This window comes from Ischnura elegans, chromosome 5 (assembly GCF_921293095.1).
Source record: "Ischnura elegans chromosome 5, ioIscEleg1.1, whole genome shotgun sequence".
Classification (NCBI taxonomy): domain Eukaryota; kingdom Metazoa; phylum Arthropoda; class Insecta; order Odonata; family Coenagrionidae; genus Ischnura; species Ischnura elegans.
Genome location: NC_060250.1, coordinates 61,203,273 through 61,347,451, shown reverse-complemented (window position 1 = coordinate 61,347,451; position 144,179 = coordinate 61,203,273). Strand labels below are relative to the sequence as shown.

At 38.2% G+C, this 144,179-nt stretch overlaps 1 protein-coding gene across 1 annotated transcript; it reads left to right on the top strand.

Moving 5' to 3' along the window:
* Nucleotides 1-50,362: 50,362 nt before the first annotated feature.
* On the top strand, nucleotides 50,363-140,316 carry LOC124159704 (transient-receptor-potential-like protein). The gene is made up of 18 exons (XM_046535614.1): nucleotides 50,363-50,380; nucleotides 53,197-53,476; nucleotides 107,064-107,318; nucleotides 111,598-111,770; nucleotides 113,349-113,474; nucleotides 114,985-115,034; nucleotides 115,182-115,263; nucleotides 117,800-118,011; nucleotides 118,611-118,749; nucleotides 120,568-120,728; nucleotides 121,538-121,698; nucleotides 122,881-123,037; nucleotides 126,383-126,578; nucleotides 128,138-128,401; nucleotides 130,190-130,237; nucleotides 131,890-132,104; nucleotides 134,103-134,704; nucleotides 136,455-140,316. The coding sequence occupies exons 1-18, from the start codon at nucleotides 50,363-50,365 to the stop codon at nucleotides 136,940-136,942; spliced, it is 3,627 nt and encodes a 1,208-aa protein (XP_046391570.1). The 3' UTR covers nucleotides 136,943-140,316.
* The last annotated feature ends 3,863 nt before the right edge of the window (nucleotides 140,317-144,179 follow it).

Sequence of the window (144,179 nt, the reverse complement as noted above, 5' to 3'; positions counted from 1 at the left end):
GCCATTATTAATCCATGGACTAAATCAAATGAATAGTTGCCACCCACTAATTACCTTGAACCAGCCAATATCCAAATATTTCGCATATTAGGCAAAAGGGCACTGGAAAACAGATGAAAGGCAAAGTAAGTGCAGCCATTTCACTAAGAACCCAGTTATCAATACACTCTTTGAATGTAATAATTACTTAAAAGTACAAATAGCCAGAGAATAAATTCAAACAAAGGGTAAGGAAAATATTTCCTATAATACGGCATTATTTTAGAAAAAAATGTAGTGGATACTAAGGGCGATCATTTTGATTATACGTGAAAGAAAGGATTATAATTTTTTGAGCAATTTTTAGCTCTTTAATATGCAGTTGGTGACAAAAACTGGACCGATGCTTCTATAACACCCCAATTTATAGAATCAAACATAAACGCCAATAAAAGGCGATCATCTGCGAAAATGTGAGACAGGCTGCTACTGCACCAATTTGGGAATCCCGTTGAGGCTAACAATGCCATTATAAAACAATTATCAAGCTAAGCAACCTTGCCAAAACTGTGGTTTCCAGGTTAAAACTTCTGTGGAAATTTACTTTGCCATGATAGCGCCTCTGATTTCCTGAAATTCCGATAAAAGAAAGCTTGAAGCACGGGTGGAAATAATTCATGCCGGGGGATGTTCTGTTCACGAACAATGGCCGCGTCGAAGGAGCGGTCAACTTTACCGTTCCGGTGAGTCCTTGATTCAACCAACAAGCCAGTTTACAGAAATGTTTCATTCTAATTGGTGCATTCTCGTAGGCGGCGAAAAATGTTCTTTTTGTGACGAGGAAACTTAAAACTATCAATCTGACATGCCAATATATTACAAATATATATTGGCATGTCATTGGCTATATTATTACAAATAAAGATTGCAGGTTGAGGCATTGGTTTCTTTTTTATTAACTTGTTCGGATTTTTTATAATATGACATGTATTTTTCCCCTTTTTTATTATCTTTCAAGTTTATAATTTAATTTTTAAATTTGGCAGCTAATTAAAATATAAACTTTCAAGTTCATATTTTACTTAGCTGCCACGACTTTAATATTCGTCATTTAACGCATTTTCTTATTTGCAAATTGAGCATTAAAACATTAAAATTACTTTTAACTAACCTATGATAGAAAGGAGCTTAAGGTATAGGAAAGACTCATAGAGTAGCTTGTTAAGAAAGTGCATTGCCAAGTTGCTGAGATGCCGGGGATGTTCGAAATTTGGTTGCCTTATAAGCTTTGTCCCACTACATGGCCGACTAATGCCATAAATCTCGGTGAAAATGTTCCTTACGGGGTTCACCTCCTAACCTTAGATCACTCCGTCAACCGGCTTAAAGCCCTCCATAAATGGGCGCATTCCAGAAATGCACTAAACTGAACACATAATTACACCCCTGCGTATTCATGCATCCTCATTCATTCATCCATAAGGCTCCCTTTAGGGGAGCACAAGTGTTCGCTCAAGTTCATAATAATCCGTTCCATGGAGACCTAAGTTCACACGAACAAGAGCCTTTGGATACCACTTTGCCAGCCAGCGGAGAGGCAGAACAGTTGCAGCGAATGACTTCAGCAAGCAAGATTCACAGCCTGTCGTCAATAAATAAGAGAAAATGCCACAAAGGCTCTGGAAAGTATATGGTCTGATGAAAGAACCACGTTTGTCACAATAAATACTCTTGTGCTCAATTTCATTTCGACAGTACTTAAACATGTCATTCATATTAGGGATGTCTTAAATATATGTGATGTGGGTAAATATCCTGTGGGTATTTATGCGAGGAAATATCTAAATATAAGTGTATTTATTCCTGGAAGGTTAATAGGGATTTCCACCGGGTCAGGTTCTCCATCACGACGAAAGTTTCGATAAATGAGTCGTCCACCGTCATTCAGTATCGTCATCATGCCCTGATGATGAACGCTCATTCATCGAAACTTCGGACGAAATGGAGAACTTGACCCGGTGGATATCACGAATAATATTCCACGATACAATGCGCTGGGAAAGCCAGCGATAGCGTATTGATTCTTTTATAACCTTCATGACTATAAATCAGTTTCAAAAGTTTAATCTACAATACATTGAGTACGAAAATACTACTTCAAATATTTCATATATTGTCTTCAAATGGACTTCCTGTTGTTTAGACTTGAATACAATGTCGACTCGTAGTTCTCCGTGGCACTGATACATAGATGTCTCCATAGCTTCTGGATTTCACCACGTGGCATTTGTTGGTGACGACAGTTTCGCCAGTTTTCCAACCAGCGTCCCCAAGTCAAGTGCCGGGATGAGGTTTTTTCTTCGACTTTTATCGGGCATATTGGCGCCAGTTCCTTCACACTGGAAGATGATTGGTTGGTTCGTAACTTCCTCGTATGACCCTCTACCTAGAGCGGTAAAAAAGAGTAGCTGTCCTCTCTAGTCATGCTGTTCGGCGCCTTGATTGTTTCTACGGCTTCCTTTATAAGCCTAGGATAATATCGCGCTTCCTTAGCAACAACTGTCGCATGATCAAATAAAAGTTGTATCCCCGTTCAATCCAGGCATGCTCCGCAAAACAGGGATAGTTGTATTCTAAATATTTGAATAGATGTTTAATAGATAGTTGAAATATATTTGTGCTCCATTTGTATTCCTGGAGGAGAACTCTCATCGATCTGCATGTCTCTCCTCAAAAGTTCTTCCTTCACGAACATGGCACCATGTAGACGATTATTAAAAAGAGAGAAGGCACTGATTCCACACATGTATTAGTGATGTACGTCGCGTTTCAGACCATTCTCAAGCACAGCGTACTTAAAAATGACCCGACGGTCGAAACGCGTCGTACATTTCTCAGTAAATTTGTGGAAAAATTGCCATCTGTATTTTTAGTAACTCATAATGTCATTCCACTATATATCGCCTGCCTTAGTTACTTTTCTCCCGTGGAAACCTAAAGGAAAATCGTGTGCTAATGCGTATTTTGGTCCCGGTAAGGCGTTCTTGGTCTTGGTTACATGAATAAATATTGTGATTACTTTATGCTGTTTTAGAATCCTTGCGATCTTCTCTGAGGTGCCGGATACAAACGGGAGGGCAGCCTGCGCCCCTGCTTCCGTCCGCTCATGAAAATATGGGATGTCTTTTGGTTGGATATTATTTGCAAGTCTTCTCTCGTCTTCATTTTCAGTCTACCTTGCTCTTCTTTAGCGGCCCTTCTAAGGGACATTTAATCATTATCTCCTTTGGTCTTGGAGTGGTCATGGGAAGTTCTTTCTCCGGCGATATTGAGTTGGCGTCATTTCCTCATCATAAACTCGTCGCATGAGTGCATCAGTTTCATTTCTCTCCTGTTTCCATTTCAATAAATTAAAAATTGCAAATGTCACCGAGGAGTTCTGAGCTGGATGGTAATGGGAGGCCTCGTGGAGATAGCGATGGGTGTGAGCCTTCTTCCTACAAACAGCATGTCCGAGTTTTTCGTTCGGCTTCCTCTTGACTAAGACATCCAAAAAGGGATTCTGGTTGTTTTCAACTACTCCCATTGTGAATATAAAGCTAGGTATGCGTGGTTGGACCCTTTAACTGACTAATTTAAGTAAAAATTGGACTTACGCGGTGAACACTTTAGGGAGTCAAAATCGCGATGCACACTTCGCAAAATTTTCGCACACATTCCATGACCCATAAATTCTATTCCCTTCATTCTCCGCCCCACCCCACCTATCCTATACATAGAGTTCACAACTTTTTTCGATAAACTTTCAGCTCCAAGTCTACAATTACTCCCTCTCAAGTTTCCATATCAATAAATTGAAATTTTCATCTGATGAAGCAGAATAATAAATTATAATAATCATATTAATTCACCTCCGACCGTTAATGTTATTCAAAATGCAAAACTTCTGAATATAGTAGGGCCCTAGAGGGGTGATTTTACGTATCCTTACGCATATTTAAACGGCTAATCGAAAAACGAAGTGCAGTATGATGTATGGATCGAGTTTCCAAGAAAATAACTCATTTGAGATTTTTTTCCCTCAAGTGATTATTATTAGGCGTATCGGAGGAAAAACTTTCGAGCAGGTTCAAAAATATATCGCACATGTTTACCAGCGATTTGGAGATCTTAAATTCATGCTTGCTCCAATTTGCAAATATATACACCCACAAGTATAAATAGAGTATTTTTGTTGATGTAGCAAATTAAATTAGAAGTTTAATTAAGGTAACAGGTAAACAGGTAAGTAATTACTTACCTGTTTCCTCCCGGTGATACCAAATATTAATGTGATGAAACCAATTTTTTCACTATTTTCCCTTTCCGACTGGAAGTGACGCTTCATCAATCATACGCAGTCTCGGCAGAATGCAGTATTTTTTCATTTAATTAAATAATTCCATTTTCCTTGCTAGGCAGGACAAGCATATCTGAAGTAGGTATAATGAGTGTCACTTCACGTATTTTGGCATGAAATAATCCGAGGAATTAAACCTTATTTTGGCAAAAAAAAATCGTCATGGCATACTGATAAATTTCTCAGTAAGTTTTTAATCAACTTTTTGCAGTAAGTACTTCCTTATCAGATTTACTAAGGCTATCAATGAATACGGTCCTTTCCACATCACCCTGAATTCAGCGTGACATTATCAACTGCGCGGTGTGTATCAAATATGATAACCGTGAAATGAAGCACTTCATCGTTCTACAGATTTCCATGAGACAAACGACACTCAAGTAATAAAAACGGAGCATAGGCCAGCGGCGTAGCCAGTAATTTTGCTCGGGAGGGGGTCAAAATCCAGCGGGGGAAATTTTTGAAAACAGGGTACTAAGTAGAGGGTTTTAAACAAATTTTAGCACTTATCATAATCGAAAAAACTTAATTTTTCGAAGAAATCTTTAGTCAATTCATGATTTTTCAATATATAATATTCTTTTGTGATGAAAAGTATGTGTGCTTTTATAATTAGGGGGGTTCCGGACCCCAGACCCCTTCCCTCGCTACGCCACTATCGAAGACCCTTCAAAGAGTACAATTACGTAGCTCATAATCGGAAACGTAAAATCTCTCGAGCTCGTGTTCCAGAAGTTCAGGATATATGCAGTTATTATAAAGCTACGGTTATTACAAAGCTAAATGGTGAAGAGGAAGATACATTTCATAAATTAATTAACTGAGTACCGACAAGCAGGTACCGTAAGAAAATTAAGAATAGCAGAGAGGAAGTTAGCTCTTAATATGATGAGAAGCCATAAAGGATTTAGCAGAAATGCAGGCAGTAGGTAGGGCTGCTGTCGGCTAGCACTAAAATTTCAATCCACAGCAAAACTCAGCATCTTTTGTGAGACCATTTTCCTCAATTTCTGTTCAACAATATTTCGCATATCTCCCGTACAATTTTAACTATTTCATTAAATTAAGACGTCATCTTTACCAAATATTCATGCCAGAAGACACTCCAGTGATTGGAAATCTTTACACCTAAGGAAATCTTTTCCTTTTGAAATTGACTGCCAGTTATTAGTGAAATTACACCGATTTTACCAAAACAACGTTTTCATTTGGTAGGTCGGAAGTTATTAAGTAGTAAATCAGAAAAGTAATCTTTGAAAATTAAGCTTAAGTACGAATCTAAAGATGAATTAAATTCCAAAAATAATACGGAAAGAGAAAAATTTTGCCATCCGATCGAGAGCATTGATTGCTTTCAGTCGCAATTCAAATGTTTCTTTATATGTTACATTCCCATCCCGTTCCGCGCGTGTACAGGATATCGGAATGTAAAGGATACAGGATAGTACTAAGACTCCCTCATATTGACGGCTAAATTCTAACAAAACGTGTCTGCATAATTTGGCCGGTCTGAGATAATACTGCTAATACTGTTAATAAAAAATAAAATTCAAGCAAAAAAACAACTCTTTGTTAGCAAATGTATGCTTTTTTTAAAGTTATTTAATTTTTGCTTTTTAGTTTCAATTAAAATTATATACAATTAAAAAAATTATCGTTTCTTATGCTCTCCTGAAAAGTTGCTATTTTTGAGATACGTGTTTACGTGTTGTTAGAACTTAGCCATCGATATACTGAACCCAATCGGGGAGCAATGATTGGATAATAATGATTGCTACGTCATCGGCAGTCCTAAGGAATGGAAAAGAAAGAGGAACACGTGAATGAAGACTATTGAAACTGCTACTGTGGCTCATAGTCTACGATGAGCACAATGACAGTATATTATCTTCTGTACCCCATTTTCTCCAGAGTATCTTGGCAGGGGTGATCAACTGTCAGCATATAGCATAGAAGACAATCCCTGAATGCACACACACGGTTATAATAATATCGTTTATAATAACAAATTATACGTGCACATCCATGCAAGGCTATAAGAATGGACAAATAAAAAAACTGAAAAGAGCCGTCCTAGGGAGAGACTTTACCAATTTTTACTATCCAGAATCATTTGCTACCGTGGTAGTACAATATCGATCTCAACAAGGTGTTTTGGAGAGAATGGTTTTAGCCACTTGGAAACCAGTGGTTTCATTTTAATACTACTGCGCCTGTTTTCCTCCAGAGTAAAGGTTGCTAAGATGATTAAATTGTTCAGACGGAGGAAAAAAATGGAAACCCTTCAATGTCTTCAATCACTTGAAAACCTCAGGGCCACCCTGTTGCCTCACCACATCGGGGTCCTACCGACCTTTGATATCACTAAGAGGATACAATACTATTGTTTCCGCGCTCTTTTCCGCCATGCCCTAAATCCTACATTCTCTTACCCACGCTTCTTTCTTATGTTCTTTCCCTTCAAAAATTCGCGATCAATCATTTCAATAGACTGTTTTCGATCCCGGATCTTCCGATTTTCGGTAGAGTGTTTCTTCATTTTACAAAAGTTCAAAATTTCCATGATGTCACAAAAATGGCAGCGAAATTTTGAACGCCTTCCCTTCCAGGAAATTTTGTCACAGTTTCTGATATGGAAATATACACATGAAGTACCAATACCACGAAGGAAATATCGAGAAGGAATAGAAATATACACATTAAATATAACGAGCAGGACAGAAAAAACATTTCTGCGAACCGAGAAGAGGCATTCATTCTTCGCTAGCATGTTGCAACTGCTACTCCTCGGAAACCGATAAAAAATTAATATTTACAATCAAAAGTACAATATCACAGTTCGAATTACCATAGGAAACGAAGTTTCCAGTACTGGTATTCTGGTTTATTTACGTAGCCATTAACGAGGAGAAGAATTGATAAAATCTTCTCGGGCTTAGCACCGCGTAGGGCTTTCGAGGCCGAGGTTTCGATGAGAAACTACCTCATCGTCATCAGGGTTAAGACTGACTCTGAAAAATATTTGAAAAATTGAAAAAATTTGAAGAGCTGTAAATGTCGTGGAGAGAATAGAACGATTTTTTTGTCTCACTTTTATTCCCGTTTTCCTTCAAATACCCGACAGCTAAGGTAGTTAAATTGATAAAATTAATTTGATAAAAGAGTGAGCTCCACAGCCGGATCGAATCCACCTCAACTGACTCTTTGCCACGAGTGTGCCGACCCTTTTTCTTACCGCGCCCACTTCCGCCACGCCCAGCACTCTCGCCCACACACTCAGCCCCACAGAAGAACCCCCATCTGACTCTTCTCCTCAATTCCCAAGTCTCCAATTACTTGAAACATGTATCGCCCATATTCTCAAGGAAATTACCATGAAAAAATCATTTTAACTGAGTGTAAAGAACACATGGGCTAAAAAACAAAAATGGAGCGAAATTTCTTTTAAAAGTCTACATGGAATTCTTTACACAATGCCACGATGGAAAAACCTGTATCTCGCAAGTTTTATGGTCCCAGACAGTGGGGCAGCCAGGAATTTCGTTCGGGAGGGGTTCTAAAACCAGAGGGTAAAGTTTTGGAAAAACAGGGTAGGAAGTAGAGGATTTTGTGCTAATTCTAATAATTTTAATAATCGAAAAACTTCATTTGTCTAAGAAATCTTATGTAAATTCACTATTATTCAATATTTTGTTTTCTTTTTGAAGCAAAGTAACTGTGTTTTTTTATATTTCGGGGAGGGTCTGGACCCCTTGGACCTCCCTTCTCGCTACGCCACTGGCCTCAGATATTCCTTGAAAAGAATGAATATTTGCGTATCCCAAAAAATGATGAAATGCCAATGAAAGCAGGAAATAAATTCGCCGAAATCAGTATTTCAGTTAAATTGAAATATAGTAATAGAATAGGCCATTAATAGTGGATGAATAAAATATTTTTTAAAAGCATTGAAAAAATTTTGAGTGTTTTAAAATCCATATATACCGCAGTATTCACGTAAGATTAAACTAGAATTATGCATGAATTTTTCTACTTTGTTTGGCTGGACAACCTGAGTGAGTTACTTAAACCGCTCCTTAGCAACGGAAATTTTACACTTATTTTATCAATATCTCAGTTTGCACCTCAAGACATTCGATATAATTTCATATTTATACACATAAATATATTTTTCCATAAAGTGCAATTAGAAATGTAATCAGTGCACTATAAATCATACATATACATAAAATTTTCTTAAATAAATTACGACAGAAACATATTAGGCCAGAAAATGGGTGTTGAAATGATAAGATTTTACGTGAAATGAATTTGAAATAAAAGATTTTGAAATTCCAAAATGGAGTAAAAATTCAATAATAATTCACGCATAATTCCAGCGACTATTAAACTTATAAAAATCTGTCTTAAATAAATTCCATCAAAGGCATTTTAGGCCAGAAAATGGGCGTTGAAATGATAATATATTACGTGAAATGAATTTGAAATAAAATATTTTGAAATTCCCGGTTGGAGAAAAAATTCATGAATAATTCAAGCATAATTCCCGCTTCTCCCGGCTTTCACGGTCACTGGACACCCTGATAATAAATGGCGAAGAGGGATTGCTTACATAACTTTCGCCGCCCGTTTATCCCCACACTACCAACTCTTTGGGTAATATTAGTGCACTGCCGGAATAAAAGTAGAGGAGTCACATCAACGTCAATAGCTCGCAGAACGCAAGTTTGCGAGGACGCATGCCTCCCGCTTGACGGGCTTTTTCCGGTGATAGATAACTCGAAAAATGATGTTAACAACTTCAAATATTCAAGGTATATAATGTATACCCTGCTCCATACATACCTTCACTAAAATTTTTAAATATTTAGCTCAGTGTTTATTCAGAAAAAAAATTATTTCATCATTGAAAAACAGGTGACTTTTTACTCTCAAATTTTCAATATTCTAACATATGAATGTACTTCTCTCTGGTTAGCGCCCGGGTGAGAAAAATTGAGGCAGCCGACGCTTCGTGTTCCTTCTCGTTACCCATTCTCAAGGCTACCTTACTAAACTTGAGAATTGGCCACAAGAAGAAACCCCTAACGTCGGCTGCCATAATTTTTCTTACCTCCACGCAAACCCGAGAGAATTTCATCCATCTTCAGCCGGGAAAGTGTTAAATTACACATGATAGAATTTGTTAGAAAGTGTTTTTTTTTTCCCATAAATTCACAGTAAAAAATCGATGGCCTTTAAACGTTGCAAATACGTCTATATCACTGTAGTGCATGAAACAAGTGATTTCGTGCGGTAAATTATAATGGCAGTCACGCGCAGTGATGTAGATTACTCTTGGTGGAAAATGAGTTTATGACGTCACAAACTCTGAGCTGTTCACCACGTCTCGGTCACCGCTTGGTCTTGTGCATGGGCCTATTGAGTCACCACAAAAAAACAAATCATGACAGTTCGAGAGTGAGGTATGTGTCCTCAGCCAGATCGAGGCCGCCTCCTCCTCAACTGGCTCTCCTCGCCACGAGTGTGCACAGACCCATTCTTACCGCGCCCTCTTCCGCCACACCCCGTCAAACTCCTCCTCCCCCCACCCTAAACAACCTCCCCCACATGTCCCACCCTCCCGTCTCCCATTGCTTCCCACACGTACCACACTCCTTTCCCCAACACCCTCTGCCGTCACCGCACATCATCCCACAGGAGGCTGGAGACGGAGCAACGAGGGGGGGAGGGCTTTCAATCGATATGTAAGGCATTCGGTTAGAAGGCCAGGAAGCCGGCGCGTCACGCAGCAGGATTTTTATATCCCTGCTCGTGCAAATCTGCGATATTTCAAGTTCCTAAAACAAGCTCGAAATTTTCAAAGGGGAAATATAATCCTCCCTGATACTTAATCCTCCTCAAAGAAGTAACTGATGGATCCGCACATTGTTGAAATTTCACTGAAACCATAAAATTAGATAAAATTGTGCACCTTACATTTACGATGTAATAAGCCCTCTGTTTTGAAAATTTTGAGTTATTCCCGGTGAATGGCTTGAATAAATTCTTCTCGGGTTTCTAATCGCGTCAGAGTCTGTATGCTATGGGACAACGTTTCGTTGGGATACTTCCCAACATTATCAGGGCGTGTGATTTTTCAACAGCCCTTAAGATGTTGGGACAGTCTCCCAAGGAAATATCGGCCTATACCATGCAGACTATGACCCGGTCGAAAACCCGAGAAGAATTAACTCAACTTTGTATTCATTACGGTTACCTACCTCTTAGCTGCCATTAAATTCAATGAAATTCCAATTTCAACAACATTAGAAATAACACGAAAAGATATATTCATTTGGGTAAAACTAGTTTCACCACATTGTGGTACCTCAGGACACGATATTATTTTTTTGTCGTTCAATGCATCCTCAGTTACAAGGATTATGAGGGAAGATTTTGTTATGAGATTTAGGAAGATACAATATAAAACATAATTTGAATGCAAAAAAAATAATACAAAAGTAAATAAAAACGAGTTAGAATTAAAATCATGAAGTAATGGAGAGGATAGACTCATAACGGGAAGGCAAGCTGGATTGAAAGTTTACATTTAATTTTGTTTTTAAGAAGTATTTTAGATAGGCGTGGAGAGGGCAGCGGGAAAAGTAGTTCTTCTCAAAGGAATGTGATTGGGTCTACCATGTGCCACCTAATTATTATTTCTTCCATTTTTTCATTAATAATCCTTCCAAAGTTGTTTTTAAAATATCGGGGATTGACTTCCTTATGCGCTTGCGAACAATAGGATGTTTTGCGAAGAGTGGACCTGAATTTCATTCATGAGGCATCTGAAGGGTTCTTTAGCGCATATTCTGAAACTCCTTCCCACCTCTTAAATACCTAATAGATTGATAGATGGATTTACTTTTAGCCAGAACTAATAGACCATTGGTACCCACTTCGAGGTCGGTCCATGCTTTGTCAAATTGACTCTTATCTATCTATCTTACGGAGAGCACTGTATTTTTTCTCGATTCCGGCGTTTACACGCAAGTACGATCAATGAATTTCATTCATAAGGAGGTCTTAAGTTTCCCCTAACCCGTATTCTGACATTCCTTCCCACCTCTCTAATATCTATTAGACTCATAGATAGATTTACTTTTAGCCAGAACTAATAGACCTTCGGTATCCCATTCGAGATCGGTATCTCTGGTCCATGCTTTGTTATATTGACTCTTCCGGAGAGCGATAAGTTTTTTTTCCTCGATTCCGTCGTATACCCTTAATCTGGATTCCACCTCACGTATCTAATTTCACTCAATCGGGACGGGTTTGACCCGATGAGAGAAGTTCCTTTACAGCGAGGGCCGCAAGCGAGGACGCCGCCGCCTCTTTCATTTGTTTTATATCGGCCTGTCTCAATCACGCCGTCGCGCCCCCGCCCTCGTCCTTCGTGAAACTACCCAACCCTACCTCACTCCCCCGCGTCTGCCAGTGAAGTCTCCCGCCGCGCCGTTGGGATCGTCTGGGTGCATGGGAGGATGGGGAAAAAGGACGGTTTCCATGGAGAGCTAGGATACTGTGGGAGAGTGGAGAGGCAGAGGTCGTAAAAGTTGGGCCAGATTTTTCCCCTCTTTCTTTCTCACAACCTCCTGGAAACATTGTTTCCTCCAGTCGCCAACTATGGTAACATTTAACACGTTCAGCGCCGCGTCGGTCATAATGACCGAAACATTTACTTCATCTCCACGCCGCTTCGGTCATTATGACCGAAAAATGAGACTTTCTTTTGGCCGATTATAGCACGCCGTCGGTCAAAGCTACTTCGGCGACGCGTATATGACGTGACCGACGCGGCGTGCGTAGACGAATGTACACAAAAACTCAAATGGAAAGGATCCTCATTAAAACATAAGAAACTAGAATAACACGTCGGCGCAATGGGCGAATTAGTCTAAAAGTCCGTGGCAGGGAACGTGTTAATTGTCACTGATTTAGGCTTCAGTTTGTGAAACGAAGTAATACTAATTATAAATACAAATAAAGGACGGTTCACAAACTGTTTATAAACATTCTGGAGCTATGGAAATAGTTTATTACCATTCGATACCTCCACTGCATAATCTCTCGACAATCGCCCACCGAATCAAAACCGCTCATCTAGATACCCCTTATAGTATACTAGATGAGCGGATTTGATTCGGTGGGCGATTGCTGACCGTTTATGCAGTGGAGGTATCGCATTGATTTTGGCTTTAATCGGTGAAACAAAGTAATATTAAAAGTAAACACAGCAAAGTACTATTAAACTAGCTATTTATAAAGACTTCTACTAATATTCATCCATTTTCTGGTAAATAATCGCACAACATTGCGTTTTAATTTTAAATTATCCTCCCGTTTCATACTCCAACTTCAATTTGTAGACAAAAATTCAGATAATTCATACATAAAGATACTTCGGATAAGTGTTGCAGCCGCTCAGGGGGGCCATAGTGCCCCGGTCCTTAAAGAAAGACAACAATTTTGGTGGAGTATTAGAATCTAAACGGCCCAGACATAGGAAATATTTTTCCAGAAACTTCACAAAAATTTATAAACTAGAAGTCTACTTCGAGCATTCACATTACTATTTAATCTTCACAATTCATCTGATGCCACACATGGAGCATGTTATTCTATTGATGGGAGGCCTGGATATTGACATCGGTATATTAGCAAAGAGTGAAGCATTCGAAATGTGATGCTACCGAAGAATGATGAAGATAAAATGGTTCGACCGAGTAAGTAATTAGGAAGTACTGAGATGAGTGGGAGAAAAGGGAAATCTTCTACCAACCTTAAAGGAGATTACCAGACAACTTAGCTGGCCATATTATGAGGGAAGAAGGGTAAGGGACTGCCCTGTATGAGTTACATATGATGAGGTATGAAGGATATAAAAGACAAGAAATACGTCGCTATGAAAAGGCTAGCGGATAGGAGAGAGGAATAGAGAATTGTATCGAACCATTCTTAACCTTTTGCGGTCCAACGTCGAGGCTGGATGATGTAGCATCAGTTCTAACTTCGAATTGACGGCAAATCAGGTAATCTCTTGATACATTGCCCTTGTATAAATCGCTTCGCCTTGATGTCGAGCTCAACTCGAAGTAAGACCTGATGCTACGATATGCCAAGCGCTTGTAGCACTAAACTTGTCGAGCCAGCCTAGACGTTGGACAGCAAAGGGTTAATATTCGCTATAATAATATATCAATTCGCTCATCTAGTAGTCCTAATATAAATAGATGAACGGATTCAAAATTGATGATGATGGCTACAGTCTTTTCTTGCGAAATTGCTCTCACCATTTAGGACGAAATCCTGCGAGGTTAGCAAATATCGAGGCGGAATTGGTGACACCAAATTTGTGTTATACAGGGTGGGGCAGAATGGACTCCCTACGGACCCATGGCTAAAGAAATATTCTCGTCTAGGCATACGAAAAATCTATTCCTTCACTGCCAAAACGCCCAACAATCGCCCAACGAATTAATCCGCTCATCTAGTTGTCCTAATAGTACTAGATGAGCGGATTTAAATTGGTCTCAATTCTCACATCAGGGAGCCCATTCTACCACCTTGTATTAGGTTGGAACGCGGGGTGGAGCCACTAGGTAGACACCCAACACTTAAATTGGATGTTATTCAGCATAGAAATGTATCGAAAAAATGATAGGTCGGAGTCTGACGAAATAATGAGATGCCGGCAGGAGATACGTCTCTCGCGAGGAGAGTGTCGAGGGGAAAGGACGAACGTCTCCTTCATTTGGAGAGAAACGAAAGGAAAGGCAATCGATCCGCCTCAGGTATATTTCACAGAATGAAAGAGGACTCCACGAGAATTAGCGACGAATATACTTGGCCCGGCTGATGAAGAGAACGAAACGAAACGTAGATGAACGTCCGCTGGCATGGAAAATGAGAACCCTCGCAGAATAAGATTCCGCACGAATTGGCAAGACACCTGAAGCGAGCACATCCTTCGAAATCACAGAATTATCGAGTCTTTTGCCATGAGATACGGGAAGGAACAGCTTTCATTATTTGGAATTGAGACTGGAAATGAACAAACCCGTATCCTCGGGGAGGAATTTCACGCCGAAATAAGTTTTATTAACTATTTCCAAGTCAAAAGAACTGTAATACTGAGAGAAGAATTCATGCAACAGCTGCAAAGGGTTCGCAAAAGTAAAGTTCAAAGACAAAAAAACACAACAGTTAAGAAAAGCAATAAGGTTCTTTTCCTATTTTCTAGAGAGGCACGTGCAGGCACTTCCTTTTTAATTTGTCCTGATTTATAATTGTCTCCGGTCTTTGGCCTAAAAAAGTCTTGCATACCAGTATGGCGACTCCACTGTCTCGGGACCTATGATTGGGTCGACTCAAAAAACTTTACGAGTTGATTAAAGTAAATTTTACCTTCTTAGGATAAAAGATTGATGTTTTTTCCTGTCCTGTCTGTTTCTGTTTTCAGGTATTTCCAAACAAGCCAATTAGCAGCTTAACTAAATATATACGAATTTTCAACACATTCAATATTAACTTCACAATTTGACTAGCAGTTTTACAATGTGTCGGCATTTTACGAAACATTCAAATTATAGATAATACAACGTGATTGAGAGCAGCTTTAGATCAAGCCATTGGCTACCCAGGAAAAATATATTTTTTCAGGATCACATTTCCTATTCCACAGCTTCCATGACTTATGAGATTTTACAGAGGAGTAGCCGCAATGGTTTGCATGATAACGAAAATTTCGCTTTTACAAACCCATTGCTTTTTTTTCAATATTTTGCGTAAGTAAAATCAAAGTCAAATGATTAAATAAGCTAAAGAAAGATGTTAAATTAGGTCTCATGGTCTACATTCCTTAGGTCACAATGCTAATGAGAAAAAATGATTTCTGGTGAGCTTAAATTATCCAACTTGGCCTCCTCAAACCGTTTTGTTCGAAATTTTCTCAAATTTACAAGTTTAATATGTGAATTTTTAGTGAATATTATGAAAAAAATGGACAAGAAAACCTATTTGTCTTGCATAAAAATCAGAGCCAATTTAAGCATTTCCTATCTATTTGTCACAAAATTGTAGCGAATACATGGACTAAAAGATAGAATAAATAATATTTCAAACAGAAACATACGTTTTGTACGTAACACTGAACGGTGAGAATAGTATAGCCCGCCACATTGCACTCGGAAATAACTTTAAATTCTCTTACCGCTGACTGAAACACGACTATGTTTCAATGACGAAAGCCAAATTCCATTCGTCTACCATTTCGAACATATTTTGAAAGAGGTAGTTGATGCATGGAAAGGAATATTGTTAGGGCTAGGAAGCATGGGAAATGTAAAATATAAACATGTAGGTACATGCTAGTAATCGCGTTGAAAACGTGATTAAGGAAATCCTCACCTCACTACAAGGCTGGACTTCCACAAAAATAAACTGATATGAGATTGATTCCGTCGAATTCCCTAATAACTCTAGTTCATTTAATCTGAAACTCAGCGTACACTAAAAAATTAAGATATTGGTTGAATTTATCGGGGAAAAATCGAGATGACAATTGTAACGCTTTCATGCTCTTTACGCCCCATTTTACATTAATTTACTTGTCCCGAAAACGTAATCAAATCATTGATCTGATGAATCATGATAGATATTCGATTCATAAAACCTTCGTAGAGCAAAATACGAGATTATCCATACGTTTAAGTTAAAATAAGTTTTGACACCCTATCATTAAATTATGTGAAGTCCTTCTATCATGTAAAATGTAGATGGATTAAGTTGGAAAAATATTGGTCCCAAAATCGAAACTATTTTCATGAGGAGCAATGAGGCTTGCCTTGAATCACCAGCGTCACATGATTCATGAGTCATGCTGCGCTTGTGCACTACTGAAGAACTATATGAAGATCTTGTCACGAATAGGGTGCTAAGATAAGATATATAACCAGAGTGACGCTAGTAGTCCACGTTGAGGTCGGAACCATCTAACACAACGGTAAAGTGCAAGCAGGGGCATATCTATTTGTGTAGGATAGGATAATGAGAGGCAGTGGCACAGTCGCGGGGGTGTTTTAAGGGTTATAAATCCTGCCCCTCTCTTGAGCCTTTTACTTCATCCGATTTGTATACTTTATTTTAATAAGTACTCGTAAAAATTTACTGTATTTGAGTCCCAAAAATCACGTTTTCAGCATCAAAAATCACAAAATTTTCGGGGGGGGGGGGGGGGATCCCTTTGTTCTGAGGTGACTTCCATACGGGAAGGGAAAAGTACGGAAGGGACGGCTCAAAAAGCTTTTAAAAACTGCAAAATTAAAAAAATAAATACACTGAGTTACCCGAATTCTGGGTAGGAACCTACACTCATTGTTTTCTGACACTGAGGGATTTCATCAATGAATGGCATTTTTTTCATAAAATATGCCAAATATAATTAATTTTATAACTCTTAGATTCACGCAAGAACCTTCTTAGGATATTTAGGAAGTGTGGTGCCTGCCTAAATGCAATTCCAAGCTTGTAAACAGGGAATTGAAAATAATTATAAAACCACCGCAGAGTGCTCTTCGAACCGCAGCAATAAATTTTAAGTCGTAGATGACATCAGAACTCTCGTTTCGAAATGGGATTCGATTCAATTTCCCGGCACGAATAACGGCATCCGCGAAGCACCAAAGCTTTTCACACGACAGAAACGATAAATTTTTTAAGTTTTCGGAAATTAATTACCTTATCCTCAACGAAATTCTGCGAATTTTGAGAGCTTATGCGGGAGAATTCGCACACAAGAATAACCGAGGTAGACCTCAAATTTATACGTATTGCCCACACATGAATTTCCCATATCCAGTGGCCTGGGACTTTGGGTACTTATCATTTGTCATCTATACCCATTATTGGCGGCACCATTTCTAACGCAGCATGCAGCCTCACGTAGGTAAATGGGAACATTGTGTTTCAACAAAGGAGAGGATATACAGCAAAGAATGAAATTCGCATTTTAAAGAAATCCCTCCAGTTGACCAGAATACCCCAATTTTCGATCAAATGCGGAAGCAATTATATCATCCAATCCATTCCGACGAAGTTCGATGATTTATCATATTAATAAGCATAATTTCATTGTTTGTTTAGTTTAACATTGTACCTCCTTAAAGCCGGTTATGATAGAAAACCATGCTTTGCAATTCAATGCTATCATATCAATTTTTACTGCATAAAATTTAATTTGTTACCATATTTTATGTTTGTATTTCATGAAATTGAAATGAAAATATAAATAGTCTTAAGTATCAACTTTTGAAAAACCAGAGATTCCCAAGTAAAGTAGCTAGACCGAAGCGAAATTTACCGCGGTGATTTGCCAAAGAAGTAAATTATAATAAATATCACATATAAAACTGGTATTCTAAGGATTTTGCCAAAGTAATTTTCAAGTTTTACTAGTTCCAAAGTAAAAATTAACTTTTTGTACTTACAGCATCACAGGATGTCCTCCCCACACATCAAATTGAAATCATATTATTCACATTTTTTATTTATGAACATCATTTTAATATGAGGGAAAGCAGCTGCACACTCCAGTGGTGACTTCTACTAATTGTAAGACTTAATTCACTAATTATTCCTCCCCGCATGAACACATTTTCAACATTTTATCCTCCCCGATAGAATTCTATCAATTGAAATCCATGAGATAAATCATGCCATAAAGACCCGGTTTTCCTTTAACCATTTCACCGACGGGGAAATAATTAAATACTCAACAAATTCAACAGCATAATTAATCACTATTCCATGAAGACCCCTTAGTTTTCTTCATCAAGCCATTTACAACCTAATGAAAAGGACATTATTGCCGCAGAGGTAGCTCACCCGCTCGGATCCAGAGAAACCCCTATGTTGTCGGCAAGTTTATTGGAATGCCCTACTTTGAGATAACTTTCCGCACCTCGGCTAATTCAGACAGGGTGACGACGTTACCTCGAGAGTTCCGCAAACACAAAAACGCCGGCTGGCTCCGCTACTTCGGAGTGCGAATACCGGTCGCCCGAAGGAGTGGATTAGGGCCACAAAATCCCAAGGATGCAATGCATTCACTTTGTATCACGCATTCAACAAGGAGGACATCTGACTTAAAACCTGTCTCAACTGCAGGGCTAGACGAGCACCCGAGATCGTGCTAATATAACTTCTTAATGACAAGCCCGTAAATATTGTGATAGTAAATTGTAGCAGTAAAAAATATGGTAATATAAACTGTATGGAGAAGCCTTTAGAAAGATATAAAAAGGGTGGTTAAAAATACTATTCCATTGTAAATTTACCAAAAATAGGTATGATGATTAATAAAATAAAAATTTCTGGTAATTTTCCAAAAATATTTTTATACCGCGACCGGTTTCAATACATTTTGTATTATCTTGAGAGAGAGAAATGAATGCTTATATTATTATTATGCTTATATTGCTTAGCATATATGCAAACATGATCATTTTAAGCCTAAAATGCCTGTCAGAAGATTCAATTTTAATGTTACATAGTGTCATATTACAAGAATACTATTTAATACCCTAATTATAAAATTACCCTCCCGGTACATTCTTTACATTAAATTTGTAATTTTAAGTTCATATATATATTGAATAAAAATAATTAGACATTTAACATTTTGAGGAGTTTTGAAACAAAAAAGGGAGAATTAATTATTACTCATAGATATCAGGTAAATTTAAGGTATTGCATGTTCACAATTTCGCCAATTAATCATTGTTTCACTTTTCTTGTAATCTTCCTTCGTCATCTCTATTATTTTTAATCTTGATATTAATTAAGACGATACAAAGTGTATTAAAACCGGTTGTGAGATTTAAGTACTTGCGGAAGATTGCCAGATTTTAATTTTATTGATATGTTAGAATTTCTACACGACTCAGCCTTAAAGGACTACTTCAGATTTCATTTCAACCATGATTACGATAAATTATTTTACACTTAATACCACCAAAAGAATACATATTTAGTCCCTTGATGTAGCTACTAGAGAGAAACAAATTTTGCAAAAATTAAATCATTTTAAGGATTATACCATTGTGGATTCATTAAAGGCAAACATGGAAAATACAAAGTTTTAATTTGCACCAAATGAAGCTCATGCAGATAAACAAACCTTGGAAAAAGCTTTTTCCGCGGTAAAACAATTTAATAAGTTTGCTTTTATGGTATGGTATGAGAAATTTCCGTAAATAGGAATTCATTAACGAAAGGCTTCGCTAAAAGCGGTGCAATATGGGCTAAAATTGATTATTGTAGTTTGTAGTTCAAGGCATTAGCGAGCGATTAAATAATGGATAAACTGATTCAAATCGTGAAAATAAGAGTCAATGTTCTCTCTTCGAGTTCAATAGGTATCCAATTGGCGCCACCGTTTTTAGAGTGTACCAAAAACTTCATAATTCAAAACAAATTAAAAACGAAAAAATAATCAAATACAGATTTTTCCTGCTTATAACTACGGAGTTTTTTGGCACATTGCTTCCGAACTTAACGGAAATAAAATATAACATGGTAAAAAATCATAATCGGCCTTATGCAAAGAATAAGTTAAGCTTTAAAGGAAAAAAAACATCATTTTCCCTATTGCCAATAAACAAGCAATGCTGACGCATTACGTCACTAGTAACGCGGCACTGAAAGTTAGGAAAACGTAGTTCCTGCATAAGCCGAAATTAAATTTTTTTTACCGTTTTGCTCTCATTGGCTCCCTTACCCAATGGAGTTTTTAGTAATCAGTAGGTGATTGGACTTTCTTTCTTTTGGATTGCTCTCCGCACCAAATTGTACAGCGTTACTGCGCTTAAGCGACAGTTGAACCCGAGACCAGCAAAAATCACCGAGCGAAAACAAAACTCAGCCATGTTTAAAACGGCTGATGTACGAGATATAAGATAGAAAGAATTTCATTTTAGATGAAAACTTCACGGCATCTCCGGGGGGGAGGCACTCAGTTTTATTTTTCCCAATAATTGGTTCAGAAATCACGTTCTTCTGGTTCAGACACAAGCATTTAATTAAATTTGCCTTTTCACTTGAGAAATCAGATAACAGGATCTTGATTTAAATTCTCGTCCAACTACGCCACCTTGTTTGAGCCTGAAACTGCGCTGCGGAATGATAAAATTACTCATAAATTCTTAACGCAATTTTACGGAACTCCTACACTCAATCTGTATCCAAACGAAATGAATAATTGACAAATCTAATTTACACCGATGTATAATTTACTCTCCTGCGTAAAAAAATATTGTACCCTACTTTGCAGATTACCAGCTTTACTTGAACGAAATATTTCTGCATCCAGTTAACCTCGCAATGACTTACATATGTAAGACAGATTATGTAATTTGTTCATTAATTAAACGAAAATGTATTCTCATACAGCCAGAAATACGATCATGTTTCCCATTGCATGGAGCGAACATTTTATTACAGCAGAAATGCACTGATCTTGTATAATCGAAATAAACTCACCATGCATTTAATGATAGTATAACTCGTTCACTCGAAATGCATTTGAATTACACTTAATACACAAGTTCACATGAAATGCACTTAATGCATTTACTATCAGTATAAGCTACCACTGCCTTCCCTTCTCTCTACAAAAGTGGTTCCTTCCCAAACAGTGAATTCATATGCCTCTCATGATATTTGACAGCTTACTGATGAAAACTTACCATTAGTAGCTAATTTCTAACTTACTTATCCTCTTAAGCATACCCTCAATTTAAGTGCGATTAAGATATGCTAAATACGTGACTTCGTTTTGAATCGGTGATATTCCTAAAGAGCTTAAGGCTGAAATCTCTTGTTGAAGGTCGTTTACCTGAGGAATTAATATTTTTTACCGATCAACCCTCTAACAATATTTAAGTTAACATGATAGAAGGAAATTATTTACGGAACAATTTATTATAAAACACACTCAAAAATAAAAATAGCAACCTAAAATACTATGATTAAGAGTAATTCGCTAAAAAAAAAGGAAGGAGCAAATTAAAATATAGAAATTATGCCTATTTAACGCCTGGAATAAAACTGACCTATGAATTTATAATTTTAGATTGTCCGGGAAAGTACAGTGGATAATGATATGAGCAGCTTCCTACGACATCCAAAACCATTTTATATTATGAAATTTCTACGTTAATTTTTTTCTTCGCTAAGTAGATAAATTCAATGGTTCACATGCACAACCCTTTAGCAAAATAAATCCCCATTTTTATTGTCAAAGGCAATACCATCAGGTATAAATGGCTTCCATTAGGTAGAATAGTTCTCCGAACAATAGTGGAATACGGTAGCGGATAGAAGTAGTGGAACATAACAATAGTGGATGTTATTTCCTAGCATATCCAGGTTTGTAGGGTAAATGAATCTTAATCCACAAAGTCAACCACTAGTTTTGTATTCGGGCTAATATCTTACCCTAGGGTCCAAATATTGTACCCATTCCAACGATATGCCGGGGTGAGAGGTGGAACTATTCTGCTGTGCTACTGGCCCACGTTAATTCCCCAGCACATTAAACAGAGTGGTTTGTGTTAGAGGTGTCCAGGGGCGTGACCCAGATATGAAATTGGAATCTAGACGCTAAGGCAAAGGTAAAACTCTAAATCCTACATCAGCACTATTGTCTAAACACTATTTTAACACTAAAGTTACTCTTTTTCAACGACTTTCCCTGCTGTGAGTTGAATTCTATCACAAAATATCATAACTTTGAAAATATTTTTCTTCGTGAGATATTTTCCATACCTTTACCCTTTTGGACACCTGGAAAGAAATATAATACCAATTTATAATTGAAACTACGGGTAATTTTCCACCGTCACTTTTATTTTCCCTCTCCGATCGGTTTCTATACATTTTCTATAATCGTCAGGTAAGGATACCACAAAATATAATGTTTCTTTATCAGCAAGGAAAATTGAAGTGATAGCGGAACATAGCGGAAAAGAGGTCAGTATGTTTTAAATAACAAAAATGCTAGAAATACATCACATTAGGCCTGAACCAGCTCTCTAAAAATAATATCCTCAAATAATTTTAGAAGGTTTTACAACGATAAATAATGGGAAAACATTGGGCTTCTTTCGCCGCTGGTGATAGAAGACATCTCGAGTATATATACTTATTATTCAAACATTATGCATACACACAATATTCTCGACGAAACTAAAATTTCAACAATAATTCAAAAATTAGACGAGTTCAAGAAATAAATACATTTAAAGGAATACGACCGCGATTCTGCATTTTTGCCAGCCCACACAAACGTGCTTTTTGGAACAAAATAGTATGGGCGCAGTCTCCGTTTCTTACTTGATGCATGACCAAGAGAAGTGCTAACTCGTATTTCTTCTACGACGCTATCTAGGCCTCACCAAACCAAATAGATGACCCTGACAGTTTCCACTATTTTTTGTCGCAAGGTGGCCACCAGTTATCACGAAATAGAGGAGTAGCCCGACATTCTCGCCCAAGCGACTGGTTCCTCGGTTACTAAATCAGATCGAAGCTGATCCCTTGATTTAGAAATGGCATTCAGGCGTGACTGCACACAACGGTCTAATTCGGCCTCTTTCCATCAAATATACACACACGTTCAGACGAAAACAAATGACCATTGTAAGCAATACTGTGGTTATAAAGGAGGGAGTTTTTTTTCCTTCAGCGTGCTTACAGACGGCAGAAAACAAATGACCTGATTTTACTTCGACTTTTTATAATTAGTCGTTTCAGACGTGACTTTATGGAATCTAATTAACATAATGAAAAGTGAATAAAACTTTGTAATTCCACACATATATTTAACATACGACCTAGGCTTCAACATGACACCATGGTGGCACGTCATCATCTGGTAAAAATGCATAGAAGGCAGATAATAAATAGTCATAGTTTTTAAAAATAGTTTTGTGTGTGACTGTTTATTTTCTGTCTTCTGTGCATCAGTACGATGACGTGCCACGTCGAAACCTAGGCCAGACATTGAATATTTATGTGGAATTACAAAGTTTTCTTTACTTTTCATTATTTCGAGTTTTTACTTTATTTTTCGGTGTAATACCCAACTAACTGGCTTTTTACAAACAGGAAATAATTGGAGGAGGATGAATTTGCACCCCTATACCATTCTGGAACCGCCTGCGTCTTTTTAGTTAGTATGAGTCGCGAATTACTTATAATATTCAGTAAATATTTTTTTAAGAATAACTCAACATACTCGATGTCGTTGGCTTCGATAAAAATGTCTTGTCGTGCTCAATGGACCAGTAGTTAACTTTCTTCACTACAGAAACAGTATTTCAAATCAACGCACTCTTCCACAGGTTTATTTCCATGGTACGATATGTTTAGATAATGTTGTTATCAGCAGGTATAAGTGATGACACCGATTGCAATGGCTTGATGCCTTACTATTACAATTTTGTTTGCAAAACTGTTCGAAGGGATTTTGGCCATGCCGACCTCAGGTTACCTGTAAAGTATTTGGCGTGGGTCGTTGTTAAACTCCAAATATATTTTATACAATGAAACACTGCCTTCATTAAATAGCTTTCGAACAATCACTCACTACAATACGCTGAAAAAAACTTATTTAATAACGTTATAGATCGCTTAACTGAACTCCCTATTTCATAGATGCCTTTTCACTGCAATATTTATAACGGGGAACGCCATAATTTGACTGGTGGTAGTTACGATGATAGTGTCAGCATGCTAAATTTATCAATCATTGTAAAATAAAGAAAGAACTTAACAAACTTACTTAAAATAAAGTAAATAATATTCACCCATAAAATGAAATTAACATTTGATATTTCTGATCCAACTCGAGCGCTCACTACCAACTACAAAGACATATTCCCCATTAACGGAATATTGATAGCCTTGTATTGTTGCTACTTTATATCTCATTCTACATATCAGTTATTGTAGGTGCAGTGTAGTTATGAGTCACCGATATCAAAGGGCAAGTGAACCGCATAAACTATGTGTCCATATCAAGCCTATAGTCAGAGTAAAATACACTAGAGGTATTCTTACCTTGCTTTTCTTCATCTCGAGCTATGAGCAGTAACGATTATTTCTACTAATGCGTTCCAAAAGTATAAGGTATTTGAATTATGTAGTAAGTATTCATATTAGGGTAAAATTACCATAACTGAAGGTGGCCTCGGATAACCAACCTAATATTGATTGCAGAATCTCCAACTTGAATATTTGAACGATCATTGGATTCCAGGGTTCCTTGAATCGATTCCCTTCTCCGCACTGAATTAATTAGAATCCTTTAACGAAATTAAAAGGATGTTATCCAAAATCATTCGCTTTCTATTATCACCTCATATTTCTTCAAGGCATAGCCGCTTTTTCACGCAAAATGTCAGTCATAAGACATTCAATGCTGGTGTCTTGAATTCTAGGTAACATTTCCAGATGTTTATTTTCCAACCATCTCCCAAAGTATTCGCTGCTAGATCTGCAGATTGCACTATATAAAAATGTCTATAGCAGGAAGAGTGAAAAGTTGTAATTTGCATGTGGAACATTTTTACTGATCTCCCTTATTAAAATACAAAGGAAAGCTGCGCGAATCGTCAAACTGCTACGGGCGTACAGACAGCGTTAACCAGATGTTCATCGAATTAAGCTGGGAGCCGCTGGAGACCAGTAGTCTGCGCGCTAGACTTAGATTACTTGAATAATTGAGAATAGATATCTTCAAGACCGAAACGGAGAACATCACCTTAGAGCCCCACTATATTTCTATGTCCGATAGAAGCGATGAATTAAGAGAGATATTTTGCCGAACGGATAGAGATGGGAATTCGTTTTCTCCCGAACCATAAAGGACCTTAATAAATGCTATTCTTGTTTTTTTGAGCATTTGCTTATTGTATGTAGACAGCTGATGTCTTAACATCCCCCCCCCCCACACACCTTTTAGGCGCCTTGCTCTGCAGTATGTAGATTTCTTTTTTTTTGCAAATTTTGACTGCTCTCACCTATTCCCTACTCCTTCAAAAAATTTTATCCTTCTCTAACGGATCGCTTTTTAGCATATTTTCAGCACTGAGCGTGAGAAAACTAGGGACGGCAATCGAAACTAAACGAACGTCAAAACCAGTTAAATTTCAATAGCTTAGTTCCCGGGAGCGAAATGTAGACACGGAACGAAAAAGAATTAAACCCCAGGATCTAAACTCAGGGTCGAAACGAAATCGGAGTCAAAACTACTTCGGGTCCAAAATAAATTAAAACTCTGAGACGAAACGAAACAGATTATGTTTCGCACCGGAGGAACCACTTGCTTCACCTTCGAACGGTTTAGTTTCGAACCCACTCACCGAGTACGAAGTATGGTTGAATGGAGTGGAGGTTCGGCCCACCGCCATTAGATGCACGGGGCACTCGTATTTTTACCAAGAACAGGAGAACGGTGAACGTAAACTGGCCATTCGATTTTTAAGCTCTATCTTTAACCTCTCCGTATTCTGTCATGAAATAGGTCGAAACTATTCCCTCTTATCCTCCTCCACTCAATGCCTGGGATCTAAACTTATCTATGAGCAGGTGAGTTTCGAATAATTTAGTTTCGTTCCTGAGAGTAAAGTTTCGTCCCGGGTCGAAACTAAACTCCTTGGTGATTTTAATTTCGTGCGAGAACTAAACTAAACCCAGACCTCGTATTTTCGTTTCCCTCCGGGTCGAAACGAAACATTTTCGTTCCGTTTCACTTGCTATATGTAGTAAAATCTATTCATCATTCAGTCAACTAGGTGCGGCAGGACAAATTTGAAAAAATGTTCTCAGGCTCCCGCTCTCACTTCCGGTCCGTCCTCCGCCCGGTCTCGGGTTTACCAAAAACCTTTTCCGCGCAATAAAACAATCTCGTGGGGTTTTTTACTCTTCTCCTCTGTATCACTTACTCGCTTTATATTTGTGCGGATTGCGTGAGCATTTTTCCCTTCTCTTTTGACCGCGCAAGCAAAAGAGTTTCCCCTCACTCAGGATGGTTCACTGAAAAATACGCGTTCCGCTCCTCCTCGTGGGTACTTTGTGCGTGCGTAAACACGCATAAAGGCACCCACGATATGGTCCATTCCTTTGGCCGCTCACCACCCTTCACCCCCCACGTCTGTTGGAAGAGGTCCGAATTCCAAGGGTTCATCCATCCCCTTTCCTCATCCCTCACGTGGACCCCCTGGGGGTTGGGATCCGCACTGTGTCAGAGGGATGCAGACGAGAAGAAGGAAGGGGTTGGAGTGTGGCGTTGAAATATCCCTTTTTCTTCTTCATCCCCCCAATCTTTCACGCCCACGTATCCAAGTCCTTTTGTTCTGCGCCACCAAAAGGGAGAGAAAGGTAAATTCCGGCCAGGAATATTATATTAGAGTATTCTCAAGTCGGCGACTAAATGCCCTGTCAACTTCTCTCTTTTAAATGGGTTTACCAATGTTGCCGTACACGACACTGAGGGTAGAGTGGTCACAAATTTAAGAGAAAATAAACCATTATTTGGGTCGTTGGCCATTATTTATATTTAAGATGATACAACCTCTTAAATTAATATTTTTCAACAGCATTTATCATCAAAGTACACTGAAGATTAGGGTAGTTTTTATAGAGTATTTAAGAAGTATTTTGGCAGTCTCCTCTCTCATCATGGATTCCCTCCTCAATTCAAAATTAGACCACTTATTTCTATAAAAATATTCAATTCTCTTCCTTCCTCTCCCTTATTTACCCATAATTATACCCTTAACATTGTTTTCAACATCTCCTCCCCGCAAAGTACTCGCACTATGCATACCTTCTTTCTCTTCTGTAACTCATTTGAAGCCTTCTCTCCTCACCCATCATGTCCAGCACTTTGTTGTTCCTCCTCCTTTCCGTCCACTTTACTTCCTCCATTCTTTTCCACGCCCGTATCTCATAAGCTCCTTCTTGTTCATGAAAATTCTCTACCAAACATTGGGAACTAAAGGATCGCTTCACGCTCATCACTGCGGTGCGGACATAATAGAAAAAGCATTTAAAAGTAATCGAAGTGGCAGCATGCATCAAGCTTTTACAAGACGGACTGGGGCCTCCTCCTTTGTTGTCTGCTTGCTTCGGGCAATCGCCAGTGAGGGAAGCGAGCCAGTGGCGAGTAATGAGGATGCAACCGTAGTAAATTTAGGTAGAGAATTTTTAGTTTTTGGTAGAACAACAGTCGTACATACGAGTGAGCGCTCCAGCAGCCTCATGCCAATCCTGGTCAAGTCAAGCAATAATACTATGAATGGTAATTTCATTTCCGTATATGGGCTATTCGGTCGCCTATGATGATCTTTAAATGAACTCATTCATGGAACTCATTCATTAACTATAAATTATAAAGGTTTTTAAATATGTGGATTCGTCTCCACCAGACAAGTATTTTTGGGTATGATGAACATAAAAGCGGGAATGCGGGAATTTTTGTCACCAGTGTAATAATTATTGATTTACTGCGGTGAAATTAATCTATAGAGAAATTATCTCGGTTAGTAACTTTTAGATGCCCTAGGACAAGGTTCTTCGAACTGCGGCCCCTAGAGGCTAAATAAAATATTGTATCGCGCCACACAATAAAAAATACATATAGACACACTCGTCAAAAATAAAAAAACTTCTATTGATCGATTGAACTTTTAAACCAATAGAGATTATTTCACTTTGAAATTATGTGTTATTTTATTTTATTGAGGTGGTGGTAAAGTTGCGTGAAGTATTTTGGCCCTCCAGATGATGTGAAATCAACTTTTGGCCCTTACATTAATAAATATTGAAGACCCCTGCCCTGGCATAGTTAATGGAAAAGTCTTTTCAATTTTTTTCATTTAGTTAGAAAAGATACGTATTTTAAACATTTTTAGTTGTCACTCATTTTTCTTAAGGCCCATATTTCATTTCCGGGAGGGTATCAATGTATTAATGGCAATGGTTTGGGACCTCGAGTTTAAACCAAGCCTTCTCCTTCTAAGTATTTATGTCTTCATTTCGAGTACTAAGCGTAGCTTCAAACTGTTGAGAGCTCTTACGGAAAGAAAATAATATATTGGATTTTTGCTCGCCGATACAGGGTAGGATTCGAATTCAAAAATCTCATTTGAATTCGGTTATTTCATTTCATAATCCAAGGGAATACGGCTCAAAAATGCATTCATTGTTTCTTCCAAGAGCTCTACTCATGCCTTAATGGTCTCCAGCTTATCATTTACTGGGATATATATGTATTTGGCCTTTGAACGGCTTCCTGTCCTTGCACTTCTTCTGGGATTGCTAAGGAATGATCGAACAATTTAAAAACTTTATCATCGTAGAATGTTGAAGCACAAGTAAAGCTGAAACTTTTCATTAAAAAAAGCATTTTGCGATCGTTTTAATTTTGGGGAAATAACGTTGTCGATGAAGTTAATAAGCATTGAAAAATAAAAACTATATTACTAATAAAAGCTAATGAATAAGAGAGAAATTTTAAAATTTGTAACCCGACAAACATGAGGAATATTTTTTTAAAACGATTTTGATCGATTTGCGTTCAGATATGGCTTTAAAATAATTTTAAAGGCGCATGTGGGGTAAATTGAATTACTGAATTTCGCCGCACGTTGCCCGGGACAGCCTCTCATACAGGAAAATCCGGACATATATTGGTTGAAAATCATCCACCTCAGATAAGGTATAATGTGTGGACACATTCCATCTCATACACAAAGGACTAAACTGAGAAATATTTAACTTGCCGCAACAATTCTAAATTTTAAACCACGATATTGTATAGTAATAGAATAAGTATTAGAAAGTATTACAAAAAATAAGTATTAGAAAGATAGGTATTAAAAATTTAAACACAATGTAATAATAAGTAAGAGGAATAACCTTGCAGATGACCCTCAACCAGTTTATGTTAACGAGAAATCAATTCTGTAAGTTTATCAGTAAGGCAATGACGCTGACCTCTTAAGTTCCCAAGATCCCTGGCATGTTGCTAATTTGCTTACCCACTTGACGCTCGGGACTTAGCGGTGGTGCTCCTGGTTAGCGGGCAGGGGATTTAACCCAGCGACTGGACGTTAGCAGCCGAGGAGAACCTCGGCAAACGCCAGGCCAAACCAACACAATGCGATTTGCCGATCGCCGGATCTCTGTGGGAAACCGCAGCTGGTAGCTCAGGAAAAAGGGCTTTCCTAATTACAGGTGAACCTTCCACCACATGAAAATGGGTTCCCTGTTTAAGCCCGGAAGCACAGTATCACCTATTGGCCTACATTTGCGATAACCAATAGGGCTACTTGATTTACTAGTAATTTTCTCATTATTCTATTGATTTAATACCAATCCGAAGCTACCAGATTTACAAAAAAAACTCAAAATAATCATAGGCGAATTTGGAGAGTCTCCGCCCTCCCCTAGAAGCTTAAAAAAGAGAAAATATTTTTAATACGGTTCTCATTAATTTCGTTCGTTCATTTTTTGTACTACGGAGCCTCGATCATTTAATTTAATATTAGTAACTTACATATCAAAATAAAGAGAATATTTTATCCAGTAATACTTGTATTTTTTTTAATCTCAAATATGAGAAGACCTATCAGATCCTTGAGCCCCCCAGAAAAAATCCTGGATCCGCCCCTGTTTATAGTAATACTTACATGCGTGGTTCTATTCCCAAGAATTGAGCCGAAAAAAAGGATTTGGAGGGTAATAAAGAACTAAGAATTAATCACTCCTTTGATTGTTACAAATATGACCAATACATCCTTATTCAAAGCACTACATAGGAAAAGTAACTTGGTACGCAGTCACGCGCAAGGGTGCAAATTTTAATACGCCGTATAAGGACGTATTTCTTCATGAAAAAATCATTTGGCCTTGCTATATAAATATATATTTGAGCGCGCCCTAGCGTTGCCAGGGAATGTCTTACGAAATTATGAACTTTCTCCATACTTCCACTTCCAAAGTCTATGTTTTTTATAAATTAAATTTATTGAACTATCACAGACATAATGCGAACGGAATAGTCAATTTTTCTCAGTGGAGTAATATCTAGCACTAGCCACTTGGTCAGCGTTGCACTAATTAGTAGCAGTGAAGCGGTTAAAACGTAGGTAACTCTAATAAATACGGTTACGGAAAAAATGAGGAGTAAACTAAAAATGAAACCAGGCTTCAAAGAATAATGAGAAGTAGTATGATAGCGTGGCAGTGGGTCGCACGCATGTAGAGGATACTTCGCGATAACATAGAGCGTTCAAATGCATGCAGTCGAATTAAGCGCATACCGATTGGGAAACTGAAGCAAGCATTGAAAACTAATCCAAGAGTAACAACATCCATCCGTTTAACAAGTTCCTCATCATGGAAATCTATTGCAATGGTTCGAATAATCAATGCAAATACACTGTTTGAAATGAGCATGGGGACCTTTTCTACTCAGGTTTAATTGGCCTTGTAGCGTACACCAGATATCTATGTTTGGCTGACTGAAATCACAGAGACACAAAAGCAAAAAAACGCCTGAAAGGTAAAATAAAATGCATAGAATACTCAACCACTGCTTTGACATCGCCGTAAACTGGCAGGAGAAAACATTTTAATTTCGTTTCCTTTTTTTGCGATAGATACTAAAACTAAAAACCTTAGCGGAATCGGTCTAAGATATATGAATACCAACTCTGTGAGGTTTTACAATTTGCGACTGAAGACAGGAAATTAAAAATTTTCCATCAAGTTACACCAAAGTACTCCAACGTTAAAGGCTACCAAGCAGGTGGAAATTATGATTCACCACTGATCCGCCATAAGGATAACCAAAAAATGAAAATCCATTTGAGGATAGGTGAAAGCAATATACTTTAAATAATCCAGCCTATTTTCATCTGATAAACTGGTATAGAGTAAAATTATTATTATCAAAGCAAACCTAACATAAATAAAAGGTAACATTTGAATGCCTATACAAAATGTTTCTCCAGATGAAAAAAGAGAAAAAATTAAAATGAAATAAAGGTTATTACCAGCATTACTTCCTGAAGGAGTTCGGTTTCACAATGGTTACAAATACAGGAAGGTCTGAGACAATTCGCTGTGGGGTTGGACAGTGTCAAATTCTTTGGTATTGGCTGCTTTAAATAAAGAATACGGCAAACAAAAATAGCTTTATCTACGTCAAAATATACGATATATTCACCATGTCATACCTCTATGAAAAAAAACAACCATTAAGGTTTATACAGAGGCGGATTCAGGATAAGGATAAGGGGGGATAGGTGGGGGCATAGGGGTAACCTCCCAGCAGTTGTGGGGGTCCAAAAAATATAATCATTCTATCTAGTGTAAATTGGATACCCATAAGGGGGCTATAGCCCGCCCTCATCCCTCTCTGGATCCACCACTGGGTTTATGTGAATGATATTTCATTATTATCAGATTGAGCTGAATTCTGAAAAATAATCACAACTCTATCATAACATTCGAGATATATTAGTTTATCAAATAAATTTACCGAAATTTATAAAAAAATCCGGCACAAATGTTTAAATAATTACTGATGCGACAAAATCTTGACCTTTTCCGCCATTTTACCAACATTAATTCATGAGACCTCAACAACATTCGATTACCCACTACGCGATACAGTTGGTCAACTTTACGATTTTCCATTACTGTACTTGTTTCTTCACTACACGGCTCTTGGAATTGAAAATCTCTCTATGCTTTTAAAATGCCGGTAAGAATTACAATGCATTCGTTCGACAAAATTCAAATAATCACGCCCTGATCGGATACCCATTCTGACTCCGAATGATCGAAGTTCCAACGCTGCAACCCCTCACTTACGACGCGATTCCACAGCGTCCATTCCAACTGAATAGATGTGTGACACAACAAGTCTCCGAGAACTAGTGAAGCCGCCATATGAAATGGTGAGCATCGTAACTTCCAGCATCACGCTAACGGGCAACCGAGCAACATCCGCGTGGGCGAGAGCCGAAAAAATTGAACCTCTCTCTCTCTCCCTTTTAAAGGTCATCAGGATATCGCCGACTTGGCGTTCGTCCCTGACCCTGGCTGCCCTTCGTGACCTTTTGTGACCCTATCCTCCCACAAGTAGAGAAGTGACCCCGATCCCCATTATGAAGGAATCTAATTGAGAGTTATGACTCCTAGTATGCGAGATCGTAAAAGCAGTTCGATATATTTTAATTATTTTTTAAGAAGATCATTCATAGCTCTTTTACCCGGTTTTTAGTGTGCGAAGAGGTTAACATACTTGGGTTTTCCACCGTGTCAAATAACGGGAATAGTAATTTTTTAGATATTTTGTTTCACGTTAAAAAATATCCATATTGGTGATTATTCATCACTATCTTTTACAAGTTAATTATTCCCAAGCGGTGAAATTTCCTCCATTATCATTAACATTTTAAACAACACGCAGTATCATCGAATCGACATGGCTTTTAATCAGTTACATGTACTGTTAAGCTCAGTAAGCAAGCAGAAAATTCCTGTCGACCCACTGACTGCCGCAAGTTTATCCTAATTTCTTCGATGGTTTATTATCAAGGAAAAGAATTAAAATATCGCAAAATTTTAAAATAGTATATTTTTAGCCAATTTATATTATGTACTACAGCCGTTTTATCAATACTGATATATTCAACGATTTTTCCACCAGCATCATACGAAATATGGCAAATATTTTCAAAGTTATGGTCGGGTGGAAGCTTAGGGTACATAGATCAGTCCCATGAAACTTTATACTTACACCAACAACTGCCTTTAATGAGAATTACGCTTACTCCGATGATTTTATTGTTTTTAAAATTAAGTAAATTTCCAAAGGCTTTTATTACGATGATCGTCTACCCACCGATATTAATTTGCATTTGATTAAGATACTGATATCGAACTGAGGAAAGTACTAATACTATGAGTGTCACCCTCACCATATATGGGTCGAGATAAAAATAAGATAATTACACCTCACCATAATATGTTTTAATAATGTTTTAATATTTGTACTTTACGTAATTAAATATTCATGTTATAGTTAATTACATTAGGACGCTTCAGTGAGCTTCACGCACAGATAAATATGAATTTTAAAATATATTAACGGGCTACTTTATATTCCATGAGCCGTGGTTAAGTATTCGAACACACAAGGATATAATTTATAAACCTACTACTTGATTAACCCTACATCGAAAAGCTCTCAACTAGGATTTTCCCACCCCGCGATCGCGATAAAACTACCCCAATTAACACGATATCATTCAATACTAAGCAACAGTTTTCGGACCCCTGCCTAATATCATGTAACTTTGTCATTTATCTGCGGCGTTCCATTCCGAGTTTCTTCAATTCTAGGCCATAAAAGTAGGTAGAGGATTCTTCGATACGTATCAATTTATTCTCTCTTCTCATAAAACCACCTTTAACTGCACTAATTGCCGACTCTTCCAAGAACGTCTCTTAGGACGGTTTTCGTCACCCCAGGTAATGCACCAATTTTTATAACCAGTTTTACTTCTCGAAAGCCCACATAAAAGTCACATCTGAGGGTTATACAGCATTACACCATCAAGCGATACACCGACAGCAGATAAAAGATCTTTATTGGCTGCAGTATCCGTCAAGAAGACGGAAATTTTCATCTTTATGATCAAAGCGTACGAAATGAAAATCGTCGCTAAGAATCTCATAAAATAAACACTCCTCCCAACCATTGCCAGGCGTTTCAAGACTCCATTTCCTCTGATGCTCAAGTATTGGCGCGTTGATCATCCTATGAAAAATCAATCTGGACAATTCATGAATATAGCACTGGACCATTACAAAGGAAGCGGCACGATTGGTTTAAAAATTCTACCTTCACACGAATTTGATTTGAGACTCCTGATGCACCGTGCTAGACAAAAATAGCATGACCAATCAGTACCAGATAATTATCGGAGTCACACGGAGAATATAATGTTAGAACTGCACCACATTACCAGGTGCGATAAAAACATTAAAATATGGCAGATATTGCCAAACGGATAGAAATAGGTAAACGTTTATCTACCAAACAATAAAGGATTTAATAAAGGTTATGTCGCACTCAGGCAATCACATTACAACAAAATAATATTTTTACCGGTTAACGGCTGCTGTTCTGACACATCCAGTCCACTGCAGCTGGGTAGTACGTGTCTGTAGACTCCAGAATACTTTACTCTCGGACTCAGTCTGCGGTAATCCTCCATGAGACGCGTATCTTTATTCTTGGTAGGTTCTTGCTGGAACGTCGTGTTTTTTGTGACAGTATAGATCGATAAAAGAACGTTATGGAAATCCTAGCTAAAATGACTGGAGAACACTTAACGGGGAGAGTTTAGTTGAAATAAATAAATGATCTACTTAGTAATCCACCCATTGACATGATTAAACCTGGATTCTTATCCGTAAAAATAAAAGAATTTTTCATTCTCTAGAGGATGTAACGACGAAAAGAACACTTTAATGAAGAGATAATTTTCAAAGACCATATTTCGATCTCGAGAGCAACGCACGATTATCTTAATCCTCAAGTGTAAGAATCATCCCATAACACTGAATTCTAGGATCTGCTGGCTATTAACCTGGATACCAGGCACATTTTGTCTCATAAGCAGGTCATCGAGCGTAAATCGCTTGTTCTATCAGGCAATGAATGGTATTCATGCATGTGTGAGGTGAACACTCCAGCATAATCACGTGCATTGGGTATCCCACACTCAGAAAACTTCAGCGTGATACTCAAAGCAGCAAGAGAGGAATAGGAGTATCTATAGAGATAACTGCAGAGATGAACTTCGCACAAATTGGTAGTAATGGCGTGAAAGCTATAAACTAGAGACACTCAGCAGAAGCATGCTCCATCGGGACGAGTGCCCATAAGTCAATAGCAAGAGTAATGAAAGATGAAGGTTTATGGGCTCATACACACAATAACGCCAACACCACTGCTCTCAGCCAATATTTTACAAGCTAAAGTTTTATATACCACATTGCTGACAGTGTTTGAGTATTCAGTAGACGAATAAAATAATATATTGTCACATATATATACCAATACATGACAGTGGAGATATATCAACCAAAAATAGAAAACCAGAAAAACAACTAAAATTTAGACTAGAAGAACGACCATTCTCCCTTAAACTGAGGTTATGTTTATACAAATAGACGATAAAACGTATACGCAGCTTACACAGTGCAAAATATTATTGCAATGAGACAAACAAACGGGACTTGCCCGACCGTAGGTATATCTGACTTGGTCATTATTTCCATAATTGTAAGAGAATTTTTTACAATTGCTAAACGATGGATAACAATTTAGTCAAAATTTACAATGACAACACATTGGAATAAACAAACGCCATCATAATCTATTATTTCGTATTCCTGGGGGGAAAGGAAAGACAATGATACCATCACTGTTAAAATAGTATTTCCTGTTTTTAAAATAATGCACCCGCTTACCAAGGTCAAATAATGTATTACGAAGGATCAATCAAGGATAAATCATCACTAGTTTTTCAATTCCTGTATAAAAAGAAATATTATATTCAATTACTTACGCTTCCTTTTTCAGTATCACAAAGGCTGTTTGGAGAGAAGTAAAATTTAATTTCTTCTTTCCCAACATTAACTTCGCATAAATTCCCTTAACCGATCAAATTCTTCCAAAATAATGACTTTGTGGCGTACAAAAAACTAGGAGGATTTCACAACGAAAGCCACGCACCGTAATGCATCGCGAGTAAAGCTTATTTTTTCCCCTCAACTTGATTCAATGTTCGATGGAAGTTTTGGCGCGACACATGACTCAACCGGCTTACACATTTTTTCCCTCCACCTCACACCGCACGTCCACGCCTGAGCAAAGACGTCAATTCGCTCCAAGTAACAAATGTTATCAGGAAGACATTGGTTTCAGGATAACAGGACCTGTCCGTGGTATAAAGTATTTCCTCTGGCATCACAAATCGTTTTTCGATAGAGAAGCTGAAGTTAGCTGCCTTTCCATCATAAAAACGGAGATCTTTTGAACATTGAACGGAACATTGAAGCTTCAGGAAATCTTTTTCAGAAATAAAATAAGCGTGCTCCAAAACTAAAACATAAATACCTAGAATATGTTACATATGAACAAGAAATACCATGTCAGCGAAATTATCTATGAGATTATTTACGGAAGAAATACATGCCAACCTCTTTTTTCCTTTATCTGATAGGTGATTATTCCGAATTAATATTACGCAAGCATTGTTGCAAAAACACTAACTTTCCAGCAATCGTTATTTCATATACAATGATTTAAAAGGCCCACATAAAAATGGTGGAAATAAATTTCACTATACTTGAATCGCACTTCCAATTGCCAATAAAAAGACAAAGCACTCTACACCTTAGATATAACACTAGACTAGAGAACAAAGAATGTGACCCATGAATAGTTGATAAAAAAATCCCTTGGAGGGAAATAGCATGACTTACTCTGCTCGAATAAAAATTCCTCAAGTATAGCAAGCAATACTTAACTCATCTTGAAGTAAACATAACCATCAGGGCAATGTAGGTTGGGCTCGATTCTGAATTCAGTTAATTAAGTTATTAATAAATAAAACATAATGCATACCCTCCCATCTCTCAGTTAAAAACGCCCTAAGATTAGTATTAGAGATGGAATGTGAGTACCAAACCAAGGTCACAAACTCGTTCAAACAACTGTCAAACACATCTAATTCTTCCACAGGTTATTTTTAAGTTTGCAGATATAATCAACGAAACTGATTCTCTCTCCAGTAAGGATGTCAGATCCCCAACCGAAATGACGAAATTTCACGCATAGATAATCCCAGTCATTCGTTAATTTGCTTCTCGTCTCACAAATACGTGGAGTAAAATTCATAGCTACAGAGCCAAAATGTAGTTCATCAATCCGTTGAAATGACAATAAATCAAATTAATGAGAATTTTACTTAGATATCACACTAGACTAGAGAACAAAGAATATGACCCACAAATAGTTGATACAATAATCCATTGAAGGGTAATAGAATGATTTTCTCTGTCCGAATAAAAATTCCTCACGTAGAGCAAGTAATACTTTATTCACCTTGAAGTAAACATGTCCACCAGGTGTCCACTATGCTTTAAGTATGTTTTATTATAAACTTAAAAATTTTAATTGATCAAATACGTATATTCGATTCGATCTTATCGATGATAGCGCCCGAATTATGCTCATGTAAGGGGAAACCTTGTTGCGTTTTTCACTGAGGTTTAAGAGAACAAAACCAGACCAAATAGTAGGGGTTACCGGTAAGATTGCCTTCAAAAATCAGTCATTATCAGTGCTAATTACGTGGTCAAAATCGATATTTTTTCAGCAATACACTTTCATTCTGAACAAATACTCACTTAAAGTTATTCAATACTGTTACTTTTGTTCATATCCTCATCATATTGAGAATCCACTATCCATTATAAAATGCGCGGTAGATTGGAGACAACGTAAAAACGTATGTTACCTGAAAGCGTAGAACGTATAACCACGTGGTGCGTGATTGAAGAGACTACTGCCGCATAAAACGCTAGAAAACACACCTCTGCTACAAACTTGATACGTTTTAACACACTTGATAATTCCATTTAAAAGGTCGCAGCACTATCTACCTTATTTTACTACACGCATGCCATTTACCGGAGGGTCTTGAAGCTCTAGTTACGATGGTACACTAGGTCAACCCATGTGATGTTGTAGGACGGCGAAATACCGCCGCAAGCCCTGCCTCTAGCATCTGGTGCAGAGCCGCAACACGTGAATGCTTGGATGCGCACCTGGAGAGAATTACACGGACATTGTGTACAAAGCTACCGTTTTTGCCTTTTTTGTGACCTATTAATCACTAAACATTATAGATTATTAGATTATTAAATTATAGATATTTAGGATAGATAGAGCAAATACTTTTAACATTGCATGAAATTGCATTTGATTTTACATTTAAAAATTTAATCTCTGATAAAGGAGACAATATTTTAATGTAATGCATTCTCCCGCGTATCTCAATTTATATCATATTTTACATTGCGTGCGCATGAACAGCTTTTATGTGATAGAAGATGAGAGAAATCTAGCAATCCTCGACCTGAATATAGAGCTCGACCAAATGGAGAGTTATACACGCGAAGAATGAAATTCGTTGCTAATAAATCACATGACGCAAATGACCGGGTTTCGAAACCTGGTGTCAATCAATTATCAGTCAGGCAAGTTACATGCTGTGGTAGTTTAACTGATCGGTGATTTAGAGATCCAGGTTCACATTCCGGTAAATATTTTCTATATATATATCGTAACACTTGGAGCGTAGAGTTTATTTATACAACCATAAACGCAAATACGTATTCGTTTGCTCAACACAAAGATCTGCAATTAAAATAGTGTCAAAAAATGAGACCGGCATTTCGTTGATCTGAATATCTTAAGCTCGCCGAGACCAACGAATGCTGAGTCAATTAAGGAAACACATCAGGTTTTCAAGAGAACAATAAGACTTAGCTACAGAGAAGGGATCACGTCCGAACATTCTTCTTGTCTTCCAAGATTACGCAAACGATCATTCCAAATTTCTCCTGAGAAAAATGTAGGACTTCTAAAACCCGTAACCTCCAGCCGCGCATTCACAAACCAGGTCACGCGGGATCACGGCTTAGAGAATGAAAGGATAACAAGAAAGCGATTTTGCGTTTATTCGTTTGACTTGAGAGAAAAAATATCAAACTTCATGCCGATTTACAACCGGATAATCGCACACAAGAAGAAAATTTTCTGTGCTTAATCGTTCAGTCGACTGTAGGCCACAAAAATAACTCGGAATCAAAGTTATGACGACGCATCACTCCATCTTGGCCGCATTATTTACGCGACGGATTATTTGCTATTATATTTCGTTTAAAAGATTTCCCTCCATCAAAATTATAAAATGATTTCGATGAAAATCATTTCGTCACAAAAAAGACCAGTTGATCAGGAATGACGTGTCTCAATAAAGGGATAGTCGCAGTTACTTTATCAAGTACAGGTTACTTTATGCGATAGCCTTGGCAAAAAGAAATAAGAGAAACTCGGTGCGTGATTTTTCTGTTTCCCTCCCGTTTCCCTACCCTTGAGACTCCATTTATTCCATCGTATACGCCATGCAATGCGAAATGAATGGACAATTTTATACACATGCATGCATACCACATACCGACACACCAATTGCATTTCCCTGAAACGGTGATAAATTATGCAGCGCAGGTGTAGCTAAAGAAAAAAAAAGAAAAATTCAGATGGGATATTCAAGGCCTTTAGGTTATTTTTTCTTCCATCTGAAAAGAATAAACGGGGTCTCCCGCTTTATTCCAAGCATTCTTGTTTCTCACGATGCTGAATTATTTATTTTTTTACCCATTTATCCCCAAGAATGAAATCCTTTCCCAGTTCTGAATAGCATAATGGGAAGGTTAGGAACAAGGCCCAAAAAAGAGGAAAAATAACCACCGAGAACGCCAGAGATTCAAAAAAAAACATGAAATAGGAGAATATATCGTGAGTTGAAGAGACTCGCTTGCATGCAGACTAGAGTGAGGCAGAACTTCTCCTTCACAAAGAAATATCTACTAAAAAAACTGACCAATAGTTTATTTTAATTTCCAATCGGCTAACAATTATTCTTCATAACAAGCAAACGGATAAGTTAGAGGTATATATTTCGATATATTTTGTCCGGAAACGTACACAATGTTTTGAATGCAAGTAAAATAATGAAAGACAGTATTCAGAATCAAAATTCAACCCACCTGACCACATATATCATCATCTTCATATGTTTACCAGAATGTATGGCAAAAAAATAATGGTACTTTGTTACAATAAATATACTTAGGCCTACTGTGCTGCATTTAAACAACTACGAGCACGCGATTGGATATGGATTTCATTTGAAATCAAATTGTAAAACTTTCGGTATTTCCCTGGGAAAGTCCATATGAGTTACAAATTATGACGATGCCTGTGCAGAATGAAAAACCACACTTAAAAAGCACAAACAGCATGAATATAACTGAGTATGAGTAGGTTTACAAGGAAATTAAAGAACTAATTTGATGGGTATGTACGAAAAAGAGAAAATATTTCTAGAAGAGCGATTCACCGAGGAAAAGTCCCACTTTCCAAAAAATCCCAAAAAAACTCGATGAAAATTTCTGAAGAGCACAGAACCTCCGAAGAAAATTTTAGACGAGAAGGAGAAAAAGTTTAATAAAAGATAAATAAGAGAATTTAACCTTTTTATGCATCGTTAGATACGTGATTCTTAAACTCAGTCCTTGGGCGGACGAATGAATTTCCCTTGAAGGAAAATTTTAAAACGTATCTCCTCATTAGGATATACAAGAAGTTTATGTACTACCAGCAAAATTGCATTGAGAGACCCATAAAAAATTAATCGCGTCACAAAATTTAAATCCGGAGAAAATCTACATATGAACGATAATAAATAATATTCCCTGTAATTAACGGAAATAACCAGAGAACATCTACAGACGTACTTAAGCAGAATCACCCGCAAATGTGCATTGAAACGCGAAAATTCCACAGAGAAAATGTCATCTGCCTTGACAATAATTCAAATCTGAATCTTCCAAATACGCGCAAGGCGTTCAAACACTCCAATTACAATGGCAACTTCTCAAAAAAAACTCCGCAGAGGAAGATACTGGCAGTTTAGGTGGCAAGGCACCACGCGCGAATTCAGAAGATCCGTGATCGAAATTCAGCTATGGTAAATCATATCTCCTCTGTAAATATCTTCACTTCAGTATGTCATCTGCCTTGTCAATAATTCGCCAAAAGAGCTTGGGGATTTTCCTTTTTTTATTATTTAAATAAATATCTTGCTGACACTTTAACAACTTAAAAACATATCAATAAATGGATTGCCATTTATGCAGGTTACCTCCGAAATACATGCAGAGCCTTACCGTTATTACGGTCAAGATATAAAAATGTTTGAGAACTACGTTTAGCAATGATAGACATCTCCCATGTCTTTTTACTCACCAGAAATAGCTAGACATCAGTGTGAATCAAGGGCGTACCCAGGATCAAAACTAAAGGGGGGCCAATCCCCCAAGTTGTAACACAGGGAAGGTTAAGGAAACCAAAATTTAAAAAAATATATATCTATAACAGCGCTTTATTAGTTTTTAAAGTTATTTGTTCGAAAAAAATATATTCTTATTTTAACATACGAGTTTTATACTAATATCAATTTTCTTGGAGTTAAAGATAATTTGCTCAAAACATTTGTTTTGATCTAAATTTATACTTTTTACTAAATACTAAATACTTTTGCTTATAGGGGGGCAGTTGCCCCCTGCTGCCCCCCACTCATGCCTTTGTCAATGGTGCGAATTTAAATTTCCCTTATTTTATGAACGCAAATGATCAAAAATATACAAACTAGCAATAAGAGAGGTTAAATGCTCTTTAAAAACCATTTTCGTAGAGCGTGTAAAATACAACTTTAAGTATACTTAGGATGGATCTATGCATAAAATTTTCAAAGAGAAAATCTCTCGAGTTTTTCTTAAAACTGATTGCATCATTTTTCTATTACTCCTATTTAGACATGAACAGTTGTTTTCAAGCTATAAAAACTTGGGAGAAATCTCTTTTCGATTCTAAACCGTAGGTAACTTAAGCAGACATAAAATCAATGAGTTTATACAATGGATGGTTTTCATCATCAACGGTGCGATATACCTCTGACGTGACCAAATTCATCCAGAAATTTTCACATTATAAGCAAAACTAGGATATAAATGTTTAAAGCATCCCTAACAGAAGGCAATGTTGGCTTTGGCATTGAATTTACGGAAGAGCTAAGAAATGAAACGAACACGGATAAAATATGACTCGCCTTTTCCAATTCATTAACTCTCATATCAACGTTTCTGACGATGACAGACGAGATATTTGACTATAAAATGCAATATCGAACATAGCTATTTAATTAAAACGTCTTCGAGACAAGAATCTTAAACCAGATCAAGGCATGTTGCAGCGGAACGATTTATCGAACCCCAACTACACCATTAAAGTTTTCCGTTTCTCACCTTGGCGCAAGAAACTACGTTGAGAATTTCACTAACGATGCTTCGCTTCTGCTTTCACATTTTTTACTCTTTTTTTCTTCTTGTGACCTTCTCCCAACATGCACTTCGGTGGAATCCATAACGCCCTCTCTAACAGACCTTGCTCTCGAGGAAAAATTAATGACTCCAATTACAGAGTAATACAATTAATTTTGGCCCCCGCAGGAAATGAAATTTTTTATGCAATGCATGCGCCATCTTGGATTCACCTTAAATTCTGCGGAGTTTTCAACTCATTTTCGCGATATTGCTGGACTCGCCGTCGATCTGCATCAAACCTGCGTTAACACTGGTGACTTGACGCCAAATTTTCCAATAATGTCCAGTGCTAGCGGGGCCACAAAGGTAGTGAATAAAATATATGAATTGTGGTGACTGAAACTTTTACTGAATTAAAGCGCAATTTGAGTTATTGGGGAATTTATGAATACACCCTGACATTTTATTCAAAGCAGCGACAATATTTTTTCCAATATTTAATTTACGCCAATGATACTGTTTCGCGGTAAAGTTATAGGGATAGGTGAATATGCAATATCTCTCCGGTCGAAAAACGCCTCAAAAAATAATTTTTTAAGCTTATTATTACATGCCGGTAATATTCGAATGAGCCCAAACTACCCTAAAATTTCGTCTATTTTCAGCTAGGAGCAATGATGCTAAACAATCTATCTGTTAGTAATAGATAAACGTACTGCTACAATGAAATTCGTAATTTAGTCACGAACCTTCAATCTTGTTAATTTTCCCACACGCACAAATCCAGTTAATTGTATTCCTTCAGCAAGACGCTAAGTTGCATAAATTTACATTTTTGTTTGACTTTAGTATTAGAAACATTTTTAACTGCCGACCTACCTTTTGTATGACTGGTGATGGAATTTTACAACATCATGTCACAATAATTCACACACTAGCTGATTGTCTATCCTATATATATAGCACCTACATAATTTGGGTAAACTTTTCTCGCGATTCCCACCGGGTTAATGTTTTAATATCGGCCAACGTTTCAAGTACCGTCTCGGCACTCATCTTCAGGGCTGAATATTGATTTTATTTAACCCGGTGGGAATCCCGAGAAAAGTTTACCCACATTATTCGCCGGGAAAGCATTAAATCATATTTCACCTATATAATTCTTGCCCACAGCTGGATCTAGATTTATCAAACGAGTTTGAGATAAGTTTTCACTTCAAGAAGGACCACTTCGGAAGAGCTAAAACATTTTTACCAACAACTCTACATAAATCAGAGCTATATTATTACTACGAGGTACGAGAGGGAGCAGAATCAGTTGCCTTGGAGGAAAAAATCGCAAGTTCATAAGTCTCCTGAGATCTTCACAGCCCAAGAAAGCATTATGAATACACAAAGATCGGAGCTTTGGGTAAAATGCTGGCCATTGAACTTTCTAATATCGGAGGCATTAAATCAGAAGGATATTTCGTTGCAGCGGGCATATTTCATGGAATAACTTATCATTTCAAGACAGCAACGGCCTGTATAATCATTTTTTGTTTCCCAGCGATAAATATACTATATATACTAGCGATATACTAATTGGCGTCAAAAACTCATGAATCATAAATGATCACAAAAATAATTAATCTCGAGGAGAAATTAGTCACACACACCTAAAGCCATGAGTGAAAAATGGAAAAAACTACTTTCTCACGGGTCATTCTCCTAAATCAATGAGAAATTGCCAGGCCAAAATAAATTGCTATTGAGATTTTTGATAACGGAGGTACATAAAATGCTGATGCTAAGGTTTCCACAGGTCCATCATGATGACGGCTGCATTTTCGGGGTTTCAACGCGTCGTCGTTGTGGTAGAGATAACAGTTACCCTGCATTCCAGCACGCTTCTTGCAAGTTGGAGTGCTTGATGCCGTGTTTAGGCCGCCCTTATATAGGCAGCAGGTAGGAGCTTCTGAGATGATCGTTATGTAAGAGTTTAAATAAAAGGTTAGTGAAGAGTTTGATCTGGAGTGTAGCGCTCTACGGTGCGGAAACGTGGACATTGAGGAAAGACGACGAGAGAAGATTGGAGGCTTTCGAGATGTGGGTATGGAGAAGAATGGAGAGGGTGAAATGGACGGAAAGGAAAAGGAACTACGAAGTGCTGGATATGGTTGGCGAGGAGAGTCAGCTTTTAGATGAGGTACGGAGGAGACAGAATGTATGGATGGAGCGAATACTTAGCGGGGAGGGGATGTTAAAAATGGTGTTAGAGGGTAGACCTGTTAGGGAAACGAGGGAGGGGACGGAAAAGAATAGGATTTTTAGATAAAATGAAAGGGAGTAGGCCTTACAGTGAATTGAAGAAGGTAGCACTGGAAGGAACGGGAGGCTCCCAGATCACTTCTTTAGTACTCCATGGAAACCTACCTTAGTCGGTAGAATACTATAATAATAATATAGGCAGCCTGGTGATGTGTCTAGTCGCCGATTGGACGCCTGGGAGTTAGTGTCTCTTCGGCGACCAATTAGTTAGGTGGAGGGGGCGGAGAGCCTATTTCATGTGTTGTGGAATTGATAGCTGTCCTCTCGATTAAAATTATGAGGATGTTCACGTACTTCAATCGTCCCTCAAATAATCCTGAGAAAATATAAGAATTCTTGGGCGATAACTTTTGTCTATTCCAAGTTAATGTTAAACCTGATGATGTTGAAACTGTTGTCTCTATCACTGACACTAATACTTTTGCCAGCATTCATTGTACATAGAAGCCTACATGCTTAAGATTGCCGTAATTCCGCGGTATTTCACTGAAGGCCTAGTGTGATTCACTTATTTCAATGAAGTGTTTAGCCGTAATAGCAATGCATAAAATGATGACGTATGCATTCTCTTACCGAATGACTACTGAGCTACTTAACATCATTAAATTCGGAAGTGCAAAATATGCTAATTGAGACTCATTTAATTAAGCTTTATTTTGGAAATGTTTGGAATGTCCTTAACGATTGAGTAATAAGTTTACTCATTGAAGATGTGTTCTTTTCTTATTTTATTGCAAAGTAAATGGTATGAACTAAAGCAAAACTAAGCATGAAAAACTAAGGCATAATTCAGATTTAATATTCATACAAAGTGTGAATGAAATTGTGACATGGGTGGCACCAGGTCAGTTATATTCCTTCTAGTTTAGATTTCTTTATACGGTGGGAATTAAATTTCACGCTGTCACGTCACGAAGGTCGACACGGTGAAACTCGGAAAATGCATCCTTCATAAACGTACATAACATTCCATAAAGAGGATTCTATAAAGGAGGAGGGGGTACGCCGCCCCATCAGGGACATAAGGGAGAGAAAGATCATAATACATGAATAAGCCCTCCGGAATGAAATGAGATCAAGGAGCTAGTAATTTTACACCACGGTGCAGAACAAATTCCAAGGAAGTAGGTAGGTCGCCAAGACTTCCGATCCACTAATTGGTACCAACACACTCCAACCATCGTAAATAACCAAAACTCGTCACAACAAAGCGCTTGCGGCTTGTAATGAAGGCCAAAGGGTTTCCCATTCTTTAAAGCTGTTGCCATTGGCACCATACTGGCGCGGCAGCACTTTATTACAACCCCCCTAGAAGGAAAGCAGAGTGGAGTGAGAGAAAAGAGAAGAAGTGGGGTATTTTGGACCAACCCTTTAATCCTTTATATACGGCGCGAAAGGCTCCGTTATTTAAGCTTTTTGTCCCCGAAGGCGGCAAAGCGACCCCTTTAAGCCCATTCCAGGGGATTATTTTCAAAGCCCCGCCTTGCCGGTACTCCCAGGCAACAATGAGCGGTGAGGATTACACGGGATAGGCTAAATACGCACTAATCGTACTCAATGGTAGGCTAGACGCACACGCTACGGGGAAATATGTATCAGGTCGCATACTATATCATAGGAAATCCATTTAAGAAGGGTATTACACGTCGACTCAAGAGAGAGAATCATTAATATTAACGGGTTAGAGAGAATTAATCGTGATGCAAGATACTGTTCTATCCACATATCCAAGATGAGTAATTGAATGAATAATGTGCTTCGCCGAAGATCTTCTTAGGAATACAAAATGCAAGTAAAAGGAAAACGCCAATGCATCTCATTACTATCCCAGGCGAAGAGAGAATTCCACCAAAATAAAGATCTACTCACAGCGGGAAATTTAAACATAGAAGTAAGGTTAACATTTATCATAACTTACATTTGGAGTATGCTTCTATACGGAAGTGAGGCATGCAGACAGCAGCGGGAAAGCATGGATAGAGGCCTTCGAAATGTGGTGCTAGAGAAGAATGATGAGGATCAAATGGTTCGACCGAGTCTGTAATGAGGAAGTCCTAAGAAGAGTGGGAGAGAAGAGAAGCCCCATGAAAACTTTAATAAGTAGACGGAACAATATTATTGGCCACATTTAGAGATATGATGGCCTGATGAAGACAATCGTTGAGGCACAAGTGGATGGCAAGAACGGGAGAGGAATATTTCGAATGAAATGAATGGAATAGGCAAATAAGGATGTGAAAGAGAAGAAATACGTGAGTGTGAAAAGATAGCTAATAGGAGAATTGAGTGGAGAGCTGCGTTTAACCAATCCTAGGATTGTTGACTAGTGATAATGAAAATGATTATGAATACCTGTTACTAAAGTCAGCAATTAGGGTGGTAACATGATTCAAAGGCTCTGGGCATTTGTGGCATCGACAATGCATTGGCATAGAAGTTAACATTATACAAAAGAGGATCTCGGATTCAAGCACCGGTTATAAGATATCAAGTGGTAACGATATGCAATATTTGTAGAATAAATGGAATATAAAATGACATAACGCAAATAACGACATTATATGAATCAGATTTGACACTCATAAAAGTTATTTCAAAGCTGATTTCGCTGGCAAGTAAAAAAAATATGCCATATAATTGCGGTACATCCATAAAGTCTATTGGTCAATGAACTGCGCAGTTGTTTTCTCCACAGAATCATAGCCCCCAATGTCTTGAAGCAGTATGTCTCCATCAGCATTAAGAATGAAAAGAATTGTGAATATCCAATCAAATCAAAATGCAGAATGTTTTCACAACCCGTAATTCTATTTACTCGGGGTTCACGCATACTGCTCATTTCGTACGCTTGCAGTCTGCAACGCCCAGGAATGATGGTTAGATTTACGTTATGACCAATCATATGGAGTTTTCATTAATGATTGCTATGCTAGGAAATATAAGTAGTGCATCGTGTTTATCAATAAAAAAGGCAGTAATGAATTTTTAATACGTTAGGAAATGAAGAAATGTACCAGAGTCACATGTATGATGACAACACGATTTCAGAATTTCAGCATTATTCTTTAGAAAAACTCCTAAATGTCAGAGATGCTAGTGAGACATAGCTAGCTGAGGCGATATTTACAAAGCTAAACGGGAAAAAAGTTCAAATCATATATATGAGAAAAACCAATTTTATTAAATTGACGATTGTGACACAATCATAATATTATTCGCTTGCACACAAAGGATTCAATTGTGCATCCATCCTTCAATTGTGTATTCACCCATCATTAAAATTTTTCGCCCAGGTAATTTTTAACAAAGGAAAGCCAGCAGATAATACAGAATCTCCCTCATTCAATGCCTTTTTCATTCTATATAACACTTCATATGAAAAAATAACGTTGATACGGGTTATTTTCCTGATCGATATGAATATGAAACTATTAAAATGACTTGAAAAGCCAAGGGGAATATATACATGCAGGACTTAACTGAGGCGAACCTTTTTTTTCTTCCTCACATCACGGGACCCAGTTACATGAATTTACTGTCGCACACAAAGAAAGAACACAAGTACGATGACAAAACTCACATGCCTGGTAGGGAGAAGCACCGAATACATATTGTACATATCACCCCTTCTATCACTAACACCCGATTTAATCCGAATCTGATAATTACTTGCTTCACCATCGCTTTGCGTGCATCCGTTTTATTTACCCATTAACAACTCCAAACAACCCTCGAGTCATTTATATTCGAAACTAGTTGGTATTAAACGGAACTCATGCAAAATGTTTGTTACGGGAAAATTATGTACATTTCACGCACACCACATCGAGAACACGGAAAAACATACAGTCACGCAAGCTTTGAAAATATTCAATTTCGTCCCGGACAGACTTCAGCGGCCGGAGTTTTCAATTTTAATTAATGCAGTTATATATGGAGCTTGGCCTAAAAACGATCCCACAAAGGTATAATCACAAGAGGGACAAAAGTTTCCATTAAACTTTCATTAATGTGGTGTTTTTGGTTCGTTGCACATGCTGCAATCATTAAGCTTAAAATATCTGTGACGCGGTGAAATTTGATTTATGGATGATTCCGATGCTATAAACTTGTATCGTTGATTGATAAAATAGTTACCTTTATGAATAAAGACTTTGAAGTACTATTAAGTATATCTTTTACACAAAAACATTAAAAGTTACTAGTCACATTGTACCCAGGTCAAGCTAAGAAATGTTTTGATTTTTTAAAGCCAGAACCGTGAGAAATATGATACACGAAATAGGACAATAATCTATCATTTACTTTCAAGAACAAAAAGCTGCCCATGCATCCAACATTCGGCCTTTTTGTTGCCTCCTTCAACAAGTTATTGTGCTTGATTCTCTGTCCTGTACCAGTACAACCAGAGCGAAAACGTATTTGTGAATTGTGCGAATTCTATTTACACCAAGGACTGAATTCACCAAAAAAATTAAGCTCAGCTAGAATTCGGACCCTGATCTCCCCATTGCCGGTTAGGTAGCATATGGGATCTGGCGAGGAAATAATTAATCCGCGAACTGAATGAAATACAAAAGAAAGCGAGGTTTCCTTTTAAATAAAGTCTAAGAACCACTTCTTTTTCCGGGTTCGACAGAAACGAAAGAATATCGATATATTTTATAGGAATTAGAATATAGATATGGTATAGGAATTCGTTTCCCACGAATAATACAGACATTCAAAAAATGATATGACATAGTTAAACCCCTCTATCAACACAAGCTCAAGCACACGTACAAGTGATTGCCTGGTGTTCTCATACTTTTTGTCGCACGCGTATCGAAGCAGCTAGCTGGTTTTAATGTAAATTTTGATACTTGACCGGCAATTGGGAAATTCTGGTCTTATTCCCGGTTTCATAAATAATTTTATAATGGATGTAAAAACCATTGCACCAGTGCCTGTGAGCTAAATTACTCGTTGCATTAAGTACTTACATTTATTACTTTAACATATGGTTCATTATCCCGACTAACTTCGCAATTGATGGCGTATCCAGGAGTATCAATGCAACATTTAGTCCATGACAATTCACCGCTCCGTAAAGTGAGCGCAAACCGCAGAGTCGCCAATCCTATTACGACTGCACTGCGTACCTAAATGCCGTAACTACGAGTCCAAGGTGGTTTCGGGTCCTCGTTTGCATCAAAATGGGCTTGGTCTCAGGTGAGATACGGCACATTTCACACAGCCACGAGATCCTACTAAGTAAGAGCACCCGGACTCAAAACCCATTAAAACTTACGTGCGTTAGACATGACGTTGAACTCCCAGGTAGGTATATATAACACACATATTTGACATAACATCGACATGTGGGCACCCGAAAATGTATTAACAACGATGATCAAAACCCGTAACAGACTAACCACCCTAACGTTGGTTCTAGTGCTCCTGAGCACTATTATTTCAAAAGAGGATCCTCAAATCGGCCTATAAATGTGTTGTCACCACCGCGTATGTAAATGGGTTTACAAAAGTCGCCACTTGTGTCGCTGACGTACAAATTGGTCCGAGTTCCACGGGTAAATAAGGTTTAATAGGGGTATCAACCGAAGTTTATACACATGATGATGTGATCTATCAAATTCGTAACTTTTTATTCCTATTCCATGCAATTGCTAAAATTATAATGCAAAATATTGGGAAAAGATAATGGATCGCATTGCACTCAATACCGCGCCGCGGACATTTTTAAAAACCGATTAAAATGCGACCGAAGTGCCAACAGAAATCAGCCCTCTTTGGGATGGAATTGGGCCTCCTCTATGCAGTCTCCCTGCACCTGAGAAAAGCGGCGAAAGGTTAATATAATAGCCGAGGTTAAGTGGGGAATTTAAAAAGCGAATAGCATTATAATCAACTTTGAATTTAAAGAACTAGGAAAACAGATACAACCGTTTATTGACGACCCCGCAGTGATAAATTTCATCACCAATGGCTTACATAAAAAAGTACTTAGAAGTTAGCGCGTACTAATACTCATAGCAAAATAGAGATCCCTATTTCGGGTATTCACTTACGTGGTGGGGATATAGCGATTAATATGGCCTACATCACTGCTTTTAACGGCTCAATTGACAGGGATAGCATTACTTAAGCACCAATTTGCTGAAAAGCTTCGCCATTTCCATATAAAATCTGCAATTCACTGGCTCTTAAACGAACGTCGATGAGAACCATGTTTTCATTTCCAGCTCCCAACATGCAACCCACAGGTTCATGTCCAAATCTGTGACACCTCTGGGAAAACAACAGTCACAAATCATATTCTTACTAAATTAAGTTTTAATTAAAAAACAAAAATTTATTTAGACAGGAAAACTTTATATATCATTAAGGTAATGCACTATTACTACAATTGCATACTCTTTCCGCAGCACTAAATCACGAAATTTAATTAAAAGAATAAACATTTCTACATATATATTTTCCCTCTCCCTTAACTATAACTGATTCTCCAACTCCGCTGCCTTCCTTAGCCCCTTGTTTCCTAACCCACCTTACCCCCTCCCTCCTCTCGCAGTTCAGATACCTATCCACAAAGGAAAAACCCTCCGCCCAAACCAAGGCCTCTCCTCCTCCCCCTCCACTCCCTGCTTGACCCCCACCCCCACTCACCCAATTCCTTTCGATAGATGTCCTTTCTGTCGCACTCAACTATGTATAAGTATAAGAAGCATGTAAAATCAGTCACCTGAAAATGTAACTACGTTACGATACCGGGTCGTGCCTATTTAAACACACAAGCGAATATAACACATTTTTAATCATTATTTCCTCTCACTTGACCCAAAATATTTTAAAGTCACCGATATTTCATAATAATCATTGATTTTAACACTTTTCCCTGATATAATTATCACAACTAAGAATAATATCCCGTCGCACAGGGGGTTATCCGCTCATTTTTTATCACTTACTCCTCTTTACAACAAAGCAGCGGCAAGATGAAAAATGAAACACCTTCTCTCATTTATTTAATATTATCAAGAAAATGAACTAAATTTCCTACATTAGCACGAAAAGGTACTTTATAAGTAATTTTTCTCATTTGTTCTTCGCGAATATGGTTGCATTTAAGTTTTGTTTTCCGTACCCTAAATAAGTTTTTGTACTGCATATTTCTTAGTGTGTACTCCCGTTTTTTCCCAAATTACTGCGATTGTAACAAAGGCAATGGAATAAGAGTAAAAAAAGATTGGCTTAAAACAACTGCCAATTATTGAATGATACGGATTGCCTAACTTGAACCTGTGAAGCCAAATTAGGCCAATGGAGCCTTGACGTCAAAATCGGACAAAATCGGGTAAAGGAGTGAAAAAATTGCAAAAACATGAATGGGTTATATAATAATAATTATTTACTACAAAAATTTTGATTGAACACACTGGTAATAAGAAAGGAGAGAGAGCTTTAGGTGGTGTCTAAGGTCATAAGACCAGAGTTGAGTCACCAGCAAATGACAAAAATGGATGCCAAAAAATAAATGCAGTTACTATACCATATGTATTATTAAAATGACATGACATCAAAATAATTGTTCAATTTTTTCTTGAGAAAATATTCTGAAATGTTTCTTGAAAATTTATACTTAAAAGTTCAATTTTTTCTTGAGAATTCTTGAACATTTACATGTATGATCACATTGACCATAATCGCAGATAATGGTGTACAAATAAGCACCCTCACCCATGGTCGTACCCAGGATCATAACTAGGGGGGGGGGCAAGCCAAGTTGTGACATTTGAAAAAATAGTTTTATTTTAGTTACATATCTTGTACTAATACACATAATTTTTTCGTGGGTTTAAAGAAAATTTGCTGAATACTTTCATTTCGATTCAGTACTTATATTGCTTAAAGACTTTTGCGATTTTTGATTCAAGGGGGGGCAGCTGCCCCCCCTGCCCCTCGCTGGGTACGCCCATGTCCTCACCGTTGTTCTAGTTCTGATGCGAATTGCATTTTGAACAAATTAAACGTTTACATTCACGATCACATTGACCATAGTCGCATATAATGGTGCACAATTAACTACCCTCACGTTGGTTCTAGCGCTAAAGTGTTCCCTTTTGTCATATTTACAGGGCAATGGGAGCGGCGGGGGTGGAAGTACGCGGGGTGGCGTGGGGGTTGGAGGGGGCAGTTCGTCGGGTGCGTCGCAGGGGCAGGACGCCAAGGAGCGGGCGTTCCTGGAGGCGGCGGAGCGGGGCGACCGCGCCACGCTGCTGCGTTGCCTGGGCCCGCCGTCGCCCGTGGACGTCAACTGCGAGGACGCCCTCGGACGCAGGGCCCTCGGCATAGCCGTCGACAGCGAGAACGTCGAGGTAGTGGAACTGCTCCTCAGGCAACCCGGCATACACATCGGTGAGACAACTATTACCTATTATTACCCTAGGTATCCTTCCAGACAGTGGCGGAGACAGTTTAGAGACAAGGTGCAAGGCTAGGTGGAGGTCCTCGGGGGGGTAACTTGGAAGCAGTAGTTTGGGTCCGAGTGGTTACGAAATTTTGGACATTTGAAGGTTTGTAATAACACTTTAAGGTTAAGTCATTACTAATTTTGCAAATAATTCTCCAAGAACTCAATTGCAGCTACAGGAGTTCAAATAATTTGGCCGCAACATTCTATTTTTTATGTTTCATAACAAAAAACCCTCCTCACGGCTACAACAAAGAAGTCTTTTTTACTTCAATTAAGAAAAAGAAAATGAAATAAGTAGCTTTACAGCTTTATAAAGATAAAAAAAGATGTGCAATACCTTACCAATAATTTTATTAATATATGTATAGTTTAATTCCGTAGCTTAAGCCAACATGCATTATATGGTTAAAAAAGACTCCGCGATAAGTTCAAACTACTGGAAAAAGGTTGATAGATAAATGTATTGGTCATTCTCCCATAATTGAACAAAATTATGCCCATGGACTGCCATAAAAAAACCGAAACTGTTAAATCAAAACTTAACTGGCATGTTATTTTATGTACCTTTTTACTAATTTTAGTGACAAATTAGAGAAAAAAATTATATTCCTCAAATTTAATGTCCTTGAGACTATATCCGTCCGTGACATATTCGTCATGTCCGTGGACGGTCCCACACAGATTTTCAAAGAGTTGTTTACTTTAACAATCTTTACTGAATAATTTACAATAAAATCTATCACTAAACAGGTCAAATAGCGTAAATATTCCTGAATAGTCTTTTTGGGTTGGTTTTATCTCATGATTTATATTCATTATAAAATAAAAAACAACATTTGGCCTACCTAAAGAGCAATGTCCGTAGACACACAGGGGGAATTAGTCATAGGAGATGGTGGCAGCCCTGAACAGTGAACAACCAGTGTGTAGAGAAGGGGATTGTAAGCTATAATGGGTTGTTTGAGTTTGTACTTGATTAAGTGAATGCTTTAACGCTAGAAGAAAGATTTTAGTTTAGTTTTTCTGCAAGAGACAAGATCATCAGTTATGTCCGTGGACGAGTAAAAATTACTAAAAGTAAAATCTTTTTCCAATTACAATTGAGATGTCTTTTACAGCTATAAGGTGCAATTTCAACGTAGCAAGAGCAGTGTCCTATTTTATTGTCAGTCCAAACTAGAACTTAATTTAGAGGAAATCGTTATGTCCGTGGACGTAATGTCCATGGATATAATGTTCGTGAACTCTGCAGTCAATGGATATGGCAGATGGTAACGGACATGATACACTGTGACTAGTTACAGAATATCCAAAGACAAATAAAACAAACTTTTTCTCGTGAGTGAGCACAATATTCTTCTTCTGAGTCCGTGGACACTTATATATGTACACAGATATAACACACACACTATATCATGCCCGCAGAAGGCACAAAAGTAAAAATAAAAAAATATTAAATATTACTAACGATACGCCATTATATGGTTGACAAGCTGTAATTACAAGATTTTGGTTCTTATAAAAACAAAATGTAATTTTCTAAATTTTTACCAGTAGAAAATGCACGTTTATTTGGAGATCGACCCGCATACACTGAGTCATTCGAAGTTGATATTTAAAAGAAAACATGGCCGTACAGTGAAGCAGAATTTTTGAACGAAAACTTGAAAATCAATACTCATCACGAATTGCATGATAACGGAGTAAACCAAGCGAAACTGAGATGAACGCAAGTTTCAAACCTACCCCGGAATCCCAATTTCAGCCTCAATACAGGTGCATCGCGCCACTCGATGATACGCTGGAACTGGCTCGTAGCCGTGCGCGAAAGCCCTTGATTGTAGTCATGAACAGTGCGCTCATTTGTCTCGGCCAGAAATGCGCGCTTAGGTGCGAGGCAATCGCAAGGCCCTACTCGACACGGTATTGGGCACTCGGGCTCTCTTGCTGCCGCTGAGCAAAGCGCGCTCGAATGCTGATGCCGCTTCGAAGAGCTTTCAGCAAACGAGCCATTGTTCAATTAATGCCTACTTATCTCTGTAGAACATGGGCGCGCAATTCTTTCGGCTAATTGACCACTTATTGGAAGCAACGCTTAGCGGAGGGCTGGAGCTAAATAAAATGATGCATCAATATTTTTTCATGATGCTTTCATTATAAAGAGGAAATTGCGGTGCACCATAATCCAGAGAAGGACCCCCTCGACAGAGATAGGTCATGCCGTATGACATAACATATTATCTGAGGAAATTAATGAATGGAATATATTTAATAAAAACCATTTTGTTAATTTAACACATTGAATTTCGCCAGAGGATGTCGCTCCGCAACGAAACCGGTCATGTGAAATTCAGTACGTGGAATTATCAAAGTTATTATTTTTAATATTAAGCAATATTACCAATATTAACGCCTCAAACCATTGATTACGGATGGAAAAATTGAAGGAAAAGTCCCTTGTGGAAGTCCCAGAGATAAGTAGGTATTTGGGACTGAGAAGGAAGGACACAAGGAAAAGGAGGATCAAGAAACTGAATGATCTTAATTGGAAAAGAGAGAAATAGAAGGATTCGGTACACCTATTAAAGAATTGCAGTACTGCGTAATGCATGAATTAAGTTTCAGGATGGCCACTAAAATTTCAACTGGAATTACTCTGACTTTTTCAAAGTTTCCAAACTATTTTTGCAATTTTCTAAAAACAACACAAGAAACACATTTCACATATTTATCTTTAGAGGAGACATTACATGATTACGTCGTGTATATAAAGAAGGTATTCCTACACGCGATGCAATGGAGAAAATTATCAATTGGTAATTAAAATAAATGTGAATTTTATTGATTCCTCTCCGATTTTCCCCTCAATTAACGATCCAGATTTCCCAGAGGAGTAGCCACCACACATCACTGAAAATTAATTTTATTGCATTATTCTACAGATTGAGGTAGGGTGGCATGGATTGGAATTTACATAGGTTTACATTTTTTTTTAGATAAACCCGGCCAGTGTACTCTCCCAACTTGGGCTTCCCACTTCAATTCGCTTGCTTCATTCAAACCATATAACTCCTCCGCATCTCATCTACAAGATTTATCACCTCACTAGCTATGATCAGCACTTTGTCTGCCCATATACCTCCAACAAAGAGTACAGTTAATAGACAAAAAACTGCTCATATCAATTCAATAAATTAGAAACTTTTCTTGAATATTTATCTTACTAATTAAGACATTTTCCGTTGATTTACCCCTCCAAAGAAAATTGATATTGACTAGATCGACCGGAAAAGTGTGCTCATTAAGACGTCCATTCAAGTGACAAATTATGACGCGAATCTTTCGAAGCATCGCACTGAAAGAAAATTTCCTGACTGTCTTGATAAGCCTCAAATTTTATAATGGGTATTATGCATTTATTAGACTTCGCCATTCCATGATAGTTTTACTCATCATTTCCTTCTCAAACCACCAACCTGGTTTGTGGGCTCTAAATTTTAAGACGGAGCTAAAGCACCTATGGGCAATCAACGGGGTTGATCGGAAATTTTACGTCATTTACGTGATATTAAAAACAAAATCAATTATAAAAATAAATTTGAAGTCACATTCTTGAAAATTTCAATCTCTTTTACTCTCGTTAGAGCACTTGGGACTGCTACCTTTCGTTAAATATTATGGCACTATTGACTTATATTTTTTTCTTAACATAGCAGTTGGCTACATCACGAGACCTAATGGAAGAGTTTTAACGAGTACATGTTAATTTGCATCACATCGACCAGTTTAAATGGAATTCCACTTCAACCGGTTTGAACGCTGGTAGAAACATTAAATGTTCAAAACGATTGGTTTTGAACCGAGTAGCTGCGGTAAACCGACCGATCGCAAAGTAATGGTTACACTAATGCTTCAGCTGCTGCATTAAAATGAATTGAAATTACGTAAATCATGACTCAGCTGCTGCATTAAAATGAAATTGCGTAGAACATGTGCGGTAAGTACGTAAACAATATCTTCGCAGAGTTGGTCACTTTTAATTACATCAAGCCATAGGGTTTTTCTGCTTCTATAATGAATTCGACGGATGACTGTCAGGCCGGAGTCATATTGAAACCAACAAGGAGGAGCAAAGAAAAAGTATCGGAAATTCCGAGAACCCAGTGGTTTCCACGCTTCACTGAGCGTTTTTCCTGGCAATCTCGAAGATTTCGGCAGGGATCAAGGGCAGAAGCTCGATGAAGCGAGGAACAAGTCCTCTCCCACATCTTCGGAACCTCCTCCGATCCCTTCGGAACCTTCTCCTCCGACCCCAAAGCCACCGTTGGGCATGAAAATCTAAGCAGCGCCTCCAATATTTGAATGAATCGCTGCCACTCCGACCGAGAAGGGAAAATCAGCAATAAATATTCATCACTTCCGCACGTTTTCATAATAAGTATGCATAAAAAATGTTGAAGCCCGCACGGATTTCATCAAGAGGATGCTTCTGTAAATATAACGGCATCGCACGATTCCACGAATTTTACAGATTACTAAGGCAAGTGTAACAACCACACGCGAATCTAACACTTGAATTCAAATGTAAGTGGTTGATGAATATTTTCACGGCACAAATATAGCTAACACTGGCTAAAGGAAATATAATTGAACAGTATTTAGTAGAATTTCTAATTTTCTATTTTTATACTGAGAGGTGAGATTATTTTGTAAGCCATAAACTTTAAAATGCTTTTAATATTTATAACAGAATAACTTATGAAATTTACTCATAAAATGCTCCTAATGGCGTTCGTTCCTTTTTTGATCTCAGTATTCATGCCTATCTAATATTTCAGAAGATATAAAAAACAAAAATATTCAAATTCAGAAAGACCAGAGAATCTACAAGGAAAATTGTTCGACTTCTTATTCGATTGTTAGAAAAAAAGGTAGTGGGAGCTTTTAAAAATACGAAATGAACTTCAAAAGGCTCTAGTCAACGCTACAGATAATATTATTTCACGGAATGATTGTCTTTTTCGACCCTCTCCCGAGAATATAGACACAAACGTAGATAAAATTTTGCAATCTACCCAAGTGATTTTTCATGATGATACCATGGGATTAATATAGTTAAAAATATCGGAATACAGAAAATGTAACCCATCTAATGAGAAAATGGCGCAGTAAATCACTCGCATTTTAACACAATATTATCAATTTAACTACTAATTAATACGTGAGCCATATAATTCTGATGTAACATCTATCAAAAGAGATTGTTCTCTTCGGGGGTTTCAGGAATACAAATTATAATCACGTCAAACGAACCTTAAAGCATGGGAACTTTAATCGATAATATATATCTGGCGCGGAAAAAGTATTCCAACGTATCTCTTGGCCGCAAAAAAATTAATTCTTCAGGCCAGGATTCAAGTACGGGTTGCGCAAAATCCGGTGAAGTATGCTTTCACTTACACCACTGAATTATTATTTTGTAGGGAAAATTAAGAGGGATTTCGAGTCCCAGGTTCGAATAAAATTTTTAACGATTAATTTCATAGGCACTATATAAAATCACAACTTTGAAACTTTCAGCCCAAATACATGGAAAGTCATGAGCGGACATAATGGTAATTCAATATTGCGACACCTGACCCAAATCGAATCACTTAATATTGAAAAATGCTGGTAGAAAGAAATAAAACAGATCCGGAGAGCAAAGTTAGCCAAGCCAATAAGGGAAAGCAAATATTTTCTAAAGCAGAAGTGAGAAAACCTGTATGGTCGGTCAAAAACATCGGGTAATCCCCACTTTACACTCTTTCTGTCGAGTCCATCCGCGTTTATGCAGGCATTCATTTGAATACGCCGCTTTAAATATGAATTAAATCCATTTCAATCTCTTCCAACGCTCAAATCTTTCATAGGGGAATTAGGGAGGATGCGGATGGTTTCATGAAAAAAAGAAGAAGCCCATAAAAGTAAAGAAAACGGAAGTCATTGATCAAGGGAACACACACCGACGATGAATGGGAGAGAAAAATTCGGACGCGGCCTCATTTTCATTTGTTTCTGCATGCATATTTCATATTTCTATCTCTGGAGCGAGGGGGACAAATGAGAAGCGAGCTCCGCTGATTCCGATGAGGAAGGGGGTGGGAATGGGAATTTAATAAAACAAAAGAAATGCGCGACGGATGAAGGGCGGGATGAAGCAAAAGAGGCTGAGCCTTTCATTACCGAGTAATTATTTTTTTCAGCATTAATTTTCACTTTTTTCCTTCCTTTCCTTCTCCAATTGAATTCGCTCTATTTACGAAGTACCACAATACATTACGAGCATTTTTTAAATATATATATTCATCTTGCTTTTTATTTTGCCGGATTGAAAGCATTTTTTTTTTCTTCTCCTGTCTTTCTCCCAGCATCCCACACTCTTGGCTTCATTTCCTTTCCCGTCATTCCAAGATGAGAAAGAAAGAGAGACATAATTAATGCAAGACGGTTCCGGGATATTATCATTCCATTTTTCATTTTTTTGTTTCACGTATAATTCGTCGAAAAATAGGGAAAAAAATAATAAAGTACATTATCTTTAAACACGAAAAAAACAAGTCATTTTCTTGTTCGAGCAAATCCGTTAAAAACAGGTCGCTCTCCCGAGAGAGGGGGAAAAAACTATTAGAACTGTTTTGGAGGACTAAAGGCTGATTCACCTTGAACTGAATGGGAGAGAAGTTCTTTTTTTTTATTTGTACATCCATGATGCAACTCTGAGGATATGCGAGAGAGTGAGTAGGTGAGTGCTGCAATTTTTTTCTTCCATTTTTATGCGACGTTACCAAAAAAAAAGAAAGGTAAAGAATAAACAAAAAAAACGAAAATAGGTGGTAGGGGAGGGAAGGGAGTTGTAGTTGGATTGGAATCGATCGGAAATCCAGGAAGGGTCCATTCATCCATGAGAGAATGTAGTGAGTCAAGCCTACCGGGGACTCAATATACAGCTTAGAATTATGGGGTCTTCGTCGAAGCATCGATATTCGTACGCCAGAAAGACATCTGCAGCGAACTTCCCAAGGAGCATCGATGTAAGGGGAAGTTGGGGAAAGAAACCTTTCATTGATATAATCCTACTCAATACAACTCAGCGATGAAGTCTTCGATTCAGATCCATTCGAGCGAAAATTATCCAGGACCCCTATTCTTCATGTGAACGCATCGCGCTCGCAGAAAAGTATGGCAATTATTTGTTTTCCATCCAATAATTCTGGCTGCAGCAACCAGTGGCGGATTAAGGTAAGGAGGTCGGAGAGGGGACACCCCCTCCCCTAAAATGTCTGGTTCAATAGGATAGTTTTCTTCATCAAAGAAAACGAAAGGCATAGATTGCGATTCCTTACCCAACATTAGTGTATTCATAATATACAAATTATTTGGTTTTAGAAATCCTAGTTTAGACGAATGTTAATGATCAATTTTAACCTCATTTGATAACGGCCAGATTGGCGCCCATGCGATGCCTCTCCACGTGAAGTCACAGGGAACTAGATTCTATTCGAGAAGTCTGGAGTTTTACATCGTCTGAGATTACCAATGCGCACGCATGAGGCACAGAGCTCAGGAAACATCTCTTAATAATCACCTATTAAAACTGCCTACGGTCGGAAAGTTTCCTTCGTTTGATAGGGTATTAATAATCCTTATTTAAGCCAAGCGCTACCTGCCAGCAGGGTACTTTGTTGCCCGCTAGCAGCCTGCAGCGTATCAGCACTCATAGTCTCGCACCAAGGTGGCCTCATGCGGCGACAGCTGGAACCAGAATGGCGTCACACGGGCTTTTCCCAGCATTCACACTTAGCCGTCGCGTTTTCGCGCGCTTGAAATGTTCCACTTTTCATTTGATCACGGTAAAAAGATATCGTCATTTAAAAATCTAAAAGCGTGAAATACGTATTCCCGGATTAATAATCTTTCGATTTAGGCAATTAAAAGAATAGAAAGCACCCTATTGAAAAGAAGCTAATTTTTAGATTGCTCTACAATATTATTTATTTATTTCACCAGCTTGACAAACAATGTGTTAAAATGATTGATGAATAGCTAAAAGCCATTATTCTACGCATACCAGATCTCAGATCATCATCGCTGCGAGGGTTTGCATACCACGTTTGGCTCCACGGTAAGCTTTGAACTACCCCCCTAACACAAGGATCTTCATCCGCCCCAGGAAGCAGCAACATATAACTAATAATTTAATTTGCCCTTAGCATTCGCTAAATATAATCTAATAGATGCCAATCTTAACCTGCAAACTGAAACCATTGTCACATTTGCCAACTTGTGTCGAATCGTCTAAGAGATTTCCCAAAGAAATTTGTACACATTGTATTATGGAAATTTGTTCATTGATTCTTTCATCGAATTTATCATAAAATCACCTCTTGTGATTTCGATGAAGCGATTCTGTGAAATATAGATTTCAACTGGTACCACAGATTTCTTGCTTGTTCTGAGCTCTTAAATTTTGAAGAATTTCGAAGAAAAGTATCAACGGCTAGAGAGACGGTTCCCTCTCAAGGGTTCAAACCCCTACGGTGGAGGATATTAATCAGGGACTGCCCAATCACTGCTTGAATGCTTGAACAACGAATATTAAAGCAGAGCACTTCGTCCGTCTGATTGGACGCTCAGCCATGGTCCCCTAGGTGTCATCTCCTTGGAGCAAACTAATGCTAAAGATGGATTTCTCCCTACCATTCCTACGGGGAAAATGGGCTAAGCTTTCACTCGCGTTCGACAAACATCTTTCCTAATAACAGCCAAACAATATCGGTATGAAAAGAGCTTTCCTTCAAACCTTCCCGAAGTTACGACCGTATCCCTTCCTCCCTTTTTCGTTAAGCTTTTTCCAGCAACAGATTTATGACCAATAAAGGTCATCATAATTTTAAAAACTGTACAAATGCATATGATTTCGAAATACCCAATGCCTTGTTTCATATTTAATCTTTTATTAAATCTTATACGTGTTATACTTGTTTTACTTCGTTTATATTCTCACAGGATAATCATTAAATTTCTCATCTGAAAATTTTCTTAAGAAAACACTGTTTTAAAGTGAATTTTTTTTAAACACTGTTTTAAAGTGAATTTTAAAGTGATGAGAGGCTGATTAGGAGATGGACGTCAGAGGGGAAAAAAGCAAATCATAGTTCGCAACAGCTTAGCTTGTCGTAACTTGGCGCAACTAAAGAGTTGGGAACTCATAAAGAGAGTCTGCTGTTTCACAGCAACTTGAGATGGCGAACAAATCTCGACTTCGGGTGGTCGTAAGTAGAGAAAACCTCAAATTTACCTTGAAATAACCTATGGCAAGGAAAATAGCTTGGTCTATTGAGAGAAATTTATCGCCCGAAAGCAACTACAATCGTAAGTCGCCCGAAATGAATTTTACGATGGATTTGAGGTTTTGGCTTTTACGGAGCTTTAGCCGTTTTTCACCCCTCTCGGTAATTTACCAACACCCTGTTCCATCCTCTCACCCCGTGAAAGCGTTTTCCAAGAAATTATTACTACCCCTAAGGAATTATCGCAAAATGGAATGGTATTAATGGAATATTTTTGTTAAATTTTGGATTTATAACACTTTTCTCTGTAATGTTGGATTTATAACACTTTTCTTCATCAATGTAAAATGGTTTGCCAGCAAATCTGTTCAAATTCGTTTTGCTGCACTTAAGGGGTTATGTCCCAGGACAAATAGATTACCTACATATGTATCTATATTGAGTTATGGGGACACAAGAGGATTTGGACGGAGCGAGTGCAGAACGAGAAGGATACAATAATAACCTCGTAAAAGAGATGCATTTTATGCATTAGGGGAAAAGTGGAGAAAGAAAATAGGATTTAAATAGAGAGAATGAAAGGATGTAACCCTTATTTTAAATAGAAAGAGAAGTCCAATTTGGAAGCGAGGACCGGACGGGACGATTCGAAAAGTTCTTCACGTTGAAATGAACACTTCATAAATTGGAATACACTTATTGAAATAAACATATCATATATAATCATGGAAACCTGAAAGTGCTTATTTCAATATGAAAAAATACCACTCCATCACGCTTGGATCTTCGGATTTTATGAATGTAAACCTAAATTAACTGGCAGAATATTTTAATAACAATTTATCCAACAACATTCTAACCTTTAAGCTATTTATTTTAGCAAAGTAGAATCTTCTCGCCTTTTTCCCTCCCATTCTACAAACCTACCCCCATTCCAAATATACCTTTTTCCATTCCCTCCCAGTCTCTCGAGAAAATCCTCACGTCAACCACTCCGCGGGCACCCAAGCAGCTTCTGAATGCTGGGGAAATATTTGGAGCGAACAAAGGCCAAATTTCGCCCTATTAGCACTCGGCTGCTCGTTTTGCGTTCACATTTTTTTTCTCTTCTAAAGACAGGAGAGAGAGGAGAGGAAATTTTTATTTACTACGACCCAGATGCGAATATGAAGAGTGAGGAAATAAACAGTTACACCAGGCAGCCAACACTAAAAAAAATCGTGGCGGGAACGTTGGCACTAAGGCTTTACTTTGGATGCTCAACAAACTTCGCGAGTAGACAGTGACGCAATTTATTTTAACTCATATTAGGACTCACTTCAGTGTATCAAAGCCTCCAAATTGCCACTCCACCCAGAACTGGCACATAAGTTTCGCAAAATACTTTTTACGCGTGTAATGCATTCACGGGTTGGTAAATACAAACATGTCATTCATCATTCGAGCTTGTTAACAGAAAACACGCGAGGTAATGACAAAGAATCCAGGGTTGACGTTGGGGTGTTTTCGCACATTGTAAATTATAAAAATTGAGATTTTATTAAATTCATACAGTACTTACCTGAATAATCAGCAATTCTGCAACATTTTAAAGCAATGTGTAATGATTACTAATTTTACATTACCTTATACATCGTTTTATTTACCCATGTCTATAATTCTTTTTTAACTGAGCTACAATCGTTTAAGTGCAATGATTACCATATGAGCGACGTAAGACCCCGACAGAATTAACCGGTGTCAGACAACACGTCCACCATTAGGCATAATGGCTACTAGATTATACCTGTCTAGCTTATTGATTAACAAGCAAAATACTCTGCATAGATAATAGATCTACACGCAAAGGGTAGCAACGGCGAAATGTTTGTATTTCCAGTCACCTACTCACTTCCATGGCAGAATTAATTGACCAAGGTTAGTGAGAATTACTAACAAACCCAAGGGCGAATTTGCACGGCAGCGCCTACATCAATGTCATGGCAACTTAAAGCCATTGTTAGTAGATGCCATAAACCTATAAAATAGGGACAGAAAATTTCAACGAGAGCCCTTTACTCACCAGTCCTTTCTTCTAACACAGAAGCTATAAATATACAATTGAAATTCAAATCAAAATCTCCCAGTTAAAAGAACTGCTAACCCTTAAGATGGAATGTTACTTAAAAAAAAGAAAAAGATACTACATTTAGGCAATTACCAATTTGTACAAAGAGTTTTTGGATACGAATCCTCTTTATCACCTAGTTCAGATGAAATATGATGAGTACAAATATAAATGCCCCAATGGAATTCATTATAGCCTTCAATAGTAGATAGTCATAGTTCATCATACGAGTTACACGAAGGATTAATTAATGAACAATAAAACTGATTTAGAAACGTGGTAGAGAAGCTACATATCATAAAATAAATGTCATTAAAGATAAAAATCGATTTTTATACGCTCGCTACATAAAAATTGATAACGGATATTTTGTTTTTTTTACTCTGGCTTTACTTCACCTGCAAGATTCACTTGCACAGATGTGCAACATGCTTCAAACCCGGTGAACGCGATGTTTTCTGTTTTGCGTTCCCTCTGTGAAATACTTCCATTTAAAGAAACTTAAAATTTCCATTCTCTTCTAAGATCGAAATAACTGAGGGAGCATCGACGATAAAGCCGGGTCGAACAAGAGGCAATGGAAGTATAGATTAACTTCCAACGCCGATAGCAAACATACCCCAAGGTATGTTCTCCGTTATAATACCTCATACCACGACATACACTTTTGCGGCGAAAAGTATTTATTGGCGCGAAGCGAGCAGCGTAGCTGATTAAAGAGCTAGTTTGGAAACAAGAGAAGACTTGGAGGCTAAATAATACGAGACTGAGTGACATAAATCGTTAAAGAATCCTTCGAGATCGAGAAGCTGGAGGAGGAAACTAAAGATTGAATGGGTGAAAAACAAAGAGAGGGAAATGTTTCGATACCTTCACAGCACAAACGATCAACAATCGCCCACCGAATCAAATCGTCTCATCTAGAAGCCCAGCAATACGAATGTAGCTGGCAGTAGCCGGAGCATAAACGCTCACCTCCAATCCTCCAAGCTTCAGAGATTGTAGTGGAGGTATCGGTTTAGTAGTTATTGAGAGAGAGGTCGCTAGGTATCGGCCGACAAAAAACTCTCATAGTTGCGACGAGTGAGGAGCGAGGGAGTCAACCTGGCTCACGGCGACGGAGGAGTATTTTCGCGTCGTCGGAGTAATACGGTGTTTGACCAGAGATCGGGGCATTCAAGCCGAACAATCGGGAGAGAGGAGAGCAGGCGCTACTAGATGAAAGGTAGGAACGACAACTGCGTGTTTCCTCTCTCTCTCTCATACTGTACGACAGAATACGGTCGATTTAATTCGTTTTATTTTGGGGTTAATAATTAATTTTCAGACAAGAAAATAATATGCCGACACTGGAAATAAAATTCACTTACATTAGTACGTTCCAGACAGAATATTTCTTCGCCCTGACCATGTTACATTGTTAATGAAGTATTGGTAGCAAAACCATGGTCGGTGTTGACAAATATTCTGTGTGTAACGTAAACAGTGGATTTTATTTCTCCATATCGCGGTTCCACAAAGTGAAGCTTCAAACATTATACAAACGAGGAAGTATGCAGAAGAATAGGAAGAGAAGGGATAATGAGGAGCACAATAACCTGAAGATGAACATAAAGGATTGGCTATGAAAGAAGACACATCAATTACAAGGAAAACATAGCGGAGAAAAGTTTGAAAAAAAACCGCACGAGGAAGACCGAAAGAGCCTGGAGCACATGTTACGGATGAGGGACATGATGAAGACGACAGGAAGCTAAAGAAAGTGGCTTGGGAAAGGGAAAAAATTAAAAGGCTGGAGAAGAGCAAAAAAATAGGGTTGCAGTACGGTATGAAGGAATGGGTAGGTACCCTAAAAACAAACGTCATCCCGATCTCAAAGCTAAGAAGGTAATAACAATATCAATATTATAATTCTTCACGCCCGAAAGAACGAAGTCAATTGTCCGACTTCGCAATTTTACAAGCAGTTTGCCAAGAATATAAAACCACATAGGATCGTAAGGATTATGACCGAACAAATGTGATGAAATCGATCGTTGCTTGATTCATCCGTTGTTATCTAAATAGTCTCTCCAGAATTCGGCCACAGGTATTTTATGTCAGCTTTATATTTTATTTAGTCAACAATGAAACATTTTGAGCTAATTACTGTCATTTCAACGATTTTTACTATAATAAACGAAGTAATAATTCAAAACTAAGTTAGTTGCAAAAATATTGATTTTAAAGGCATAATTTCCCTAAGCTTATCTCATATTATTCGCATCAAGTAAGTACAACGGTATCATTTCAAACGGATTTAAAACTCTTAATATCAGAGGTAATCATTTTCGATGATGGATATATATCCAAAAAGACATTTGGAAGTATGAATATTAATCTTAGCTCGAAAAAAATGCATAAATCAGGACCAGTGAGAGACAAAACGTCGGAATATCCCTGAACTTCCTGAAGCCCTCCTTTGCTATCGAGGCAAACACTTTACGTGGTAAACGATAAAATGAAAGACATTGAGCAGTATAGATTTTATTGCATGTTATTAAGATATGTCATCAGCCCAATTGAGGTAGGGATTACCTCGGAAAAACATACATTAGCAACCACAAGGTTAGATATCAATGCAAGCTTTTATACATGTGGTATTAAAAATATACAGCACAGAATTTGTTATTTACAATTAAAAATTACCGTAATATATAATCACTGTTTTCGAGGAGGCGGAAGGCTTCCGTGTAAGTGTTGTACAGCGGATAAACTTCACAAAAAGGCGAGCACACTTCATTTTTTTACGTACCACTTTATCGATATATATCATCAAGGATATTACACTACATGCAAACGTCCAATTTCTGTACAGAACCTGAAGCAAATTTTTTGTTATATTAATATCCTGAATCACTTACGGAAAATTGCCATTCAACGATACATCACCAATCAAAAACACTGTAAAGCTGCTCCAGCGGAAAGGGGACACATTCGAGCGCAGACAATGCAGTGAGTATGATGCGACAGCCGTGTTATACGGCCTTAACAGTTTGAGTGCTGACGAGACAACATTACCTTTTCGCGATATTTCGTAGATCTGCGGGCAACGTAACGCTATCTGTTGGAATTGGATGGTCTTTTATATTGCCGCCAAATATCAACCAAGAATTGTTTTTTTAGACGAGTTATTGCATAAAAAATGCACTAGATGGTTTAAGCATGAGATATGCCTGTTTTTACTACAACATTCTACGTACTGCAGTAAAATTACTAAAAATTTCAATAATTTGGGAAAAAATCCCAGCACTGGAGTAAGCGATAGGATATAAAGGGCTAGCAGGTATTGGTGTTAAAATAAAACGACATCAAACATTTTGAATATAATTACCTACGTAAGGGATAGGATGAATACCTAGGTGTCCTACCTAGGTGAAGTGGTACAAAATACTCAGGCACTTGTAACCCGAAATACATAGGTGCCATATTTTTTCAAAAACTGATATTGCTAAAAACTTGCAATTACGAAACGATACAGCAAAATGGTACTGCTCATACAATCACATTTAAGCGTAATACATGTATAAAAAAGTTTTACATAGAAACAGTTCCCTTAATTCGCAAACAGAGTGAAGTCGTTGCTAACGAGACCCTCTTCGATTATATGTTTCTGGAAACCTGCAGGCGTGAGACGAAAGAAGAGACAAGGAAGGTGGAAGCAGTCGCGGAAGGAGGAACTAGGTCACTGATTCAGTCGTCCGCTCACAAATTGGAAACAGGGCTCTCTCCATCTCTCGGCCGCTCTATATATAGTTCTTCACGCCCGTTTCCCAAATCGTCGGGAAACCCATTATACTGCGTTAAAAATTTCAGCGACCCACCTTTTTTTTTACTGCACGCCGCGGATCCATCTTTCCCGGATCGTAGGACGTACCTTGAAACTTAATCGAATGGCCATGAGTGAATCCTTACGGTAAAATTAACGAACCTTTCAACCTTATTGGGTAAACATTCGAACAAATGAAACATCACACGAAATGAAATACACAGTAACCAGTGTTATATATATTATTTTGGTACTTACAATTAGTACCCTTGTTGCTGTTGTTTTTGTTAGTTATTAGAATTAGTTTTCCATTATTTATTATCAATTTGTTATAATTTAAGTATACCGGGACGAGCCGCGGTTTTATCTTTACGGAGCCACCCGCAATGCACAAATTGTGCGAAAAATCCACAGAGAAAAAAATCATTCTCCTTGACCAGGATTCGAACCCGGATCCCATTGCGTTGCCATTTGTTGCGTTGACCTCCATTTCCATTTGTGCATTACGCGTGACTCCGTAAAGATATCACCGTGGCTGTTCCCGGTATACTTAATTAGTCAAGAGAGACCGCCTCCAGATGTGATCAAAGTTCGGGCTTTGCTCTCTCGCTGTGGCGCTGTGCGCACGATTTGGACTGCTTGTGGCATCATATGCTCAGCAGTCCATACCACCTCGTCCGGTATAGTCCTCCCACAGGGAAGAATGACGCCTCGGTAGCTTAACTGTCTATTTTTGTTTAAAACATGTAATTAAAATAAAAATATTTTTACGTGCAAGTAATTTAAAAAAATAATAAATCGCTGTTATAATTTTTTTGAAATTTTAATTTCCATAACCTTATCTGTGTTACAATCCGAACGACCTCGGTTTGCCCCCGACTAGTTTTCATCCTGGGTATGCCCTTAGCAAGATGTATCTATGGAAAATAATTATGAAATCCATATGTAATGCGTGAGCTTAACTAGCTAAAGCACTCGACTGGAAACCGTGGGATCCCTGGTTCGAATCCTGGTCAGCGCGAAGAATTTTTTCCCTGTGGATTTTTCGGACAATTTTTTATAGCTGAACTTGTTCGTTTATTAGTCACAATCTGCTGTTTTTCTCGTTAGCGATATAATTTCAATAGTCTGTAATGTGAAGTGGTATTCGGCGTTGGAATGCAAAAATATACATAAATCACGACAAAGACATCGCCACATCATAAAATAATGCGGGAAAATAACATCGCAGTATCGCAATTCAACAGGAAAAACATCATTCAGTCGTTGGCGCCCTAGTACAAAAATAAATTTTAAGGATAATGAAATTTTTACCCTTTCAATCAAATTTATTTATTAATTCTTATTAAATACTAACTGTAGTTGTTCTTTTGATCCTTTTAAATTGTTTAAGTGATTGTGCTCTTGGATCCTTAAATTTATATCTCTCAGCTAATCCTATTCGAAATTCTGCCTCTTTCGCATTTTGCTAACTGTTTGTTGATTTTTCAGGATTCCATAATACGGAGTGTTCATGCCCCACAACGTGTAATATCAGCGCAAGATACACGGGCGTACCCAGCGGGGGGCAGGAGGGGGCAGCATTAAATTTAGTCCAAAGAAAGTTTTGAAAAAAATTTCTTTAAATCCAAGAAGAGTGATATTAGTATTAAACATGTAATTAAAATGAAAACATTTTTCCAAGCAAATAATTTTAAAAACTAATAAATCGTTGCTATAATCTTCTGAAATTATGGTTTCCATAACCATTTCTGTGTTACAATCTGAGCGCCCTCGGCTTGCCTCCGTCTAGTTTTGCTCCTGGGTACGCCCTTGGAAAGGTATTTCTTTGGAAAATAATTGTGAAATCTACATGACATGTGGTAGATTATCCAGAACAGTAGATAGTCTTCGTTCAGGGGCAAAAAAAATATTTTCCTTATTACCATAACTACAATAGCAATATGATAGGACGAGCAGATTTCTTCAGAGAAATGGAACTGTATCTTTCCCTGTCCCAAACAGCGATGAAATTCAGGTCAGTGATTCTAGGAGGAGGTAACTGACTAGGTCTCAGTCAGGAACACATTAAATTCATCAATGAATCATCAAGTGGAATTCAACGGCAGCTTCATACATTCTCATCCCATAATGTTTATATGACCACCAACGAAACTTAATTCCTAAGATGTAACTGAACAACTAAATTCATAAATACAAACATCACTAGTTTTCCATTACGGATAGGGTATTAATGAAATATATAATATGTATGATATAAATTTTTTTAAATATGAATTTGACAGGGACAGCCATTTAATAATTTTTAATATTTACCTATCGTTAAAACAGCCATATTTTCTACCTTCAGTCGTAATTGTAACAGCATCTTCGCATTACGCCAGCCAACAACGGAGAACGATGTTATCATGAGTCACGACGCGGCAGTTTATAATAATCAATAATTAACCACATAGCTTCCTATATGGTCTAATATATAATGTTTCAACGTGAAAAACTTATTTTCCTATTAGAAGTAGTTAATTAAAAATATTTAAATAATTAAAATATATACTTGGAATGCAATGAAATAAATGTTGTATTCTAAACGTAAATTCAAACACTGTATCAATTAAAAAGTGCAACCCGAGGTCCTGCATTTGATGCATTTAAAACAATCAGACGTTTTTGGGTTACTGAATGTAATGTCGAATTTCTTTTTCCTCTCACATGGATAAACAAAAAGTTAAGAATTCATTTTCAGCGTTAATCACAGTCCAATTGAAGTGCGAAAAAAATAAAATCATGGCGTGAAAAATGCATGCGAATTTGATTTCTGTTTTGCCTCAATCGATTTTCATCTACCCTTGGGGAGCTTCTACCCTTTTACGTGACTGCGATAACCCCGTGACGAAATTTGTATGCTAGGATTTTTTATCTCTACAAGAGATAGCGAATATAAAAACTGACAGTAATACTTTGTGCATCTAATGCATGCCATGTATGACTTTTACATATCAATTTCCTAACAAAATCACTTATTAGAGCTTTCTCGCAGAAGACCGAAGTACATCGGAGAATCAAGTCAAATACTATGCGTGTACAATTTTATCTTATACCATTATTTAGTTATCTAAAGATTAAAACTATTCAATGATCGCAATGTAACATAATTTACATTATTGCAACATTACCTATGCAGGAATTCATAAATCCAAAACTGGTTTTAATCAAATATAGTCAAAATTCAGTAAAATTATATCGTTTCCAATCGTGTCTGTCTGGGAAGATATACTTGCGAAAAATGTGATGATTTATATTATTGCCAATTATATCCTATGTCATCTAAATAGCATGGTTTCGCAATGAAATATTGAGCTATCGAGCGTTTTTTTAAAATCACCTCGTAACTGCTGATTGGAAAAATCCCTGGTGAGACTTCATACACCAAATAAATAGAAATTCAAGGTGACAAATTAGCATATCAGTTAAATATAACTGCACTAAGGGACTAAGGAAAAAAGGCAAAAAAAAACGCTTTTCCGCTAAAATTTCATCGATAAAATCACTTGGATTCTAGATTCAATATTTAAGACCGCTTTTGATTACATCCGCAACGATAAATTATACCATCCCATCACACGTCGGCCACTATTTACCATTTATAACGCTGGGCACGGCGGTAACAAACAGTAAAAACAATCGTATGGACATGAAAATTTTAAGACGATAAATTGAAAGCTGGAGAAAGTTTGCGAAGGCCCTTTATTCTGCTCTTCAGTGTGTTGTTGGCGTAAAAATAAGTAAACTCCGTTCCGGGTTTCGGCCTCTTTATTCAGTAGCCAACAAGCAACTTGACACTGTCTGGTTTTACAGCAAAATAACCCCCCGTCTGCCGCAAGACACGGCCTTTTATATCCGTCGCTCCCGCAGCTCCGCGACCTCGGCGCCCGCTGTCTATCCGGGGTTGTCATTAAATGGGGCCTCCGCGATGAACCCGCCACATCTCTCCTTCTGAAAAAACACTGAATAAAACAGGGAAAGGAACAGGGAAACGGGTCTAAGGAGTGTATCGTTGAGGGGGACGCACAAGTCGTCCGTATCTCGTCCTGAATACTCCCGTCTCTGGTGGGCTGTGGCTCTTCGCTGTAGACTCGAGGTCTGGAAAAAATGCTTCATAATCACTCGAAATACTCGGCTGCCGTTCCGCTAATGTCAGCGCCACCCGATTCCTCCTGATGACTCCACTACCCGTCTCAATGAGATATGACCGGGGATGGCCCGACTCTCCGACAACCGTTCCATACTCCCGACGATCTCTCACCCAAACGGTGGCTCCCGCAGGCAATAGGGGTAGTTCTTTCGTCCGGTGTCGTCGGTCGTAGTTCCTCTTCTGTCTCTCCGCGATGACCTTATTCTTATCCCGTAGGACCGTGAGGCTGGGCCATTTGGGATTCAACTTCGTAGGATGAAATGGCAAAGTCGTTCTCAGCTTACGTCCCATTAGTAGTTCCGCTGGGGAATACCCCGACTCCATGGGTGATGCACGGTATGCAAGAAACCCCAACCACGGGTCTCTTTCTTTCGCCAGTATGTTTTTTACCGTTTTCACCGCTGCTTCCGCTAGTCCATTACTCTTTGGGTAGTATGGACTGCTAGTTACGACCTCCATTCCGTATTTGTTCGCGAATTCCTGGAACTCTCTTCCTCCAAACGGTGGCCCATTGTCCGTTCGGACTACTTGTGGGATTCCGTGACGTGCGAATATTGATTTTATTTTCGCTATCACGTTCGTGGCCCGCGTATTTTCCAAATGCGCGACTTCAGGGTATTTTGAAAAGTAGTCTACGATGACTAAGTACTCACGCCCTCTGCTATGAAAAATATCCATTCCCACCATCTGCCAGGGCCGTGCCGGTGTCTCCGTAGGTCTCAACGGCTCTACTCGCGATGGACGACGTTCGAGACATTCCGGGCACTTGCTTATCATTTCCAGTATTTGATGGGATGCTCCTGGCCACCACACCGACTGCTGCATCCGCCTCCGGCACTTTGAAATACCTAGATGACCTTCGTGGATACGGCTCAATATCTCTTTCCTCCATGATTCCGGGATGTAAACCCTGGTCCCCTTGACTAGTAGCCCGTCAAGGAGGGAAAGATTTGCTCGTTCATGGTAGAAGCTGGTATCCTCCAACAGCAGTTTCTCTTTACGTGGCCAGCCTTCTTTCACATATTTAGTTATTCGTCGAGTTCTTTCATCTTCTCGTTGCGCTTTCAACACTTCCTTCATGAGTTTGTCGCTCATTGGTAAATCCGCTTTCACAGCTTCGACGTACAATTCCACGTCTTCATCGGTGAGAATATCGCCTTCTTTTGGGGTTTTGGAGATTGGTGATCGTGAGAGAGCATCTGGCGTATACAATTTCTTTCCGGGAACATAAATTACCTCATAGTCGAAACGCATGAGGCGCATACGGAAACGCTGCACTCTGGCGGACAATTCGCTGAGGGGTTTTGTTCCCAATAGTGCCACGAGTGGTTTATGATCCGTACATAGAAGAAATTTCTTGCCTACTAAATAATTTGCTAATTTTTCACACGCCCAGGTAAGCGCTAATACCTCCTTTTCCAATTGGGCGTAGCGTCTTTCGGTATCTGTCAACGTCCGTGACGCAAAACATACCGCTCTCCAATCACCATCTGACTGCCGCTGCTCTAGTGTAGCTCCCAATCCATATGACGATGAGTCGGCTAATACTCTTGTCGGTCGATTTGTCTCGTACATGGCTAATGATGGGGCACTAGTTAATCTTTGCTTGATTTCTTGGAAAGCTTTGGTGTGCGTAGCAGCCCATGGCAAAGGCTCTTTTTCCCTCATCAGCTCTCTCAACGGTTGGGTAACATCCGCCAAGTGAGGGAGAAATTTCAGATGATAATGCACAATTCCAAGAAATCGACGTATCTCTGCTACCGTTTCGGGCTGCGGCAATTTCTCTATTGCCGTAATTTTTTCAGGATCTGGCTTGATTCCATCCTCGGCCGATATGACATGACCTAAGAATTTTGTCTCTGCGACCCGAAATCGGCATTTCTCGCGATTCAACGTGATCCCATTTTCTCTAAGACGCTGGAGGACGGCGTTCAATCTCACGTCGTGCTCCGGCTGCGTCGCTGCAAATACGAGTATGTCATCCATAACGTTGACTACTCCCTTTAACCCCGTCAATGCTTCAGACATTCGTCTTTGAAAATGCTCTCCAGCTGAAGATAATCCCATCGGCATCCGGTTAAAACAATACCTTCCAAAAGGGGTAATGAAAGTAGTCAGCGGACGGCATTCCCTCTCTAGTGGTATTTGGTAGTATCCTCTGCAAGCATCCAATTTTGTGAAAATTTTCGCTTCTGAAGCCTTCATCAGTGTTAGACATTCATCCACGATTGGCAGTTCGTGCTGTTCTTTCCGAATGCATTTATTTAATTTAGTGAAATCTACACATATTCGAACTCCTCCGTCTGCTTTAGGCACTACTACCATGGGCGCGCACCACTCCGTCGGCTCTTCTACCGCCGTTATTATTCCTTCCCCCACCATTTTCTTGATTTCTTTCTCAACCTTATCTCTCAATGGCAAGGGCACTCTTCTCGGCGTAGATACCGCATAGGGCACGGCTTCATCCTTGATGCGAATGACGTAAGGTTTCGGCATTCTTCCTAGCCCACAAAAAAGTTCCTGGTAATTTTCTTCCGGATGGCCAGTTGTTATTTCTCGCAGCCAAGTCAAAATTCCCAGGGATGAGATAGCTGGACGTCCCAAGAGCGCATCTTCAACTCCATTCACCACGAAAATCTCGTCCTCGTACACGCGATCCTTCCAACGTAGAAGTGACCGGAATTTTCCTTTGGCCTGCAATCTGCTTCGATTTGGGCCGCGGAGGAATGTTGTGGTGTTTTCGAGTTGTATTCCCTTCAACGTTTTAAATAATTCGGCGCCGATGACAGTGACATCCGCGCCTGTGTCGACTTTGAAGGGGATTTCTTGGTTACCGATGACGAGTGAGACCCTCCATGGTTCTTCTCCCGTCGAAATGCTTCCCAAAAAGAAATGGTCGTCTTCACCCGGTAGCCGCTTGTCAATTTCAGCAACCGCCTTCGTTCTGCAAACTGCTGCCCAATGTCCTTTCTTTTTACAAAGGGCGCACGCAGATTGACGCGCCGGACATCGTGCGAAAGCGTGCTGCGGCGTTTTCCCGCACCGTGGACATTTGCGACCACTCACCTTCATTTGGTCGGGTAGGGCGGCTGTTGACGTCGATGCCTTCTGGTGCCGTGGAGCCTTCTTCCGCACCACGTCCACCTCAGATCCTCGTGCCTGCGAGTGGACTGTTTTTTCTTCCCCTGAGTTACTCCTTATCTTATCAGCGTCTGTTGCCTGTGCACGTCTTCTGCTTGCCTCGCCTTTGTAACGGCTCTCTCCAGCGTAAGCTCCGGATCCAATTGTAGGGCTTCGGACAACTTGGCGTTCCGTAAACCAACTACCAGACGGTCCCTCACCAATTCTTCACGCAGGGTGCCAAATTTACAGTTTTTAGCGAGAATATGCAGATTACGAACGAATTCTTCCACCGTTTCGGTCTCTCCTTGCAGTCGCTTGTTGAAACGGGCACGTTCGTAAATTATATTTACCTTCGGGACAAAATGCTCTTCAAACTTTCCAAACACGATACTGTACTTCTTTTCTTCTTCCGCCGATAGGTTGAAGGATGATAGTATATCGTCCGCGTCGTCACCCATTGCATAAATCAATGCGTCGACTTGCTCATCTTCTGGCTTTTTGGCGAGTCCAGAAGCTCGTCTGTACCTCTCGAACCGTCGACTCCATCTTGGCCAATCTTCCGCCACGAAGGAAAACTGCTGGGGTATGGACCAGGTAGGACCTCCTATCCCTTCGACTTGCTTATTCGACATAATAACACACCTGACACCATGTGTTGTTGGCGTAAAAATAAGTAAACTCCGTTCCGGGTTTCGGCCTCTTTATTCAGTAGCCAACAAGCAACTTGACACTGTCTGGTTTTACAGCAAAATAACCCCCCGTCTGCCGCAAGACACGGCCTTTTATATCCGTCGCTCCCGCAGCTCCGCGACCTCGGCGCCCGCTGTCTATCCGGGGTTGTCATTAAATGGGGCCTCCGCGATGAACCCGCCACATTCAGATGAAATGAATATGAATTCTTTATGTACAGAACAACTGTTAAATTTTGAAGCATTAAGCCACAACCAAATAAAATGCTAGGTGAAGAATTGGAATAGTTCGCGTCGATAGCTTATTATAACTGTGCTACCTGAATGAGGGAACAAATGCAATTTTGCAAAAAGAAAGAAATCATCTCAGAAACCACTTACCTTCGAGATAATTAATGATCCCTTTGAGATAAAAACACTCTCCATCAGTTATTGAAATCCTCAACACATCGACCCGTAATATGCTCTTCAAGTGAAAGGAATTTTAATTCATAATATACAAAATAACTATCAAAATATTACGCCACAGCACACAAATAAAATGCGAGATGAAGATTTATAATAGAACGAATACGTAATTACTACTGTACTGAGGGAATGAGGGGATAAATAAGAAATAAGTGCAAAAAAATCATCCCTGATATCACTCAGATTCAAGATAATTAAGGATCGTCCTGCGATAACATCAGACTACATCAATTATGACAATCCTTAACACACTTCGGCCGCCGTATACATTTTGTGTCAATTACAAAAACAATTTCACACAAAATTGACGATGGAAAATCGAAAGTGGAGGGCGCATTGAGAAGCTGCAACGAAAGGGTTGGTAGAACGGCGGAAAAGGTTTTTGGCGTAGAGATCGATGGAAAGGCAGAAAGGATTGGAAGTGGAGTGGTTGGCAGGGGGCGCTGGCCCGTGAAACGGAAGCGATTACTGGCCCGTGGTTCTCTCGGCATCCGTTAAGCCAACTTTTTGGAACAGGACCAACGGTTCTGGACCGGGAGAGACCGTTATACCTACTAGCACGCTTCGCGCGATACCAAGCGCCTGCTGCTATCTGCAAAATTCGCGAACTGCAATTACAGGGAGGCGAAACCGAAACTCGAGCATCAGCGGCCAGATATTGAAAGCGTGAGAAATTTTTAAATCTCATTCCGTAAAGGCCTTGAAATTTTTATTAGATATTGATTTTTTGATGGATTACGTCCGGCGAGAAAGGGCAAATATCCGTATAAACCAATCCAGGGATCAAATTGCCAGATTTTATCAAAGAGGGAAGGATATATCGATTTAACGATGATTAAGTCAGCCATGATTTAAATTGCTTTCACCCAGGGTTTTCTTGAAGCGACCGGCTTGATTGTTATTTAGTTTTAAAATTACTGGGAATTTCCGCCATACGTGTGAACATGAAAAGGATTAAAGAAAAAAGCCCAAGTTTCCTTTAACCATCATTTTCCTGAGTAGAATATACACCGAAAATAGAAAGAGTCAAATACACGGTCTCTTGAGCTGGCTTTACCCAAGCAGTCGTCATCATCCTTAGTCAACAATCTAAAGATTGGTTTAACATAGCTCTCAACTCCGATCTTTTCGCAACCCCTTCAATACATTTAAGTATTTTTTTCTCATTTACACAATTTAATCATTTTCCCCATGAAATTCATTCGAGACCTTGCTTTGCCTTTCTTTTAGTTCAATTGTACTACGACGATTATCTTCATCTGTCATTCCTAAGTCTTACTGTAGCCAATTAAGTTGCTATGTTTTCTTCTTTAAGGATTTATATGACTTCCATTTTCTCCCATTCTTCAAAGGACTTCGCTATTGCCTAGGTAAGCAGTAAAAAGATGAAAAGACGAAATGAAATAATTAATGGCCCATTTTATGCTACTTTATTATAACTATTATTGTGGCCATAATCCCCTATAAACACATGCGTTCTCCCCCTGGGAGAAATAAGATATTTGGGAGGCAGAATTAAGCAAAACTTGAGAGAAATGACGGTGCAGTGGCCCACTGCAGGTTCGTCAATACCCTTAATATGCAACATAGACACGGATTGAGCGATTTTTCAGCGCTCAATGGGAGATGTTGTGGTGACAATGAGTATAGAATGACTCTCCTTTATGACCTTAGCATTAACTTCAGCTAAATTGTCACAATGGCTAACCGCAAAGAAAAACATAAGTAAGCTCTATGAGGATAGATGGCTAAAGCATGAGTCTATTTTTTTCGCCATCTTGGGTTAGCCACCGCTAGTAACAACTGGAATAACAGGTTTCGAATTCACCTCGCATTTCACTTATTTATAGAGCTGACATTCTGTCATCAGTTTTTCTAGGAAATTTTATTAACATAAATGGATTAACATAAATATGCACAAATTATTTGTCTCTTGATATAATAGCCATGCTGACACCTCAAGTATATGAATTCAGATCACCGACACATATTCATGAGCAGGCTTCTAGGGGACATACATCTCCCGGTCTTTTTTGTTGACGGATTACTGGCATGAAACTTACACTACCAATTTCAAATTATCAGGTTATATAAATCAGACCGTTTCCAACTGCATCTGAAATTGAAAATTCAAACCTTTCAACTATTTTCTCAGATGTAATTTCATTATATTCAGGATACAGATACATGTCAATCAGGGTTTACTCTACTTGCCGCAAAATTTCAAGATAATATAAGTATATAATATAAAGCCTACGCCTGATCACGACAGACTGACTGATTCATACAAATGTTTGGGGTGAACGAGACGAGATAAAACAAAAAGTCATAGAATCGACCCCATCTAAAATCGCCTGAAGCCCTAAGAAAACTTGTCGAAACACTAAAATTTTCTATATATTACACTTTTTCCAATACCCTCTATGCCTCTACTTTTGGAGGGCATTTTGAGGTCAAAAAATCGATTTTTCAAAAATTTAATTTATTTTATGTAGACCGCATTCAAGAAACCAATTTCCAGACCGATCGAAGTACTTTTAATGTTGTCCAAATCGTGCAATTTCACTATTTCGAGAATTATTATCTCAACAATGGAAGGAGATACGGTGTTGCGTCATAGTATACAACAAAAGTTGTAAGAACTGGCAGAGTGACCGGAAAAGGCCGCAGGTGTGCGAGCGAAAGCCAGGACCTTAACTGATAATCGAGAAATTCGTCACCAAAATCGATACGATGAACAAAAAACGCACCAAATGAATTTTCTCTTTATTTTCCGTTCGACTTCACTTTGGATTACTTACGCTTCAAGGCTCTCCAGGGTAGTGCACTCCTCCCTTTTTTAAGTGCTAGAAGACGAGGTCGTGCGGGTAATGCCCCGTTCAGATTACGATGGTCTGAGCGATCGTCCTAACGATAGATGGCAGAACTAGCTGTGTGAATGCAGAGTCCTCTGGATGGCAGTTCTCTACACTACTCCCTCATAGGGTCAACTTTGTAGTGTATCATCAACAATCCAGAGGACTCTGTGTGAATGCATGTCCGGAAAATAGTTCGTGAAGTTCCTAAAGTTGCCATTTTACTATGGTTAGGCGCTGGGAGACCGGAAGAGGAAGCGACAAGAGAAATACGAAAATTTTGTGAAGCTCCCATCGCTTTATTTTTTTTGTATTGGTCCAAGCAAGGAATAATATGGGCGGAAGAAAAAATATTCGTTACATATCCGTTGAACACAGTAATATCTTGACCTTGCATACCTAAACAGTTTTGCTAACCGTCAATTTCTCGTTCACTTTAGATGTCAGCATTAGAGGGCAGCACAGGTTTTAACCATCGTTGTGTGAATGCACGGTAGTTCAAACGATTGATGGAACAATCGTAATGTGAACGAGGCATAGCTCCGTTGGTGCACTGTACTAATCGGTCAGGTCGAGAGGGAGGCATGCGTTCTCTTAAGTCAAAACTCCTCGACCGGGAACAAATGCAACAGGAAAGCTTCAAGGTCCCGAAAATATCTAAGTGGGAGGATTAGCGAAGAGTCGCGCATCTGGATCAGTGTTTCCCTTCAGTCAAATTGGTGATGCCTCGCCTCGTAATCCTCCTTCGCCAGACCTTACTAGCAACCCCCACTTCCATTCCTGGCGAAAATCCAATTAATCAACCACCTCCCCCCCCCCCCTCGTCTCCCCTCCCATCATATGCAAGTGATCCTCATTTAAACAGCTGACGACGCGAAATTTCAAAAGGTCGATATCGAAGTTCTCTCCGAGCCTGATGCACGTAATTACTTATGCCGAGATCGACCACCATTAGTCCCAGTGCAGTAATGCACTTACCCGAACGACCACGTCTTCTAGCACTTTGAAGAGGGGAGATTAACTACCGAGGAGAGAGACTTCAAGCGCGCGTAATCCTGAGTAAAATCGAAAGAAAAAATTCATTCGGTACGTTTTTTTCCCCATCTTGAAGGATCAACTATCCTGATGTAATTTTGACACACTTCTACACCCATTTCTTCTATCAACCCATCTTTTCGTACATTTATATTCCTTTTTCTACATCCTTCATCAACTGGCCTAGTTACCTCTTGAAATGGCCTTCCTCTGCCCTTCTTCCCGTTCACTACCCGTTCGACAATTGTTTCTATCAATTACGCCAACTGATAATGACGAAAAAAGTGAAACATGGTCAATATTAAATCAATTCGACAAGCACTTGGTTGCCAATTTTTTGCTTTATCAACATCTGCAATACTAAGAACGTAGATTGCTGAATGGTAGAGGAAAAACTGCGAATAATCGGAATGCTGATAAACAAATTCAACCTATCAGCAACTAGTTAACAACTGATATTTTTACAGTGCCAATATTTTAACTCACCAAATTAACAGCTACTTACGCTTGTCAAAACATACCTACACTACAATTTCTTGTTTTATTATCCCTCAAAATAATACTTGCTGATTAACATGAGCGTAAATATTACAGGTTCCGACGGATGCGTTATAGCATCTGGCCAAAATATAACCCAATATGCGCGCAAAACCAGAGTCTTAGCGAAGCACATCCGTATCCTGTAAACGATCAAAAAACCAGTGTCCATGTTAACACGATTTATTAAGATTTTTTCCTTTGATTCTAATTATAGGAACTTTCAACGAACTCCATATGATAAAATATTTACTCACTTTGGACTGGAAAATGATAATGCTCAAGCTATTTTAGTACAACACAACTGCTTGAATAATCCCTTAAAAATACTCTACCATTAGAAAAAAGGTACCACGTCGAATTCCAAATTGCTACTTTCTGATTTGTTAAAACTCTTCCAGAAATATATCCTAGTTTAATTTGATGCAGCAAGAAAAAATACTAAGGGTAAATTGACCTTCAAATTTAGTCAATATGAGCAAGATTGGGTGTAATTGGAACTAAGTCCTCCACATAACAGCATCAACGACGCAAAAATCGTTACTCTCCGTGCAAATAAACATCAGTGCACGATAAACAAGCAACATCAACCTTTTACGCGACCGCCGGTAGGTTACCACGACCCCGTAGAGATTAATTACGCGGGAATCGTGGAAATACTATAGTGTCACACTTTCTTAAGCGGTATACGTATTGATGGCTCTGCCCGCGTCACAACGTACCAACATTCGATTAAACTGAGCTCAAGCCAAATTAGTACTACGGCCTACACGCCACAAAATCCCAGAAAGCTTTAACGCACACATAGGGTGGTCCGACCACCTCTCCAAACCATTCCTCGCTTCGCCAAAAGCTCACGTTCCGCGAGAGAGGATCTGCCATCATCCTTACGGTACGGCCGACAGGAAAATCCAATCAGATATACATCAAACAACACCGGGCGAGACAGTCAACACACCACGTGGCGACGAAATATTTCACACTCAGCGGGATAGGTCAGGGTAAGATATCATCTCGCGACGCCCATGTGTAGCAAAGCCTATCACTCATGTAAACGGTCTGAAGGTAATGCATATTTATTCCACGAATATCGATTGAACTTTCGCCTAACACCAAACCAAAAGAGCATTGAAACATCGAGGGCTGGACGCTAAATATTCTTTACGCTTGGCCAATGCCCATTTGGAATGATTACTACAGACTATTTTTCTTGCGCTAAAAACATTCTGCCGCGTATTGGAAGAGTGTTCATGAAGTGAAAGGGATAAAAACTACGCAACAGAACAATTCCTTTTGAATTATAATTTAATCTAGAATTAAATGCGCATATACAATAAGGGTATTCTTAAATAAAATTAATACAATTTCACAAAAAATATAAAGCACAACAGAGCTATCACGGAGTTTGAGAATAAAACTTCAATTTTCCAGGGTAAAAGACTTTGCTCTTTTTAAGTTTCAAGACGTCAAAGACACCTTCATCGAGTTCTAGCTTACACTATGATAACAACACATTTAATATGAGAGGAACGCTCCCTTCGCGATTTCAACATTAAGGATAGGTTTATAACCACTTCAATTTTATGTCGGTGATTTTTTTGTAAGTATAATTGCAATGATTATAAGAATCACTACAGGAAACAACAATCTTGCAGAACCAATTTCAGCAATGACAATCACCTTGCAAAACTCTCCGCTTCTTCGCCAATAATACAGCCTCATAAATATTCCTATTCCTAACGATGCCGCATAAAAAAGCTATTTTCCTAAAACGCTTTTCACTATCGTAACTGAACATGAATGCTTAATTCACCTGCATTACGCTGTACCATAATCATAATTGTGCATATTTTGTTACAATCGCAAATGATCACAACTGCGAATCACTGCACTTGAATAAAACAGGGTTTAGAGTTGTGTTAAATACCCGAGACAACCTTAAAGAAGAAAAACCTTTGCACCGACAAAATATACTATTTTTCAATTGCATTTCTAATCATAAAGAAGTAAAATACATATCAAAGCTAAATGAATATTCCAAAAGTTAAAAGTAATTTTTTTATATGCTCGCAATTGACTTGCACACAAGATGTAATTTAAGGTGATATCATTCACTTAGTGATTCAATCCGAAGGCAGGTTTGGGATGGAATGGGGTAGAGTTCAGCACGGACTAAGCTGCAGGTGAGTGAATTTCACGCACTCAAGGTAGAGGGTCAAGTAGGGGCAGCTTTAGGGGAGATCACAGGGGTCAAAAACCCCTCCCCCAAAACTTTATCAAAATGTTTGAATTTTTATAAGTTTAATAGTTTTTGCATCCTTTTATATGAGTAAAGAGATTATATACAAATGTATGGCTACAAGTTCCAAAAGTGAGAAACGCTACAGTTTTATTTATCATAGAGCATAGCACTTCCAGCAGCAAAATCGCCCCTATTTCCCAGGGGGTATTTCATTCAAGGTAAGAGACCATTTCCTTTTATCGAACAACCTCGCAATTCAAGGGTTTTTGAATGGGTTGTGCATAGGCTTCTCCCAGAATTCGAACCCGAGAACCTTCCATCAGAAGGAACGCGCCCTTCCCACTACGCTCCCCTAAAAGCAACATAACGCGGTGAAATGAAAGAGAGCATTTTAGCGACACATGCAAGGTTCCCATGGGCCCACAGTGATTCCTAGTGAGAAATACCGAGGGTCGTGTCCCCAATGTTTTTAATGGACCACCGCCGTCCCCGTTTCCTACCAGCGCACAATTTCCAGAACACCTCTTAAGAACAATAAGCATCTGTCTGCATTTTAGAATGCATCGTTTCCTCGCCAGCAGGTTTTTGCTCCGCTGCATTAAAGTTTTTCCAAGTAAAAAAGCGCCGAATATTTTTTGGGAATTCGAGACGCCCGCAGAAGAGGAAATACTTCACTCCGCTGTAACGGCTGATTCCATCGCTGCCCGAGCGGTGAGTTACACGTAGCGGAAACATAATTATCTAAAGCCCGAACGAGTTTCAGTCTTTATAGGCGCTTTAATACACGTCTCGGGCATACAATCTATATAATTCACAGTGTCCGGCGATATATGGTGGAAATGTTTAATGTTCATGATGATAAAATAAAATAAAATGGTTAATTTCCACACACTTTTTTATTAACGAACTACCGACCCGGTTTCGACACGTAGTGTCAAGTGTAAATCGAAACCGGGTCGGTAGTTCGTTAATAAAAAAGTGTGTGGAAATTAACCATTTTATTTTATTTTATCATCATGAACATACAATCTATAATTTCTGCTTGTATATTCCCTTCAATGCATTTGGGCGTAAAAATATCTTGGATTCATCAGACGAGTTCAAAATTTAATGACTGACAAAAAACTATCAAATCATTCGTTGTCTATAGCGTGACTTCATGTATGTTTGGGTATGTTTGATGACATTTTATGAACTTTTTATGGCGAAAAACCAACGAGCAGCCATTAACGCTGTCCAAACCAGAGCTTCTTCTGAGTGAACTTAAATATCAAGACTTCTCATTTTTTTTAAAGCGAAAATTTTTTACTCAATCATAATTATTGTGGCAGCTACACATTTCACAAAGAGAACACGTAGTTTTACTTCCTGAATAGAGCTGAAAATGCATAAACTTTGGATGTTACTAAGAAGCAGCTTTGGGTTATAATGGTTAAAAGAGGACAAGAAATCATTAAGTCTCGCGGAATGTCAAAGGTGATAGGATGAGTGGAGGCAGAATGAAGAAAAAACATGGGACGACGCGAACTCACAATCCAGGGTGTAAAACGTTACCCGAAAGACATCTCTCCTCGCGCAGAGGGGTATGAGGGGATCCTAAAGTCCTAATTACGGGACCTTTGCGAAATGGAATGAGGGAGAGGAGTTCCTCCACGCAAATTGCAGGCGAAGCGACCGGCTCGCTTCATAAGCCTCGGGGAGTATATATATATGGGTGTGTACATATTTTTCAACGCATTCAAAGCGACCGGGAGTCGATAAAATTCGGCTCTTTACGTCGCGTCGATTGGCCCCTTAAAGTGCACGCCTGAAAGGGACGCTAAAAAGGCTTCCGCACGGCCTGTCACGCCACTCGCCTCGAAATGGGGACTCGTCACGAAATTGTCGCCGAAATGGTCCCGTAATGAGTGAGACTTTAAAGGAAACATGGAAACAGTAATGAATACCAACCCGCTTCATACGCGGCCTCTACTAATGCAGTCTAAGTGATGGAAAATTCCATGATTTCAAAACAAACAATTTCTCATCATTCATAGACGACGTAGATTTCAAGACAGGCGATTACTGTATCCCGCGACAGTATAACCCTGAGCAACCCTAGCTGAGACGTAAACCGTGAAAAAGAAGGATTCGCAGAAGTGGAGATTTATTAACAGCAATGGGCGTCATTAAAAGTGCATAATATTATTAACCGAAGAATAATTCACTTCTCACCTACCTGCTACATAAATTATGTATTCGAGGCGCATTACAGCGTCTTGCGATATCTACACGAGACAGAAACAAGCAATACAGAGAAACGCGTTGTGCAAATACAAAAATATATACGAAAAGGGCGACAAAACTCACTCTGCTACAATTGTAAAGAAATTCTACAAAAACTGAGAGCAAATAATATAGAAACGAGTCATCGTAAGTCCCCTAAAAATATGATCATACATATTTTCATTATTTACCCGTGAATAAGATTAATAAGCATTTATATAGTCTTTTTTATACTCTCATCTCTGCTTTTTTACCAACCCCAATTCATGGTCAATTATGAAAGACCAACAAAACTGCCTCACTTGAAAAACTACCTGTCATGAAACAAAGCGAATAAAATGATTCTCTATAGCACGATTAAATCTATGGAGTAAGAGTGAATTGACAGCGAAATCAATTAATAAAAACAAATTACTTTCAATCACAGGAAAAAATGAGAACTTAAATTACGAAACATGCTCACCAAAGTATTAGTCGGTGTTGAACTTTAAAAGAACGTTAACAGGAATTCTCTGACGAAGTCTTCACATAAGAACAACGGCGAGTTTTATTGACTCACAGTTCGAAACTCGAACACTCTTTCCCACAAATGAATCAATCGAGGAAACCCTTCGAGATTGCTTAAGTTTACTGCCGCATAATAACCTATTCTAAAGTGCATAAGCAATTTCTAAGAATAACGGAAATTTCTCATCATCACGTAAATCAACATTTAGAGCAGTAATTTAAAAAATATAAGCATTAGCTATAAGTTGACGTTTGATAATAATTAATATTAAAACCTTATCAGCTAATAATAATAGTGTTTTGTTTATAAACTATGTAACTATTTTTTCTGAATCAAATGCATTTACGGTTAACAATCGAAATCCTATTGTGGATTTCAATGGAAATTAGCCCTAGATTCTGGATTTATTAGCCCTGATGATAATCCCCGAGTCGGAGCTCGAAGCGTAGGAAGAAATAGAGTGTTTAACCCGGTGGGTATCCCGAAATAATTTTACCCACAGAATTAAACAAGCCTAATCACCTTCCCTTAGTACATTAGGAGGCATCCATAAATTACATGAGGCGTTTACGGGGCCCGGAGGCTGGTCAAGCCGATTCTCACCCTATCTCACGTAAAGTAAACAGTGTAAAATTGCCATCTTAGTAGATAATCCTTAATACTAATCTTAAATAAAAATAATTTGTTTCTTCCCATTAATCCAACGCAAGGAAGCATCGATTAACGTATTTACACTGAAAATGCGCATTTTGAACAATCTCACGTGAGATTATAGGAAGGGGGTCGAGCCATATCTCACAATATCTCGCTAAGTGGGTTAGGGGGGGGGGGAATCGCCAAAAGCACCTTACGTAATTGATGGACGCCCACTTATTACATGTGTAATATTTTATCCCGTTATTTTCCCATTTACTATTTAAATTGAGCAATGTTTAACTTTGAATTCACTTCGTAAACAGCAAGGCAGTAAGACAAAAATTTACTACCAATTTCGATTAAGCAAGGCTTTGTTCAAAATCCACCTCAAGTATGACGAAAATTACATTTTTTGTCCCTTGGTAAATGCCTACCTGACGTGCCATGACGTCCAGCAGAGAAAATAAATGTTCCGTGAAAATGGATGCAATACTTGGGTGATGGATTATGGAGAGACAAGGACTTTCCCAACATTGGGAGGTACACGTGGACTTGACCTTGTAAGGTCAAGCTGAGATAAATGGGTACGGGTTATGTCGTTCAGAAGAGGCCCTTTTCCTCCGGCTAAGTGGAGTTCTACCGTAAGGTGAAAGGTGGGGAGAAAGTGATGTGAAATCTGGGGATTCTCAACCGTGAAGTGGACGTAAAACGGACAGAAATGCAGGGAATAAAGTTCGTCACTCAATAACAATCCTTCACCGTGATGGACAGCTTCAATTTTCCTCCGCGCAATCCCATTTCAAGGTCCAAAGCACTCAACGTAGACAGAGAATAAATAACTAAAAACCATTTGCCTAGTAAGTAAAAAAAAATTATCAGTGAACAAAATATTTTGTTAAAAATTCGCAATCGCTTTCAACCCTCAAATACCATAATTCAGGAATAAAACAACTCCCTACCACAGGAAGTACCTTAAGAAAAGCCTTTTTAAGTTGAAACTTGCTGTGACTGCGCTCTTCCATCAGCAGAATTTATTTCATAATAGATTTTTATGCAGCAATAAAGTTAAGCATTCTCGAAGGGTTTCCGAGATTTATTCGTTAGTGGAAGAGAGTGTTCGAAATTCGAACTGTGAGTCAACAACCTCGTCGCTGCTAACTGTTCGTGAGTGAAGACTACGTCAGAGAACTCCTGTTAGCGTTCATCTAAAGTTCAACGCCGAGTAACATTTTCGTGAGCATGTTTCGTAAGTTAAGATCTCGATTTTTTTCCTGTGGACGGCAGCAATTTGTGTATATTAATTGATTTTGCTGTCAATGCACTCTTAATCTCTAGCTTTGATCGTACTAATATGCTAAAGAGAATCAGTTTATTCGCTTTCTTTCATGACAGGTAGTTTTTCAAATGAGCAGGTTTTTTGGTCTTCACAGGTTGAAACTTGCATTTTTGCGAAAAGCGGCTATGACCCGTTACATAAAACGATTTTTCTTTTCATAATTATTGCAACACTAAATGAAATATGATTCATAATCACATATTCTAAATGGATATTCGCGAACATTTGTGGCTCAACAGACAGGTGAAATACAGAAAGGTTTCGGATTTACATAACGTTATTAAAATATAAACCTGATATTTCGTGTTGCCTTCCGCGTTTTTTTTTTATCTAAGAGTACGACATGTTTCGAGAAAACTGCTTTACCTTCTTTAAGAGTAAATTGACATTTTCATAATTTCATGACATTACATAGGTGGTAACGAAATATTTGACAATAAAACATCAAATGCTAATGATAGGCTTAAAAATATCGCAATGAAAAGTAATCATTTGTCCGACACTTGCAGCAATTCAATGAGGAGCATTAACCGCTATCAACACATGCGTAATGGCATTATCAAGGGAGTCCTTCAATAATGAGTTGCACACATGTATTGAAACTAGTTGGGCAGGTTAATTAGTTGGTAAAGGAATAGTTTTATTTACATTGTCGCAACTGGTCAGAAAAAGTTTCAGGGTGATGGTTACACAATCCTGCCAATGGACCAGTGATTTCGAGTAATTTAAATCATTAATTTTTTTTCTTCTTGTATTGACCTCGTTTAATTGATGGTAAAATAGCTCTCGGAGTAAAGGTCAAATGTATGTGATGCAAAAAAGTTTTAGCCAACGTTTCAGTTTATTTTAAACTATCATCAGACTATGAAAGAAAACATGAGAACAATATAAAATATAATGATATACAATATTTTATCCTTTTTTCATCACATGCATTTGACCTATACTCCAAGAACTATTTACCATGTCATTTAAATCGATTATGGCAAAAATGTGTATTAAATCCATTAAATATTAGTACCCATAAAGACGTATCAATGAAAGTTACATGGTTTCGAAATCAAAATGTCGGAGCTCCTACAGAATCGATGCTCGCTCGCGTCCCCATACCTGTACGAAAGGCAAACATTGCCAACCGCCTTTCCATCAAGATATCAACGGTGTTGCAAAGCAAAAAAAAAAACTTCTGAAATGGATAAGCAGCTAAAAACTGCAAAGGCTGCTTAATAAGAGGCAATGTTGCTCGCGAATGGATCAATATCTGCAATAAGAAAGGCCACTGGCAGGTACCCAATTGAGACGGGGCCACTAAATTTCCATTCAGCCGTCCACTATTACGTTTGTTCGGTCATCATCCGAAATTGCGGTCCACGTCACCATTTCTTCATAACGATTAGCTTAAAGAACTATGTACTAGGTAGGAGAGAACAAATTAAATTCTCACCTTGATTACATTCAGCGTAAATTCTATAGCTTCTCTTTCAGAACACTACGAAAGAGGGCATTCCTTAAAACGAGGTTAAGAGGACGTATACGTCCTGCTTAACCAGTCTTTTTCGGTGAAGCATTACTCACATGTCACTTATTCTATCACATTAGCATTTTCAGCGCGAGTAGAGCCTGTTCAACTGTATCTAAAATCAAATGAAATTACATCCGAGAAAATATTTAGGTAAGAGGCAACAGTATCAAATTTCAGATAGAGGAAAATATCGACAAGTCTACGTTCTAAACCCTGAAAATTTCGATATGATCGCTTAAGTGTACGGATAGTTATCCGTCTCCAAAAAAGACTGGTGCAGTGTGAGATAAGTACCCTCTTAATTTTAATTTTTCCCCTTATTAAGACCGTGACCTGTCACATAATGCGACGACGAATTTTAATTTCATCACAATACCACACATCCATTTTATGCCTATATCCTTCAAACTTACTTGAATGAGGTAACTAGAGGAAAAATAAATCAATGAAATATCGCGTTATCGAATATTAACGGCACGCCCAAGTTATAATACCAATAATATTTATTCAATTCCTGCGCCCAAATTTTAACCTTAAAGTAGTCCAGAGCTTGAGATACATTCTTAGAAATGAAGAAACAAGCATGACCTTTTGTGAAGGCATTTAGAAACCACAGTCGCAAATAAATAGTCATTGTGGGACTTCTAAATTGAATTTTATTTTCCAGTACCAACGATAGCTTTATTTATCGAGAGATAAAAAGTATCACTAGTCTCTAAAGCCGATTTCACGATCACTTGTAAGTCGAAAGCATGGTCGGTGATAAACTGCCACGGTGGACCGTCGAAATTGAATTTTCTTTTCCTATTTCGCAGTGGCACAAAGTTATCCCGGAAACGCTAAACATTGTACTTTGCTACCAGATTATTTCAAGAGGAACTTGAGCATTCCTTAAAAAGTGGATATTTCATGTCAAAACAGGCCATTTAGATCAGTTGTGAATCAAAAGATGATTTTTTTAACCATTTAACTCCAATTTAGCTCCAAACTGAGGTTTTAAGGTTCAAATTATCCTAATTGATAGCTAATCTAGACATTTCTATAAAATTAAACACATAATTATTAACGCTTTCGGAAGAAGACATGTCTCAAGTCTTGCTATTCCGTCAATATTCCATCGACATGGTCACAATTTGTTGGTTTTTTTATCCCATCAAGCTTTGTTTCCCTCTTCAAAAAGCACTTTTGCTCCTCCTTTCCTCTGTCCCACCCCTTGAATCACGCGAAAGATGATGGATTGCCTCCGAAATCTTAAAGAATCCCACCCTTGAGGACTCTTCCCGGAAAAAACCTTGGCCACACCAGCCTTTTATCGCTCATGGTGGCTCTTCCCCCTCGGATGCCTTCCTTCGCCCCCCCTATTCCTCTTGGATCGGTCCCATTCCCCCGAGGCCGCACTTCGAATTCGTAAACAGGGGCGGCACACGGCGGAGAAGAGATGGATGGAACGGAACGCAAGGGCCGGCCCGGTGTACAGCACACTTCAACCCGTTTCATTCTTTCCTTTTTTCCCCTCTCTCTCTTTTCCCTTCGCAGTAGGAGTGAGCGTTGGGAAGGCCGTATATCCTCGCACGGATGAGAAAAAGGTGGAGTAGTTATGCACCACCAGTTGGGAGGGAAAGTGTGAGGAGCTGTGAGCGCAATCTGTGAGGAAGCGATGCAAATAAAATGATCCAGACGGGAACAAATGGGCTCATAGAATGGGATGATGCGAGATATTTGGAATGAAACGAGAGCTCTGGAATGTTCTGGGAATGCTTCCCTTTTGGGAACGGATTGGAAAAACACTCTACCTAGTTTTGCGCCCATGTCGTCGGAGGCAATTTTGCAGTGGCTCGTGAAAGAAGTCGCGCGGCAGTTATCCCACCCAGTGACGGCCAATTTTGGGCGAAAATATGGAAACATAAACACTTTAAATGATAATGCACCTAGATTGAATCTATATACACATCAAATATGAAAGATTTTATGAATAAAATTCGTCCAAATAAAATCAAACTTGACAGGGGTTCCAAAAGAACGCAGGTCACATGGTCATGTGCACCACGCTTCCATCCTTCCCATGCTTTCTTTTTCCTCTCTAAATACTCGAAGCGAGCGCAAGGTATGCCCTAGCGTCACTCGGGCGATAAAGGAGGAGTAGTTATGCACAATCAGTTGTAAGAGTACCAGTGAGGAGCGGTGAGCGCACTTTGTACGTAAATGATTCAGATAAAGAGATTCAAAGTGAAGCGACGACTTTTGGAATGGTACAAAGGGAGAGATTTGGAATGGAAAGAAGATTCTGGCCGTAATGATATCCTTTCCTCCCTAAAAGGATTGGGAAATCTCTATGACTGGTTTTGTTCACAAGTAGTTAGTCTTGTACTCAATACGAGACATAAAGGCGGCAAGTATTAACTATTTTCTGTGTACGTCAATTTCGTGGGAGAAAGGAATTTTAAATGACTCATGGTCACTGTTGAATGACTTTGAACATAGTTCGAACTCATTCGTATCAATTATGAAATTAATTTTCAAAACAGAGTTCAAATCAATCTTAAGTGTCATTCGAACGGAAAACAGGCCATTTACAGCACACTTAAATCCTTTTAATTCTTCTTAATATTCCCTATCTCGCTATTTGGGCCAGGTGTGGAAGACTTCTATTCATTTGGTTGAAAATTTGGACAAGCTATTTAAAACTGGGGTAAAACGAGAGTAAAAGTGATTTAATTATATTAATAAGCGAATTGTTTGATGAAAATGAAATACGAGTTACGCTGTGAAGGAGGGGGGATAAGGTGGGAGATTTCGAATGGATGTTTCCAAGTTTCTACGCGTTTTGGAATCTTTCCCGCGAAAGATAACCTAAAAATACAAACAATAATTCTGGATTTGCTCAGCTTGGTGTAAGCCGCACTATACGGATCATTAACGGAATCGCGGAGCATTAATTCCCTTCTATAACAGACAATTTTTTACGGAAAAGAGAAGATAAAGCTACTGTCATATTACATTTTAAAGTATCATATAACAAGTATCATAATATAAATATAAGTTTGTATAAAATACCTATAAAGAATTATCCAACTTTCACTCCATGCTCATCAAAGATAAAATCGTTCGAGAAAAAATATTCAAATCATATGAAACTTCGCAGGAATTCGAACAGAAGGCAGGCTGCACCCTTTCGCCCACAGCCAACTTCAACCTTTTGCACGAAGGCTTCCGTGGAGTCCCACTTTCAAAGAGACTTTTCCTCTCTACACTTTTTTCCGGCTCTTCCTCCGCTTCAATCTGTACCCTTAGACGAAGTCTACACATGTTCAAGGATATGGACAGACGTGGGGAGAGCACCGAAAAAAACAGTACGTCACCACACTTTAATCCTTTTTATTTTATTTCGTATTCCTATCTCTAAGTTCCTCGGTGGGCCAACCGTAAGGAAGGCCGTATTTTTTCGGTCGTAAAAGATCGAGTAGTTGTTTAGCCCCATTTGGAGAGACAGAGTGGGGTGCGATGCGCGAACTACGTGAATAAACGATGTAAAAAAAAGATTGCAAGTGGAAAAACGCGATTTTTGACGGGATTGGGATAAAATTCCGGAATGGAAACAGATTTTTGCAAGTGATGGGATCATTTCCGCGACGATGATTCGAAAAACTCTCTACTGGTACGGCGCGCAAGGTGTTACTGACGCATATGAAGCAGGAAGGAGTCGCGCGGCCGCGATATGCAACTGCCAAATTCGTACGAAATGGTGAAGATACAGCAACTGCAACATGATGAACGTTTGGCTCTTTACACCAAATATGACATCAGCTTTGAAAATAAATCATTCTAACCAAGTCAAACTTAAAAAGGATTCGATTACATATTCCTTGGTGTTGCAATTGCTTCCGGTTGCAACACCAAGTACTAACTAATCAACTATCACCCACCCGTAACTAGGAAGAAATTATTTGCATTAGGGATGAATTATCCATTTCCATTGTCCGATTGTTATACCTAAATATTGGGTTAATACGAAAAATATATTACGGGAAAATCCTTTTTGCGATCATCTTCATAAATACTCGCAATGTTCTCTCGCAACTCTACACTAGCTCTACCGAGGAGTCATTTTAGCTAAAGTTCCCTTGATAAAGCCCTTGTGAGTAAACAGAAATACGGATTGGAAACTCTCTGCTGGACATCAATACCCACTGGTTCTTCACTACCGTAGCTAACGCTTGCGAAGACAAACACAACAAATATCAGCCAGTGCGAGTTTCCTTTGAAGTCATCCATGTCATAAGAATGAGGACTACATGACATTTGAAGATTCAACTCACCAGGTAAACGATTTTTGGGATCTCTCATGGCAAGGATATAAATCAGTTTCTTTCCTTGTCTTCTTTCGGGTTATGCAAATATTGAATGCGGATAATATCACATCGATTCCACAAAGCTCGCGTCATCCCATGCGATTTCTTGCAGATTTATCTCAGACATCCTAGCCGCAAGATGAGGACAGCAGGAGATAATCATCCTTCAAGGTTTAATGAACATTCTAGTCACTCACACCAAAATGACTGGGGTGCAATGGACTGGTCCATAACTTGGGTCGGGAATACCAGAGATTACATAGGATGACTTACAATGAAGATTCCTACCTCACGAGCGTAGAATCCGAGTTCAAGGATTCCAATTCTACACATTTTTTCTAGGTTTTAAATCAGAATCACATCCCACCGATGGAAGCGTGCTTTGCGATCCACTTAAAAAATCTTTTCATGATTTCTTCTCCAATAAAGGAATATAAAATATAGTTAGCCTGAAAATCGTATTCAAATGAAGTTGCTAAATTACTTATCCGACATTCGTACGATTTATTGCATTGAATTAATAATTATTTTCATGCAATGCAACGCGTGGTTGTCGCAGAACTACTTTAGTCCGCAGTAAATTACGAATTATACTAGACTTAATGCACAACGAAATATTCCTAATTCCAAACCAGAGATATCGTATAATTTTCGACATTAACAATCCACATTATCAACGCGCAGCACACATTTAAACAGTCCGTAGAAAATTTTTACATTGTCATTAACGATGGACATAAAAACTGTGATAAAAGCATGAAATTGTAAATTTCACTAGTACCGAAGCAATTTTAATTCATAAACAGCATCTGCTTTTTACTCCATTAATTAATTTTGCCAACATTTTTCCTCTATCATTACGTTCTTGGAACATTATAGTTATGTAAAAATCACCGTGAACAGGATACATTTAAATGGTAACAGTCAATTACCATTGTCCTGGCCACCTTACCATGAATAACCTATACAAAAAAATGCCATAAGAAAATACAGAACCCAATAGAATACAAATACTAGTGAGAGGAATTGAAGAAGGAATTAGTCACACAAAAAGGACTAGGATGTTGACTTAAGAGGTCTCACTCCAATGAATAATTTATGAGTCCCATCATTGCCATGAGACATATGGAAAAAATCCTTCATGATTTATTACACGCGTATTCGATGTGGAAAAGCCCTCCGCTCACGTCACTTATAATTCCATCGTCACATTCTTAAGAGCAGGAGGAGGATGGCGAAATTTTTTTCCAAAGAATCAGAATTCGGAAAACATCAAGGAAAATCACGCCCAACTTTTTCTTCCCAAACATCAAGGAGGTGTGATTAATTATCTCGACATTTACTTCTCCACCGAGCAAATTTGAAAACAGAAAATGAAAACAACCCAAAAATCAATTTTTGACTATTTCCACAAATAAGTGAAAGCAAGTTTTTATGCTTAAAATTATCATTTCATACGCTAAATTAGAACTCTGGTTTCCTGCACTCAAGCAAACACAGAGATCAAGAACAACTTAAGCCAATGGCGTCATCAAATCCACGTTTCTGTTTTTTTCTCTTTCCACCCGACACCTTGATGCATTAGTCCATTAGAAATCCCCCTTTTTCTTTTTTTCAACCAGCTCGAGGGTAGATCAACAGGATTCCTGATCGTATAAATCTTTCACATCCGTGGTTTTGTCTCAAAGATCGCCTACCAAAACTAGCGGTCCACTGAATCCCTTATAAACGTGTTTGAAAAACTAATCACTCCTTGGGAAGTCTTTCACACATTCAGTGACAGATCCAGTTGGATTTTGCGCCGAAAGAATGCAGCTTATTCTTTTCGGTAGCTCAGCCTTTTATTTTTCTTTACTTTAGAAAGGCACGTAAACTAGAACAATGGTGATAACAAACTGTTTACAAACATCAACTGTTACTATATATCCAACACCCCCACTTAACAGCTTATGTCGTCAGGCCCATTCCATTCCTTAATTCTTCAAATTTTATTTTTGGAAGTGGCTTCGTCAGTGCATCAGCAATCATGTCCTCACTCCTGCAGTAAACAAGCTGAATAACATTATTTTTCATTAAATCTCTTATAAAATGGTGCCGGACATCGATGTGCTTCGTTCTGGCACTAAATTTTTCATTTGAAGCTATTTTTATGCATCCCTGGTTGTCTTCATAGATTATTATTGGTTCATTCTGCACCTCCCCCAGATCATGCAGTAATTGTCGTAGCCAAACACCTTCCTGACTGGCAGATACTGCAGAAACATAATCAGCCTCTGTTGTAGACAGAGCGACAGAAGACTGCTTCCTGCTGGACCAGGAAATTGCACTGTTTCCCAACTTAAAAATATATGCACTTGTAGATTTCCTATCTTGTATATCTCCACCCCAGTCGGCATCTACATATCCAGTCAATTTAAGATCTTCACAGGCATAAATATTCAATGCCATATCACTGGTTTTCTTGAGATAACGCATTAGTTTCTTTAAAGCTTCCCAATCTCGCTGTCTGGGATTACTAACCCGTCTGCAGAGAATACTCATTGCTCCAGAAATATCTGGTCTAGTAGTTGTTGAAATATACAGAAGTGCCCCCACTGCTTCCCTATATTTTCCATTATTTGGCAAGGCATCATTCTCTCCTTTCAATTTGGGATATTCAGGATCCATCGGTATAGATACACCTTTTGCATCTTCCATCCCGAACTTTTTCAATATTCCATCTATTTTGGATTTCTGATTTAACTGAAAACTTCCATCCTCTTTTCTCTGGATTTGTATTCCTAAATAGTTAGTTGCATCTCCCAAATCTTTTACTTCAAAGTGATGATTCAACATTTGTCTTAGTTCCTTAATTTTATCTTCATTATCATGAATTATAATCAGGTCATCTACATAAATCAGAATATACATCTTTTTCTCATTTTCATTCTTCGTATAAAGACATGGATCTGCTAGGCTGCGCTGAAATCCTTTTTCAAGCAAAACATCACTTATTTTGACATTCCAAGCTCTTGCTGACTGCTTCAGTCCATATATTGATTTTTGAAGCTTGCAAACTAGCTTATCTTCAGTGGTTTTTGTGTAGCCCGGTGGTTGTTTCATGTATAATTCTTCTTCGATGTCGCCATTAAGAAATGCTGTTTTCACATCAAAATGTCGGACAAACAGCCTTCGTTCTGCGGCTATGCTCATAAGGACTCTAAAGGTGCTTTGTCTTACAACTGGTGCAAAGGTTGAATCGTAGTCTTCTCCATATTTTTGAGAGTAACCTTTTGCAACAAGTCTTCCTTTTCGTCGACAAATATCTCCATTTGAATCATATTTTGTTTTGAACACCCATTTGCATCCAATGGCATGTTTCCTTCAGGCAATTTAGTTAAAATCCATGTTTTATTTTCTTCGAGAGATTTTATTTCTTCATCAGCGGCTTTCATCCACTCCTCTCTTTCATTCGCAGGCAATTCCATTACCTCTTCTAAAGACTCTGGATCGGGCTTTGGGTTAATTTTAACAGTGTATGATAACCATTTTGGTGGCACCCCCTTGCATTCTCTTGATGATTTTCGAACTGGCTGATCTGTTCTGTCCATTTCCAGTTTGGTGCTATCATATATCTTGGTGATTGGTATTTCTCTTTCTCTCATCAACTTATCATCCTCGTATGTATAACGCTCAGATGATTCTTACTAGAGGCACGTAAACTAGAACAATGGTGATAACAAACTGTTTACAAACATCAACTGTTACTATATCTCCAACAGATCCAAGATAGGGACATGGGGAAGGTTGAGTGGGGGGTAACCTACCAGCAGTATTGGGGGTCCGAACAAAATTACCATTCTATCTAGTGTAAATTGGATACCCAAAGGGCTATAGCCCCTCTCTGTATTTGCTACTGGATTGTAACATACCAAAAAAAGTGAAAATTTAGAGCTAATACTTATTTCAATTCGTTAAAGTAGGTAAATGTATCGGAAAATACAAATAAATACTTTTTTTACAAAGTGGCAATATCCAAAAATTTCGATTTCATCTGGTACGTGTGTTTTGATCTAATGGGGGGAAGCTATAGCCCCCTCACGTTCCCCTTTAGATCCACCACCGCACATTCACACACACACTCGGATCGAGCGATAGAAGAGGGAGATGGTCTCAAGGATAACGATAACGAGTGCAAGAGAAAATAAGCACACTCTTCCAACCACCCTCCCCTAGGAATGTGGAACAGGTTCATATCAATATTCAATATTGTGAGATTTTATGACATCTACCACAAGGAACCAAAGAACGATTTGTTTTACCTGGCTGCAAAAATATTGCAGCTAATACGAAAAACTATTCTTTGCGATCGTATAAGTAATTATTATTGGTTGTTAGCAATGATAACATAAATATTTGTAGCCTACATTTTTGCCCAACAACAATATTGCAGCGTCGTTTATTCTCTCCTGCTGGAGTAACAAAGGAGTATACAGTGGCAACAATCTAATGATCATCAAAGAAAACATTCTGCTAAAATATTTACTTTTCCAATAATATCTGGTGACCAGCACTCGACATTTTCAGGTTTGGTATATGGAGGAGGCGACCAACAGCTGAGGTCATTTGCGCCATGAGGGAAGGGTAGATAAGGAAGGGTGGAGAGAAAACCCGGAGTCGGCATTAGCCTGCTCTAAACAAAAGGCGTCAAGGGGACCGCGGTTTAACGTCCCATACGACGGACGGAGTGCTGAACTTGAAGCGCCGTCCACAAATCACTTAATTAGGTATCGAGCAGCTTCTGAAAAATCTCTGCCACCGCCGGAATTTGAACTCGGATCATCTGCATGGGCAGTCAGCACCAGTGGCGGATTCAGGATAGGGACAAGGGGGGGCTAAGTGGGGTTAAAAATTGCAGCAGCAGTGGGACTCGGAAGAAAATTAACATTATATATAGTGTAAATTGGATACCCAAGGGGGGGCTACAGCCCCATTAGCTCTCCCCCCCCCCCCACCCCCCATAGATCCATCACCCGTCAGCACTCTAGCTACCATACCAACCCGATACCCTCGACATTGCCTCCTCACATCAAAGAATACATATACTTTGTCAAAGCATGCGTAAAACATCTCGCTGCGATGTGAGGACAACGAATTAGTGATTAAAAAATCTTCACGAGAAGTCAGACGCGGACGAACCCTGAAGAAAGTAGGTTGGGGGCAAATTGCTTTTCATTCCGCTTCTCTCGCCATTGCGTCAATCCCTCTCATCCTCTGCTCTCATTTCCTTCCCTTTCATCGGGAGGTGGAAAAACTGCTGAGCAAACACGCCTCTCAACTTGGCGATCTTTTGTGCGCCCGAGTGCTTAGTGCACCCATATGTATACCCTACACTCGCGGTTAATTCCGTGTGAGCTTTCAATCCACCCCGCAAGAGAAAGACCAGGTCATCACCATCACACTGAAGACTTGCACATGGTAGAGCGATAGAGAGAGAGAAAAAAAAGAGAGAGACGAAAGCGCTCACCTTATAATCCCTCCTTCCTTTTTTTCCCCCCAACTCCGCCATTGACTCCTCTCACCCCCCGCAAGTGAGATTTACCTCTTTCGCAATCGCCCCGTGCCGCCTCTGCAGTGGTGTGTCTGCTCCTCCGTGACTAAACATTCGCTCTCGCAGGCCTAGAGAGAGAGAGAGAGAGAGACGAGGTTAATTATGCATCAAGAGCAACTGCATCTCGCCTGCCTCATCAAGTCACTCTTCTATGATTTTTCCCTGTATATCTTCACCTCCTAATAAATCATTGGTTATTGATAAGTAATGTTACTGTTTCCACATTGAAATTATTTTTGAAAGAAAAATAACAACTATGAAAAAATTAATAAAATACTATCACATTAATAAAATTTGGACTGTAATTTCGCATGACACTTGCGAGAAAAATAATAAAAAATAAATTCAAAAGAAAATTACCAGAATGATAGAGTAAAAAAAATAAAAAATGGAAAATACCTATTTTTAAAAAATAATAATAATTGATCCAATTCTTAAAGTATTGTGTTTGTACTGAACAACTGCTCCTGCACTTTGTTAATAATTTGTAGATTCAAGTTTATATTTTTTAGAAAAATATAACTTCACACCAACAACGGTGCACATACACTATTTTATTCGTGTTCCCTAGTAAACTGGCTAGTTGGATTGGGCTAAGGGTCACTGGAAGAGCTGAAATTTACCTGCCTTCGGCGCGGTTATCGACGTGATCAACTGCATCTCGCAATCATCCGAGTGGCTTCCAAAGAAGGATATGTTGAGTTTCCCCTCAACATCAGCCCGCATTCAATTTTATGCGTACCTAATACTATTTCTGCTATAAGAAGAACTTCAACTCTCTCCTGGATTAATAAATTAATAAAGAAAATATATTTTGGTAAAACTTTAAAAGAAAAAAACTACACAGAGAACAAGTCTCTAAATACGAAGGAAATAATGAACACGTGAACTCTCTCCCTCCTTTTCTATTGGTTGATAAAAGTGAAAAATAAACTTATTTTGGTAAATTTTTAAAGGAAAAATACTTCACAGAGAACATACATCTAATTATGAAGGAAATAATAAAAAAATAATTTATCTAAGAAATAATTATATGGTACACATTCGGTTGCAAATAGACATTGGTCCAAAAAGGAACATCAAAGTATTCCGAAGTCCTTTCCCCTATGACCTATAGGGGAATGTAGATTTCGCAGAAATGTTAATAAGAAAGTCAACGTAATTAAGCAATACAGTTCAAAACTATGAAAATCAAAATGATGCTAATCTTTCATTAAACCCAAAAGGACATCATCAATTACATAAATGATCAAGAACATAAGAATGAAACTGGCAATTCTGCTATAGGTCATCATTATATGTCCAGATTTTTTCGGCCGTTTCGGGCCCTGTTGGCGCCTTCTCCACGTCAATATCAAACGCAGCTACAATAATACTAATTGAGGTCGAGACGAAAAAACATAATGCGGTACCTATCGAAAAATGTCATGCTTCCCTGTCCTTAAACTATTCAGCAGTTCGTTTATGGCACGAACATATGCAGCCACTTGAACACACCTTTGGTTAGCATCCGAGGTTAACAGATTTATCTTACTCAAGAATAATGCAGTGGAATGCTAAGTAAATCACTTAAATTAAATTACGTTTTATTCAAAAGAAAGGTATTACAAAAATAACTGCATATTCTAATATTTCGTCATTATACTACTTGTAAACACCGTAACGTCTGAAACTTTATCCGCATGGACTTTTCTGAACTTCAATTTCAACATAAATTGGAGTGGTCGTATCTGATAATTACGCTTTTGCATAAACACCTGTCTAATCGATAGCAATGTGTTAAATTTCATTTCTCAATGACAAGACACTAACGAGGAATATATATTTCCTCCATCTTCTTCCTGATAATGGAGATAACAAAAGTAACAAAAAATGCGCAAAAATCCATCCGATGAATTATACAGTAAGTAATTAATGCGGGAATGGTTCTCGGCGTATTTTGGAATTAATTAAAACCTAAATTAGGAGGTTATCTCACATAAGATTGAAATTGAACCCGAACACCAGCATTTGTTTCCGTATCCTACATGAGACGCTGCATAAATATTAATGAGCCGCACGAGAAGTGAAATTGCACCTGTGTCGAGGGAAATCCCACACATCAGGGTGGACGGAATTCAAAATTGGCAGCAACAAAGCTGTCCGCAAACTTTAAAGTCAAAATACACAAATTGAACAATTTTCTAAACACATGATTATATCAATCATCACGAAGCGTCTTAGAATAATTAGAATATTTCACCTGTCTCAGGCAGAGCCAATATGGAATAAGGGTGATCCGCAGAAGTCGAGTTGAAAGTAAAACTTTTAGTCAGATGGGAAAGCGCATTGGCAGCAAAGAGCTTGAAAACGCCAATTTTTACTCCCAGGGGTAAATTTTTGGCCTATTGAGAATGACCTTCATAGCAATCGCGAATATCGCGATTCCAGCCAAGGGAGACACCACCTGGCGGAGAACGCTCGTAACAGAGGAACGATGGTCATGACGCGGTAGTGCTATGAGGAATAGTGTATATGAGACCTTTACACTGTTTTATTGACTAGTTACGGGGGATACGTACTTTTTGGTTTCAAAGCAATTATTACCGTTACTTGAGGTTAAATATTCTTTAATTCTACGACCCTGTAATAACTGCAGCAGAAGTGTAATTGTTTCAAAGCGAGGCGACGGCTGTTGTTCCCGCACGTAGGTAGGAGCAGAAAGCTCTTGCTTAGGGCGATTTTAATGGAGATACGTTGGTTTTACATGTTATATCTATTAACACAGTGTTATTTCAATTGAAAATCGTTCATGTGTCAGGTTACGCAGAAAAAGGTAGAAAAATAGCTTATATCCAATGCATCAAAGTATCCGATATCCGTGATCGCGGTTTTCGAGATTTTCAGTATAACATACTCAATATTTACATTGCCATTATTATGAGCGGGATGGTATTTACCCGTGTTAGTCTGATAAATGTGTTTTTTTTTCTTCTGTGCGCGATGTGCTATTGAACAATTTACCTGAAGTTGCTGAGTATAGTAACTCAAGATTGACGTTAAGTATCAATAGCAAGGAGGCTGAACCTACTGTACCATTGAAAGAACGATTTTTAAGAGCGTCTCACGATGTAAATTAGTAATATATGAATTATGGTAAACATAATTAGCTTATTTTGATTGATTCCAGGTGTCAATTCAGTAGACAATTCGAAGTCATACATAGTCACAGAACATACTGCTTTCAGACAAGAAATGGACGACTTTCACCTATTCAAGGCAATGCCAAGTTTCATTTCGACTTTGAAATGTAATAGTGGGCAAAGAAACTTAGTCCCCAAATACCTTTCCCCGTAGACAGTTACAATAACTCATTCAACGGATTATTACTTAACTGTGATACCCAATTTAAATTCAAAACTCAGCCAATTTCATGTGATGCTCTGTCGAATAAGCATAACCTGGTGTTAATAAGATTGCTATAAATAATATTGTTTCTACAGAATATTACAAAGATAATATTGCAATTCCTTTCTGAGGTAACCGAACGATTAAAGCTAATATTATTAAGACAAGTTCTACTTATCATATTATTACATGATTCATGTAAAAATATCAGGCCATTCAGTTTCCTTCTAACCATCAGCGGTTGGATATCCAAAAGGCATTTTTTCTCTGTATGGGGTATGTTTAGTGTTGAATCTACCATAGTAGTTTAAAACTTGCTTTGTACCCTTTCAGTTTTAATCATTTACACTTTATAATAAGGATGCCATATAACTCTGTTAAATTCGAGGATAGAGCATACCAGTTCTGAATGCAATACTTTGAGCAAATGAATGTGTTTTGTAACTCAAAGCAGACGATTTTTAAAACCTAACATACATACGAGCCTTTTGCAAATTACCTATTAATTACACCAACTTGTATATTTTCATCTGAGGAATTATTAATGAAATTATTAAATGTAGCTAAATTAGTAGTAGTAGACATTATTTATCTGAAACCTTGCTGTTCAGTAACTAGTATGTACATACTTCAACATGAGGTTAAAGAACGAATAACTATCGTCTCCATGATTTTACCAAGAACAGGTTGTCAACGGAGATGTGAATCAACAGTAAAAGTCCTTAAGTCTTCCTTAAATTTCTAAATTATACCAAACAAAATCATTTCCCAATGGTAAATCACACCAAATAACTATTTTGTACATTTATTATCCGGAAATATGATAATAATATAGGTGAACACAGCATTCCACATCAGTGAAGCAGACGGCTGTAGCGCCCAAATACAACACGAAAACTGCCTGGAATGGATTATGGTTCCATGTATTGAAGCGGCAGATTGTGTATGAAATACAATTAAGTTCTTTTGTAGTGTATTCGATAGAAATGGCTAGGAAGAAACGTAATACGAGTCGGATGGATGCAAGTCGAGAATCAAACCTGACTGGTTTGATTAGGTACATTATAAACACCTTTAGTTACATCGTCAAGCAGTTTTCTTCAGTTCTAGATCTTCTTACGGACGAAAGAAGCCGATAAATACACCATATGAAGGTTTTAAAAGAATATTTCTATCTTATTAGCTCTTGATATTAAGGTTTATGTTCTCTCCGTACGCCAATGCTTTACGATTGTTTTGATTTTACCATCATTCTGGCGGCCATATTGGAAATTGACGTCACTGACAGCAGCGCCGCCATCGGTCATTTGAGTCTCGAATTAAACTGTGTTCTATCAAACTATAAATTGCGCAAATTGACGACATTTTAAGTCTTTAAAGTCCTTTGCCTGGACCAAAAATAACAAACGAAAATGATACCATGACCGACAACTTTAAGTTCAACCCACAGTTAGTTCATTTCTTGAGGAAAGGCTTCCAGATTAAATTGTTAAAATTATGGACTAATACGATGACATTATACGGCATCAAATACCTTAAAATATGCGTTGAAATTTTGAAATATAGAACTTAAAAAGAACTACATAGCACCTACCAGTCTAAAAAAATCTGGAAGTTTACTCAGCCAGTGGTTCAAATGCAAAGTTGGATTGCATTGGTGAGTGTAAGGCTCATACAAGACGGTACCACTATCGAATGAACTTTACACAGTCCGGGTAGGGGGAGGAGAGTTCTTTTCCCTCGACCACCTCGTACTTTTTCGTAGGATTTTCGTATGGGTAGTCCGACGACCTCACGCGAGATTTGGACCCTTTACCCTTAGAGCAGTTGCCCTACACTCGATCAACGGATTAAAGAGCATAATAGGTTCTATTTAAATTTAGGACTTCACCAACTATCGGAATAAAAAATAAACCTATTGCAGTGTTCCATTCCATTTTCACATGCGCATAGGACATCCATAAAAATAATAAAAAATAACGCAATATATGAGAGGAAGTAATCCATTAATATTTCGCATAAAACAAAGCATTGTGACAAAGTTACTATTGAGTTATTTTCCAAAAATCTCTTTCAGTCAAATAAACATGGACGGATTCGGGGGAAAAATTATACAATAAAATACGCTAAAGCACACTAATACACTAAACGCTATACGCTAAAGCTAAAAATGACAAAAATAACTAAACGTTTTTAAACTACCTTACATGCCACGGTAGAGAAACAAGGAATAATTCCATAAGGAAAAGAAATTAATAACTATGTTACCGTCTTTATTGTATTTTTCCAAGATAATTAGTAGCAACTTCACCATGCGTAAAACAACGCGGAGTCCCTGAGTAGCGACGGTTTCAACGTGACCATGGCTTCTATGCGTAGGAACACTTGATTTTAATGAGAGAAAACTAAAGCAGAGATCCTGTCATAGGTGACCATTCCTCAACATATTTCATCAAAAAATGTAAGTTTTAACACTCAAATCCACTAAAATCTTTGGTAGTTAAATCTTAACTATGGTAGCTAACGAGTTATTTAAGAAAACTTAAAAAAAATTTAGAAATTTTTAATACTTAAATGGAGCTATTTGATTCTAACCCATACTTTTAATTACTATCTACGTACACAAGTGGAAAATTGAATATTCTTCTGCCGCAGAGCTTAATGTCACCATTTCAAGCATGTTACCTCCCCTTTCTTAAATTACTTGAGGTTTTAAATTTTTTGATGGAGTACAATGCTCTAATTTCCTCGGAAACTTTCTTTGGCCCGAATGCCAAATGATATTCGGGTACGCCAACGACTCAGTTCTGACTTTCCTTCCCAATGTCCCCATCGTGACCCGAATACGCGACTAAGGAGGAAAAATGAGAACGTAATTCTCACCCTGACGAGTCTCACGAAGCTGCAATTACCTTTAATTCTACCAATCCCGTAGACGCCATTTCAGATTTTCACCGTTGCCTTGCTTGACTGACTACATGTAGAGTGCGAAAAGAGTATCGAGACAACGGTTCAATAAACTTAAAGATGGTACCATGAACTCTCTGGATATAACATACCAATCGGCCTCGGTGACGGCGGGGTAAAGTCGTCGCCTGCCAATCAGACGATCACGAGCTAAAGTAAGTCCCCTATGAAGGGCATGGATGTATGCGAACGTTTCATAGTTAAAATATACCCCGATGTAAAGGCCAATAAATTGCTCCTTTCGTTGGTATTTCAATGAATAAAGAAAAAATAATCTATGCATAAAGCAAAACTATGTTTTCTATGCATTTAATTACGCAGAATGCCTAAGTAGTGTTTTTGTTAACACTAATTGTCCTCAAGCAATAATTTTATAAAATGTTGCACCAAAAGTTCGTGTTTTTTGTAAGGAAGCTTTATAAAAGCAATGTGTTCATGTGGTAGCGCAATTTATACAGGAAAAATTAAAGTTATACTTGTACAAAGTTGTACTTATATGTATTATAAGTGGATAAATGAGGCGCCTATATAATGACCCTGCGTACCATAATTCCATTCATCACTTTCAATTTTCCTTTCAGGCGATGCCTTACTCCACGCCATCACGGAGGGCGTTCCGCGGATCGTGGAGATGCTGGTGGACCACCCTAGCGTCACGGTGGCCACGCTGGCGCCCGAGTGGGTGGCGTCGCGCGGCGGGGGCTTGGGGTTCGACGCCCACAAGGGGACGACGTCCGTGGGCGACGAGGGCTCCGACTTCTCGCCAGATGTCTCCCCAATCATCCTCGCCGCGCACTGCAACCAGTTCGAGATTCTACAGCTGTTCCTCTCCAGGGGTACGTTACAACCACCCTTATCACTATGCTAAATTCTGACCATTTTCATTCTTTCGCCTTCAAATGCACGATAAAAAGTATCAATTTATGCATTTTAGATACACGGAATCAAAATAACACACTCTGATTCAGCTTTATTTTCTTACTTTTTAGTAAACTCTTCATCTAAATTGTTATTATTTCCCAATTCTGTCAGGTTTTCGTATTTCTCCCCTCGAAGTGAACGTGCAATATCAAACTCTTAAACGCATTTTTCTTAGACATGCATAAATAATGCAGAAGAATTCAGCGGAAATTCCACATAAATCTCTTTCTCACAGCGTAACACCTCTTCTATCAACGTTATCATATGATATAATTGTAATTCTCGAGGGCTACATTTGTCATCTACTAATTAACTTTTTGAATCTTGGCTGTATTGAGTTAATCATAATATGTTAATACAACCATTTGTGCACTTAAGAAGGATAGTAGCAAATTTAAAGAGTTTCGGAGATCAAATGAAGAAATAGCTTTCATTTATACACGAGAATAAAGTAAAGATATAGGATTACGAATTAGGTTGGGCTCTGCTCCAAGGATGTAAAATGGCAGAAAGCTAGTAACAAGATCTATTTGAAAAGCTGTGATGAACCATATATTACAATTCAAGGACAGTGGGCATTAAATTCCATTCTAGTCCAATGAAACTATCCGTGTATCCAATAATATTTTCCAACACAATCTTCGAAGCACAAATATCACACAATGAACCAAAACCACAAGAAACACGCCAAGAAAAACACCACGCATTAATCCGTATACGTTCCTGAAAGAGCAAAATTAAACACCAATCAATTCTAATGTTATTATAATAATTATCCATTAGGCTCTCAAAATCAGTGCCTGGCGCTACATAACTCATATCCTTCATAAGGATGAAAATCAAATATCCTCACGTTGACTTTAAATAGGGATGAATTAAAACGCAATTTAAATTAATGCAATTAATATCTAATTCATTGATATAGAACGTCTTGAGTACAAGGTCAGGGAAGGATTAGCATACGCATTCAACTAAAACTTTACAATAGTGAAGTCAAATGGGATTAAGTTTTTCAAGGATGACATTGTGCCAATTAATGCTGTACTAACGATCACATTTCAAGGATGACATTGTGCCCAAGCTAACATTCAATGGCTATTTAAGGTAGTTAGAGTTTGATGAAACTTTGGTCACATATTCTTTAAAACAGGCACTTTAAATAATCTAAAGAAAAAGGGATTTCCATGTGCCGTTTTTGAGATATTTGACGATAAAATTAGGATAATTTAAAATGGGCTTTTATGTATAAATACAGTTTTTTTCGAACTAGCATAGCTGTTTGTAACAAGAAGTTCTTGAGACGGCACCCACTTGAAGCAAAATTTAGTGAAAAATCTAAATATGTACGGGAAAGTGTAAGTTCGTGATAAAATAATAAATATATAATCATCACCAATATAACCAACGCCTGGAAGAAAGTGATTAGAAATCCAACCAATCACGGCGCAGCAGCAAGGGTAACCGGCCAACACCACCGCGGCCGCGAGGAGGGAGAGCTATATATACGCGGCAAAAACACCGATTCGACCTGAAGACGCCTGGTGGAATCCTGGCGAAACTGTCGTCACCTCTAACCACGAAACGCGGCGATAACCCGGAAAATGGAGAAATCCACAAAAATATTTGCATAAAACTGCCTGAAACTGGCAAGGCGGCTGGGAATCTCAGGTACCAACACCACAAAACGCAAACCACTACATCGACTTAGCCAAAATTACGCAAATATATATTTAGTTTCCCGGCTTCTACATACGCCTTACATATCTTTTGTTTATAAATTTAAAAATATTCATTCAGGATTTACCACTTAAATTGTGAATATGTACTCAAAAGTTTCGTCAACATTCCAGGGTGAAAAAGTAGGAAGCAGTGTTGAAATTAGTCAAGTTGACTACAGTAAATACCATTTAAAATAATTTTTGACGTTTTCATTGTGCTGAAGTGCAAAATTGCACTCACATTCCATTCATAATTATGTTTTCTTTTGTTCAAATTTTTGCAACTCTTTTGCTAAAATGATAGGTAGCCCGAGTACATCTACCTTAAGATATTGTTATCAGCTCGTGATGAGTACCCATCAAAACGTAAAATTCTGATTGCCTTAACCACTTTCCGGAAAATCCTCATTCGGGCTGTCCACCAAGAAAGTACTAAAAAGTAGCAGAATATATAAAGCCGTCTATGTTCGCTAGTATTATCGAGGGAGTAATAAACAATCGGTTTTCGAAGGACTTTTGGAATTAATGACACAAGCTTAGCAATATAATTGTGATGAAGTAGCAAGAAATAGCATTTACGCCGCAAAGCTTTTGTAGCGACCAAATCATGGTTGAACGAAATGATGGGCGCTATAAAATTTATCAAAAAAAACTTTCAATCACTTTCAAACAGGCCAAGAGTCACATTTTACTTAGTTCCTTTATGATTATTTATTTTTTATGCGCATTTCTGATTTTCTCAGCAGCCTACAATGATCCACTGTCTTCATTACGGCTAAGTTAGTATGAACAGTCACAAAAATATTATAATTATTCTTTTATTTCATCCTCCGGTAACTAAGAGTACAAAATTAAAACTACCTCAGCGGCATTAATTTCATATGTTGAGAATGGTATCATAGAAGTAAATCTCGCGTTTGCAATCTCTTCTCTACTATATGCTTTTCTCCGACAACTCGCTATCCCACCTTGTCTCTGCTACGCATACCGCAGACAAAAGGAAGCGAGTAATTCACCTGGTCTACTCCAATGTTGGCGCAAATCTAACTCTACCGTCCCATCAACCCAATCGTATCACCCATGGGCATAAAGAATGATCTCCCAGCTAATATACTCAGAAGATAAATGCGAAGACTTTGGCAAACATGATTCCCTCATCCTCCAAAAAGCAGCGCATAGTCGACAGAACGATTGATGAAGACATGAACACAGAGATTGGACGATCAGTCAGCCCAAGAAAACTGCATAGAAGAGGCACCAGTCCCTTCCGTTACAAGCTTGATTTTTGGTCGCATTTTAATTAGGGTTGGAATATATTTGCAGCGCGGTTACGACGTGAAAGCCATTCATTTACTCTTAATACTTATACACAAGGGCGTGAAATCTTGTCTCTTCGTCAATCCGTTTTCATATTGCTAACTTTCAGCGACGCGGGTGCCGAATTTCGTAAACCAATGAAAATTGGTTGGCGATTGGTGGCAACAAATCTAGAGGCCATGGAGAAGCCTCTCTCTATTGCAATACTCGTGATCTAGTCACTAGACTGCGAGCCAAAATCCTCCGCAGTGAGTAAAAAAAAACTAGCAAACGTTAGCGCGTAATTAAGCAGAATCGCCCATTTAAACATTAATTAAAATGCTGTACTAACGATCACATTAAAAGAAGAAACAGTACTTTGGCCTTACTCCGCAGAGCGGTCCATGGTCGTCAGTGACTTTACCGATGATGTGAATTGCGAAGTTTTCGAGACAACGCCTGAGGCGCTTTCTATCAATGATTCTCCATACTCACCTCCTGTTCGTGGATGAAGACGCAAAATGCGGGGTATCGGGGGTCACATTTGAGGCCCTCCATGATAATTGCCCATGCACTTTTCTTTATCTGTTCATCCGTTTCCCAAACATAATGCCATCCCTATCAAACTACAGAAGAAACTGAGGAATATACTTAGTTATAGAACATTCTTTCATTTCTATAGGAACAGAATAGCACAGTGGCGTGGCCAGGATTTTTAATTGGGGAAGGGATTTACCGGAGATTTTGGGGCCCTTTCATTTGGTATGATAGCAACCCCAGGGCCAATGGGGGTCCTCCCCCTGAGAATTTTGGGATTTTTGAAGTTGAAAACGTGATTTTTAGGACTGAAAAACAGTACATTTGTACGAGTATTTATTAACAGTTATTTATAGACGCTATCTTACTCGTTTTGGGCGCCTCTTTTAAAGGCTCAAGGGCGAGGGGAGTTGTAACCCGGACAACTCCCCCACCGTGGCTACGTGACTGGAATAGAATGTTTTCGCTATGGTAGCTCGCGTCGGCTTAACGACAGCGCTGAGATTCTTCCATCCCATACCTTTCCATCCCAATCCCTATTCTAGAGACGGCCCTCAGGAGTGTAACTTCGCCAGTCTGCCCTGGGTACTCGATTCCAAGAGCCCATCATAACGCATGTTGGCAATACAATTCTCTTCTACAGGCGCCTACATCGAGAAGCCGCACCCGCTGTCGTGCGGGTGCCGTCGGTGCACGGAGGGTGTCCTCAAGGACTCGCTGCGCTACTCCCTCCGCCGGATCCACACCTACCGCGCCCTCGCCTCGCCAGCCTGGATCTCCCTGACCAGCAAGGACCCCATCCTCGCCGCCTTCAAGGTACAACTGCCACCCCTCCTCCAGCCCCAACAACATTCCCTCTTCCACAGACAACCCTCGACCACTATCCCCTATCCTCTGTAACGGTGATGCACGTGGATCCAGTCAGAGGGTCGCTTAATCCGATGATTACAGTTACTTGAAAAATACTTAACTTTTTTCGAATAGAATCTACTCTTAAGCCATGATAAAATATAAGATATAAATTTTAAAAAGTTAATTTCCACACTTTAATATACAATTCCACTACCGACTACGGTTTCGACACTGACATGAGTCATTTTCAAGGCTTAATAACATAGTGTCGAAACCATGATGAGTAGTGCAGTTATATATTATATTGATGAGTAGTGCAGTTATATATTAATTTAAGTGTAGAAATTAACATTAATTGTTTATATTCTTATATTTTATCATGGATAAATCGCATTCCCACCGCGTTAATCATGAAACGATTTCATGCATACTCTAAATCCTTGTTTACATGTCTAATTGACTGATATTGCAGTCGATTGTCACCCGTGTGGACAGAGACTGCGAAAAGAGTAGGGATCGATCAAGGTCTGGACTAAAAATGTTAGCGAAGTTCAACTTGGCACGTAGAAGGAATCAACGGCTGAGGACATTATGCAACGGGAAATGTTAAGAGAACTTAATTACAAATTGCTTTTTTCAACTTATTTCTTGAAATGAATACAGGGTAAGCCAAAATTTATTTGATATTCTAAGAAAGGAGAGTAAATGAAAGTATTTCCTCACTGCATTCGTCATCTCTTTGATTTTATACCTCAACTATCAAGAAGCATATTGGTACTGCTGGGACACCTCTGTGTAGATAACAGTAGCGAGATGATAGTAACTGGTTTGCCATTTTTTTTATTTTTTTATGGGATAGAGTACTTTAACGTCTAGTTTTTTTATTAAAAAATCAATGTTTTTATGCTTTCCGCACTTTTTGGATGCTTAAAATTTTCTTATTTTTAGAATGACTGTTGAGTATCTGTGCAGCATCAGATGAAGCTATTTACTCAGTTCACTTACTGAGGTGCTCGTATTCCATTGATGGTTCAGTAGACAATTTTAGCAAATTACATCGACGTTGTCTGAAAAAAATATGTATCACACAAGGAATTATTACCCTCCAAATACTCATTTAAATCTAACGGTTAAAATAGCTTGATTTATTCATTGCTATCCTAATGGTAACGGTTGAATTTATTAAGTCGAAGGTCAGTTTAAATCTCATTTGAAAGAGTTCGGCAATGTATTTATCTCATGAATTACTGATTAATAAGAAACTGTACCCCTATTATGCCAAGTTAATATTTTATGCATGAATCGGTAAAATGTGTCAAGACGAATGTCATCATTACAAGTCACCTGGAACGGCTCGTTAAGAGAATTTCGGCAATTTGAATAATCTCACTAACATATAACATGATATTCACAGAGGTGGTGTATTGAATATTGTATTCACGCATTAATGACTGCTTTTTACAAGTCTACTTTTTTTCCTTTTTGTCGACTATACCCTCTTCAATTTCCCCTTCCCTTGCCTACTGCATCCAAAAAACGCAGCTGTCGTGGGAGCTTGAGCGGCTGGCCCTGGTCGAGAATGAGTTCAAGGACACGTACCTGGAGCTGAGCGACCAGTGCAAGAGGTACTCGTGCGACCTACTCGAGCAGTGCAGATCCACTGAGGAGGTAAAAACGGGTCAAAAACAAGGCCAAACCAAATGACCTCGCGGAGAGAGAGTCGCGAAATAATGACTTCTGACGGCGACGCTTGCATGTCACACTTTGACGTGCTGCAAAGCCAACAAATATTTGCACACAAAATGCTGAAAATTCCCGTCAAAACAGAGACTTTTCTTATACTATTTCAGTTAGAAATAATGTATTTTTCCTCGATCATTTGAACTTATAACTATATCTCATTACGTCTCAGAAGTTTGTCGATGACGTTTTTAATTAATAATAATTTACTGATTCTTCAGCGTTTCCATTTTTATTTAAATATTTGCTAAGTCTTAAGAAATTTCTCCTCGATACAATCTCTGCATTAACTTATTGACTTATTAAATTAATGACCAAACTTTGAGAAGTAAGAAGACATAATTGCAACAATAGCTAGTTTTTTTAACCTTTGACATTTTATATTATATCTTAATAAATGAATAAATTGGATAACTACTAATTACTCATCAATAAAAAAACGCAGGTAAAATTATTTTCTCTCAAATATTGTTATATTAGTATATATATACTAATATAGTATATATTCGTTTTCAGGGTCATTATATGCTACTGAACGAATATAGAGATACTAAAAATCGAAGTCATTGAAAAAAGTCAAAAAATCCAATCCACTTCAGTCACCTTGATGTATCGAATTATAGAGAACTTTTTGTAATGTCCACTCTTATTGACGTAAATTGGTTAGTTACAACAGGTATGGCGTCATTATCTAGTCAAATCAATAATACTTAATTATTATTGTTACATTTTTTTCTATTATTGTTACTTTTGAGCAAGGTAAATAATAATAAAATGAATATATTAAATTGCCCTGATTTTTTAGACACTAGTAAGAAATAATTTTCAATAAATGATAACAAGTACGATATTTAAAAGAACTTGGAGCTGTTCGACTTAGGTAGTTTCACGGTTAATGTTACTAATGAATAAAATATAGAGTAAAAGACAATTTCGAAAAGCATAGAAAAGTAGAAACTAACTAATTTTCACCATTTAAAAGATTACACTGAGCAAAAAGTTATTATTCATTCAATCTCTAGATTTTCTCCTATTAAAAGGACGCATAATTACTTCAACAAGTCGTTTTTTCCTATTTGGTAGGGTATTACTCGTTTAAAGTTTGTGTTACATAATACCTATCACCTTAAATTTTTCAAGATATACAATATTGAGCCTCTGTCATCATCTGTCTCTACATCAATTTTGGAAAAAAACATCTAATAAAGTATTGAAGTAAACTTTTAAATAATTCACATTCTAATAATAGTCAACTCTTTTTACTGAAAAAATTTCAAGGCTAGCGGCATAAGAATTAATTGAGTGATGCGGCAAGAGGATAGGGCAAAGGAGTTGAGCCCAGCATCCTTTTCTAGACCGTCCAACCCCTAGGCATGATGACCAAATTTGTCCTTTCAACGAATTCATTTCAATGTTTCTCTTCCATCAATTCGAGCAGGTGATCGCCGTCCTGAACCGCCAGAGCAACAGCTACGGGGAGGAGGACGAGTGCGGCCCGCTGACAGTGGACGATTGCGTCCCGGCGGCGGACGGGTGCAAGAGCGAGGGGTGCGGTGGGTCGTCAGGGGGGGCGAGGCGGGTGGGCGGGGGGCGGAGGCACAAGGGGCGGGGATGGGCGAGCGGCGGCGTGCTCAGCGGGCAGAACAACCCCCTGGCCCCCGGCGAGAGGCTCACGCTGTCAAGGCTCAAGCTGGCGCTCAAGTACGAGCAGAAACAGGTGGGTGAGGTGGAAAGTGTAGGCGAGCGTCCAAGACCACAGAACAAATTGGAGAGAGTGTGACAGAGACATATATGGTGTGTAAAAGCGTCGATTATTGGTCTCTGAAAGACCATATTCATGTATAGAGTATCACCGTTTCTGTATTCGAACACCAGTTGTGAATCAAATCATGTTTCAAGGAAGATTAAGGTAAAATTTAGCAATTATTTTGAGGCTTTCGTCGCTACCAGAATACTTTGACCCAACTTGTAAATCTTTTTTCTTAATTGCCTAACGTTCCTGGTATTTTATACGGGGTGCTTCAGGAGGAATCTGCTATACTTCAGGTGGTGGTAGAGGAGACAATTTTAAGCTCATTTTGTCCATAGACAATGTCAAACAAACATAAAATAAGGAGTTGGGACCCCATGTTTATTAAACATGGAGCCGCAACATGGGGGGGTTTATTTCTTAAACATGGGGTCGCAACTCCTTAGTTTCTGAGCTATGGCAACGCTAACATTTTTGTTTTGCATGCACTTTGTAGTCACCATGAAAACTGTTTTTATTGGGATTTTCATAGCTTTATCAAATTTTATTTAATATTCCAGATTTTTAAAGATATTGAATATTTAAGGTTGAACGAAAATGAGCGATTATTATTGTAAGAAACAAATATCAAAATGGGTGAGATTGTGCAATCGTATAGTTGATACTCGCTTGAAGTTCTCGTTTAATTAAGTTCAAAGATTAATTTTTTATTACATACAGCGTATATTAATTTCAATAAATTAACCGAAACTTTTTATAATAAAGAAGGAATATCTAGAAGTTGCGACAGTCTGGGAGCAACGTAATCCGTAAAATAATTGCTAAAAATTTACCTTTATCTTCCCAGAAACATGATTTTATTTGCAACTGGCGTTCAAAAACAACAAAACAAGGTCGATGATGATCGTAAAATCACTAACAACAAGATTTGAATATTTTCTTGAGAAACTTGATGATCATATTCTATATATTTCACACTACTTTTAAGAAATATTACTCATTTCAAATTCCATTCCACTATGATTTCTACTTTTCCCCATAAGACTGTGTTTAAAATTGCATTGTATTTCTAGAAAATTATACTGTTCTAGCAATTTTCTTTAAAAATAAAACATGATCAAAAATTCACACATATCCTAAAAATATATATGAAACGCTTAACACTTAACGTGTTCAGCCACCACTTAATTGTATTTACAAGTCACCTCTAAAATCAAAACTCAATTTCACTCCCTACACAGATGATCTCTTCTCTTTGGCCAAAATTCATGTGTCACTGAAAAGTTGTTGCCAAGAAGCAAGAAAAGCAAATATAATTGCGCCCACGGGATTCTAAAATGAGAATGGACGCCTGTTAACTAGGCACCCATCAATTATATTATGAATCAAATTTGGCCTACCTTACAGGATAGATCATTATCATTTTGTGCCTAGGATTGTCAACATAAAGACGAAACTTCCATCACGAATCATCGTTAACTAAGTAAGAAAATGAGGCACAATTAGGGCACAGACCCTTCAATTGGCAAATAAATAGATAAATTTCAAAAGCAATGCGATTCGTGACGGATAAATCTTAGCTATTATCAGCGGTAGATTGGAATGATATTAGCGTGGTTGGACGCACATGAACTATGGCCGCATAAATGCATCAAATAAGGGCTATTGGTCTCCCAATGTAGAAACAAGTATTAGTACAAATTTTATAATTAGCGAAGAAACAGGACGTGGAAATACAAGTGAAAGCTAGATTTATGACGGAAAAAGATAAAAGTAAAGGGCATGTTTTTCCGTCGCTTTATTTCAACATATCCACAAGCTATAAATAATGGACAGAGTAACCCGACAATGAAGGTGGAAAAGTTTTAGCGTGAATTGAAAATATCACCCTTGCAGGTACTTAACACTATCCAAATCTCATTGCAAAACAAATCAACAGCGGACCAGAAAGTGTTCTATTTGATCCAAATAGTTTTAATAATCGCTTTCCATGGCCTAAAAATAAAAAGTTGCACAGCATCCTAAGATTTTATTCTAAATTACATTTTTTAAATCTCCATATCGACGGCTAAGTTCTAAAAACACGTATCTCAAAAATAGCAACGTTTCAGGAGAGCAAAAAAAAAACGATTAATTTCTTTTACTTGCACACTGAAATTAAAAACCAAAAGTTCATAAAACTGAAAAAGAAGCATTCATTTGCAAATAAAGAGTTGTTCTTTGCTCGTATTTTATTTTTTTAATTTTATTACACTTTGTTTAGGATACCCATCTCAAACCGGCCGAATTTCAGATACGTGTTTTTAGAACTTACCCATCAATATATAACTTCTATATCTTAGATGTCATTATTTTTTCACTAATCTGAATCATTCATTCACTACTGGGCCATTAGTTATAGAACTAATTAATTGGAAACTTAACTCCTGGGACAAGGAAAATATAAAACTTAAATGGTAATGATTACATTGAAATTAGTGATCACTATGATGTTTGATTTCAGTTCGTAGCACACCCACATTGTCAGCAGCTGCTGACGTCCATCTGGTACGAGGGCTTCCCAATATGGCGGCGCCGCAACGGAGCAGTCAAAGTGCTGCTGTGCCTAGCCATTATCTGTGCCATGCCCTTCATCGCGCTCACCTACCTCCTCTTCCCCAGGACGTCCCTAGGAAGGCTCATCCGGTCCCCATTCATGAAGTTCATTTACCACAGGTTGGTTTTCCATACGTTATCCTCCGAACTTTTAGCCAACAAGTAATGGGCACATTTTATTAGTAAAAAATTTTCAACGATAGAGAAAAATTGAAAATGATACAAAATTTTCAATAGCGCAAAAATCTGCTCATGGATAAACTCGTATGCTTTTCCGCGAATGTAATCATAAAATATTTAAAGTCATAAAAAGATTCTGAGGATAAAATACTTTTCCTCATTAATACTGCTATCGCTTCAAGAAAATGCAATGTTGCTTATCATAGGAAGAATTGCTACACTGATAGCGGAGATAAATGCATAGTCGGCTTTATTTATCGTAACGAAAGTATCAGTATAACTCCAATTCAATCTCTTATGGGCAGAGAATCGCCTGCTTGGAGATTTCAGAATCGATGGAGTTAATTACAAGAAAAACTTCAAATATTTTTTAAATTCTTCCCTCTTCATCACATTATTGACATATGGCTGTTGTATTAGAAGAATAAAACGTTTAACATACCGAGAATAAAAAGGAGTGACTTAGAAGTTACGATTGAAGTAAAAAAATAAGTATAGTTCCATAAATATTTTCCATGATTCCCTCTCCATTCTTACAGTGCATCATTCGGGTGCTTTCTCGTGCTTCTGGTGCTGGCATCAACAAGAACTGAAGGCACCGAAGTCTACCGCCAGAATATTCGAGGCCCTTCCCCTTCCCTCATCGAGTGGCTTATCCTCTTTTGGGTGTTCGGGATGGTGAGTTTCTCTGAAATACAATCACACTGTACACTAATTTCCACTTCCTCAGCCTCAAAAATTCAACCTTAATTCCTTAAATTAATGAGTAATTAACCTTTTAATTGCATTCCTCATCTCAAAATCGGATGTTAAAATATTTTCTCAATTTTGTCATAATTTGGAAACTGTTCAAATACTTATTATCTATTGGGGACAAATAACTTAATGACTATTGCAGAAATTAAATATGTATTAAGTTATGATATCCTTAAAATTTTAAAGAAAATTAGATGATATTCATGCAATATTAATCTATAGTCTTCATGTTACAAATTAATTATATTCAATTCTCTGATTCATTATCAGCTGTAAGCCAAAAGAATCTTTTAAGGCTAATAGTCTGATCCAACTGATTTTTAGCAAAAAATATGGACAGTGAGGGATAAACTATCATCACTCATATGTACAGTGACATACTATGCATAGTTTTCTTATCAACTGCTATGAAGTTAGTGATCTAGTCCTTATACAATCAACGACAAAAATATTATGGAAAAAACAATGCCAAATCCTTGAGATTATTCAAACTCAAAACAAGACCACTAATGATGAGGTTACCTATCCCAAGGAGGCAAAGTAATGGCAAGTAAGTCACTCAAAACAACTTAGGACAGCAAGAGCACCAAAGGTATTCCAAACTTTTTTAACAGTGGAAGCGTGTTAAAATTGTTAAATGCATATGGATATGCATATTGTGATACATATATCCATTCACATAATGTCATAAGGGGAATAAAAATGTATTTCCAATTAATACACAAGGATAAAAATGATAGGTGCATAATACAAAATGGACAACGACAACAGTGAAGTGAAAGTTAGTAGATGCCAAAAAATAAGAGGGTAAAATGTTGCATGACAGGGGTTTGAGCTGAGTTTCTTAAAATTAAAATATTTATTCCTGACATAAAAGCAATCACAGCCAAGACAAAGAATAATTTGATGAACATTCTGATAAATATGGAAAGGAAAATGACCAGGTATCAGCTGAAAATCCACAAAAAGAAAACTAGGAGATTAGTATGCGGCGAAAGAGAGGAGACAATGAAAATGATTGATGTAGGAAAGCAAAAGTTTGAGGAGGAGAGAGTTTTTTTTTAACCTAGATAATAGCCAAACATAGTTAGATAACCAGCGATGGACAAAGCATGAAAGAAATACTTAGTAGGATAGCACACGAGAGGAGGGTATCGTACAAAAAGAATCTACTTATAGCTGAGTAAAATATCACAAAACTAAGGAAGCAGTTCATGAGATGCTACATATGGAGAATATTTCTAGATGAGAGCGAGGTTAGGAAACTGACAACAGAAGAGAAATTAAGAGTGGAAGTATTTAAAATTTGGTGCTACCAAAAAATGATGAAGATAAAATAGATCAGCTTGGTAGGTGAGAAGGTTGTTAGAAGAGTGGGAGAAAAGAGTATTCTTCTAAAAGCCCAAAGAATAAGGCAGGACGATTAAGTAGGCCACATCCTCTAAGGACAGATGGGCAGGGTTAGGGGTAAGAGATGCCCATAATTAGCTACGTAGGACAGGTATTTAAGGATGTATAAGAGAAGAAATTCATCACTATGGAAAGGCAAACTGATAGGAGAGGAGAATAGGGAGCTGCAACAAAATAATCTTAAGATTTCCATCTGATGATGACGATGATGATGAAAAAAATAGAGAATACATAGTTGAAAAGTGAACTTGTATCATTGCTAAATATACATTAAAAAACTGAAAACTATCCACTATACTTCTTGATCACAAATATTCTATCACGCAAAAGGTTTGGTCGGAGTGTAAGCAGCTGTGGGAGGAGGGCCTGAAAGCCTACGTCCGCCAGTGGTGGAACTGGCTCGACTTTATCATGCTCTCCCTCTACCTCTGTACCTTCTCCCTCCGAGCAGTGGCCTTCACCCAGATAAATACTTCCAAGTACGGACCAAGGTAAGCAGCAAGGAAAACAATTGAGGAGGCTAATCAACCTAATAAATAAGCATTTTAATTAAGGATTAGGTCTAATTCCTTTTGATTATGTAATTTTCAATAACACACTACCATCAATCAAAGTGTACTTCATTTTGCATTGTGGTCATATACACATCTGCAGGGCCGGAATAGCATCCTATTGCAACCTGGTCAAAATGGAAACATTCCAGGGGGTTGGTAGATTTTTACTTATTTTTGAATCAATCTGCATCAAAGAAGTAGCAAAAAAAATACGAAGCCTATTTCAAGCAGTGAAAAATATTTGAGACTGATTTCATTTGTCACTAGATGCTGTCCAAAATTAAAAGTTCCCATAGTACCCCAAATTATTCCACATGGGTTGAGATTTTACATCAAGCAGAGGATTTGCATCATCTTTCAGTGGTCTAGGCACCCTCATTAAATATCCAAATCTGCTCATTAAGTAGTCCACAAAGACTCAGGTGTGAATGTCACCTATCCAGGACATGAAGTCATGACATGGAATACTGGCTTCACACCAAGTGGTCCCTTGTTCAAATCCCAGCGGTGGCGGAGTTTTTTCAGAGACTTCTCGAGTGCTTTGAGGAGGGCACATTGCCTTCTCCAAATACAATGCCTCAGAAAATATATGCATAGCATAAGTTCATTAAAAACTTATAATATAAATGTCATTTTAAATGAGAAGTTTCCATTTCCTAGCAAAAATTTCCACCAAAGTTGACTAATTGTAAGTGAATGTAACTTTTACATGATATTCACTACTTTTTATTTTGAAAACTTTACAGGGAGATGCCTAGGAGCCAGTGGCCAAACAATGACCCCACCCTCATCGCAGAGGGTGTCTTTGCAGTCGCCAATGTCTTCTCCTTCGCCCGCATTATTTACCTCTTCCAGACAAATCCACACCTAGGACCACTTCAAATTTCTTTAGGGTGTATGATAATAGGTAAGTAATATAGATGTTGAAAAAATTCCAGGTGTCATTGGAACCCTATCGAATCTATGGGCATGAGATTAAATCATTCAAACAGAGATGCAACTACCACTAATTCAGACCCTCATGACGACTGTCAGATAACATCAAATTTAATAAAAGAAATAGGAAGCAAAATCACTGGATTGAAATATAGTACCCTGAAGAAAAGACATCTAAAAGACTTTCCAATAAGACTAAATTTCAATCTTACCTAAATGAAGAAAAAATACATTTTATCATTGATTTGATGATTCTATAATAAGTTTTTCCAATTTGGGGCCAAGAATTGACCAACTAGGACTCGAGCAATCAGCAGTGGGGGCTAAAATCGAGGATGAGTTGGATCCACTTTTTCATTGGTTCTGATTCCAGTTTCATTCCCGCCATTAGTTCTTGGTTCCTATTCTTAATCAAATGTTTCATTTGAATTGCTCACTCAATTTATGGTCAACAATTTTTGCAATAGTTTTATGATCATGTAAATCATGTAAAATAACAAATCATGTAGCCATGTAAAATAACAAACCAAGTTCATTCTCATTCAAAATTAAATGATAGTATCCATAAAATTATTGGAAGCATGCAATCAGGGGCGGATCCAGGATTTCTTTCTGGGAGGGGCACAAGCAAGGCCGTATCCAGGATTTTGTTCAGGGGGGGGCACCTTGTTATGCAAAACGAACTAAATGATAATGGGCCCGTATTAAAAAGCTAGCATATTTTTAAGGGTCTGGGGGGGGCACGTGCCCCCGTGCCCCCCCCCTGGATCCGCCTATGCATGCAATGTTTATGATTCTCAATAAAAATGTTCAAATTAGGTTTCACATATTATGTGAGTACCAACTCCTTTTGGCTTTGGTTCTAATTCTTATTCTAACCTTGAAAAAGATTCAAACCAATCCATTCCTAGCTCAAACAAAACACCTCACATTATACACCTTAACCTCCTTAGTGCCACCAAAATTTGGTGTGATTTTTGGCCACAAATTCATCACTACAAATAACGAGATGTAATAAGTTGCACTACTTTTGCATGCAAAGCCATTTAATTTTCAGTGTTTTGATTTCTGACCAAAGAAAATGAATTGAAAATAAAAGACTATGTTACGAGAATTAGACAAAAACAATAAAACTAATTTTATTCAATTACAGATATTGCCAAGTTCCTCTTCATTTTCTTCCTGGTCCTCACAAGTTTCGCTTGTGGCCTCAATCAGCTTTACTGGTACTATGACTCAACTACTGAGTACTGCCGCCAGAAGCCCAACGGAAATGTTGAATGCCAATCAAACCCAGATGCCTTCATGACGTGAGTAAAGTTGCTACACACAGAAGCAACAATTTTATGCATACTCATTTGACCATACAACTCCCTTACCAAGGTTTATACCAACTTTCCCTTTTCAATTTCCATGACTTTTCCCTGATTCCATTCTAATATTTTCAAATTTACCTGACTTTACATCAATGACAAATCAGTCATAAATAGAGGTTGATGGAAAAATTCGGTAAGTGATATGGTGAAATAATATCATATTATGACAAGTGGTAGTAAAATCAGGTACAGTACTCTTACAACCCCAATAAAGACATAATTATCCTAATATCATAATAATCCTTAAGGAGCAGTGAATTTATGTTAGTGCACAAAGCTTTGTATGCCATACACATACATGTCGATGCACAACACTTGAATGGTATCTGTCCATGAAATATACATAAATGATGAGAATAATTTTAAGTGACGTAAGTATAAAGTTAACCATAATTTCCCATTCTCATAAGCTTTTGATAAACTTTTTGAGGAAAGGGTGAGAATTGATTGTTCTACAGCAAAAATTCATAATTCACCTCAAAATTTTCCCCTATATGATATCTGTGCAAGGTAGTCAAAATATCCATCGTGTAATAACAACATGTTTTGGACATATCAACCTCATTTAGATATCTGAAGAAGGATTTCGACTGCTGCTTGGGTATTGACAGATAATTACCACATTATAATATTTTTCTTGGAATTTTTTTACAAATACATATATGTACGTAGAAAAGATAGACAGAGCAAGTATAGTTTACTTTCATTACAAAGGCTGCACTGAGGATTACCAATCCACCAATAGTATGGGGAATGAATACGGTTGACGATCAACTTGGCTTTGAAAAGAAAAGTCAACGCAAGACACCATAGCTATTTAAGGAAATTGGAGATATATGTTTATGACATGACACCTTGCCAAATATATGTGAAGGACCATCAAATCATTGCAATCACAAAAATTAAAAAGGGAAGAATAGCAATCAACGAATCTTCAAATTAATTTCTCCCTTGAAATGCCATTTCGACTCAGTCATTACCACAAACCGTTTTAAGAAATAACACTTGCTGATTTAAAGAAGTTTAATGCTTACCATTTCCTTAAACAAGCAATGAAGTCAATGGCTGGACTTCGGCCCTCGAATCGCAGCTAACACTGGAAAGATGAAGCAGTCACTGGCTCCAGAGTGGGAATATGTTTAAAGCAAACGCCATCATCAAGGAAAAGGTCGACATTGTAATCACTTCGTCCTGTAGCATTATTATCCTAGATATATTGCGCATGACGACTAGATTTTCTTAATAAAATTCGTATATTTCGCTGATTTGCTTTTAAACATTGGCAGAGGTTGAGTTACCAATTGTATTCGTATATCACGCAGAAATTAAATCGCGACGGCTTTCAATCCGTGAATTAAGTTCTGCGAAGCACAGGCAATTGTCGCGATAAAAAACATGATCTGTCAAAACCCTGAACACAGTAAGCTAACATATACCTTTTAATGGTCATTAATCTTGTACTAATTATATCCAACGCTAGAAGGATAATAAGCACTTTAACAACGTTAACAGTACGGTAATAAGCACTGTAACAAGGTTATAACTTCGTAGTGTGTACTGATTAAGTCAAATAGCTCACAGGTTCAGGCGACCAAACAACAAACTCTGAAAATAATTACCGATAAAAGGAGAAATCTGAATCAAAACTGCCAAAATTTTACTTCATTTGGGATGCACTTAATTCAAACTGCCCACGAGCGAAATGGTTATTTCAACTGTTTAGGCGACACGGATTTGAATATGGCCGCCAAAATGATTGACCAACCGAGACAAGAGTAGTCTACGAAAAATTATCAAGTCTCGAAACGCTCGAAACCACCAGGGTTATTCGCTGATTGTTTTATTTCGCTAATTGGCCTACGGACCAACTAAATGAACTCAAGCCTATCTCGCTCACGTACGTAATAATTGCTTTGCTACTGCCATAAAAAATGGTGCGTATTTATTTCTTATCCAATTTAATTATTTCCAACCTCATTTTTACCTGAATTTTTAATTGCTTTCATTTTTTTATAGTTTGAAAAATTGACGTAAGTTGAAATTATTTCTGACACTAGAGGGTTTCGAAATGGAAGAAGGAGGTGATGAGGCTTCTTCCATGGTTTCGAGTCGTAAGGGCCATGAAAGGGCCAGTGGTGGCACCACCATCGCCGGCGGAAAGGTGACCGGTATAAATTTTGTGTTGGTAACTGGAGTTTATTTATTAAAATTTGCGATTTTCTCGATAATTGAAGCCTTTCAACTTTTATAATTGGACAATTCAACTGTCTTAAAACTAAGACACGACTTCACCCGTGTCTGACCCAGCTGTTTCGATACAGAGGCAGATCCATGATCAAGTCTTGGTGAGGGTGTGGAATGTCCCCTCTAAAGTCGTAGGAGCTGTTAATATCGGGAGTAAGATGATAGCTGTTCACCTGGATAGGTCATCTCTTGGCCAAACCTTTCCTCCCAGGCTTCCAACCTTGTCCTACTGAATGGCCTTGTTGACTCCATTCACCCCCCATTCTTGTGAAACAGTTTTCTGGAATTGTGTAGGTGAATTTAAACATTGGCATTGATTGCAGTAAAACTTTGTGGGGGACAGGATTCTGGGGCATATGGAATACCTTCCAGTGGCAGGAGGGCCCGGAAATTGTGGCCTTCGAGCATTTTCTAACCCATTTATGCGAATTCATAATAACCTCATTGAATTTTCTGGGAACCTATCCTACGTATCAAATGTTGGAGGGGACGCATCCCTCTTGTCTCCCACAGGATCGACGCCAGTGGTTCTAACACAGACTCTCCTTTTTCCTACCCAAGACAATATTTTCCACTCATTCATAAAGAAAGGTTTATGGCATGTAGGCATTACCCTGTTGTGACAGATGACACTCCAAAATTCAGTTTCTAATGATGTGGGGTCAATAATTGTGGACATGTAACTCTCAGTGGCGTAACTATGGGGGGGATGAGGGGATTGATCCCCCCTCCAAATCCTCAGAAACTTATACAGTATACTTATGTTTTTCCTGCAGCGATGTTTCCCTACTGGACGAGTGAAACAAATTTTAAGTGCCAAAATGGTGTAAATGTATCTTCAGGCAAGTCAGTTTTAAAAATTTTTCCGTTGCCTGGGGGAAGATGGAGTCCTCCCCTCCAAAGCATATTTCTAGTAACACCACTGGTAACTCTATTTTATATTTTCCAAGGTATTCACCTTAGTTTATATCACCCTTTGATAGAGTTTTATTCATATATCTGCTATATGATACCATAACTTACATGTCTTTACAGTCTGGATGTCACCTTTGCTACCCTCTTCTGGTCTCTGTTTGGCATCAGCTCACCCCGTAGCACGGAGTTGGTGGAGGGGCACACCTTCATTGAACTGGTTGGCCAGGGAATGTTCATGGCATACCATGTTCTGTCCATAGTAGTTCTCATCAACATGCTCATTGCTATGATGTCCAACAGCTTCCAAGTTATTGAGGTATCTAGTATTTGATGGTTGTATAGATCATTTCTCAAATCATGAAACATTATCCTGATGACATAATTATTGACAAAAATATTTATCAAATGAAAAATGTAATATATAATGTTTTATTGCGCACTGTTGGCTTGATTGAATCCTAGGGTAAAATCCAGAGTTTATATTTTATAAGATTAATTGACCCCTTTCTTGCCATGCATCACCTCATCACTTCTTGTATAACCTCAAATTCTACTTTATCAGCTGCCGTATGCCATTATGCTGTGTTGCTCAATCCTATTCTTGGCATCTGCTGAAAAGTAAGATTAATGGGGCTTGTCAGCAAATATCTCAAGAATGCAATGTGAATTCATTGATTTTTATATTTCATGAACAAAATTAAAGCCTTGAAAGTGGTTCTATAAATATCAAAATATGTAGATTAAACAGGATAAAAACTTTTTATTGGTGGATCAAATTGAAATCTTTTAACCCTTTTGAGACAGTGGAGTTCTCGCCTTAGCATGACTGCTGTACTGAGTCCCAAGAGACTCTTCCGTCCCCTCCGTAGGGAGCATTTTTGCAGGACATTTGTTGAGAAGGGCCTCGCTCATAATCATGCACTCTCAGCACCAACCTTTTTTGACCCTTCCTAGCAGGGACTATGCATTATCTCAGACTCCGAGGGTAGTTGGGCTCCCTCCTTTTGGGGTTTATAACCCTACCAGCGGCATTGGTTTGCGGTTAATCATGCTTTGTTTGTATGAATTAGCTATGTATATGGATAATTGTTGCTTGAGCTAAAAGTGCAGACTTAAAATTGAATTCCTCATTTTATTCTGAGAATCATCAAATTTTGAAAAAGCTCTATACCATCAATATTAACGCATTTAATGCAGCAACAGTTTCCATGTTGATGTTTATTCTGAAATCAAGATATAAGTTAATATTCATCGTAGAATTTTGTTTAAAAATTGTAAATGCTGCTCAAAAGACAAAGAATTCTATTGTTAGTTTATATTTTTTGATAAAGGAATAAATATTAGAACGTCATTAGTAGGGAAAGGGTTAATTATGTTTAAAATAAATAATCTCCTAGCTCCATTTTTGTTCCTATAAGGTCATGACATTACCTTTTAAAGTACATACTCAGTTCCAATTTTTCTGGCTTGTATTTTGCCTTTTTACAAATGACTTCATGCATCATTTCCATCACCATGGTTGCATTTCTAAGAAGTCCAATTATTTCAAAGAATGGTGCATGGGTATTTCAAAGGTGCATCACTCACCAATGAATAGCCTCCAAATAATGAGGAAAAACTTTTCACTGTATGCTTGACATTTCAAAGCAGTATCAAAGCTCATCAGGGACCTTCTTGTTCATGAATAAAGGGGCTGCTCTGACCCAGACCATAAAGTTTGCATATTCACATGTGCTAAAACTCCTTCTAACAAGTACATATTTTTACCAATAGGCTCAAAATTTAGGATTAAATACAAAATTTACTTTTCTGTATAATTACCTCATGGTGTTGCTTAGCCATTCTTTCTTTAATCAAGATTTTCCATTTTCACAGGACCATGCTGACCAAGAGTGGAAGTTTGCCCGCTCAAAGCTCTGGATGAGTTACTTTGATGAAGGCTGTACGCTGCCACCTCCATTTAATGTCATCATTAGCCCCAAATCCATCCTATACTTCATTCAGGGTCTTGCAAGACTCTTCCAAAAGCTTTACTCAAATCCTCAGAAAATTCAACAGCACCCGGTCAACAAACCAGTTAGGGTTCAAGGTCGACCTAGTAAAGGAGTCTCTTCAGATGGCCCCATACTTACAAATAAGGTGAGTTTTCAGCTTTAAACAATAGATATTCAAATCATGCTTATTATTGTGGTGGGTTCGCGCAGAGGCCCCACTTAACTGCAACCCCAGAAAGGCATTGGGCGCCGAGGACGCGGAGCAGTGAGAGCGACACCGAATCGTGTATAAAAGGCCGTGTCTGGTGGCAGGGGGGGAGTTATTGCTGTTTCAGTGGCGCAGTGAAGGGGGGGTTTTGGGGGATGAGCCCCCCCCCCGGAGCCCAAAGAAATTTTTAAGTTTAATCCATTTTACTGAATGGATTAGTAATACTTATAGAATAGTGTTAGGATTAATCAAATATCTCTCATAAAGCAGTAAAACTAATCATTTTGAACCATTAATCTTAAAATTTTCTGGAGGAGGGCCACTGCAACTCCTGCTCACCCTGGTGGGTATGCAATACCCCTACACCCCAAAGTATTAGTTGCGCCTAAAATCCCCCCTAGCCTTCATTCTTGGCTGCACCCCTGTGCTGTTTAACCACCTAACTGTGCGGTCACTTGTGGGCATTACAATAAAGAGGCCAAACCTGGAAATTGTCGGCATTATAGTTATTTTATGGCAACACCACAATTATGATTTAGATATGGATGAGGATGGAGAAGGTTAGATAGGAGAAGATCAGAAGAAACAAGGTGGTGGGTTAGGAGGGAAATTTATACAGTGCAATAAGTTGAAAGATAATTAGGGATGTAGATCTTACAGTGTAATAAATAGAGGAATGCAAGTTCAAAGGAGATATATTTGAGTTAAACCGAGAGACTGCACACCTTCTTGTGAATATTTTCTGTATTAATGATTAATTCAAGGTGTGTGAATCACAATTTTAACTTTTGTGGTCCATGAGCCCAGCAATATTCTCTTTTGGGAGTACCTGAATCACAGTTTGGATTCAGTGGCTTAGCCAGGAATTTCATTTGGGGGGGGGGGGTCCAAAACCAGGATGGAATTTTTTTTTAAAACAGGGCCCCAAGTAGAGGGTTTTAAACTAATTTTAACACTTTTCATTGTCAAAAAAACTTCATTTGTCAAATGAATCTTTTTTAAATTCATGATTCTTTTATGAAGGAAAGAAATTGTATTTTAATATTTTGGGGGGGTCAGGACCCCTGGACCTTCCCCCTTGCTACACCACTGTTTTGATTAATGGCTATATCATAATTAAATAGAGAGCTGATTTAATTAAATATCTGATATTTTGGTGGATGCTATTTGGCATTAAAATATCAGTATAGACAACCTGCATACCACCCAAGCACTTCCTGCCCACCCACTGAAACATATTTTTGGCTATTTTCCTGAAAACCTTTTCATCTCTGACACTTGCCTTGGCAATATGATACCATAACTCACCCGGTATCCTAAGGAAAAAAATGCCTTCCTTTCGCAATTTACCATGCAAATGAAGCAAAAGTCATGCATTTATGGTGGGTTGCCTACTACACATGTTTTTAAAAATGGTCTCTAGGGGCAATGTAGAATATGATTAAATCCATAAAAAAGATACATGCAACCGGTGTAGATTTCAGCATTCAATCAATTTAATATTTTGATATTCAATTACCTGAAAATGTTGCAGTGTGTAGAGTTGATATGTATTTAGAAACTTGGTGATAATACTCACAAGAGTTTGCAAATTCTGTAATATACTCATGTGAGTTGTGTTATGTTACCAAGAATTGTTCAGACAAAAATTAACCTAAAGAACCTTAAAATTAGAATTTTACCTACAAACACTTCGATCCTAATTTTTTCCTATCTACATTTCAGGATGCTGAGGAGCATTTAGAGAAAACTTTTAGAGAAAACCAGGAAAATGTGAGTACATATATCAGAGTAACAGAAATTTACAAACTCATTCTAAAGGGAATACTTTTTGTCCCTCATTAAAATAAAAAGGAAATTGAAAATTAGAAAGGGAAGGTACGAACATGGCATCCTGGCACATCTGTACCATAAAAAAATCTCCAGTGAATGATTCCAAAGAGAATTGGCATTCCCCATTGAATTCAATGGGTATTAGGACGTCAGGGTCGGTGGCGTGATTTCTCACCAGTTGCCTTTACAGGAGTTCTGTGTAACTAGTTTCCAAACATTCTGTATCCTAAATCATGGAACTGCATCCTGAAGCAGTTACCTCGTGGGCAACTTGTGTGTGATATAACTGCATTTTATAGTACCTGACGATGTAGTCTGATGTCTCACGGTGGTTTAATGCTTCAATGGAAATCTATTTCTAGATCCACCATAATGCCACTGTGCATTGTGCATCACACAGCAACTACTACTGGCTCTTAAGCAAGCAATTACGGCATACCAAATATGGTAATGCCAGGCCCCCATGCAATATGAATGCAAGCTATTATTGTACAACTCTTGACTCCAATTTTGATTTTTACTCTGCAATTTTTCCTTTCAATGCCTCCTTTATTGCCAGGATTATTTTCATATGCACGCATTTACCTACATATTGTAAATTCTAGGTGGAAATTCAAGAAGAAGAATTTATTATTTGGTTGCGTGGCATTTACCAGATGCCAGGCCATTTTCTTTTCTTTGCCCACAACATATTTTCATAGTTAGGAAACTAATATTCCTTGCATCTTATTATTTTATGATTCTTAAATAGTCACCAATATGATTGTAAGGTTCACCATGCATGTGGAATAAATTTTGATTCTTCGTTTTTTTTTGGAGTCTGGTTGACATCATGCGACAACTTGAGTCATTATATGTTAGATGCTAATAGCTGGGTGATATTCATTGCAAAGTTTTTAAGTACATTTATAATTTAAAGTAACAAATGTTGAAAGCATTAAATTTTGAATTTGCGTCGAGAACTTACTATTGTTCTCACATGATTTTAGTGAATTTTGGCATACAGTACACCAATTTCCCCTCTGCTACAGATGTTTATGGTTACTTATTACATTGATCTAGATGCATAACATGAATGGTAAACATACACATAACAATTTTATGGTTACATTGAATAATAACTTTCCCAACTGAGGGGAGATGTATTGGTTTAAGTTCAACTGAATGCAATATCAATATAAAATGTCTCCAAGATCAATAATTCCCTCTGTAGTCAAAATTATTTGTTACGTCATTAGCAAAATCTGTACTGTGAAAGTGTGAAAAAATGTTTGCATTTACCGTCCAAATTAAACATGTATATGACTTGCATGAAAGAAAAACTGTAAGAAATATCAAAATAAGTAGGTAGTATTCAGTCTTTTATTAATACAAATATCTCCATGATTATTATGCATAAATTTGTTGTTCATTCATAAAATTAAGTATTCAATGAATGATTTAAAACAGCTTTGTATTTCTACTTTCATGTATTTTGTTTAACCATTCCAAAATGGTATCTGGGAGACGCTGTGTGACAAATAGCTTTCCAAAATGTGACACGACCGACGGAGGGTTAGTAATGTGGTAAATATTTTTTCTCTGCTGTCCAGAATGAAGTCGGAGATGGAAAAAGGCAAAGCTTGGAGGAGAAGGATGAAAATGGGTTACACTGGCAGGCACCTGTACAGCAGACACCAGCGTCTTATGAAGAGGTTATGTGTCGACTTGTGAGGAGATACATCCACAAGGCCAAGAAGCAAATGCGACAGGATGGTGTGAGTGAGGATGATTTGCTAGAAATACGGCAGGATATTTCTAGCCTAAGGTGAGTGAAATAAAAAAAATGATGTCTTCGTGCCAGACTTGAAAATACTAGCCTAGACAGATTGAGCATGACAGAATCTCCCCTGTAATTAGCCAAAATTTGTCAGCTGGCCATTCCCTAAGCTGTCTTTTTGAATGAGAAACACAGGGATAGCACATACATGTGTGGAATAATTGGAAACCCACAAGTAGGTGGCTATACTTTTTGATTATCTCCAAATTTATTTTTGCCTGGCTGAATGCTATGAGTCATACCTCACTTTCTCAGCTACAAAGATTCTTTCCATCGTTATACTCAATTTTAAAAAATTTCAAATTTCATCTTATATTCAACATGAGAAAAATCAATTTGTTGAGATTTAGTTCCAGCTCCCCCATTTAGATCCTTGCATGAATGCTGTTTAGGTCCAATGGGAGTTGCAAATTCTGAGTTATCACATATTCTCAGTCTTCACTGATTGCTGACAACCTCTTATGCAGAGAGCAAATTTTACTGATGATTTGAGTTCATTAATATATTGTTAAAGTGGGCCTGCATTGCAATTTCCAGATATGGGCAGGGACAGGTAGATGCCCTTAACTCACCGCATATTATGGCACAGATGTCTGAATCTTATATATTCTGGGTAGGGATGGACGGATCCAGGATTTTTTTCGGATCCGGATTCGGATCGGGTCCTTGATTTTCGGAGCCGGATCTTTCAGATTGGATATTTTCGGATCCAAATACATTTTCAAATTCCTGACCCTGAGATTCCCCCGACGATTGTTCAATCTCTTGGGAAGAGTCACACTATGTGCCAGTTGTATTTTGCCTTTTTTATTTTCCACGGCTCTAGTTCGCCTACGTAACCTCTGCGAGAGCTTTCAAACAAAACGGTTCATGAGCAGGACAAGAATCGCATGCGACGGCGCAATCGAAGATAGATTTGCAACTCTTTCCATTGCATTCACTGAAGCTATTATTTAAAATTTCGGATCCAGATTCGATGTCTTCCGCGACTTTGGATGCGATGTATCCGATGAAGGGCAATATCCGCGGATATTTGGATCCAATCCGACCATCCCTAATTCTGGGTAAAGGCGCCTCTGCCTTCCCCTGGGCTCTATTGGACTTCAAGGATTTGTATTCTGGGATGACCATGGGGAACCCAGGAATATAAGATAGTCCTTTGCTCTAACCATTCGGTTACCATACATTCACCAGGATTATGTAAAAATACCAAATCACTCTAGCATAGCTGAAGCAATCAAATAGGGTATTCTAGCCCATCAATCTCCAAATCTATTTATTCCAGGACTTTATACCCAAGTGAAAAAAATTCAATTGACCAAAATGAATGGATACACATAAATGGTGAGGAAACTTGTAAAATTGTGAACAACTCCTAATGGGCACATGGGGAAAGGCCAAACACAGAATTTTTTCAATAAACTGTGATTTTAAGTCAGAGTTAACCCCCCTTCCCAAACATAATGACATGGTTATTACTATAAAATTCATTCCCTATCAAGGATATTATCCCTTGATTCTCAAATCAGTCTTTATAATGATTGTCCCATCCCATCTTGCCCTTCATGGGACATTCACTTAGAGGTGGAAGCAATGTGAAAAACCAAAGGAGAGACTTGGTTTTTCACATGCTTCCTCCTTGGATCCTTTTAAGATATATTTTCTTTTTGAGTGTGTCAAGAGGTGTGCCTACCCTTCAAGATGTACTACCGCAGAAGTTGTATGACCTCAAGTAACAAACAGTGATGAGAAAACGACGCAAAGGACGCATTGGATGCAAATGAAAGTAGCAATTTAGGGTTTGGGGAGCATGAGATGTACCTATGTACCAACTTTAGTCATAATCCTTGCAGCCGTATGGAAACATATAGCAAACAGACAAACAGACATCCTCTTTTGTGTATAAATATAGATTAAGGAGTTATAATTCCTGCCCTTTTCCAACCTTTACCATGATATCATCCATTTCTATATTTTATCACCAAGGTATGAGCTACGGGAAGATCGAAAAAGAGAGACTGCGAGGGCCGCCAGTCAAGTGGAGTCCATCAAGAGAGACATGCTCCAGGCTTTGAGAGGCATCATCCCTTCGAGCTCCACATCGCTGCACATTGTGCAGCCGCCTGCCTCTGCCCAGCCCCAGCACCAGCACCCATCGCAGTCGCAACAACAACAACAACAACAACAGCAGCAATCGTCCCACCAGCCCACCATCATCCAGTCGTCCCAGTCCTCCTCACCCCACCCTTGGCAGCACCCACACTCCTCGTCGTCCTCGACCCAAGGCCACCAACCGCACCACCTCCAGCAGCCGTACCCAGCTCCCCACCCCCTATCCCACAAACACTCGCAGTCCGTGCCGACCAGCACGGCATCTTCCCTCGCCCCTCCTGCCCACCTCCAGCAGGCCACGCACCTCAACGCCCCACCATTCCTCAACGCCATCCCCCAGCAGAGATCGGTGGACCTTGGGATTCTTGGCTCAGAGAGCACCAGGGCCAGCCAAGTGAGGGCTGCCGACGGCCCCAACTTTGGGAGCCACTACGGGAGCAGCACAGCCACGGCCAGCAGGTTTTCCTATTCTCATGGTGAGATGATGTGACCGGTGTTCTGGATTTCTCACTCTCACTTACTCACTCACACACGTAGGTTTGGACCAAGAGGTTAGGGGCGAATTGGGAGGGATGGGGAATCCCCCTAACCGAACCAACGGGGATTCGGGGATTTTGGAAATTTGGGATTTTCAAGACTCAAAAACGGCTGTGTTAGGCTAATTCTTTGATAAAAAAAAGACATTACTATGCATGTGTGGTAGATTGTTTTATTAGTACCATAGCATGTAAATAGTCCCTAAAATTAAAACAAATTTGTATTTTAATTCATTATAGTTGGTAAATTTACTGGAAAGTATAACTAAACACTTTTTTACAAAGTGGTAACCTTCAAAAATTTCGATTTTATCTATGTAGTATATGTTTCGAAGGGCTATAACCCCTCCCCCCCAATGGATTGACCACTGCTCGCTCACTGGTTGTCTCTGAAACTTGATTTTGGATTGGTGAGGGAACAGCTCATTCTAGAATAAACCATAAACCTCTGAATTTCACACGTTCAGGTTAGGGTACCAGCTCCCTTCTCTGGCCCACCTTGAATAGTAAGGATATTTTTTGGGAGTGCTTCCACCCAAGATATTCTATTACACAGTTGTAGGCCCAATCAAAACCCAAAGGACTTACTGCTAGTAATACTAACTCAACTGAGTTCACTCATAGTCGATAAAATGAATGGCAAGAGATGAAGGAGGGAGGATAGAGATTTCCATTTTCTCAGCCCACTGAAGATCATTGAGTTTATGTTTTGGCATGATTTGTACTATGATTTAATATCAATGTATCATTGAAATTAAATGAAGATATCTTATACATGATACACATATCATAATAAAAGGGCATTGTAATCACAGCTTGAAATATGGTCGTGGAGCATTTTTTTCAAAAAGCTCCAATGAGGCTAGATATTTTTTCCAATGAAGCTGAATTATTTTACAAAATTATAAATGGTGGATAAGTTTTGTCTTCCCTGCCTTGTCTTCTAGAGAAATTGGCTAAGTGGAGATTTAGAGCTAATTATTGTTCCACCGAAACTCATCGTAAACGTGTATGAAAGATTATTAATGCAGGTTGGGAAATAAAAGGAACATCATAAATTCAATACATACTAAATAGGTAAGAGTCTGATTTATGTGGGAGATGTATGTGGATATTATGCAAAGTTTAAGCAAAAGCAAACATGCGACACCAGGATTTCATAATGTGTGAAATTCAATTCTTCATCAATGCATTGATTGTTGTGGTCAATTTTCATCAATTCACCGGTAAAAATATTAATGACTCTTTTGTCAGTAGTTCTAGAGTTTGGTAGTAATTTTGAAATAGTAAAAGACAACAGTACATTTATATTGTAAAATTAATGAAAGTTATGATTAAGCCTTATTACCAGTAAGAAACTTAGCATGATAATATGCATGACAATAAATTGCATGGACATAATAAGTAGCTAATAGCAAATCATAATGATATGCAACTAGAAACTACTATATGTTAGAAAGGCTGAAATTTATAATGCATACATATTTTAACTAATTTCTTGAAACAATAATGCATAAACATGATAAATGTTTGACTCTTGTTTTAGCAATCAACATTTCACAGCATCAAAGTCAATTAACTGCATTTAGCGCTCATCATGGCAAACTAATTTGATCTCGTACAACTTTTCAATAAAAGACAAAGCTTGTGAAATGATAGTGCACCTGAATGATTTTCAAAACCTTTGTAGGAAACCTCTCTGCGTCGCCTTCCACAGCCACCACAGCGTCGCTGGGAGGGAGCCATGTGTTCCTGCCTCGCCAGTCCTCCTACCCGACCCCTTCGACCACCGCCGTGGGGCACCAGCACCCACGGCAGCCAGACGTGCAGCAGCAGACCTCCTCCCATGCCCCTTCCCAGTGGGACCTCGAGCAGATCAAGAGCGAGCTCATCGCGAGCCTCCAGGCCGAGCTGAGGGAGGCGCTCAGGGAGCTGGTGTCCACGGCGTCCATCATGGTGCCCAGCCAACCGACGGCGCCTCCGTCCATCGTCCCACCGACCATGATGCCCCAAGGGGGTCCACCTACGCAGCAGCCTCCGCTGCACAGCGGTACGGCTGTGCCCCAGCCTTCTGTGGCATCAGCTCCACCCCCAGCCTCCAGTTCCACCGCCCCTGGCCCAGTGCTGCCTCCTGGAGGGACTCATCTATACCAAACCCACCTCTACACTCAGCTGTGAAAGGGTGAATAGAGTCGATGGGAGGTTTATTGTTGTTGCTCTCCGACAGGAGTATGTACCTGCTCTGGGAGTTATAGGTACGATTGAGCAAGTGTGAGTGCCCGCACGTAGTAGGAGAGGGAGGTCATACCGTAAAGTCTCATGTGCTCATCCGCACCTCTCTGGGAGTAACGGGTGCAATTAAGCAAGCATGCTAGCAAGCTCATGATACGTATGGGAGTACACACTATATTCTCATGTGCATATTTGAGGCAACTTGTTCCCCAGTTTAGCACAGTGTTTCTTCTGTTGTTCTAACACAGCAACATTGCTGCTAGTTGAGAAAAGGTGTCTCCTTTATTCTCAAATTGATGTCATTCAGCTTATCTCAATCAGGAAAATATTTTCAATATGAAAGGCCTATTGCTTTGACAATACACATCCACCAAATCAGGAAATAATGCCAGCAAGTACCAAATTTTCAATGAATTTCCTAAGGGTCGTCGTTTGATGATTATTTTTAAATTTTTTTATCAGTCTTAAATTGATATACTCAGCAAAACCCAACCAAATTTTAACACGTCACAAAAAATTGACTATGTCTAAGGTCCTGCCTGAGTTCTCATCCATTAGGTACAGTATCATTGCTGTCTGTGTATCATAACAGTCAAATAAGCGCTTCATGCACCCAAATTAACTGAAATCAAAGATTACATCAAACGTCTAAGGGCTCTTCATTTTTACTATAACTTTTTGAATATTGAATAGGCAGCAGAAATGCTTCTGGGTAAATAAAGTGTGTATTGTGGCTCCTGGTTGGATAAAATCAAGAAATATGTATTGCCTCAAGCACATCCAATTCAACTGGGTCCTTTCCGAATACTCTTCACAATTTCAACAAAGCTAGAATCATTTCATAACTTTGTGAAGAAGGTTCATACCTAATAATTTTTAATTGAGAGAAAATGTTTTGAATGGAAAGATCATCAGCATTACATATGTTTGGCTATTGTTCATATCCACTTTTTAAATTAATATGCTACTATGCTTTCAAGTAACCTTTTTTTATTACAAATAAGTAGAAAAATGCATCCTGAATATTTATACAATAAGAAGCTTTATCATTTTTTAAATTATTTAGTCCAAACATTCCTAAAACTTTCTTCATTGTGAAAGCTTATTTCTCTTAGTCTTCTGAATTTATTAACCTAACAAGCTTCATTTTTTTCAATGGCTCTTTCACGTTCTCTGAAGTTTTTTTCTGATATTGAAGAATTCCACATCATTGCTGAACTACAACATCTTGTTGCAATAGCCATAACTTTGTTAGGTGGAGAATATTCCTATGGGTCAATCCCTACTTTCTGTCACTGTACGAAATTAACATATCTTAGCCATGCAGTTTAGAATATCAGGAATTAGTTAATACTTTGAGTAAAATTTCATATTTGGGATGTATTTATTTCACCCAATGATAAGCCTTATACAAAATATTTGTGCAGCTGTGTTAAGCAGGGAATAAGAGTTACCGAATGTCTGTGTGTGTGAATTGTGCCATGATACAACTCCTAACACTTTAAGGCCAATAATTGCCTAAAACTGCCATTATACCATGTTACAAAAAACTCACATGTGCAATTTATATGCATAGGAAATGTTATGTAGAAATTTTATTCATTTCTAAATAGGTGCTACGGGGCTGTGACACAAAGGGGATTACTTGAACGAACACCAAGACAACTCATCTGTCTCACATCATAGGACTTGAAATGATGCAAGATGAGCTGTCTTGAGATGTTAAACGATTTAAAAGAACTGCTTTATTGATTAGGGGAGCTAAAATTATGGCTTGTATCCTCTTACATCTTTTATGGGGAAAATACCAATCAACAACAATATTGTGTGCGAAAATATGTATTCATACCCCCTCAATTGAAAATACATTATAACTCATTGTCAGTTTGTTATTGTTAGGTACCTAAAATATCTTTGTAGGTCCCATCATTGAGGGGCCAATCCATTTTAAGAAACTTAAGCTCCCCTAACCATTCAGTTCCACTAGAGATGGGTCTGTAAGTCATAGGGGTTGTCAGAGAAAAGCAGAAACGTCACAAACCACTCACGAATGGTTTACTGTGGGGGTTTTAATGTTATGCAATGGAGTTACACACACCACATGCATAATGCTTGTTTTGATGAGTCTAGAAGCTAGGAATTGGCTCTGCTACCACAATATTTGTGGATTTCAATAGTGTGATAATAAGAAGGTTTTGCTTGCATTGTATGTCTGGTATAATACCATGTAGTTAACATTGCAATAGGCTATACATTATGATTTAACAATGTACAGCCACTGTAATTGTTTCACAGATTTAAATATCTTTGAATTAAATTAGCATCAAAAATGAATTACTCGTATAGAAGAGAAGAAGCTTCAGTTCAATTTATCATCAACGCCAAACAATTTTTCCTATAGGAATAAAATTTTAGTCCAAAGACAGTGAAAGGAAGGTTCATTACCAGGATTCCAATGGCCCCTTTTAAAAAAGAACCGTTATTATTTGGGATGGCAGAAAGGCACAGCAATAATAGGTATAAGGGCAAATAACATACTATTGCTTACTCAAAGCTTATTTCATTTTGGCCTTTTAAGTTTTCAATGCCTTGCATAAAATAAAATGAACATTTTTTGAGTTTCCAGAATTTTTGAAAGCTCATTTTCTAACCACAGCAGCAGAGTACACAAGTAAACAATTCTGAGCTCCAGATAGACATGCACCGAAACGATCGTCATGTCGTTCCTTGGAATCGCAAAGAGAAGCTGATTTATGGTTAAAATTGAAGCATCTTAAATTGGATGCATTATACCTATGTTAATGGCTTTCGGGGTAAACCATGTCAAGATTTAAAAATGGCCTATGTTTCCTTTCCTACGCCATAGACCTCATCAGGGCTAATGACTGTGTTGCCACAAAACGTTGGCCATTTTAAAATCTTGATACGGGTAATCCCCAAAGCCATTAATATTGATGAACATGGACCGCTAAAGTTTTAGTAATTTGAAAATACATTATGATAACCATTTTATTTTTACTCAAAAGCTGTTGAGTTCCATGAAAAAACCCAGGATTTATGATAAAAATTAATGTTTAGAACTGAGATGGAACGATAGAATATTGCTTAAATAATCAGCAGTACATTATAGTTAAATCTCATTACTATCGGTGATAAGAACTATGGGTTTTTTACTAACTGAAGATGAACTCAGATAATCTCATTGACCCTTTTGCTGCGGCCCACCCTACGGAAACCTACCCTCCACATATGGCGAAAGCGCTGAGCGCATGGTAGGGAGGATGTAAAGGTACGTTCACAGCAGCAAAAGGGTTAAGTAACATCCATTAGAAAAAATAAATAACTGCTCAAAACATAATACGTATGTAACAGGAAACAATGTGTCCATCCTTCCAATGTGTCCATTTTTTAATCCAATTTTTAAACAATTTTAGACCAATTTAGTTTTCAAGTCAAAAAAGTACATAAATGGACTTGATTTCTGGGAGAAATTAATAAGTGATGGCCAGGATTGAATGAGTTTACGGCATATAGCTAGGAGTGGCAGGAAAGGATGGATGTAAGGGAGTTACACTGCTTACATATTGATAAAAAGAATTCCATTTTCAACAAAAAACTTCAAATTAAGTATTTGTGCTACATGAATAGCATTGAAGAAAAGGTTCCAAATCTGTCCCTAGACAATGGACTGGAGCAAGGTCTTGTACTGAAAGAGTTTTGAGTTGTTTCCCTTGGTGGTTTCAATCGGGGTGATTCATTTTGGGAGATTTAGCTAAGTGACTTGTTTTGACAAATTTGTGGGCGCTCATTTGGAAGGGCAGAACTTAATCACTGATTTCAGAATCTAACATAAAAGTTTGAGGCACACAATATCTACACAATGATTTTCTAAGGTTCAATAAATGATTTTTGCCTGGAACAAGGGCCTATAGTGACCAGGGTGCAGGGGGTGAGTTACAAGGGGTTCTAGTCCCCTTAAAAAATTTAGGAGGATATAGTTTTCATTGTATCACCTCCAAATGAAACCTCTTCCCAGATAAACCCCACCTAAATTTTTTGCTAAGGCCTTGGTAAGAAAGTTCACTTTGTATTGTACCCCCAAAAATTTTGGAAGGGGGTTTGAATACTTCATCCTCACTTAGAATGACTTTCAATTGCAGCAACCAAGGATTGGCAGGGATACTAGAGCCCACTGAAATTTCCAGTGAAACTGATGTCAAACAATACACAGCAAACATCTTTCCAGTAAAACAATGACAGCATATGCAGAAAAAAAACGGAAAGGAGAAATGCTCTTTCCTCACTTTAGTGCTTCAGCCCCCCCCCCCAGATTTTTTCCCACCAGGTTTGGTTTTTTGCTTACCACCCACCCATGGGCATACCCAGTAGGGGGCACGGGGGAAAACTGCCCCCCCCCCCCTAGAAGCAAAAATAAATTTAGTTCAAAACAAAATTTATGAACAAATTTTCCTAGAAAAATGATATTAGTATAAGACATGTAACTAAAATAAAAATCATTATTTTCTCAAGCAAATAATTATAAAAACTAATAAATTGCTGTCATAATTTCCTTAAAATTTTGGTTTCATTAACCTTTTCTGAGCAAAAAAGTTACAACTTGAACGATCACAGCTAGTTTTGTCCCCTAGTTTTGATTCTGGGTTTGCCCATCGATACAGCTGCTAAGGACTGCCCCTGAGTTAGTGGTGGCACGGCAACTCTTCTGTGGCTCCATATTCTGATATCGTTTAATCATTTCCGTTAATTACAGATGGTGAATTTAACTTCCAGCAATGAGCAAATGCAATAAATAGCTGACTTTTTTAATGGTTTATTGATGCATGAAAATTGACAACAAAATATAAGCAACCCACATAACTCCCAAACATCCACGTGGAAAATTTCTGGCTACATACCCATCTGCAGGGGTGGATCCAGGATTTCTTTCTGGGGGGCACAGGCAAGGCCGTATTCAGGATTATGTTCTGGGGGAGGCACAAAGATACCTTGTAATACAAAACAAACTCAATGGTAATGGGACAGTATTAAAAACCTTGAATATTTTTTAAAGGTCTGGGGGAGGGCACACGCCCTTGTGCCCCAACCCCCCTTTGATCCGCCACTGCCCATCTGTGCTGGAAAATCACCTAGCATTTAAAAAAATACTTTTTAATGGATACAAGGAAAGCAAATGAATGATAAAACTAAGAGGGTTCTAAGATATTGCTCATATCTTTCCAAAAATAATCAAAAGATAACTGAGTTTTTTTATACATACCAGACAGCTAGAAACAAGTGCTTGTTATCCTCATCCATGAAGTCACTAAACATCCTGAATGATTATGAGAAACTTATAATTCAGGCTCAAAGGACCAAATGCTTAAGTAGCCATTGGGTGAATGTGTACCTTATACTATGGATCAAATGATAGCTGAAAGCAGACTTGTGAACATAACATAATTTAAATTATATATCACTGGCATATGATTTGACATGTTTTTTAATGGATACTAAGAGAGAATTTTTTAGGGAATGAGATTTTCAACAGGGATGAGTTAGTTAACTGCTAGATTCCACTTAATATATGGGGATAGCAGGTGTATTGGCAGCTAAACATGTTGACTGTGTAGCACGTCTATTGTGGTCTGTATTAGTCATGGAAAATGTGCTGACTTTATTGTAATTGGTGCACAGCTGATTGCAAGTGAACAAAATGACCAGCAATCAAAACTTTTTGATCTAAGTAAGCTATTTAAAAACCACAAGACAAAATAATGGTTGCATTTCTGGGCTTTATGTTATCTTAAAAGCCACAGTCAGGGTTTTTAATTGTTAGGAAAAGAATATTCATGAGGTTCTTTCAGCTTTGATGCCTCATTTCTGACTATGGTTTTGACTCGGTTATGTCTTTATCAAGGCACAACAAACTAATGCTGCAAATGCTAAACTGTGTTCAATTGATTACCTTACTTTGGGAAAATCCTGGTCTAATTTGAGTCCATGTCAAGGTGAATAGCATCCAGTTATTGGATTTTTTACCCCTAGAGTTGGCTCTGAAACTGAAGCAAACACTGTTGTTTTCCACCCTAAAATATCAGATATCTTTCATCACAACTAGAATTGATGGGCAATGAGTGTAATCTCAACACTTTGTTTTATTATACACAATTATGGTTTATTTATACAGAGCACCATCACCAGGAGAATTTATTATTTTATTTGATAAATGCAGTACTTTTTTGAGAAAATACCTCTCAGAAATATTTGAGTAAGTTTACATCAATATATTTCCAAATTTCATCAACTTATGTCACAATAGCATCTGTGTTCACTAAATCTGACTATAAAAGAGTCACCCCTAGTTAGCCTTTTTCTGTGACTCTAAGTTGGAGGCAGAATTAATTCAGGATTTTGTAAACTGATCACAGAATAAATTCAGGTTGATGCCTAGAGAGGAAAATAAGGAAAACTTTGAATTATCACTTGAGTCAGCGAAGGTTTGTTTCAATTTTTATAACTGGATGATGTGCAAAGATGGGCCAGGGCCAAGTTTCTCAAGAGAAAGCCAATTAATAGACAATCATTGCGAAGGAATCAAGGCTGATATTGTTAAGAGTAGTGGTCATCAGAATCAAACAGTGCACAATACTCAGGTATTCCATTCATTCCCCCACAGAATTTATTGCTAAGATGATAGGAATGGATATGTGGCCATAAGGAGGGCTTCCATTACATAACATACTGAACTTTGAAAATGAAATTCAGGCAGCAAAGTCAGTGAAGCTATTTACCATGCTTGGAATATGGCTTTCGTGAAACATCTTGATATCTCATGAGATCAACCATCAGCCAGTTTCATATATTAATAGCATTACAATTTGTATCTTCCATTACTTCATGTAAGAAAAGTTGGCTTCAACTGCCAATATCACCAAGAATAAATATTTTCTTTGCTCTAATCTTTAACAGTGCTCATAAGTAGTCTTTGGAATGAAAGATTGTATGGCCACATCGAAAAAGTTTCAGTTTTTATCCTGATATTGATGGATCAAGAAATTCCACTATCCATTTCAGAGGTTAATAAATATCCATGACCTGCCTTCATAATAAGTTGATAACCATTCAGACTGTTATTGAAAAATACTTGAGCAAGAGTCAATGGCATCACTATGACCACATTGGA

What these genes read in the sequence shown, in the direction of transcription:
- LOC124159704 (XM_046535614.1), top strand. An exon ending in ACAGCTGTTCCTCTCCAGGG is followed by an intron (nt 107,319 to 111,597) that starts GTACGTTACAAC and finishes TCTCTTCTACAG; the next exon opens with GCGCCTACATCGAGAAGCCG. An exon ending in AACCCAGATGCCTTCATGAC is followed by an intron (nt 123,038 to 126,382) that starts GTGAGTAAAGTT and finishes ATGTCTTTACAG; the next exon opens with TCTGGATGTCACCTTTGCTA.